The sequence below is a fragment of the Tetrao urogallus genome (genome assembly GCF_951394365.1).
Source record: "Tetrao urogallus genome assembly, chromosome: 8".
Classification (NCBI taxonomy): Eukaryota; Metazoa; Chordata; class Aves; order Galliformes; family Phasianidae; genus Tetrao; species Tetrao urogallus.
This window is the reverse complement of record NC_136821.1, coordinates 27,292,658-27,404,097: the sequence shown is the minus strand read 5'-3', so window position 1 is coordinate 27,404,097 and position 111,440 is coordinate 27,292,658. Positions and strand designations below refer to the sequence as shown.

The 111,440-nt window shown below is 38.4% G+C and overlaps 1 protein-coding gene across 1 annotated transcript; it reads right to left on the bottom strand.

Annotated features, from left to right (window-relative positions):
• Positions 1-7,377: 7,377 nt before the first annotated feature.
• HECW2 (HECT, C2 and WW domain containing E3 ubiquitin protein ligase 2) lies at positions 7,378-108,511 on the bottom strand (the record flags this gene model as incomplete). The annotated part of the gene is made up of 28 exons (XM_079539131.1): positions 7,378-7,489; positions 12,910-13,022; positions 13,755-13,840; positions 14,587-14,701; positions 15,288-15,434; positions 15,968-16,097; positions 17,853-17,951; positions 19,897-20,049; positions 23,589-23,702; positions 25,881-26,001; positions 29,791-29,900; positions 30,758-30,841; positions 33,306-33,402; positions 35,968-36,070; positions 38,922-39,056; positions 43,885-44,070; positions 45,453-45,577; positions 47,829-47,932; positions 48,307-48,457; positions 52,078-52,173; positions 53,794-55,131; positions 55,874-55,974; positions 59,453-59,595; positions 62,140-62,309; positions 64,041-64,116; positions 67,148-67,242; positions 76,903-77,010; positions 108,220-108,511. 28 exons carry the CDS (start codon positions 108,509-108,511, stop codon positions 7,378-7,380), a joined length of 4,704 nt encoding a protein of 1,567 aa, XP_079395257.1.
• Between the last annotated feature and the right edge of the window lie 2,929 nt (positions 108,512-111,440).

Sequence of the window (111,440 nt, the reverse complement as noted above, 5' to 3'; positions counted from 1 at the left end):
AAACATGGAATATCTTAAGGATGAAACCAGTTGAAGGGCAGTATGACAAAGCCTTCATTTGTGGAAGGCACAGACTTACTATGATAAATAATCCCCGCTGCTCTGATCTCTGGATCCGTACTCACCCGAGTCCCTGTGAGGGCTCGTGCTTCCACCCAACAGCATGAAGCAGACCACTGGACTGGGGCATTTCTGGTGATAGAATATATTGCTAGGAAAAACTACTGCCTCATAATGAACTCCATAAACCCAAAGTCAAAAGACGTTTGACCCTTGGATATGTAATCAACTCTCTGGTTTCCAAAAAGCATGACTTGGATGAAGGTTTTCTTTCATACTTTAAGGTATTCTAAGTAAATATATGGACAATGCTAAACTGGGAGGAGCTGTTGACTCCCTCAAGGGCAGAAGGTTTGCAGAGAGATTTGGACACATCAGAGGGCTGGGGAATTACCAAGTGTGAAGTTCAACAAGGTCATGTCCTGGATTTTGCAGCTGGGATGGGGCAACCCTGGATACACGTACAGATGGGAGGACAAAAGCTGAAGAGCTGCTCCACAGAAAAGAATCTGGGGGTGCTGGCTGATGGCAGGTGATGGCAGCAGTGTGCCTGGAGACAAAACAGCCAACTACTTTTAAGGGCCCAGCGCTGCCACAGGGCAGGGGAAGGGGCTCTGTGCTGTGCAGCCTCACCTCCAGCACTGGGTGCGGGTTTGGGCACCCACAGTACTAAAAGTAAATAAGACTGTCAGCATTAGACAGGCAACAAAGATGGGGAAGGATCTGAGGACAAGGTGTGTGAGGAGCAGCTGAGGTCCATTGGCTTGTTCAGCCCAGAGCAGAGGAGCTGAGGGGCGCCTCATGGCGGCTGCATCTCCTCACAGGGAATGGAGGACCAGCGCTGATCTCCTGTCCCTGGTGACAGTGACATGGCATGGAGCTGTGTCAGGGGAGGCTCAGCTAGGAATTAGGGAAAGGTCCTGCCCCAGAGGGTGGTGGGCACGGAACAGGCTGCCCAGGGCAGCGGGCACAGCCCTGAGCTGCCTGAGCTCAGGATGTGTTTGGACAGTGTGCTCAGACATGGGGTTTGACTTCTGTGTGGAGCCAGGGGTTGGACCCAGTGGTCCTTGTGGGTCCTTACCAACACAGGAGATTCTGTGATTCTACATATGGCATTAAGAGCTCTTTTTCCTTCAGTCATTCACAATGTGAGAGGAACTATGATCCCACCAAAAATTTGGACTGAAGGGGGCTGGCTGTTCATGCAAAGAGACTGATCTAATTCTGAATGGAAAAATAAACCACCACCACAGTCACATTCTGCAACTCTGATACAGTTGCAGTCAAATGCTGACCAGCTGCCCTGTCTCAGAGTGACTTAGGATTAAATGCAAAAGGGAGAGGGCAGCCAACTTTTCAAAAGCAGCCTAACATAAAGGAGACCAGAGTCCTGTGGAGCTTTGTAGGACAATACATTTAAAAACTGATCATGTAGCTACTAGCCAAAAACTGTTAAATTAGTAGAACAATGTACCTCCTGAACGCTTAGTAAAAGCCCTCTGTGTAAGACAGGGCTTTTCTAGTAGGGGCTGATAGATACATTTTTGGAAGTTGTTTTTTCTTGTGCTTTTGTTTTTTAAGGAAAAAACCATAATTTTCATTATTTGTTAGTTTAGTTTGTTTTTTAAGAAATGAAGGTCTGGAAGAAACATAGTTTGGCTCCCTTTCACCTTCACCATATCTTTAAGAGATTTACAGGAATACATCTATCATTAATTTGTTCCTTACAGATTACATTTGCGATGTACTCTGACTGCATTTGACACATAAAGGAAGTAAGTTCAAGATTCCAATTATCAATTTAGGAGACTAGTTAATGAGTGAAGTACTTCTTTCACATAGTCCTCAGGCTATGCATTTTTAATACATACAGATACTGCAGTGGGCTGTACCATTCCAGAGGAATCCTTGACTGTCATCCTTTCACATGTGGTCAGGAGGAATCTAAGTAGTGCCAAACGACTCATTACAATGCCACTGTTTTTAAAAAGAACTCTCAAATTAATCATGAGTTTAAAACACCTTAAAATTCCTATAGCATAATGCAGCTGTGAGCAAAGCAGAGCCCTAAATGAAGTTTTAACCTAAAAAATACCTTTTTTTTTTTTTTAAACAGTAAAATTACTTTAAAAGCACTAGGAATGTTTTATTAAAACTCTTTTCATAGCAATGAGCATTTGAAATATTAGAAATCCAGTACGTATGCATGAATCTGAACTGAGCACTGTGAAGCTAATGATCTATTTGAAAGAAATGCAAAAATTAAACCAAAACACACTGTGAAAACTGTGTGTTTATATGGTCAGCTTGACAGTTTTGCGTATTAGTCAGCATGGGTCATAATAAGGCTTTTACTCTTGTTGGATTTACATGAAAGTTCTCCCCCCAAACCACTATTTACCTAATGTATATTTACTGTTCCTGAAAGCAATGAATTTCAACTTTAACACTTTACATTCTTTTTTATTGCAAAATATTTAAGCAAAAGGCTAGACTAGTCCCATAGCAGCCACTGTGATCATGCTAATAACATTTTAAAGGTTTTTTACTTGCAGTGGGCAGTGGGTGAGCTAGTTAACCCCTAACACTTCTGCAGTTCTTTCTGGCTGCATAGTAAGGCCAAGAAGCAAACAGTTTAACAAGCCAGGTTTGAGCAATTACTCTGAAATTTCACTTGGAGTTCAACATGCTTGCCTAAAGGAGGAAGAGATGAGAGGGGAAAATGAGAGCAGTGGTTGAGTATTATTATTTCAAGGTTAACTGTAACACTTTTAAGGTTAAGTTTATAATCTTGTGACTGGAGATCATGCTTATTAATACCCATTAGTGCTAACAAGAATAAATTATCCCCTGAGCCCGCAAAAAAAATCAGTGGCAAGAGAAACGTAACTGCTAGTATAATTGAATACAAATATGTTTCAATTGCTGAAAGTAATTAACTTGCTTTATGCTATAGGTAAAGAAGATACACAGGTTATTCAAACACAGCTACCACAGATTCCCCTTTTATGAATGATTGCCTCAGTCCACAGACTGTGTACTTGCAGATATCTCCATAAACCTCTGCAGTTCACACTGGAATAACTCAGTTAACATCTGCAACGAGCCCTGCTGCAACTGCATTTAGTAACCAGATGATACCGGTGCTAATGCTTCTGAAGGAAGCTTTTGTTGTTGTTGAGACTTAAAAAAAATAAAAAATAAAAATACATAGGAAGCCTCAAAATTGTTTCCTTTCCTATAATTTTAAACTAAGCAAAAATGCCAGTCTGCTGCTCTGGCAGAAACTCAGTTTCTCATGCCAGAAACTCCATCTGATGTGCTGCCAGCACACTGCTGCCTCGACTTTTAGTTTCCCTGAAGATTACAAGGAACGCAGCATAAATAGATAGATTTCACCCTAGATGCTCTCTAAACAACATTACCGCCTTTTTATGATAGGCTCACAACACAGACAAGCACAATTACTTTAAAAGAAAAAAAAAAAAAGGGGGGGGGGGGGGGGGGGGAGAGGAGTGGAGGGCAAATATTTGATGAATATCAAAGAAAAACAGCAGGACAGCAGGGTGGGGAAAAGGTTTGTTTCCAATCAGCAGAACTGTGTTAAACTGGATTTTATTTTGGACTGAAATAATACTTTCAATAGATAACCTGCAACTTGCTGGTGGTGCTACCTACGTAACAGATGGCACTCTCCTACCTGCTGTGACTGAAAGCTGATGTTACTTCTGGCTTGCTCCAGTAGGCACAACACTGCATCAGTTCAACGGTTATGAGCTTTCCCAGCGTATTCAGGAGCATTCTGGCTAAGCTAATGAGAGGTAGCACAAGGCACACAGAAAATACCTTGGCTTGCTGGGGGCTGAAACTTGACGTGAGCACACTGCAGAGGAAGACTGGCATGGTCCCTGGGGTGCTGTGTGCCACACAGCAGACAAGGGCCTGCCAGGTGCTTTTTGGCTAGCAATGCATGGCTCAGCTTTCCAGCAAGCAGAAGCACCTCAGGGGCACCTCACTCCAACTTTTGTGGGTGCTTCTCCAGCCAGACTTCCTGCCTATTGGAGATGCTGCAGGTGAAGCCTGCGCAAGTTTTCATCACACAGTAGCTGAAGGGAATCTTTTGCCTACTTCCTGGAGACAAGCTTTTTTCCTCCCTACGTGGAAAGCTTCTTAGCACTGTGCAAAATCTCTGAGGAGACGCAAGGCTTTCAGAAATGCTTTTTCACTTTTCTCCATCCTGGACCCTTCTGCCTGCCACAGGACTGCATAACTTAAGCACTGTGGTCACCAGCTGTAGCCATCTGGAGGACATGGAAGTTGGCTTCCGCATAGGATGTGTTCAGTGGAAATGGCTTCCCACACTGAAGGGAGAAATTCCACTCAGCAGCCAAGAGATGTGGGGATCTCAGAGAGCCCAGACTTCATTTTCTATACATCTTCCCTACTAAGCTCTTCAGAGCAGGAACACTGCCTATATCATCACGCATGGTGTGCTCGAGGCAGCATGGGTAGCTGTACTTGGGCAGCTAACTTTCAAATAACATTTTTTGAGAGTCCTCCAGGCAGTGCTGGCAGCAAAAGAGCAAGAAGCAGCTTCTCCTGAGTCTCTCCAGGTCTTAATGCTACATGGATTCCAGACTTTTTTGACAGCTGCTGCGATGCTGATCCTGTCACATCTTTACAGAATAATGGATCATCGTGACTAATTTCAGTTGTGTATGTCTAAATACCGAACAAACGTGTGCAGAAAATATATTTAAATAAAAATTGACAAGATGCATTTATTGTTCTTGATTTGTACAAAAGCATAATTTAAAGGCAGACTAGTATAAACTTACTTTGTGCCAAATATTATAAGTTTCTGGTTCAAAACGTCTAGATACAGTTTCCACCTGGGAAATCTCTTTTTTAGACCACAGATAACACAGTACTGTAAAAACAAAATTCTTCAGTCCTTCAACCAAGCAAAAGTTGTGTTCTGCTTTGAGCTCTGGAGATTTAGCTACTCAGTGAATGGATCACAGGGAACACAAGCAATGCTGGAGTGACCTGCCTACTGCTTATCTGTACTCTGAAAAAAGATGCACGTTAGCATCTGTGACATGCAATTTAGCAAAGATTGTTAAATATATGTCTAAAAGTAGGGAGACGTAGTTGGATTTCTCTTTGCTATTTCATGCCAGCCAGAAGTAGTGCAAGAAAGCCTATGTTACTTGGCTAATGGAGTCCCAAATGGCATGCAGAAGCTCAATTATTCCTGAAATCAAAGAAGGCTTTCACTCTGATTTTGCAACTGGGTTTTCCTTTGCACATGTAATGTTTGCTCAGGTAGCCTAAAGGGTTTCCTCAGTCTTTGCTGCGTGGCTGCACACACATTTCCAACTTGGAGGGCGGAACGGCAGTCTTTGCTGACAACACCTCTAGTGACGTTCGCATCCATGGAAAAACATTTCCCCAGGACCAAGCAGGATACCTCCCTGAGATGCCCTTTCGAGAGTCTCCAAAGCAGGAAAGTTAAGTTTACCTCAGAGGCTACTTTTCTCACAAAACAGCGTGCTGTGCTTCGGCACTATCACGAGTGCTAGCGCAAAACTAGATTCATGTTCTTGTCATCCAGTATCCAAGTGCAACTTCCTGGAATTTAAAAAATGTGGATGCACTGTGTAGCAGCAGCTGCATGAGAAAGGGTGCGCAGCTGCATTAGTGTTCCACAAAACCATCTGGAGGAAAGTACCAAAAATAGATGCAAGCAAGCCTTGTGTATTTCAGCAAAATTAAGCATAAAGAAATTGGTGTCCATGCAGTGTCTGATAGGCTATAAAAACTCTTTCAAATAACATTTGATAAGAAAACTATTCATCAGTGAAAATGCAAGAAAACTATCAGTGAAAATGCAAGACTAAGGAACAGTTTACATCTTGTGGGAGTGCACTGATATGCAACAGTGGCATTATGACCAGTAGCTCACCTTACAGTAGGTTACTTGTGGGTTTCCACATAAGCTAGTGTTCTGTGGTGCTGTACAAATAAAAAGTTGTGGGGACCGTATGAAATGTCTGTACTAAACTCCACTGCATTAAGTAATCCAATGCATGAAAAAAATGATCCAGCTGCATTTAAAATAAATGCATATTACAATATCACATATAGTATTATAAAATTATTACTTATGTGCACAGTCCTGATATCTATAGACACGGCACCGTGAAGAAAGCCTGGTTCCTAAGTGTTTTTATAGATACTTGATAGTGATGCAGTTTGCTGTCAGTCAGATCATAACGTCCCTTCAACTTTGGTACATTCAGTGCAAAATATTTCTGGGAATTTTTTACTCTTATAAAAATAAAAGGCATTTTTTTCCCTTGAGAGTGCTTAAAGAATAAACACCAGCAGAATGTCTGTTCAAGCATGGAACGTGACAAAAACAGAAAGAGCATTTTAGTTTGCTTGTTTCCTGTTTACACTCTAAGAAACATAATATAATGAACCTATAAAAATAAACAGAAGTCACCGTGTTAGGATTTTTTTTCCTGATATGCTGTGATAAATTGCTAGTTTCTTCTTAAAATAGTTTCCATGCAGTATAAATCATAAAATCAGTCCTATTAAGTTATTCAGTTCATTATAATAGCTCATCTTTTGTCATACACACCACTGGCAAACACATTTTCACAAACCTCCTTAATGCAAGCCACTGTTGTTTCATCCTTCACTGACTTTGCTTCCAATTCACTTCTGCCCCAGGAACTTGAACTCTGTGGTGCACCTCATGCAGGCACTCGTAGTCTTAGGTTTATCAAGTACTGGATATGCTGTTATAACACATGGCATTAAGTAATGTACCTTCATGAATATACTTAAAAAAAAAAAAAAAAAAAAAAAAAAAAACTATATTGTATGATTTTTCACTGATTTACTACGTAGGTGGGGCCTGAATGATTTCACATTTTGACTTGAACTTTCTATTCATCAACTTTGGTGAAATCCAGTTTTCAGGTACATGTCAGTTTTGCAGTAGCCAGGCTGACCACAACATGGGATCACGCATTTCTTGTTTGCTCACAACAAATCATAGGAAGTTTGATTATCCTGAAAAAGTGTGGGTTGCAAGACTTGGCTTTCCCTGCACTTCAGGCACACTCCAGATTCACTGTAGAGAATTCTGCCACTATTACAATGCTTTTTAATTGCTTCACAAGCTCCTTCATGGAACCTCATTATCGGAATGGCAATCTGAAATCCAATACGAATGTTCATTTTTTCTTTGAGAAGTCAGATCCACAAAAGTTCAAAGAGCTGGGCACTGTGGTTTGTGTATCACTCAAGTCCAAAAGTACTTGTCTCTTCTACTGCAGTCAACAGTTTTTCATACAGCATAGAAAATGATGGATAAGGGGGAAGGTCCAGACGATTGAAACAAGTGTGAGCCCTGAGGGGAAAAAGAGGAGGTAAAGAAGTATATTATTTTAAACAAAAGAAATTAGGCAGACTGATGTGCACTTGTGTATAGATGGCCAGCGTTCTTTCAGAAGATTTTGTTCTCTCAAATGATGCTTTCCAACTGAACAAGTAGTGAGGTTTAACGTACTCTGATTATAATAAGCCAATAAGAGGCATTCATTAAGGCACTTAGAAACATACTTACAGCTCAAAAGACATGGGATAAATTTTACCCACTTAATGTGCATGAGACAATGCTATAACATGATACAATTCAAGTAGTCTGTCATGAAGCCTCAGTTTTAAATGTATCTTAAAATGAGTTGTTTTTTTTTAATATGGATGATAGTTGAATACTGTATTTGCAATCCATTGCAGGATGATGAATACGTACTGATGAAATATTAAACAATATGCCAGATATTCAAGGCAACAATCCCATAGTAAATAAAGACAGACAAATAGGACACTCTTCCTTGCACATTTCCTCAGCATGGACTGTGTTTCTGGGGAGATGTTGTAAATAAGCACAAGCACTATCTGTGTATCTGATCCAGCAAGTCAATGACCTTTAGAATTACTGTTTGTAATTACAAAGAACTATGCAAGTAGCTATAAAACACCATTGGGCCTTCTTAAGAGAAAACACGTGGCTGATTTCTTTCTCTGTTTCCAAAGTCCATCTTTGAACTGAATCTTGAGACCTCTTCCAAGGAGTAAAAAGGGAAGTAATGTATGTTTCTTCTCTTAGTAGAATAATCAGTATCATTGCCTGACCCCAGGGCATGCCAAGGATAACACTTTCTAAAATACTATAGTGAAATAGTTCTAGTGAAATAGATAGAGCTATTAACTTGATGGCTTCTCGAGAAAAAAATGAATGGAAGACAAGCTGGAGGAGGTATTTTTTCCACTTGGAAGCTGTTCACCAAAGCCTCATTTTGGATTTATTTTTGAGGATGAAGATCTTCTTGTATTTTGGCAGGTCTCTGTTTAGAAATATTTTATTCTTTCATGATAAAGCACATCTCACAGCTATTCAAATACAACAAATCTGGCAAGTGACCTGCCCTTAATCTTTGTGGCCCATATTAAGTAATAAATTGTAACATGAATGATGGGTCAGACCAAGATCCTTCCTCACAGAGAATGCAACTCCTCATTTAACCCAACCACTTCCAGAAATCTGTGTCTGCGACAGACCTGTAATAAGCTTTCTTTAAGGCAGAAAGTGCTGCCTCCCATGGTATCAAATCTATTAATTGCTGTTTTAAGTGGTTCTCCGCTCCCAACTATTGGAATAGAACACAACTGGGCTAATCTAGTTTGTTAAAAACATGAGACCATTACAAATCCTCAATGAAGGGGAAACTCAGCAGTCTTACAGTGTCATAAGTATATCAGGTTGAGGAAAAGTATACACAATAAAGAAGGCCATGTTGTCATTACAAACAGGTTGAAACATCAAATATGCAATCACTTTTAAAAAGTTTTTTGAATTTTGCACCCCCAAATATGGTATGCTTGAAAGTACAACACTAGTATATGCTGCACAGTGGAGAGAACATTTCCCCAGCATGAACTCTAGCAGCCCAATAAAAATTTCTTCACTCTGCCATCCCACTGAGGCTCTTGGAAGAAAGCTTTCTTTGCATTTCTGTTTTGCCTTTCCAAAAACCAACTAACATTGTATTTTGCTTTTTCTATAAAAGCTTCCACTTAGAAGAAAGAGGCTGATTTAGACCTGGCAGCAATTGGACAATTGGAGCAAGGTGTCTGGAAGGGGTAGGCAATCACAGTAAACTGTGGAAGAGTTTCATGCAATTTGCAGCTTAACCACATGCTTCTGCTGCACTGGGCTGGAAACCACTCATTAGAAGTATGGATCATGCTGTGTGGGCTGTAAAACCACAAGTTACGAAAGACATGGCATATAATTAGCAAAGGTTTAATAGCAATTTGGCATATTGTTTACATTTATTAAGAGAATTGAGTTCTATCTTAATTTTGAAGGCGATTTTCAGAACATCACCACCTACTTTGGAAAACCAAGTCATTAAAAAAGACAAAAACGTAAGATCTTGGTCTACTGGGGGAATCTATGTGTTTCTCATCCTCACGAGAATCTTATTAAAGCTTCAGGAAGGAAGGTTATTTGTTTGTTGGTTTTTTTTCTGTTCCCCTGGACAGCATTTTCCCTCTAGCATCTCAAACCTTGTGGAAACTAAATGTCTGTGTTCCCGAACTCACGTTTGAGTCCAGAAACATGAAAAATATCTTGGTTCCTGAAGTCCAGATTTCCAGTTAAGCTTCACTTCATTGTAATTTGATCAGTATTACAGCAGCAAAATCATAGAATCAGAGAACAGTTTGGGTTGGAAGGGACCTTTAAAATCATCTGCTTCCAACCCTCCTGCTGTACGCAGGGATACCTCCTTCTAGACCAGGTTGCTCACAGCCCCATCCAGCCCTTGGGTGCTTCCAGGGTGGGGGCACTCACAACCTCACTGGGCAACCTGTTTCAGTGCGTCACTACCCTCACAGTAAAGAATTTCCTCCTAATCTAAATCTACCCTCTTCCAGTTCAAAGCCATTTCCCCTCATGCAGTTGTAACCTGCCATTGTCCCTCCCTGCAGGCCCGTTCATGTCCTGGAAGACTGCTATAAGGATTCCTTGGAGCCTTCTCTTCTCCAGGCTAAAGAGCCCCAGCACTCTCAGCCTGTCCTCATAGGGGAGGTGCTCCAGCCCTCTGATCATCTTTGTGGCCCTCCTCTGGACCAGTTTCAGCAGCTCCATGTCCTCCTTGTGCCAGGACGGGACACAGTACTCCAGGTTGAGTTTCAAGAGAGCAAAGTAAAGAGGCAGAATCACCTTCCTCAACCTGCTGGTCACACTTCTCTTGATGCAACACAGCATACAGCTGGCCTTCTGGGCTGCAGGTGCACATTGCCGGCTCACGTTGAATCTTTCAGCAACCGACAGTCCCAAATCTTTCTCCTCATGGCTGCTCTCAAGCCATTCTCAGCCCAGCCTGTATCTGTGTACAACTTAGGGCTGAATATGATAAAGGGCCTGGAGCACCTGCCCTGTGAGGGAAGGCTCAGTGACCTTGGTCTGTTCAGCCTGGGGAAAAGAAGACTGAGAGAGGATCTGGTAAATGTTTATAAATATCTAAAGGGAGGTGAGAGGCAAACAGACGAGGCCAGGCTCTTCTTGTAGTGTGTAGTGACAGGACAAGGAATAATGGCCTACAACTTGAACACAGGAAGTTCCATACTAACATGTGGAAGAACTTTACAGTAAGGGTGATGGAGCACTGGAACAGGCTGCCAAGAGATGTTGTTGAGCCTCCCTCTATGGAGCTACTCAAGATCCAGTGGGATCCCTACATATGCAACTCGCTGCAGGGCACCTGCTTCAGCAGGTTTTGCTGAATGATCTCTTCATTGCTCAATGATCTCTTGACATCCCTTCCAAACCCTGAGATTCTGTGAACTTGATATGCCTCAAAGAAATCTCACTATTTTGATCCAGAAGAACTGATTACAAAGCAATCAGAAAAGTGTAAATTACATAAACATCAAATGAATACTTTTGTGTTTGTATTCACAGCCTCTTCGACTACAATCACATATGTAACTGTATCAGTTGCCTTCTCTGTCTCAAAATAGGGAAGAGATAGGGACGGCTATTTTTGTGTGCTTTTAGCTGTGCTGTACTTCTTTTAGATATACAAGGAAAAAAAAATCCACTAACCTGTTGAACCTTAGCTTTTGCCACCCTCATGCCAAGCATTACCTGAGTTTACAAACACTCCCATTGAAATCAAAAGGACAATTTGCAAGGTGTAACAATGCATTTGTTACCCGAGAATCAGCTGGAGTCAAGGGGTCCCAGTATAGCATTCCGGCAAATCCAGTAGCATGTTTACAAACAGGGCTTGTTTGGAAACCTCTTCCAAGTTTGCTATTCAGGGTCACTCTTAACAATGTCTTACCTTCCAGCCAGTACTACTTGGTGTTTGCACATTAAGTCCCTCAAGTTGGCAAGACTCAGGCTGACACTAGTGAGACTCAGGTTGAAGCTAAGACTGTACAAGGAACTAGATATTTTAAAATGTAAGTACAGCTTTCTGCTGAGGGCTTAGTCCACTTAAGCATAAGCGTGGAAGACCATTTATTTTTTTTTATGAGACCAAAGTTCTACACATGAATGTCAGGAATTGCCAGCTCACAACAACTGTGAGATGTTTGTCATACACAGTTAACAAACAACTTGTAGCACTGGGTTATTTTAACACTCACATTTGCATAAGTGTGTTAAAAGCTATTCACAGAGACAGAAGTAAAATTTTCCCTAAACAACACTATCGTAAGTTAAACTTCCAAGGTCGCGATTCTCCTAAATTCGAGTAGCTGGCATTTCCCACTTATTACCTGAACTGAATGTAGCAGCTTATATTCTTAACAGATTGATCCATGCTGCTCTACAGGAAATAGTTTAATTCTTCTGTTCATTACAATTAGGACTCTGAATAACCTTTTCAGAGGAAATTCTGATCATCCTGTTCGGGCATGTCCTGACCCTTTCCACACTGCAGTCTGTGTTTGTTAACACCAGGAATTTCAGTACTAGAGAATATAGAGATAGGCTCCTACAATTCATTTTCTTACTTAAACCTACAAGAAAAGTAATTTGATTTTGAAGTCACAAATGAAAGCTTTTTCTTTTTAAATATAATTACAACTAGTTCATGGGTCATAATAAATTATAAAGTAGGCTTATCTGACTACCAGCTATTAGTGAGCCCTCAAAAGACATCGAGTATTTGTTGGACCATTTCCAGAATCTGCTTGTAAGTTAAGGTGGTAAGATGGGTTTGTTTAAAGGCCTCCTGCTGTGTCTGTGGATCTCACAGTGACATCTCTGTTTCTTTGACTTTAAAAGTGTGGTTCAACGGTTCTGCAGGCAGAAGCCAACCCTAGAGATGTCCCTGCCTCTGACATTCAGCTGGAGGAAACATCTAAGGGTTGTTTAACAAACCCTTCTTGTGTTGGACATCCACCTTGCAACATTCAGTAAGTAAATAAAACACATTTAATCAAACAAAATATAACAAAATTAAAAATACAACTGATTATCATTCTAATATAATTTCCCACCCAAAAAAGCATTCAAATATAGACATCAGCTACTGTTATGTTGCCTTGTCCATTCTATTAAGAAAAAAAAAAAAGATTTAAAAGAAAAATTTGTGACAGTGGAATAATGAGGATGTAAGTTCTCATGTAAAACAAAGCATGCTTGCTTATTCACTTAAAGCTTGTTTATCTGTCAGTCCAGTAACTCCTGTTCCCAAGTAACTCTAGTGTTAACATCACTAATGCAATTTTTACACACGGTTGTACCTTGGAAGGGCCGTGATCTTCCCCCACTTCTCTACGCAGAACCTTCTTGGCCCATTGCTCCCCCTCAGAGAGGCAAAGCCTTCATAAGGTATGCTGGATGTGCCTGTAACAAACTGCCAGCACAAAGAAAGGATCAACAATATTGGATACACAGATGGTGCAGGTTAGGAATTTATTTATGTCAGCATACTCACTGAAGTCCAAGTGCTTATGTAAAAGCACTTGCAAAATAAGGAAATTTGTGAGACACAAGTAATAAATGCTATTTTAAATGCAGGATAAAGGAAAACAGGTCGTTTCCTGATAGGGCTTCAGAAGAGACAACTTCCCAGATTAATTTCCTTCAAAGGGTTCTCTCTGAAAGCCAGGATAAGGGTAATTATCCTATACAAGTACTATAGGAGAAAACACTATTAATATAAAGTTATTTTAGCTTAGGCATAAGTCTCTTTTTTTTTTTTCCCTGCTGTTTTTATTCTTTATAAAGAGGAACTAAGAAAAAATAATCACGCAGGCTTTGTGTAAGGCCTTTTTGGCCCTGTGCATTTCAATATCATTATAAACAGCAAAAGATACTATAAGAAAAGGAATGCATTCTGAAGTGAAGTGCTTAAATAGCTCAACACTCCTTCTTTCTACTCATATGGGTAACTCAATGATCAGATGTAAGTTTAAGTAAGAATACAGACGTGAGTTTCAGTCACTTAAAATTATTACAAGTTACTATCTGATGCTGTTCAGATTATTAGCATCATCATTAGTTTTGGATATCAAAAACTTAAGAAAAGCAATTTAGCAACTAATTTTAGAGACACAATTTCTATTCAGAACAGTTGATTTCTTACCTGCAGAAGTCTTAGTCGTTGTTCATTGTTGAATCTTTCCACAGCAGCCCAGAACCACCGAATTACAATGTGATTGTCATGATAACCTGTTAAAACAAGAAGATGCTCATAGCTTTAATGCTACAAAAATATTTGAGAGAACAGTGAATAAGTCTTTCCTAATTTAGCCCTCGTCACTGTAATGCTGCATTTCTTAACCACCTGCAGCAAAAGGCAGATGATAGAAAGCACCTCCTGAAATATTTACAAATCTTAGAGAATCAATTTACAATGACAAAAAGAAATTAAATTCCTTTTGCACGCATGCCTTTCATTAATCCATCTTTAATAGGAAAGAGAATTCTTGAAATGTTCCAGCACTTTGCTATTTATGTATTTTAAACTGCAACATTTCTCTTGAAGTTCTCAAATCTCCCCATCCATGCTTTTTACAGTTCTTAACAACTACACTGCAGTCCCTGGGATTATTTCTCATCTTCTTGAAAGAAGAAAGACTTGAGAAAAGGTGACCCTACTAAAAATGGATGCCATTTCCATTCGTCTCCAGTGTCTGGGTGCTGCTTTGGTAGCATGCTTCTGAGTACAGTATTGTCTTTGGATAATTGTGCTCTTTGATGCTGTCCAACAAAAAGGGTAAGGGGAGAGCTGCAAGGGGAAGCAATGAAGCAAACTAAAATGGACAAAATAGCTTCTTCTAATGCAAACAGAGCCAGAGAAATACAGAAGATGTTGATACTGAAGGTATATCTCACAGGATGATACGTTAGCATCTTAGAAGCTGGATAATTCCAAGACCTCCAGTAGTCAATGAACAAATAAAAACTGATGTTACCTCCTCTGTATTCTGTATTATTTCTCCAGTCACTCAAGTCAATTTCGGCTGTTCCAGCTATAACCAGTTCCAGTTCTCTTGCATCAAATACAGACACAAGCCTTGCATCAACCACCTGTGAAAGAAAAAAGGCTCATCTCTTACTAAGACATATATCAGGTAACATTTCTCTCATGAATAGATAGAATTTTATTTTTTTTTCTTTTTAAAGGCACAGGTTTTAGTTCTTAAGCTGCAGTTTCAAACAGTTGAGGAGGAACACAGTGCTTGGGGCAGAAACTTACTGACAGATAACAGTGAATGATTTCAGGACAAACAGAGTTCAATAATCCAATTTAATTGCTTGTGATAAGGCAGGTAAGATATAAATGATTTGAAATACACTCAGCTGTGATATGCTGAGTATAGTATACACTAAAAACCACAAAGCAGAAAGAGACTGCTCACTTTAGCACTGCTAATCATATAAACAATGATCAAAAGTATCTCCCAGTTTTAAGAACCATAGAGTTTAAGTCAGTGACTAGCACTGATTTCTGCACACACACACACACACACACACACAGATACTGTAAGGGCACTTCTGATTATACATGCACCAGTGTTTTGGGACTACTTATTTGAGAAATGTATATGAGGAGAAAAATATTTAGGGAGAATAAAAAAGAAAGTAAATTCCAGCTAAGATTTTTTTTTTTTACCTCATAGAAACCCCGAACTAGACTTTCTGTCTGTTGTACAACTCCTCTCTCAATTCTCCATTTTACCATTCTTTCTATATATTCTTTCTTGTTTTTTTCTGTGACTGGAATGTTGGCACCCCCTGGCTTTAATTCCCGTTCTGTGATCTTAGAAGAAAACAATCACAGCATTATTAAGATAAAAGAAACATTTACAACAATTTAAACCTTTAAGTTGAATAATTGCTGAAAAGCATTAGTGAAGATTCACGTTAGCAAATTGGAATACGTGAAACAAGAGAACACAAAATAAATCTTTCTGTTTGTTTTTATTAAATTATATTTAGTGCAACGTAAGAAGAAGCTCAAAAGAAAAAAATATCTTTACAAAGATTAAAGTAGGAAAGTCTCTAAATAATGTCCTAACGAAGGTGTTCCAATTGAATGCTAACTCTACTGCAATTAAATTCACAGAAACTACCTCCAGCAGAGCAATCCAAAATGTTGATATTTCAGATAGTTTCCAGAAAATATAGAACAGTAACTAATCCCAAAATTTCAACATCATTTTCATCAAACAGAACTTCATAAAAAGAAGTTCAAATCAGCATAGAATGACAGCCATTTTTCTGTTCACATAAGTGCTTATCTAGCAGTAGAACACAGAGAAGAAAGAAAAAGAAATTAGGAATCTTGCGCACCTGCCCAAAAACTTCTTCATTTACAGTAAATGTGAGATCCAGGATATCATGTATATCATTGTCTTTCATCCACTGCAAACTCTGGTGAAACTCCTCATCAAGGTATTCCAGGTCACTCAAATCACAGAGTCTAACATAAACAAAAACAAAACACACAAATACAGATGACAGCAGTAATGTGCGTTCAGCAGCAAAACCCAAAGCAGTCCTGCAAAACAGACTGAGGGTAACGTCAGCTGTGAGAAACATGAATAGAATAAAGAAGATGCTATTTCAAATCTCCCTTTATTTACCTAACAATAGCAGCTACTGTATAACTTTATATTACGCATTAACAAAGCCCCAAAATTGATTCACTTGCTTTTCAAGCTTAAAGTGAGCCCATCTCATATTTTCTGTGAAGACATCGTCTTCTTATCACAAAAACAGCCTTATTTTTTTCTTTAACTTCTGCCATATTTCCCCACGCCTGGTCCTTCTTTTACAAATCCAACCTGTAAGCCAACTGCCCTTGCTATCTTTAACAGTTGCTTCTCCAAGATTTGAACACGTGAGCTTCTAATAGTATTTAAAACTGGAGTAGCAAATTCTTCTTAAGTCTGGATAATAACTTGTGCTGTGAAATAGCACACTGGGGCTAATCATATGTAAGCTGCTTTTCATCTGTAGGCTTTCTTGCCTGCTACCATTTTTGGGCATGCAAAAAGTCAGTAAGAAGTCCTGTACTTTTTTTATTGGATGCTCAAATGTACTTGAAGTGACACCTTGCAGTAACAGGCCCTATTTCAAAGCAGATGGGTTGGGCACAATGCTCCATCTGCAGAGATGGTTTGGATGGCTCCTAAGCTCTGAGGAAAGAAAAGATCTGTGACTGCGATGGGGAGATTGCACAAAATAGGCTGCATACAAAAGTAGTCACATCATCATCTTACACTTACCTGCCCAAAGAACCAGAATGTTAAACCATTAATTTAACTTGGTAGTTATACAATACTGTTATTAAAGTTCATCTGGGGCAAGACCTCATCCTTTTTAAAATGAGACTGTTAGCATATAGGAACTTCAAACATTTACATGCAATAGGAGTGGATGCATTACCCCTTACTAGTAAAATATATGATGTTTTGAAGAAACATGCCCTATCCCTGCAGACATTCTACGTCAGGCTGGACCAGGCTCTGAGCAACCTTATCTAGTGCAGGTGTCCCTGTTCTTTGCAGGGGATTTGGACCAAATGATTTTTAAGTGTCCCTTCCAACTCAAAAGATTCTATGATTCTATGATAACCTTCCAGCCTTCTCCATAACAGTTTTGAAACTGAGGACAAAAACTGAAGTGCCTTAATTTCATAATGCCTTAACTTCCAGACGTCCCAGGCAAGTGCAGCTCACATTTTTTAAGCCAGAACAACAGTAGCAGTTCTGAAAATCCAGTCTGAAGCATATCAAAGTAAAGCTCCTCAAAATGGGAGACTGCCTGCAATCAGAGAATTCAAGTCTTGCAAAGTTAAGAAGTGATTCATATCCTATCTTATGAGTCATTACTAGACAAATGAATAACATCTCTATTAATATCTAGAACAAAACCACAGCATTTCATTCTACTAGCTCAAATGTAGGATTTTGTTAAGAAAGCTGATAGTACAGTTTAAACAAATCATACAGATCAGCATGAAATTAGCATGAAGAGCATTCCAAGTTATTAGGTAGCAGGCTAACACCATAATCAGCAACAAGTAACCTTTTAAAAAAATGCTGGATTAAAATGAAATGACTGAATAATACGTAAAGGCCTGTCATTTTGAGGATAAGAAATCCATGCACAAAATGCTACTGTCCACGGGCAAGGAAGCAAACCAAAAAGGAGACAGAACAATTCTACTCACATTCGGAGGAGGGCTTTATAAAAGGGTCGTGTAAAGAAGGCATCTAGCAAATATTGGTGTATCAGAGCAAGACCAAGGATTCGACCACTAAACCTGAACCTAGAAAACAAAGAGTTACGGTCACTGTACTGAGACTTTGTGGTTTGTATACTGCTCTGTCATCAAAACTTGTTTATACATCCAAACAGCATTTTCAAGTCAGATAGCTATGCCTAAATTGCGGTGTTTTTTTCTTTTTTTTCTGTTTCTTTTATGTTCCCAAAAGAGCACAGAAAAAAAAAAAAAAAAAAAAAAAAAAAGCAAGCTTGCAGAGTGCGGAAAATCCCTCAGATATCTAAGTTGTAGCTTCTCAGAAATGTCAAATCCATACTTCACTCAATCCTTACTTACCCTCTACCAGACCATGCTATTTATAAGCATAGCATATTTATATGTATCTTACAAAATGTTCATTTTCTTTACATAGCTTGTCTATGATTAACTTGTTCTTGTGCCATCGAGTGGCTGAAGGTTCCTGCACTTCCCCAGACTGACACTCATCACTATGTTTCTGCATACAGCGGCATTTTGCTCCCTCTTCTGACTGGTGACTATAGACCTCTGTATGTGTTTTCACAAACAGTGGCTAGAAGCTTTTTATTTTATTTCATTTATTTTTATTATTATTATTTTTTTAATCTCAGAGCCTCATGTCAATGTGATCACATTCATTTTCCCTCTCTGTTTCTTCTTGTTGTCTTCAATTTGGTGGGTATATAAGGATGGCTGGGGCGAGTTTGATAGATTTGAGGTCATAACATCAGAACAGGAGCGTCTTGGCAAATCTCCTTGTGAGAATTATGATCTATTATGAAAAATCCTACAGATGTTTGGAACTAGATTTAAGTTGAGAAGTTCATTTTTTCTTAAAATTTATGCTTGCTGAGCCATATTTTACTTTGAAAGATTAGGGTTTTATTATGCCTGCCTGTACAGAAGCTCTGCAAGATGTGACACAGAGCTCTCTCCTTCTGCATATAACTGCTTGTCACAGATGCACTCCAAATCCCCTGAGGCTGTACAAGAGCAGCGCTGTCAGTGGCACCAGTGTGCCCAAGAGGGAAAGAGCGGGGTGACACTTCCATCATCCCAGACAAGGTCTCTGGTCCCTCACTGCAGAAGCCAGGGATGAATCCAGAGTGCTGGCAGAAGCTTCGTAACACCCAACTGTTCTGCTTTTCTCACATGCTGCCATATTGGAGTTCAACAGGAAGGCTGTTTCAACTTACTGGACACAGTCAATGTTTAGCTTTCTATTTATTTTAAAAACTATTAATGAGATTCCTCTCAGATATTCACTCTTCACAGATGGTTTCCAGCAAATAAGTGCCCAGTACACCTCTCCGCCCTACACAGATGAGCAGTTGCCACTCCATTATTACTGTATTCTGCTTACATGACAGAACTGTCTGTTGATATTCACAGAAAATGTTCATAAACTTTCAGAGATGTCATGATTTGAACTGTCTTATGAGTGTGAAAAAGAGATTGAAAAATCCTTGCCAACTATTTTAGAAGTATGGGTGTACATAGTACAGTCTTTGCTTAAGAGCTATGTAACCATCAGTCTTCCCCTTTAATTAAGATACCTCCAGCAGATAAACAAATACAGACCGACACCTGCTTGAAATCTCTCTTAATATTCTTAGTTGACAACAAGCCAAAATCTCATGCATTTTTTAATGCACAAGGAGTTAATTTTGATTTCATGAAGTGACTGTCTGCTGAAGTACAAAAAACACAGAATGTTGTGCTGTGAGATAATCCCACAATACATGTTCCAAACCACACTTTTGCTGACCTTGTGAGAAATAGGATCATTTAAAACCACCAAGAGAGAAAACAAAATGAGGAAATTCTATAGAAATGCAATTACTTTGCTGCTGGTTAAAAAGATCAAACTACGTTCTATATACATCTGAGCAAATATAAGCATTCTCTGCAAATGGGAACAGCAGAAAAGACAAAGATATCTGAAAAGCAAAGAAAAAAAAATAGTTCTTACCACTCATGGTGATTGTCTACAAAAGCAGACATGGGACTTATTTGTACTGTATAGGTATCGTTGGCTGAATATTCAAATAAACCATAATATGGATTGAAGAGCTCTCTAGACACCAGGAAAAAAAATTCCCTTGAAGGTCCACTGTAGTCCAACCTTTAAAAAGAAACTTGACATTACTATACAGTGTTTATTGTGTGCAAAGGAAAACTCCTTTGAATTTACATTCCTTACAGTACATTTTCCATTAAAATTTCCAAAGATTTTAACCAGAACCCTTATCCAACAGATTGCTTAATGCCAAGGGATGTGAAGTTCTTGTGAGGATCCTCTGAAAAGCAGTGACTTGGAGGACTGGAAGGAAATGCTCTACATCAAAATTTTTGGCTCTAGCTGTAATGCTTTTTGATTTTTTTTTTGTTGTTGTTGTTTTTGCCATGAGAATATAATCAAATAAATAGAGGTGAAGGCAAGAAGTGTCTGAGGGGAGGGAGAAGAAACATGAAAAGAGGCAACATTGAACCCCTCTACATCTGAAAAATTAAGAATGAAAATAGAAAATGGCCATATTTTGCCCATGCAGACTTACAACAGTAGGACAGTTGAAGGAAAATATTTCTGTTTTTCCTAGCAATTGATATTAAGTGATTTCTCTTTCTCGGTCTAAATTTTTTCTTGTCTGTCTTCCAAAGTTGAGTGCACTTAAATGTCTTTTGGAGAACCTATTTCCTTTGTTTTTGTTGTTTTTGGGTTTTTTTTGTTTTGTTTTGTTTTGGGTTTTTTTGCTATTCCAAGATTCCAGCACTAATGAACAAAGAATCTAAACCTCTTCTTGTATCATAAACAAACTCACTGCTGACAAAGCACCAAGACTGAGTTTTGACATTATGTTGCAGGTCACCAGTAAAATGAGTTAAGTATGAAGTCAATGCTTTATTGGAGGAAGAAAACCAGAGGTTTCCCTGTGGGGAGAAAGATTACTATAGTCCTAATAAATAGATTTTCGATAGCTTGAAAATTTCATACTTGACTTTCATGAAGGTCTTGCTTTAGTACTAAGACAACACACAAACAAAAGCATCATAGAGAAAGTCAGGTTTCACAAAGGACCTTGCTACTAATGTTTTGGCTCATGAACTTTAACAGAAGATGAGAGTTCTTTCTGAGGACGACGTTGTCAGGAGAATAAGAGCTAGGTACCATTATCAAGTTAAGGACAAAGCCTCTTTCTTGTGTTGAAGGAAAAATATTTTCCCTTCAGTCATTTGGAAGCACTTAGCTTCTGCTAAGCTTCAGAAGCAAAGTACTGAAGCAGATTCTTACCCTGGCAAGGAGGGCAGATTCCATCCTCAATTTGCAGGAAAAAATAACAGTTTGATATCATGGACAGTGTCGGATCTTAACCTTGGCACAAACAGCAGATCAAGAAAGGTTGTCTGGAAGACTCTTACAAACTTCTGGGATAATGAGACTCACTGTGAAAACTGAAGATGGAACAAAAACTGTGTGCCTGACTATCAACCATTGCATACAGCTCCCTTTGTACATGGTGTTACTGTGAGTCATGCTAAATAAATCAATCAAGAGAGTCCTGCACTGTCAGTCAGATTTATCCCACAATTAAAGGCTTGGCACAAGGGTGAGAAAACTTCATACAAGAGGTATGCAACCGCACAGCAGCTGCAACTGTAGGGTATTTGGGTATTCAGGAGCAGAGAAATATGTTGTTGGCAACGTGACTCATGTCTCCTGGGAAGCGCCATTAATATTTCAGATTTATCACTATAAACACAAACCAGCTTCTGCTAATAGTTCACAGAACTTAGGAAAAATAACTTTAAGAAATCACATTCTTTGCATTAAAATTTTCTTCACTTTCCCAAAGTATGAATACAAAAAACATTAAACTGGCATCGCAGTTACATGACTGCAGAAACTGAAGGTTCAAGGAAAATACTCAACATTATGAGATTTACAAAAAATTGTATGAATGGCAGTTAACTGTGCCTGTGGTACCCACTAACATATACATCAACAAAAGTTTCTCAGATTGTTTTAATCTGAGAATTGTATTTCCCACTGCTTTTAGTCTTACACCTCTCTACCAAGAGGAGAAGCAACGCAACAGCAAACTTCCAATGAATTTTCTTCAAAAAAAGGAGAAACAAATAGGAAAAGATCCACCTCCAGTATTTTTCCTTCTCTCCTCCACCCTGACCTGTCTTTCTACACCTAGCCAAATGAATAGTCCAATGTGATACATATCCTTGCACCATCTCTGATGAAACAATACTGTTTGCACATATCCTTTCTTCATTCACAACACAGATTTGTAAATAGAGAATTGACCTCATTTTAATTTACTCCATTAACTCATTCTTTTCCATTAAGAACAGAGTCTTGTTTACAGCTAGATACAGTGGAAACTGTGTCACCATCACTTCTAGGTCACTCTTCAACTTGCTGTACTAAGTGATTCAATGCAAAAGCCTGATGTCTGATGAAGGGAGACAGTCTATCTGGATCAATCTCTATCTCATGTATGATTTTCAAATTTTCCCTTTCATTTTTAAATCTGAGTTGAGGCTGCAGCTGCAAAAGTGAAGGCCAGTAGGGCTTTGTAAGACAGATCTCGTTGCTGCATCCCCACCCTGCTCTGTCAATACACTGTAATCTCATCCTGCATCAGCCTCGTCATTCCAGTTCTGAGTTTTTCCTCAGACAGCACAGTGATATTATTTATATGAACAAGTCCACACTTGGCTCTCAGCTGTCAACATTTTAAGACTTCACCAGGTCTTTATTAGCAGTAAGTAGCTCAGAGTAAACTTTAAACAGTTTTCAAAGTAATCTAATCTTGTATGAGATGTCTCTATAACAACTTATCTATTTTAAAAATAGACTTGCACATTGCATGGCAATCATGCATACTACAGCAGTCCAAGAGATGTGTGCTGCAGTTTCCTACATATCAGAGAACAAAATTTTCAATTTCTTCAGAAAAACTCATGTAATTACTACGTTGTTCCACTTACACTTGCAAACAAAACCTGATCACATCTTGCCCAGTAATGTGCACCTCACAATCTATAAGACACCAGATTTTCATCAGACATAGACTGAGCATTCTCTGAAGTGACTCTGTAATGTCAGGAAAATCTGTGTTGATTTGACAATTGGTAACAGCCTAATTGCTTTGATTTGTGAAGCAGGCCCTGGCCTAGAGAGACTATGAGAGCCTCCTGCAGCACTGAGGGCTTTCAGATCCCTCTGCCTTAGAAAGCAGTTAGGGATTAAGCATCTAGCCTGTTCTGGAAGCATTCCCTCTCCAGCAAATGGCAGCTGTCTTTTAACAGGCACTAGAGATACAATAACAGCACTGACAGAAAAGAAATATGAATAACAGAAAGAAGCAGTTTGTTTTTCTCATTGCTTTCCCAGCAACACTCTACAACACACACTAACTATTGTGAAAATTCACATAAACACATGTATTACTTCTGCAAAGACAGGATGCATTACATTTCACAAAGCCTAAAACAGTCATCCTGAACAGCTGTATGTTCTAGGCTTGTAAATGTGGCATTTCCTGACCACAGTCCTTCCTCTTTTCACTCTAGACCACAAAAACTTCAGCGAAACAGCACAGCTGCAAGACAGTTTTGAGATTACATTTACTTCCCTGTTCTACTTACCCTTCTTCCCCAACAAATGTGACATAGAGTTTATTTCTCTGCAAGTCTTTTCTTGAGTAACCCATAATCTGGTTGAAGGCATCTTCAAGCAAGTGATCTCTCCTGATTATTAATCTGAAAAGCAAAACAGTATTGAAACAGTAATTCATGAATATGAACCATACTTGGAAATATCTACTTACACTACAAGGTACAGGATGACTACAGCCCTGACACCCATTTTGCTGGAGAATTTGATCCACACCGGGCAGCTTCTATCTGTTAGAACCTGGAAGCATCTACTGAATATTTCAGTAATATGTCTTGTACAAATAACTGTTGTTTTGATTTTTCCACCCTATTTTTTTCTTACATTAAGAACACAATGGAAAAAATCCTGAAATGAGCATTTCCAGTATGTCTAAAATTCTTCTGCAAGGCTAGGCCTCTAAATTAGTCTTACTGTAAGCAAGAATCTAACTCTTTATGTAGAAATCAGTCTTATCAAGGCAAAAGATAAAGCTTTGTGAAAGTCACCAAATGATAACTTCAGAATTGAACACCTCTACATTATCCCCAGTGTAGGTGTGATGTGACGACAAGACTAGAAGGAACAGTAATTGAGACATCCAATATAAAATAAAATAAAACATAAAAGAAACAAATTGAGACATCACATATAAAAACACTCTGTATCTTTTAATAGAAAAATTGTGAAATCAAGGAGACATCACAAAGATCTGAAATACGAGGTGAAAGAATCCTACTTACTTAAACATTTCATCCTTTGCCAAAGAACTGTGTTTAATTAGTTTCCTGAAACTTGGCTTGTCTTACATTCAAATACTGTCTTATGCATGTGTTTGATCAGTCAGTCAGACCCAAGCTTGGATATGCGCCCCACACAGAGGCAACCTGCCCCTCCACATGCCATCTTGCAAAGCCCTTGCTGGTCTTACTGCTCATGCAGCAGTCAGTGGTTGCAGTGCGCTAGCCTGCAGAGGAGGAAGCCAGGAAACAGCAAGTGCAACAAGAAAACCCAGGCAGTAGGAAAACTGCTGGAGCTGTAGTTTGAAAGAAAAAGAGCACGTCAGCATGTGCTTGGGAACCCAGGGAAAACTGTTCAAAGCCAAGCTGCTTTCCTGTTTTAAAAAAACTCAGTGTGATGGCAAACGAGTCAGGGAAAAAAAAAAAGTGCAAGAAATGTAATAGATCTCACAGGTAGCAAACACCATTCTCTTATACCAACTATTTGCCTACATATTTATAACAAAATCTTCACTGATTAATCTTTAAGCATTTATGACTTAATTACATTATAGGAAAACTATGTTTGACATCAGCTTTTTAGGACTGTCTAAACATCACCACTTAAACCCCATTTTAATTGTGGAATTTTTTTAACATAAAGTCTGAGCTCTGCATAAATTTCTGCAAAATGTAAGAAATGAGTGTTTGGGGGAAATGCACTCCTAACTCTAACAGAACAAAGGATTTTTAGAAGTTCTAGCTTCTCGTAGTAGAGGGAGACAATTAGAACTTGTTTGGGAGGAAGTGCACTTTCTCATTACAGTTGATTTTGATTTGCCTAAACTATGTGAGTTTTTTTACCTGGAACAAGACTTGATGATTTACAAAATTATGAAAGTGTCTCTGATGATGATGATCCTTAATGTGTCAGTATGTCATCACATGATTACCAAATAAACAAAAGAGGAAAGATTTCATCTAAGCACTCCAACATTCAGAGTGCTGAACTTAAAAATATCAGCAGTTTTCTAAGGTGATCCTTGGAAATGAATAATAATTTACCGGTCCTCTTTAAAGAGTCTTTAAAGACTTGTAAAGGACTCAGAAGAGAACACCTTTTTACCAAAGAGCACCACATGAACAATAGTGGCAACTATGTACAAAAGATAAGCACACCTGATTTTTCCAACAGAAAAAAAAAAAACACAGAAGAAAACATAATTATTTATATCACAGCAACTGCTATGATGGAAGAGTTCAGAAGCCTCCTCTTCTGCATGTCTTTTTCCAAAGCACTTTTTGTCACTGCATTAATAATATTGTTCATATAAAACTGGAGTTGGAATTGATACAGCAAAGAAGTGCCCAGAATTTGCTGTATCCTCTGCTATGAATCACATGCTGTCATTAAATCACTTATGACAGGCTTTATATTTCCAGAAGTGCAAGGGTAACCATAACGTCTGCATTCCTTGTAATAGGAGGACACTTGCAGACGTGCAAAGATAGGCAAGGCAAGCTTCCTGAGCTACAAATCCAGTTTCATGAGATTCTTTAACATACTTCAATTTCCCTGGGCCTTGTCCGTATCCTTTAGTCTCCAACTTTCTGTAGAAGTTCCTCAGCTTGGCTTCAAAATCTCTTTTGTAAGGAGCTGGAGCTCGGGCATTGGCACGCTGAGTACCTGCAGGAAGCAATAAGCAAAGAATGAGCTGTAGTGGCATGAACTGATTAATGTCCTATTATCTACTGAAAAGACTCCTGAACAGCAAAAGGCATGTGTTTGGTTTAGTCACCCTTAGAAATAAGTAAAAGCTGTGTATCTTCAAATCTGCTCTGACTTTCTGATTGCTCATTTCCAATAATATCCTTCTAAAGCACATCTTGAAGAGCAAATCCAGGTGAATGCTGATTTAAAAAAATAGCATGATCAACTGGAAAGGATTTTGTTTGTCAAAGACACTCAATGCCTCAGCCTCAAAACAGCTCACGCTCATGAGATACATGTTGTACTCTGTTCTGTTTTTATTATTCTCAGCAAATCTAAGACCCCTGAAATGAAGTATAAAAATTATCACCCACTGTGCTGCTGTTGAATATACCAAGCCAAAGAACTTATGGAAATTCCCTAGTGGAAGTTTTCCCTTGGGAAAGTACAAGGGAGAATGGAAACAGTACCAATTTTAAGTTCATGGAGCATTTTATTTGGAACTGTAGAATCATACGCGATGCTCATCCAAGTGAGTTTACTTTTGAGAACTCATTTTTGAGGGAGAGAGCTGTTTGCCAAAAATATTGCATACCTCCTGCATTTATAAGTCCAGTATACACAAATCAACTGTTCTGCTTGATCTATTCTGAATATTACAACCTTTAGAACTTCCACTGCTCTCTGGATAAATTACTTCAATTGATTTAATTGCAAGAAAGTGTGCCAAAGAGGCACTTAGTTAACCCTACTCCTGCTACTTTCATCTTCTAAACTCTACTCTTTATTACATTAATTACTTTCCTGTGTGGGTGTGTAGCCATTCCCCCCAAGAACCCTAGAGCATGTTAAAAAAATTTCTCCTACCTTACAGTATGTATAGGTTGCTAACTGCTTATATACATTGGAGATCAACTAACAGGTCCACAAGACACAAGAAATACAGACAAAGAGCTTAGAAGAGTGTGCTTTAAATGATATCAGTTCACACATGAGTTTTCTTTTGGCTGTCTGTAATGAAACTAAGCAAATACAAAAACGCTGTGAGTGAAAACATGATAACGTAACATTTGCGGTTATAAGACAGAGAGAATGTGCATCCTTTCAGCCTTTGCTTGCAGAGCCACAGCATATATGGGTCTGAGATGAAAAACAAGCAGAATATCCTGCGGAAGTGGCTGCTGGAGGAAGCCACACAGTCAGTCTCACTGCAGAGACCAGACAGCGCAGGCAAGATCTGTATTAACACTGCCATTCACTGGTGTTCAAAAGACCTGCCTGACCAGAAAGACACTTGCCACTTGTCGTAGGCTCAGAGTAACACATGGGAGGCATGGCAAGTGTCAGTCTTCAGAGCACCAATGGCAATATGAAGGACTCCTCTGGAAAAGCAAATCGTGGTCACTGATTAAACTATAGAGGTTATCCTACGTTACTGAGAGTGCAAAGGGTTTCTAACCATATACTCTGTCAGCTAACTATCTGGAATACTTACAGAAATTTGAAACTATAAACAGCCTTTTAATTATTGGCTTTTTTTCCCTAATTTGTTTATTCCACTTTGGGTCAAAGTAGGCACAAAAATGTAGTCACCAAAAAATAACAAAAGCTTACTTCAGACTTAACCCCTGAAGGAAATTTTTGCTAAGAGATACCAAAGAACATAAATTTGGTAATGCATTACTTCATGGCTCAGAAATCAGCAGCACATTATTCTGACAGCAATGACAAGTTCTCATTACAAATTACATGCATATGCCAAGAAATTCCTGGGCAATTATAGTGATTACTTCCGCCTTGAGAACAAAAGATGTTAGTGGAAGAGCTAAAAAATGCAAGTGATGTGATAATCACATTTGATTTTCAAAGTGTTTATATTCTAAAACAGATATAAAGAGCAGCTTCATGATTATTCATCTTCCCCAAAAGAGAAAGAACAACTGATAGCGACTGATCTAAACAACGGCTCCTTAATATGCAACCCCTTGCAGTACAGCACAGCCAGTTTAGCTGATGAGAAAACAGAGCCTCCATAGAAATCAGGGGTCATTTATAATTCCTGATCAAAAAAAGATATAGGACTTCATTTGTACACCAAGACAAACAATGCACTCTTGCAGATAAACAGGGAGATTCAATGGTCACTGTATCTTTCTCTATGCAACAGAACAGAGATTACAATCTTAAGGAGGATGAGACTAAAGCCATCACTGTTCATCCTTTTACTGCGTGCTACTTCTTAGACAAACAGGAGAATATCACACGTTAAAGATTAAACACACTTCATTGGGCTGAAACCTGGCCCAGCATGCTTTGGTGCATGTACTAATAACAAAGAAATTATAACTCTGAAAACAAAAAGTGTTTTTACTCCTTAAGAGAATGCTAGGTTTGCAGTTGAAAGTAAGATGCAACATGCTTATTTTCAATCTTACTTTCTTTGCAAAGGAGGGAAACAGTTCTAGCTAAGTCATCTATGCATCCAAAACATCAAATGTACATGTTATATCATAAGATCATAAGATAGTTTCTCTAAATTGGCCTTTGCCTATGAGGTCCCATGCCCAGTAGGACAAGCTACCACTCAGGACATTTTTATGTCCTTTTAGTCTGGCTGCCTGAAAAGTATAGCTTTTTCTCCTAATGACTGTGGACAGGGAAATGCCCATGAAAACCATAACACCTTCACTGGTGAAATATTCTTATTGTCTGGAACTACCCAGGATTGGTTGCATCCCAAATGTTTTCTATATTTTTGTTCTCTAATTTTTAGGAGCCATCCTAAGCCACATCTGATAAACTGTAGTGATTTTATTCAATTTACCTACTATTATATTCTTGAGAAGCCATACTGACATCTGTGAATTTCACATTACTATACTTGGTCTTCAGAGGTGAAATGGAATTTGAAATAGTTTAGTTTTTATTAGCAACATAATTAGCTAATATGTGAAACATCAATTTCATTCCATTCTGATGTGTGCATTTCCAGACAGCTGCAAGACGCTCTCTTTTGACCTCATGTTAAGAGACAACAATCTGCCTTTACATGTTATTATTTACTATCCAACAAACAGTGGAATTTCAGTGTATACTTACTAGATCTCATGTTTTTATTTTTCTAGGCATTGGGATCTTGGCATTAGCAGTCATTTAGTTGTTTAACATCAGTGAAGAACAAGTTTACGTGTTTTTACAAGTCAGAACAATAATCACAAACTCTGAAGCTGGAATATAACTATCTTTTTTTTACTGGCAGAACACCTTGTGAGCCCAAGGCAAAGGTTCATGTTTGATGGTTAAATTCAATCACACTGGCTAGTTTTGTTCAAAAACAGGACTATATCTTTGTTGTTGCTGGAGCTACAGAACTTGGATTTTCAGAAAGGTGCGAAGTCATTACATGCAGCATAACATAAACTTAATTGTGGGACTGGCTCTATGGCAATATCTTACAAATATCATTATAAAAATACTGCTGTGGACAATGACAGCAATTACAAGTTCACTGCTTCTGCTCATCTAAGTAAAAGCTGGGAACTGCAAAGGGAAACATGTTTGGATATAATTTCCAAATGCTCCATTTTAGGCTGCTATGAAATTGAATTTGGAAAGCAAACTAAAAATTACAGTCAAACAATTTGTCTCTGTTCTTTGACTTCTGGGAAGGCAGCAGGAGTGTGAAACTGACTTTACTGATCTAGAGCTGATCTTTACTTAGTATGAGAAATGATTTCTTACAGACTCTGTGCCTGAGAAACTTACCTGGAGAGTTCTGGGGTGAGGACACTGGTGAACCTCTTGGGGACTGGCAATAACTGGGATGAAGTAAGGCATGTGGCGGCACATATGACATTATCTCCTCTTCAAACAAGCTTGTAAATAGAAGCACATTTTAAAAAGCAACACATTTATTTGCATGAATAAAAGATATCTTTCTAAAAATAAGCATCTATTTAATCTGTTTTCTTTGTTAGTGACTTGCCTATTTCCACTATGCATACTTAAGGATTGTAGAGTCATAGAACATTACTGCCATTCCCACTGAAACTTAGTGGAAAGCAATAATTACTGCTAAATACTGTGAAATATTAGACAATATGAAATACGATGTTTGTTTTCAATACTAAAATACACTTGCTCCATTTGTGTTCCCTTTTTTTTTTTTTTTTTTTTTTTTTTTTTTTTTTTCCCCATTTGCACTGTTATTAGAAAAGGGTCAAAAACCTTAGTCATGATTTCCTAGAAAAAAAATCTATAATACTGCACAAAGACCAGGAACATAAACTTGCAATAACCCAGTTCAGTTCCAAGGCTTAACATGCAGCATTTTAGGGAACTAATGGATGCACAATTAAAATTTTGTCATTAATACACCCTTAAGGCAATGGCATTATTAAAATGGGAAGAAAATCAAAGCACAACTTTTCACTTAGGTATTTTTAGAAAAACAAAACCAGAACAAAACAAAAACCTGGAGAAGAGAAATAAAATACAAAGAATATGAAGTTTTTGTGGGATTGCACTAACTCTTTGACTTTTCTCTTAAAGATTAATTATACTGATGATTGATTTCAATAACACAAATAATTGATTTCCTACAAAGGAAAGTTTGAAATGAAAATCCTGTATTTTCTTTATTTCACTAAATTGGTACACACTACTGTCCAGAAGGCTCTTCAGCAGCTGCCACAGCATATTCCATACATGCACAGAAAGCAGCAGCACCTACCTGAGTAACATGACAAGGTCTGCATCACTGGATAAACGCACCAAGCCAGGCGTTCCCTCTGTCCGGATGAACTGGATCTTCTCCCTGTGTAAGCCAAAAAGAGTTACAAAATATCTGATGTACACCCCAGTAAAAAAGAGAAGTACAGGGTATATCATAAAGACCTCTAGGCTATGCTTCTGCACTTCAGAAACCATTTTTTCCCATGCCACAGCATATGCATGTGAGTAGTAAAATATTACAACTAAAAAACTCATTTGTTCTGAAGAGCCATTCTTGCTTCCCTCACTGATTCAAGGCTTGAGGTACTGCAGACATGCAACCAAAAAAACTAGCAGTGGCCCTGAATTCAAAGCAGTAGGTTAAGCCCTGTGAGAGGATATTACTATTCAGAAAGTGAACTGTTTGAAGCAGTGTACAAATATACAAATGTAAGCCATATGTTACAATGCTTTTATGATTTCCAAAGTGGGATTTTCAAAAGACATTGCATTTCGCACATCATTCAGAAAACCCCTGCATTGTTTCTCCATCTCTACTTCACCAAAGTACTCAACTCTTCTCCCAGACCCAATCTGGACACTACTGTGGAATCTATGCATCCTAAACACTGTGCATAACACACTCTGGATTGTTGCAATCTCACTATGGATTTTTAGTATCTACATTGAATATAATGATTTGGATTATATTATATTATTAATTTATTATTCTCTCCACAGCCTGTAGAGTTTTTTCCTGTATTCTAAAATGAAAGGACATCCTATTCGTTTCCTATCAGTAAAAGACAGAACTTCTCTCTGGGTTCCGTCAGAAGAGGGTTGGCCAGCAGGGACAGGGAGGTGATTGTTCCCCTCCACTCTGCTCTTGTGAAGCCCCATCTGGAGTACTGTGTCCAGATCTGGAGCCCCCAGTACAAGAAAGACAGAGAGCTGTTGGAGAGGGTCCAAAGGAGAACCACGAAGATGATCAGGAGACTGGAGCACCTCCCCCACAAAGACAGGCTGAGGGAGCTAGGCTTGTTCAGCCTGGAGAAGAGTAGGCTGCAGGGTAATCTAATTGCAGCCTTTCAGTACCTAAAGGGAGCCTACAAACAGGAGGAGAATCAACTCTTTGAAAGGGTAGATAACTGCAGGACAAGGGAAAATAGTTTTAAGTTGAGGGAGGGGAGATTTAGGTTGGATATCTGGGGAAAGTTCTTTACAAAGAGAGTGGTGAGGTGCTGGAACAGGCTGCCCACCACAGGATGCCGCGTCCCTAGAAGTGTTCAAGGCTAGAGCGGATGGCGCCCTGGTCAGCTCGGTCTAGTATTAAATGGGGAAGTTGGTGGCCCTGCATGTGGCAGGGGGGTTGGAGATTCATGATCACTGAGGTCCCTTCCAACCCTGGTCGTTCTGTGATTCTGTGATCATACAATCTGGACTCACTGATAACAAGGAAAAGAAAACCAACTGCAAACACACATAATAAAAATTCTAAAGGAGAAAAACAAACAAACAGAAAAAAGCTCTATATAAGAACAGCGATACTGGCTCAGCTCAGAGGTCCATCTACCCCACTGAAAGTGACAAGGACAAAAGACTAAAGACAAGAGTGCTGGCAGCAGCACGCAGTTTAAGCTGTAATATGTGTTTCTGGAGCACATAATTTCATGCACAAGTTTCATCCAAAAGGTCAAGCCAAATTTCTTGCCATCTGTCTCTAAGAACAGTTTGACAAAAGACATTCTTAAAAAATTAACCTAACATAAATTTTCCTGACAACTTCCACTATGTATGCAGCATATTCGAGGGTCAAAAGGGGCACATCCAAGGTGTACATGCCTGCAGTGGTGGCTGTAGTAATTCAGTGTTTCCCTGTGAAGACAGGCAGTGAAAGTCAAGCAACCACTTGATCAAACCTGTGGTCTCAATCCATCAAGAACCATGATCAGTATGTTAACCCACAGTTCCACCAGCGCAGTGCCGAGCCAAAGCTAAAACACACTGCCCGTCTGTGAGCATGGCCCCGTCATGCACAGGGCAGGGATGTCTGGACAGTTCTAGAGCCTACTCCAATTTACATAGATGCCCAAATAGAAAAGTTTGAAGAAACGAATGGTAAATTTCAAAAGACTTCTTAGTATTCAGTTAGTAACACCAGAAATCAGAAAAACATTTTCTGGGTTAATGTTTGCAGCTCTCCAAATAAATGCAATCAATAACTTCTCAGGAGTTACCACTGAGAATTGTGATCCGAATGACAGTTTTTAAGTATATGCCTTTTATCCCCTGTTAGGATATAAATCATATGATTGGTACCTTTGCCTGAAGCCTTTTATTTAATTTTCCCTTCATTTTCTAATAGCATATTTTTTCTCTTTCCCTGAACGTTATTTCATGGAGTTAAACAGAAATACAAAAAACAAGTATTAGCTGCAGCTTTATGGATACGTTGTCTACAAATTCTACAATTTGTTATGTGCCACTGCCAACTTTAATGACAGAAACTAATTCAGATTAGCATTTTGTATTAGACTGGGAATAGCAGACTGCCCAAATTTTAATACCTGAGTGAATGATTCCTGGTAAGATCTGGTTGACGCTCTTGTAGAATTTCAAAGATGTTGGGCTGCCGCAGAAATGCAACAATCTTGTCATTGTAAGCTGAAAATACCAACAAAAACATTGTACTGAAACAACTATATACTAAAAGACAGGATGACATTCCTTCTTAGTTTTGAGCAATGACCACAAATTTCACTGTCACAGTCATTAGTTTAGCAGTACTGCATTCATTTATATTTATTTGTGTAAGGCTACTTTTAGTGCTTCACAGGGAACACACCTGATTATGAATGAGATCTGATTATGACAAATCCTTTCCACTGTTAATTAACAGTGCTAACTTTTTTAGCAATTTCTATTACCTTTTATCAATCACGCTCCTAGCTGAAATCAAACTAGAGTATTCATTGCTAGAATTAAATCAAGGTTCTTAAGTTTCCACTGCACTGAACCATTCTCACTCATAAAAAGGAAATGTGAAGTGTCACAAAGCACGAGACATTGCTTAGTCTGCTATTATAAATTAAAATATGAGACAGGGCAATGGAGAATCCAATATCTTATTTTATAACAGTGTGTTTAACAGCCATGTAGACAAGGTTCTTTCTTCAGCTACCTTCAGCATCCCCTTCCAATTCATTTGGTGTCACTGTAATCTCTACAGGCCCTTGGAAAGATGTGACTGGTATAAGAGTGATGAACTGCCCTCTGGAGATGCCAGATTGCACTAATAGACCAGATTGAGAACTTAAATTATAGATGTAAATATAATGTCATTCATCTCATCACTTGTACAACACCTGAGACCTACAGAGCTAGGCAAGAAAACAGGATGACCATAACCACAGACATTATAAAGCTCTTACAGACTGGATGTAAGGTAACTAGGCGAATATTTTAAAACTCTTCCTCTGAGAAGTAATAGCCTTTTGTTGTTATTCATACTAAGACTCTGCCTAAGTATCAAAAATGCAGTGCATCCTAACAGATGGCTGTATATCCAGCCTCCTTCTCAAACCTTAATTCATCCAGGTTTTGTGTGCTTACAGTAACATTATCTGCTAGTGGCTTTTCAAGACTTTGACTAGACATATATTCATCAATTCCAATTACTTAAAGATTAACGTTACTCCTTTTCTTCTTTATAACTTAGCAAAAACACAGAAATAAAAGGTTAGAGATTAAAAGATCAAAGAACTTATAGTTCAGTGATATCCATACATTCTTGATATTATTCTTAGAATTTTAAGACCAGGTGAAAATAAAATACTAAACTCTTCCATTTTCAACATGTAACAAACAATACTCAAAGCTAAACATACTTCTGATGGTATAAGCATTTCCACAGTTGACTTACAGTCAACTCCTATTTGGCTACGTTTCTTAACTATCAACAGACAGAAGTAGGTTACAGCCATTCAGGAACCTTCCAAGAATAGCTGATTAAAGCTAGTCAGAATTAGAGAAAAACAATTCATGTATAATGAAAGGAGTGCCTTTTTTTTTTTTGTGAACTTTTAAAATGTATTCTCTTAGCTATGTATTCATTTTTCTAAAGAGATTCTAGGACACATTCCACGTTGGAGGTGTTCAATCCATTCTCAAACATTAAACAATCAATGGAAACACCCATATTCTAATCCCAGCTGAGGGAACTGGGATTACTTAGTCTGAGAAGAGAAGGAGACTCAGGAGAAACTTTATAGCTCTCTGCAACTACCTGGAGGAGATTGTGGTGAGGGGTGGAGGGGGCTGCCTCTTCTCCTGCATATCTAGCAATAGGACTAGAGGAAATGCATTCAAACTGTACCAGGGCAGGTTCAGATTGCATATTACAAAAAATTTCTTCTCTCACAGAGCAGTCAGGTGCTCGAATGGGTTGCCCAGGGAGGGGGTTGAATCCTCATCCTTGGAAGCTCTCAAGAAACATTTAGATGTTCTACTAAGAGACATGGTTAGTGGGGAAATATTGCTGGTAGGTGGGTAGTTGGACCAGATGAGCTTGAAGGTCTTTTCCAACTTCAGTGACTCTATGATTCTATTCTAATTCATTAATTCACTTACTGCTGAGCCTGTAGTGTATGCACACCATGAACACAGCAAGGGGAAGGATTTAAATTAGCAGAGATTTTCAAGTAAACACGGCACAGTACAAAGATCCAGTTATAGTCAATTGGATTAATTTATCTTGATTTAGCACAATGTGACAGCTGTTAGATTCAATAAACTAAATTCTCTTCTTGGTGGCATAGGAATCAGTAACTTTGTATGTATGTAACTGAGAGCAGAAGTTAAGCTAATGACTAATTCCAAGCTGATTAACACTTGATGGAATCTTGCCAAAAGAGATACCCAGAAGTTCTATAAAATCACTTGAAATACCCAATTAGGACACAACCTGCTGGCTTCAGCTCTTCCTGTCACCACTTAGACTAGTGGGATTAGGAAACTCAGAACAAGTAGGATTTTTACATCAATTGTTCAATTCCTCATAGACACTTTCTGTTATTATTCCTGCAGGTTGCAACTGACTGATTAGACAGTAGTCCTAACAAATTGTAACTTCTACCCACCCCTACCAAATGAAAAACACAACAGTGAAGACAGACGTGACACATTCAGTCACAGAGTACTTCTCTGCAAAGAGGCCATATGCTGACTTACCCACTGGAACCACATCCTGGTACTGAGCTCTGCTGACTGTATTGAATGTACTAGACGGTCTTGGTAGAACTGGTGGTCCTGCATGACGAGAGTCCTCTCCAACCTGAAAATGTACAAGTGAACATAGTCAGTGTTTCTTTGTCAGCATATACTTACATATACAATGGAACAGTATTTAAGTGAGTACTTATATGATTTAAAATTAAACATAAACATAAATTTTCTGCTGGATCACAATTCCCAATAATCAGTATAGAAGGGATTACCTATCTTGCAAGAGAATTATTAGTAAAACATTATTTATTAGTCAGGAAAAATCAAAACCATTTCTTTCCAAGTTTATTACTATTTTTAAATAATAGTCCCATTCTGAAAGTAAATTCTCCTCTAAAATTCAAGCTGGGAAATTTTCAGAGAGTAATTTTGTACTACATGTACATCTTTACACATATTAAAAGTTATAAAGATCAAAATGCAGCTCTTTCATTAGCACCATAACCACTCATGAGCAGAATTTCCCTAAACTCAAACTGGAAAGAATTCTGTGGCTAAAACAGCAATATAAAGTGAGTTCACATTCAGTCAAGGCAAATGAGTCCAAAACTGGTAAAAACATTTCTTAAAATCACTAAGGAGAACTGTTGTGAATTCTTTGTGTGTTTACCTTCTGGAAGTGAAACATACAGCATATCAACATTTTTTAGTGCAGAACCATAGCGTAAAATTTTTCCTCGTGGCACATGTGATGCTGGGTCAGCTTCTACAATTTACTGTATGTTGAGGTTTCAGTCATTTCTACTGTGTCATTATTTTGTATTTTATCTACATGAGGCATTTTGTTCAACCATTTTTTCATTCTCTTGGAGCTTTATGTTTACTCCTCTATCCCTCTGCCTATAGATAATTGTTACTACATGAACTACATTTCCACATTCCAGAGAATTCCAAAAAAATTTCAAGTGCAAAAGATCAAATGATTATAAAGGTTTTGTTAAATCCAGACTCTGGCATCACAATGTTGTAAAAGACCTGAAGTAACTCACAAGGTCTTTCTGCCCTCTGATAATAATCTCTCTGGAAAAAAAAATAAAAATAACAGTAATTTCCTTTAGGCATTGTGCTGGAAAAGGAATGGCATTATTATTAGCTCCAGCTTCACGCTGCAGTTCAGCTTTAGCTAAAAAGACATTCCTTACACCGGCTATTGTCTGTTTTAGAGCATCTCCCTATAAAAACTGGGTCAACAGCTTCATAACATCAAAGTTTGTGGCAATGCAAATCCAAATAAAGTATTTTGAGAATTTTTTTCATTAAGTACTCATCTGTCTGCAATAACATACAGTTCCATAATACAATGGCTTTAAAATAGCTGCAAATAAACAATATTTAAGTCGTAAGAGCTGAAGTAAACATAATCAGTCTCATACATATGCATATCAATAAACATCATTACATCATCAGTCTCCGAATGGGGATACTGCTTTGATTTCTATGTGGTGCTGCTTTACTTATATTCAAAATAGAGCCACAACTGTTATCATACCAAATAAATATTTCTAAACTGGCATTAAGAAACAGATCAAGCGATTTCATTTATCTAATCTAGACGGAGTAGAATATTCCAGCAGAAAACTAGCACTGCGTATATGCAATATATGTGCAGACTTCCTGTAAGATGAACTACACTTATGCTGCAGTATTGACAACTTCAGCAGAACAGCTCATCTGTCTCTCTCTATTTTGAATGCAGATATTGAAGTCCAGAAGAAAGATAATCTGCACACCAATTTGGTGATGTCAAAAAAAAAAAAAAACAACCTTTTTTATGTTCTCCTATAAATCAGTAGGAACAGAAAAACTTGAAACATCTAGTGGAAGATCTAAACAGCTATATGAAGACAATTTCAGCTGTCTTGCCTGCTGCAAGACGTCGGTGCCTACACCATATAACCACACTGACAGATAATGCTATTTAAAATGATTCATAAAATACACCTTATATTGAGGGTGGCCATGGGAAGTATCCTTGACAACTAAACCATATTCATAAAGGAAATGATAACATACGCAACCAATGCAAAAACACTTCCTGCAGCTCAGTGGAAGCTCCGATAGAGAAGTAGCGGAGCAGATTCACGCACTGAAGTGGATCTCTGGCAGAACTTGATGTGCCACAAAACTGAGCTAAAAATAGGACAAATCAGGGCATCTCACAAGTCGTAACATGTATTATCTTTTAATTCCTGTCATGGGATAGCCCTCCTCTGAAAAGAGGAACCACAGCCACCAGCACAGAGTTTTAATAACATCTACAACTAAAGATTAAGCCATCGTACATATGCTTGCTCATATATAAAATGAATTTACAGCAACAATATGGAATTGGTAGTGAAAAAGGTCCACAGTGGCACATCAACATAACAGACTTTCAAATGTTTTACTGTTTAGAAAGTAGAGTTAAAACACATACATAAGTACATACAATGGTTTGACAAGCCCATATGCAGGAAGAAGGCATTTTACACTTATTCAGATTGTTGCACATCTAGATGTATACACACACATTTTTTCCTCTAATTTGCAAAGTTATAACCTACATAGTTGGCAGACACCAGGCTTGACAGCAAGAAGTATTTTGACAGTAAAAATCATGATACAGATACTGATAACCTGTAATCAGATGCTCTCCTGTGGTTAAACAGGGTTACTGCAAATTAAAAGTAAAATTAATGTTGATGGTTTGTTTTTTTTTCTGAAATAGTGTATTTCAAAAGGATCAGTGATGTTCCCTGTTGGAAAATAATACCATGAACATTTATGGCTGAGTACCATCCAGTTACAGAGCAACAATGTTCCTCACAACAGAATGGAGTTGTAAATGGAATGAAGTAAAAGAAGATGACCTTAAAAACCTGGTGGCTCCCAACCAGAGAGAAGAGGCAGAGCAAACTTACCTCACCAGCACTGTGGCTGCGTTGCCTAGTTAAGTGCTGCCGATGGACTAAAGCACTGGTAGGCCTGCTGCTCTGCAAGGGAAGCCGAGGGTCAATGAATGTGGTCGTGCGGGAATTGTGATCAACAAAGAAAGCCTAGAAAAAGAAAAAGGCAAGAATTTATAGCCAATTGTTTGTATGACAAGAATACTCAACAACCAAAAACTTAAATGTCTAAGGTTAATGTGTATTCAGGCTCTAGGATTCAGCCTCTGATGTCAGACGTTCGAAATTCCTTCTCATGTTGCTGTGGCTCACGTGGCAAAAGGAGGATAACAGTTTTTCAACTCACTGGAGGAATGAATTTTTTAATACCTTATTTCATTCATGCCTTTAAAGTCCTTTGAAATCTTCAGCTGACCAACATCAGAAGTTTTATTAAGATTGCCAAGAAGAAAAGGCTCTTATATTTAATAAAAGTCATCCTCATGTTTTCTTCCTTTCATTTCCTTATAAGCAACTAAAAAATGTCATTAAGGGGCAAAACCATTCCCCTCTGTGAACTACTCACCATATAATTATGAACACAAACTAGTGTGCAAAACTCAAGTGTATGACTGCATCCTGTGATGCACTGTGATTACAAGTCAAAAGACATTTTTAACATCCTCATGTTGCAACTATTCTAAGCTCATTAACCTGAAAAAATGTCAGCTGGGGACAAAAAGAAGGTGGCAACAGAAACTTTTAAAACAAGCAGCTGGTAAAGAACTACCGCATGCTGGCCGGTCCGTTGTTTGCTTAAAGCAAGGTCACAGGAGCACATATCCTGGAAAATGAAAACCTCCTGCACTACAGTCCAATTCAAACCAAAAATTGTTTCTAATCCTTGAGATTTAAACTTTTTCCAGTATTAGTGTTGTACTTGGAAACCTGCACTGTTCTATTTCAACTTACTTCAGCTTTTTTTTCAGTCACAATGCTGGAAATAAGGAAATGGCAAAAAAAGATCCTGATTTTGAGGAGAAGAGTTACAAGAAAGTGACATCTGGTTTGAAGAATTAAAGAGTCTGGACCAGCAGAGAGGTGGTTGGGTCTGCTGGAGTCATTTCTATTTGTGATACCAGTGAGGTACTTTGACCACAGTTTCATAAACAGTTCAGTCCTGTGGTGTCAGCAGAAGAAACATTCCCATCTTCCCCCACCCTAACCACTTGTTTCATCCCTTGTGCAGCCCCCTCCTGCCTTGTGCTGGCACAAGTGTTTGCTTGGCCACACAGTGAATCTTGCTGGGGAACCGGTCCAGGCCAAAATTATTCTCTTTTGTCCATTTCCTTGCTTCTTCTTCTAACCTCAGTCAGCCCACCAGGGACGACAGAAGTGCAGAACTGGATCTTATAGCAACCTACAGTATTCATCAAGTCATTACTCAGGCTGCTTAGTACAGACAGGATAGAGAAAACAGAATCCTTGTGACTGCCATGAAAGTCATTAGGCAAGCCAGTGTGCCATGTTACACAGCAACTAGATATTGCTGTGGTCAGTGGTGGGAGAAAATATTAGTATTTCCAAATCCCAACAAAGAGGAAGTGCATGGAGCTGCAAATTGCGGCTGATGTCTGGCTGGGAGAGACAGGAGGGACATCTAACCTGCAAGACCTCAAAAACATTTCAGAAGAGGGCAGCAAGACTCCTACAGCTTTAACAGTGATGGCCTGAACCTAAGATCCGGGTATGCAAGTGTTGAACCACACCACCTGAACACCGAAGAAGAAGTTCCCTTCTGTTCAGATGAAATAGTTACAAACACTTCAGTGAAACAGTGTTCTGCAATTCACAAACAACATCGCGTATCAAAACATTACAATTTTAACTGCAGCATTTGAGCCTGATGTAGGACTTTCTTCTTTAACCTTGACAAATGATGCCATCACCTTCAGCACAAATATATCTATTTCAGAACATGAAACCAGAGGAAAAGCAGAAAGAAAGCCATTACAAAATTTTGGTTTGAGGCCTGGCAAATGATTGAAAGAGGCTGCTGCAATGTATCCAAGCTTTCTGAACTATTTGCTTCTCATTTACAAGTTTACTTCACTTACTAACAATTGGATGTTTTGTGTATTTTATACTCATGTATCTACTACTTTTTCTAGTCTTGTCTATGCATATTTCTAAGCTGTGAGGGACATTCAGCAAACCAAAGGTTGATTTCATTAAGTTGACACTATACTGTAAAATCACTTAGGAAAAAAAAAAAAGTAGCAATTCAATCGTGGAAGTACTATCTACAGTTGTTCTACACAGTTATTTGATTTAACATAGCAGTCTAACACTGTATGTAGTGCTCTTTCACACTACATTTAAATAAAGAACTAACCATACATACCAAGTTTAAGACAAGCTTATCTTATTAACTATGAATGCTTGCAGGTCAGCAAGTAGCAGCCTACTCAAAGCCAAAAACACTAATTCATAGCTTCAGCGAAGATAAGCATTAGAGCCTTAATGTGGATATTGGCACACAGCTCAAAACACAGTGAAATCTCTCAATCTACTTCACAAAAAATTCCTCTCATAACACCTAATTATAATTCATGAATCTTATGATGCTTGAAGAGAATGACATAAGGCGAATAGTGCAAAAACTGTAATTTATCCATTAAACATGGATAGTTGCCTAAGTTATCTTTCACATTAAAGTATATGAAGCTTGCTAAAATACCCTTCTTCCTATTCAAGTCATTAATAATCAATTAGAATTTCACAGTAGAAAGAAAAAAAAATCTCTTATAATTTATTATTATTTATTTGGGACGAGGCCAATGGGATGAAGTTCAACAAGATCAAGTGCCAGGTCCTGCACTTTGGCCACAACAACCCAAGGCAACGCTACAGACTTGGGGCAGAGTGTCTGGAAGGCCCTGGAGACTTTCAAGACTATATCAGGCTCTGTGCACCTGATCGAGGTGTGGATGTCCCTGTTCATTGCAGAGGAGTTGGACTGGACGGCCTTTAAAGGTCATTTCCAACCCTAAGGTTTCTATGATTCTACCATCTGTAACGCCACTCAGAAATCCCATACTTGATGTGTTGGGCCTCCTGGGGGGTTTTATCGTCTGAAGGGGATACATGGAGGAGTTCAGGAAGAGTGGGCAACTGAGATTAGTCGAACAGTTCTGAAGGGAGTTTGGAGGTGAGCAGGCCCCACTTGAGCATGAACGCCTGCAAAGGTTACAAGCCATTGGAACTGCACTGACATCAGGGAACATGAACTCTACTGCTCACTTCTGTATTAGGGTCAGAATAATCACTGTGCCTTGTGAGCAGCACCAAGCCTCTTACTACAATATACTTAGAGAAATAAAGGGAAACATCATCTCAGCGGGAAAGAATAGCAGGAAAGGAGATGTAATATGTATTGTGGCATGGCTAATATCCACTTGCTGTTCTTTAGCTTATGCTTTTAATAAATGCAGGCTTGGTTTTGTTCGGTCTCATCAAACATGTTTCCACATACTTGACATCACTCTCTTTCAACTGCTGAATAAGCTTTCCTACTGGCCACATGCACTGTTTGTGATGAAGACGAATCAACATAAAGAGCATAAATAACTGAGCTTAATTCAAAGTGAAGAAATCCCAGTGGGGATTTATTCAGTGCTTCTTTTCACTGATTAACATTTGTCACAACTTCACTGTTAGCAAACACAACACATGAAAGCCAAAGGTCTAATATTCTAAATGGGGCACCTATTTATAGTCAATTGAAATTGTCATATTCTTCAGGAAAGAACCAGCCTCCGAAGGACCATACAAACAAGGATGATACAAATAAGAAAAGAGAGAGGAAGGCACATAACGAGGTTAACATAATCGCACATCCCTAACAGGGTTTCTAAAGGAAAAACACAGTGCTTTCCAAAGTTAATAAATACAAGACGAAAACAATTCTCAAGTTCTTTTTCTAGCCTTCCGTTCAGAATCTGTCTGCAATCTTTTCACGGATCAAAATAATTATTTATATGGACAGCATACCAGGACTGATAACATAAGAACTAATAAGCTTAGTTTGCATTCTCACACAAATTGATAAGTCTTATCACTTCCTCCCATGTTAATCTTAGTCTATTTTTAAACTTCCTAGTCTAAATTTACATTAAAATTATATTACTACAAAAATTTGTCTGTTATTCTCTGATTTTAAAATATTTTATTAGAATTCCAGCAGTGACATTTGTTCTGCAGAACTTGCAACTATTCAAGATCTTCATTAATTAATGAAACTTCCTGCACAGTTTCTGTGTGGTTAACCAATACAGAGTCAGCAGAGTAAGTATCCCTGGGGCTATTGCAAGCGCACTAATATTATTTCAGAATCTGATGAATGCTGGAACGACTTAGCATTTGGATAGAGGATTCACCTAGGAAAACTGTTAAATATTAAAGAAAAAAGACCAAATAATGCACACTAATAAATTTCACTTGAGATGCTAAGGTCGACAGTTAAAGAAGAAAGTTGATACAAATAACCCAACAATAACTCAATAAAATTCAGTAGATAAAAAAATTAAGTAAGCTTACATTTAAACTTTCTTCTGAGTACAAAGGCAAAACTCTAAAGTACTTTACTGACCTGCTTATATTTCCATACTAAATAATTATTTTCAGAAGAAGTTTTAAAATATCTGAAGGAATCCAAGTAACTTATCTCAGAGTGAAAAGACTATTGATTTTCTATTAATGTTTCTTATACTGATTAATATTTATTTCTCAGTCTCCTTTTCCTCTCGCATAATGTTTTGCCAGCATAAATAAGAAATTCCAATATTCTTTTGAAAAAGGAAAAACATGCGTCTTTACGTACATTGGGGAATCACAGCCATTTATGCTCCTTCTAGAGAACAGTAAGAAGAATCCTAACACTACAACATTCAAAAATCACACACTGAACAGAGATATAAGTGTGTCACTTATAAGTTACCTTGCCCTGATGGTCATGTTTCATTTCCCAACCTCTTGGCAGCTCCAGCTGTTTGTTAGCAAACATGTTTAGGAAGCCCACCAAATCACGATTATGCTGGTAGCGCTCAAAATGGTGGGTGTCCCGCCGGACTTTGGTGATCATGTGCTTCAGACACGTGTTATTTGTAAACATGCGGTAGGCACTCTGAAAAACATGGAACAATAATAACTTTACTACAAAAGACAACACTTCCGCTCTAAAAAGTGATCTTTTCTAACTAGGCAGCAGTTATGAGAAACTGGTCATCCTTGTGCGGTTTTGGAATTAGTGTTCAATGTTTTGTTTTTGTTTTTATTTGATGCACATGAACTTCAGCAAAGTGTAAAATACAGTAACTTGGACTCCATCTTACAAACACTTGTCCCATGAACTGTGAAGAATTTCGTAACATTAGAATTGCTTAAAAGATTAAGATCTCATAGGTATTCTAAGACTTCTGCAATAACAAGTCAATCATAGCCACAGAACGGTCATAAAGCTGGTAAGGCTTTCTGCAGAACAGAGACATATGCTTGTAGAACTTAGCACAATTACATGTTAATCCACAGACTTCTCAAAAAAGAGGGAAAGAAAGAACCCTATAATTGCAAACCCATATCTAATTTATCTAATAAAATTAAAATGATATAGTAAAAAGAGAGCACTGCGGAGCAGAGAAAACTTTACATAGAAGGGAAAAATAAACACTTTACACTTTTACTCCAGAAAAAAAAAAAGCCGACCGCAAATCAGATCTTTGTCCCAGAGCTGGCAATAGACAGAAGCTAAATCATAGGTCCTTCTATTGCAGTGTGTTGCTACCTAGACCACTCCGTGCTCCTACCTTTGTTTTCTGGCCAGAGGTCTTATCTGCTTCTGCCCTATTCCAAATACTGAAGATAAAGATGCATACTCCAAGTAGAATTTTTCAGATATGCACAGACATGCATATCAGAACTGAATTAAAATCTATCAGTAATTAAAAAAAAAACCAGCATAATTTACTAATGTGATTGCAAACAATAAGTTATTCATCCCATTACGTCTGTTCACAATATATATTCCTTACGAGAAGTAAAACAGGGAAGAGAGAAAAGGAAAATATACACTAACATGTCTTCTTGTTCACTGTGATCTCTGAAGTATTTTAATATAAATCAAGTAATTTGGGCGATACAAACCTTCCCATCAGCACCAAAATGACCACAAAGTAGAAACTTCATTTTCATTCAAAAAGAAAGTCCATCAGTCTTTGAAGAACATAGTAATAAAGCTGTTGCTTCAAAGAACAAGTCAGTTTGGTATTCTAAAAAAGATGCACAGCTGAGTAAAAAGCAAAAACCTAAAAGGTCTAATGCCAAATAGGACTTCTGTGGCAGCCCATCAACTGCAAGGAATGATGATGAGTGTTTTTGCAGTTAATCCAGCTTCCCTATGTACTAGCAATATTTTACCATCAAACACTGAGTAACACCTCTGCATGCAAAACATCTCTGTATATAAAGACGCATTTATCAAAGTCTTTCACCTGAACAGACTGTACTCACAGGGTTAGAATGCAGCACTGTGAAGAACTCTGGACTGATAAGAAATTTCACAGGGGGAGACTGGAGCAACAAAGTAAGCCTGGATCTGGAGGTAGAGTGAGGCAGCACATTCTCTCTTCGAAAATCTAACAGCAAAGTGAATGACAATTCACAACTCCAGTAATAAACGTTACCAAAACACTACTGCAAACAACTATATTGTTTAGTTACACAAAAAAGAAAAACACTGGGTATACAATTGTATTGGTTTCATTACCCACATAAGCACACCTGAAATTCTTATAATATCAGAATTTGTATCTAGAAGATCTAATTTGTTGCTTTTGGTGAAAAATCATTTAATAATAATGTTTTAAAATGCTTCCAATTATTTTGGTTACCAACCACATGCCTATATATAAATTGCCAAGAAGGTCCCTGCATCAAGCCCACAGTGCTATATTGTAGCCGTACGCAGATAGCAGTCATTTTATAAATGCTGACCAATGCATACAGAAGTCATCGTACATTTACAAAATGTTTCATTCTTTCTTCCTTAAAAAGCAAAATAAATTTTAAAAATCACTGCCAGTAACACCACTCTGATCCTGACACAGTACTTAAAATATTTAAGCAGCTTATGTAAGTTACAAACAGGTTGCCACAGGAGTACCTTTCACATTCAACTTTGAGTAAACATTTGCTTCTCCTCCTAGCAACTGTTGAAGCGCCCTGATTTCTCAACAGTACCAGGAACTGAACATACATAATGTGCAATATTTTCTACAATGTTATTTTCCTAACCTCCTTTGAAAATCAATAGCATGTTTGGATGCACATTTTAAAGTAATGGAAAAATTGTAAATTCAGATTGGGCCTCCAGCGTTTTTACTCCAAAATTTTACTCCATCTTCTACACATGACTGCTTCTTTCTTTTACATAACAGGGAATTTGCACAATTCCCCATCAAATAAACATTAATCACACAAAACACAGCTACCACAGATATAAAAGAATAACCCACAGACTGAGAAAGGAGAAGAAAGGCAGTGAATGAAACTCTAAGGGAAAAAAAGAATAAACTGTAAGTTAAAAGAAAAAAAAAGAGGAGGAAAAGAATGAGTGACATTCAAAACCTGGATGACTAAATACTATGGGAAAATAAAGGAATAAAGGATCTATTCATTCTGCCTATAAGAGGAAAACAGAAAATGGAAAGGAAATAAGTAAAGGGAAAGTAAGTGAGAAAAAAAAAAGAATTTGAAAAACCAGCACACTCCCAAATGCTCCTATCTCTACAGAGTGTCAGGAGTGTACCATAAGGATTCCTGAAGCTCTGCCTCAATATCTGGGCTGGGAGTGTCATCCAGTCCCTTGGTACAAAATCTGTGTGTGTAACAATCACCTCTCACATCCTGGAAGATGCTGGGGCACTACTCATAGGTCCACTGTCTTAGACGGGTAATCTGAAAACCAGGATGTGTCAGCTGGGTGGATTATTATTATTTTTTTTTTTTTTTTTTGCAGTTGAGAGGCTTGCTAATTTGTTTTATGAAGGGCTTATTCAGTTGAATTTGCTGATTAGGCTGAATTTGCTTTAAATTCGTTTGTTAGAGGCACAACAAACCATCTAGCTGCTTCTGCAAAGGCCCAAACAGGCACATGAACAAAGAAAAGGAAAAGGCTAGGGTAGAAATAAAGAAAACGAATAGAAAAGGGGCATTTGGCCAAATCACAGGTCCTGAAGTGACCTGAAATGCAAGAATGGGTAGCATTGCTTGGGCAATAGATGAGCTGAGAAAGGAGGATTACGGGAGAATGTAATGAGAATCTGCAGACAAAGAACAAAATGACACCCAACTACAGAAGAGACCGGATGACTATCTAGGTAACTACACATTTATTAGTAAATTTGTAGTAGGAATATGACCAAGGAGAGAACTGCATAGCTAGAGGAAAAATAAGGAATGATGCTAAAAGAGTATTTTATAAAGATCTTTCCCTATGCATTCATTTGGAAAGTTAACACCAGGTAGTCAATCAATAACTAAGGACTAGGAGAAGAAACAATTCTAGTTCTTTCTTGTCCTGTAGTATAACATTACAGAATGTGGCAGCCCATAAAATTCGTAACTCAGACACTCTATTTTATACTCTTTCTCTGCTAATGTCCTATCTATGTTTTTACCCAGTCAGACGCTGACAGAAAAAGGCTCTGACCCTCACATTCATCTTAGCACATCAAACAGGTTGCACCATAATCTTAAAAAACTAGACAGCAATGAAAACAAATTGCGACCCAGACTTCCATGAGCAGAAAGTATGTCCTGTCCTATGTCATTATCTAAATCATCTGCAAGATGAAATCTACCTTTAGTGATTTTTTTTGTTTTTACCTGCATTAGAATGGTGAAAGTCAGTTTCCTCTCCAGCTCCATCCACTGCACTTGTATGCTCTTCAGGCCTGTCATTAGTCATTGTTCGGCGGATGCTCTGATACCTAGGGTTAGAAAACTGGACTTTATATGTAGTATATGGTAACTATGATCCAACTTGGGCTCTGAGGGACTCTGGTAATGAAGGTAGGCTTCCCCTGCTTTTCTGCCATGTAGGTTAATGTATACTGACATCTTTTAGTATTATAAGCATCTTCAATTTCCTAAAATCATTAGCAGATTTTTGTTAGCTGTTAAACACAGGTGAAATATGATAGGTTCAGAAGCCCATGTGCAATCTAAAAGGAACAACCACATAAAAATAAGCATACATGGCCAGCTGCAGTAGCAACTGGGACCTAGTCTTTCTACTTGGTCTTACAGTGGTAAATGAAGTTTTGCAAACACATAATTCACAAACAGTAATGGTAATTCTTACCGGCGATTCAGCTGTTCCATTTGCTGTATGGAATTTGATCTCTGGAGAATCTGTGGGGCTGGAGGGGCTGTGGGTCGCTGCCAAGTTGTTGTCCTGTTCACGTGATCAACATAAAATATCCGTCCATGGCTGTCAATTCGAGCCTCCCAGTCTAAATAGTAATAAAATACTGTGAACTATAGGGAGTTTGGGCTTTATTTCAGCATTTGCTTTTACTTTTTTGTTGTATCTTTTACAGGATGACTTCAGCACAAAACTTTCTCACTGAAGGGCTAAAAGACACAGCTTTTCCCTGATTTTATCCCCTAAATCAAACTCTCCATGAGTTCCATGGAACCCATATGTAACAGCATAGAGAAATGAATAAAAACAAGCCCTCAATAAACAGTGATTGTCCTAGAAAAAATAAATAAATGTATTTAATCTAATTCTCTTAGACTAGAGCATTTAAAGATGAGATCTCTGAGGCTTATTTGAGTACAATAAGCCAATGCCCAAATGTCAAAAATCTTGCAAAGCTTGACACACCTGTCACTGATTTTCCCCAGCTAAAAGTAGCAGTAATGAAACAGATGCCAGTGCTCTTCCTGGGTGTTGCATGTACCTACGATATAAATAAGCAGTGTTGCCAGAGAAGGTGAATTATAGTTATCAAACACCTTCATATACTAAATGCATGTTGCAGAATTGCAGATCCTGCAATTATCATGGCAAATTCACCTTGTTGTCCAAGCAGTAACTATAATGCTGGTTTTGCTATACAAACTACAAACAACATTAGAAGTCTAGCACAGACCGTGATGGTCTCCTGCAACTGGTGCTGTAGAAGACCAGAATATGATATCAGTAACTACTGTAAAATGGGAACCATTGTTTTATTAACAATATCTAACATTCAGTCATGTTGAAAGAAAGAAGATGGCAGCATAAGATCCCCTGAATGCGGTTCTTCCCCTCTGTCCGTAGAATACATGTGATTTCACAAAAAACCTGGAACCTATTTAGCGTGTCAGATAAAAAGAAGTCTTTAAAAGCTCAAAAGGTTTATAGAAGAGACTTTCTATATTTCAAGTCCACGTGGAAACTTCAGTAACTGCAGAAAAATTTAAAAACCAGAGGCAGGCAACCAATTCTAAATGACCGCTGCTTTGCAAGGAGAAAAGACAGAAATATCTTCACAGCAAGAGAAAAAATGAAATTCTACTGCCAGCTACTGAACAGTGACAGCCTTAAAACCTCAGGCTGTATGTGTGCTCTGATTTATGTCAGCAACTGGAGGTAGCTAAGTAGCTCTCTGCATGACAATGTGGGATCTGAGTTGAATCACAAAGAAGTTAAAAAAAAAACAAACAGATTATGAGATAAATGGAACGTGTCATATCTGCATGACTGCTGTGTATTTCAGCCCACCACAACGCAGTTGTTCTTATTTCTCTATGGTGCATGATCAGAACAGCCTATTAGTGATCAGAGTATTATTACTGTAAATGAACTACGTAGAAAGCAACATAATGGGATAGGAATAAAGAGAATTGTTTAAGGAATAAATTTCAATTCCAGGAGAAAATAAATGTGTTGACTTCATCTTTCTCCAAGTCCACATTAAAAACCCACAATTTGGCACTATGTTGTGAATTAAAAGTTCAAAATAAACAAAATTGCATCAATGCCAAGGTTATGGATTCATCACTGCACTTGCTATTTAAAAGGTAACACATTTCAAAGTTACTCCGAAAGAAGAAAAAATAATTTAATTTCTCACTCAAAAAACCAAACACTTCAGCATGCTCTGAGGGACCTTCGGTTTTTTCTCCCCATAAAGAAAAAAAATTAAAAAGACAGAAACAGATGCTTCAGAGCAAAGATTTCAGTTCAAAAGATCAGTACCTATCTACTGATGAAATAAAAATACACACATTTCATTATTCAGCTTAGATTTCAAACCCTTACACACTGTATAGCAGTGGACCGTTCTCCTGTGGTGATTATATATGTCCAGTTCCAACACAGTCATCACCTCTGTAACATGTTTGAGGAAAATAAGAAGTTTTGCCTTCATTCATCTTTAACTACTCAAGTCTGAACAATTGTGCAATGGGTCCTGAAGTAAATAAAGCGCGTCTCCATCACTACTGTGATGACAAGGATGTTTTGCCATAGTCTAATTGTAGCTACCAATAGTGTTACAAAGAACTTAGCTTGCTGAACTGCAAAACTGTATTTAATCAAAGGTGTGCCATGTTATTTGCTGACCTTTCCCTAGGAATGTTACAGCTGTTCTGTTATAGAATGTTCTACACAGGCATACGAGGTATATCCTGCCCTAGAGATCTGTTCTGGGTAGAGATTCAGGGAGAAAAACTAAATCTCGGAAACAATTAGTATTTAAGATTTCATTCACATTAACAGATGAATGATTACCATAACTGTGGCACTGGGCTTTGATTTTAAAGGTGTGTATGCTGGTGTGTAAGCATTTATATGCCTGTGCGTGACTGTGTAAAATCCCAGCAAATGTCAGAAATGTTACAATTCCACACAGCCAGACCTTCTCCATTAATATTACAATATTTTTCCCAAGTAAATATTGTAGTGTACAGTTTGCTTCTGAACCACACAACCATGGTACTGCAGAGGTTATCTCTAAGCATTCCTAACTTATTACATCTGATCTTCCATAATGTTCTCTCTCCTTTTCAGTATGAAAATGATAAAAAATCAAACGAAGTATATCTCTCAGTCACTATTTTGTGAAAAATAACTCTGGATTATTGAGGTGGCAGTTAATTGACTTCAGGACCTGTGCAGAGGACTAATTTGTTATATGCACTGTTTATAACAGAATCAGCAGGGAGCAAAATATTCACATCGCCCTGACATTCCAACACGTTTCTATCAGTCGTGTTCTGCTACACGACTCTCTACAATCACCCCCTCCAGTTACCAGGCAAACTCAGTCCCTTTCCAAACAGTGGATTGGGTTCTATTCATTTTACATTAAATATCTGAATTCCTGGCTTCTTTAAAATCATAGAGCTTTGTCACTGAGTTCACTGGGCTGAAATTTGATTTTTTCTTTCTTTTGTTTTCATTGTCTTTCATTTCCCCATTAGTTATGTACATTTGTTTTTAATCCTACCCACCTTTTTAAGTATCTAATACTAAACAGATCATCACTGCTACAAGTTTAATCAAATGCATCAGTTCAAAATTGGGAAAAATGTATTTTCTATGTATGTTATAGAAACAACAATTCCTCAATCAATTTAGCTCATCCAGCAATTCCATAACATCCAAGTTTATTCAAAAGCCTTTGACAGTGCCTCAGAAAACGCAAGGAAAGCACAATTCATGTAATCTGTAAAGACAGAAAGATGTTATTTGTTTCTTTGTAAATCATCACTACACATGACATTCTCGTAGATTTCAGTGTGCTTGATATCTTGCCCCCTCACAAAGCCTGTCACCTCACTTCCCTCCTCACTTGCTCTGCATTTTTAAAAGGCAGCATCACACCTTCCTAATATTCTGCAAATTTTGCTTAGCAAGTCCGTTTACATCAGGTACAATTATTCATCACACATCCTGATAGTTTGCAGACTGAGCACAATGCCTTCCATGGGAACAGCACTACACTTAATCATCATCCTTCCTCATTTAGAGCTTCTCAGATGTTCATTTGCAGTTCTCACATTTAAAAATGAAACATAATGAGATCTCATTAATGGCATTCTGGCAGCTTATCCCTCCATTAAAGTATGAGGAACCTACTTGGTGGTAGTGCCTCATCCACTCGCTGGTACCGGCTAACATCCTGACGTACTGAAGGCAGTGACCTTAAGGGCTGATGGCCATTGGCTTGAGCACCTAGAATCAAAATGCCCACAGATTATGTCTCAGTCAATGTGGGTAAAACCTACAATTGTCTCTGAAGTGAACAAGACGTGCGAAAACTTCCGCAGGACTATCACATTTTAGGATATACCTAAGAGTCATTGGCTTTTCTGGCAAAGTAAGTCAAGTCTACAGTTCAGGGTGATTTCTCTGGCATACTCTGCAATTCTTGTCTAGAAAACATCACTTCTTGGGACACACCAAATCCTCCTTTGACCAAGAGAAAGACCACAGACAGCCATGTGCACCCGAGCCATAATCCAGCAAAGGACATGGGCATCACAGAAACCTGAGGTGAGGTGACACTGCTCATTGATTTTCCTTAGTGCAGCAACATTGATCAGCTAGGATCTGACTGATTACTAGGATCTGACTACTAGTAAAGAGTCTTAAATGTCTAGAAAATGATGCAAAAGAATGTGTTGTATTATTTGTTATTTTAATATCAAAATTAATTCTTTCCAAATCAAAGAGTTGCATATGGGGAGAAGAAATGAATGGACCTATGATTTTTCTCCCACAAACAGGTATAACCATAACCAATACAGAAGGAAATGTACTTGCAGGGTTTAAGGAAGAGAATTCATTTGTGCTTACCTCATTTTCCCCTTCTAACAGATTCACAGCTAGTGTTCCCTGAGATTTCTGGTGCAGTATTTGGCACTCAAAAGTGAAAAAATAATTTGCTCTTCAAGATTACTAATTTTCAACAAACTTTTAGGATAAATATAATTTACTACAAACACGCCCAGAACAGGATGTACTTCAAAGATAGGGAAATTAACCAAAACATGTGAAATGTTATTAAAAAGAGGTGTCCAGAAATCCAACTTGGTTGCATGCACTTAATCATACCCACTTCAATCCCCGAAGAAAGAGAATGGGTAATAAGTTGTGAAATTACCTTGAAAAAATCTACTATGGACACAAGTCAACTTCCAGTGATTTTAGTGAGAGTCAAAATCCTCAACTGTTAAACTAATTTTACAATTGGGAATAGTTTTACAGTCTTGAGTAATGCATTCCTCTCTGCCCATGATTCCTGCTGTGTTAGGATGTGCCTAAACTGACAATAAAGTGCAAAAGGTAAGACAGAAGCTGAGGTGTGACTAGTATATATATAATGTAAATAATAATAACTCTTTTTATAACTCTTTTTCAGATTTTATTTTTTAATTATCCTTACGTTTTAGTGCTTATATATATTTTTTCTTCCCCCTATAAACATGCTGGAGAAAAGATCTAAGTATGAATTCTAGATTGCATTATATAGTTTGGGGATCCATCTGTGACCTCCCAATTGCCATTCTGATGAGCAAGCAAGACAATATTGTGAAATACATTCCTCCTCTTCATTCTCCTTCTTAAAACTCTCTTGAGAATAAAAATATATCCAATTTCAAAACAAATGTCTTGTTTTGAAATATTCCAGTTTTGATTTTTAAGGGTCTCTTAAACAAAGCAGTGTCTCAAAGAAAGACAAATCTTTAAGTATAATGACACCGAGAACTCATTATTTTCAGATGTTTGTTTTTAAATAGTATTTTTTGACTGCAGAAAGGTCACGTCATAAAGTGCTCCTACAGTTGTTACCTCCAGTAGCTCCTTCAACCTCTGCTGTGGCACCCTCACAAGGTGCTTCGGCTCCTTCTGTTTCTTCATCCTGAGACTGGCTATTAGCAGCTGCTGCCTGCAGGCTTCTTCTTCTTTGCCAGACTTCTTCTGCATCCTCTTGGTCTTGTAATTCACCTCCCTCAGCCTCCTGTACTTCCTCCTGAGGTAACTGTACTGCAGGCAAAGAACCAGAAGTACTTGGAGAGTCCTGTGTTTCAGCAACTGGCTCAGTCCTGGGCATATCAGTGGCACAAGCCCCCTCTTCTTCTTCCTGAGAAGAAAACGCTGGAGTCTCAGGAAACCTGGCACTTTCAAAAGAAGAGCGCATTTCAACTGAAGAACGCCGCACAGTTACACTTTCATTACAGGAGCTGTCTGCCCCTTCCACATCACTCTCCCCTTCCTGCCGGGTGCTAGCCTCACTGACACTTTCTGTGCGAGCAGGATCGCTCTGCTCAGTTTCTGATGACAGCTGGGAAGGTTCGGATCCTTGATCAATAGATTCTGTTTCACTAACACCCCTTCTGCTCCCAGCAGCTGTATCAGCAGCTCCTGTGTCTGTACTACTGGGAGGTTGCTCTGCCTCCTGCACAGCGTAAGAGTCATTGCCAGCCTGCTCTGCCGGTGTTTCACTCTGAGAACCTTGCAGGCTTACACCTTCAACTAACTGTGATGGTGGAAGCTCAGGGAGGCTCTCTGGCTGGTCATCAGTTGAGGGCAAAGGAGCTTCAGAGGCTGAAACATTTTCATTCTCTGCAGGCCCTTGTGTTACCTGATCTGATGAGTAACTTAAACCATTTCTTTCAACATTTCTAGTAGCACCATTAAGCATTACTAAGCCACCATCATCTTCCAAGGAAGATGGGAAACCCAGGTCCTGATGTAGCTCGTGCTCCTCCTCATCTGAGTCAATGTGAAGCATTGCATTAAGTCTTGTGTCAGTAGGGAAGCTACTCCTCAGTTTTGGAGAGGCTCCACGAGGACGCTCGCCACAGGCAGACGTCCCAGGTCTGGGATGATTATTGTGTTCTATTGCATCCAGGTAGTCATTCAGTGAGTCCTGGCGACCTCTTGTAGGTGACGATCTTGAAGCACCAGAGGTTAATTCATCCTGATCTGTTTCTAGCGTTGTACTAGTCCTTAAAGGATGCCTCTGGATTGTTTCTCCAGAAGAGTCCTCAAGGACTGGACCATTGGAACACACCGTGGAAGTATCGTGATGTCCTGCTGGCATGTCCTCATCATCAGAAGGGCTGCCCAAGTCTCCATTTACAGAGTTCACTCCTAGCAAAGTGCCAACCGTTTCTGGCGAAGCATCTGCAGGGACACAAAGATTGAATATGAAATATGTAATGCAGCCACCATCAGCTCATTCTACTTTTGCAGCATCACAAAAGGGATATAAAAATACACACCTTTCAAGATGTAGACTTATTTTAATCAGACAACTAAGTGAAGAAAATACAGTTAAAATAATGCAGATATCTACACTATCGTAACAGCAATCACAGAACTTTCTCTGTACAAATCTATCCTAGTCTTTAGCAAAATTTCACAGGCATAAAATATTACTCCCATTTTGCTTTCAAAAGGCACAGCATTGCAAAGCATCTTGCCAAACTGTCTGTAAAACCAGCCTCACAAAAAAAGGAACTATTTTTTCTACAGCATCTCTCTTATACTCAGCAGTGGGATTTACATAAAACTAGTTGTCCTTAGCACTACGCAAACCGACATCTAAGACCACATTCAAAATCACAGACTGTGCACAGATATCAAATTCTATACACAACAGTTATTTTGAGGAAATCGGACTTTTCTACTGCAAAGAATGGGAATCTACCCAGGGTAAATGAATGAATGTTGGTGTTTTGGAAATCTAATCTCCCAAGTCATGTCCAACATATCTAAAATACGAATCCCACAAGCAAAAAGCAAGAATAGAGGCCACATAACTAAATGAAACACTTAATTTTAATAGGTAACCTTAGAAATACAAATATATGTAACTACTCTTCATATAACTATTTGGAGACCCAGGTCACTGCCAAATTCTCACCTTCATGAACAGAAGATGTGATTTCCACTTTGAACTGGAGATATCCACTTACGTGATCTGCTGGCAGCCTTCTACCAAGATTATAGCTGAGAATCTGGTCTCTGCAAAAATAAAGGTACTGTTGGCTTTGGGGTTGCTTTTTTTGGTCTCTTGCTTGATTTTTTCAAATTTTAACTGGTTTTATTTTTCTAACATTTTGTATGAGAAGTGCCTATCAGGTCGAGTCAGTGTGATAGAAGGTAACTTAATTAACACCTTAAAAATAAACCGCATTCACTGGCTTGTGTGGAAAAGCACAAACATCAACAATGGTGTAACTTATTTTTTGCTAACACATAAAAGAGCCCAACAAAGGACAATATTTTTCAAGCATGTACTGTGGAATTCTCACACATTTCAAAATCTGTTTTTAATTTCAAAACAGACTACTTTGAAAAGGATCTTTTTTCTTTACCTTCTCCTCCCTCCAACAAAAAATTTCTTTTATTATTAACAAAAACCTTTTACTTTTTGAAAGCCTTCTGCCCCCTTGTGGATTCTACTGTAAAACAAACAAACAAAAAAGCCAAACAACCTCTTCAAATTTTAGTTCTTATTCAATAAAGCACTTCTGTATTTGCCTAAGCACACTGTCATTTAGAAAAGCTTTTAATGCTCATATTTCACATAAAATACAAGTGTTTTTGACTTCAGTAGGACTGAGACTTGATTAGATACCTGTATCAGCTTTAGACTTAGCATATGATCCTAGATTCTTACTATGCACAGCCAGAATGTACAGTCCCAATCACCTTCCACACAGTTGAAGAGAGAGGAGGGGGCTGCTGAAAACCACCATGGAAAATCAGTGCTATTTCTGCAATTGCATTTGTACTGGTACGAACACCTCTTCTTTACTGAGAGCATTCTTACTACAACAAGCGATAGACTAAAAGGCAGCTCCTAAAATAAACTGCAGCTGGTTAGCTACAAACATTACTTTAAGTCCTGAGCAGATAACTTAAGGCAAAGCAGCCTCTCCACACTGCTCTACAGAACACGACTTCAAATCATCACAGATATGTTTCTTGAATCCATGTCACAGATTCATTGCTCAGCACTCCAACTGCAATTCTTCAGTTAGACTTGGGAGCGTCTTCAGAAGATTCTTTTACGTAAGGTTTACAATGCCATAGGCAGTAAAGATTAGAGAAAGCCATGACATAAATAACATCTACTGTGGACTAAGCTAAATCAATACACGATCATTCTTAAGCTCATGTATGGTATTTTCCATGGAATTTAAGGAGACATTGGCCATCTCACTATGAAAAAAAACTTGTAAGCTATACCAATAGTTAAAGGCCAAAGTCTACTGCAATCTGCCTAAAAATAAGTTCTCAAAAGATCTGGAGTTCAACTTTTCATTCATACTGATATGTACAAAGGCAAGTTAAGCATATGGTATATTATGATTCCTTTGACATGTATTTCAAGGTCACACTTAAATCCAGTAGAGGATTTCAACCATTACTGACATCATAAAAATAAAGAGGAAGAGGGTGAGTATGTTTCATTCACTTGACAAAAACTAGAACAAGAGAATGATAACAACTGATTGTATACGTAGTACAGTTCTACTTCCTGTCTGTACTGCCCACTCCTTCCCTTTGCAAGACTTCTAGTGAAAGACTGTCTATCCTTAGCATATCTAGGAAATCAGGTACCTGACAACTGATTGGTATTAAAAACAACAACAACAAAAACAACAACAACAACAACAAAAAAAGCAAAAAAAAAAAAAAAAGCAGGCAAATAAATTACAGATAAATAGGAAAAATACCTTTAAGAACATTAGTTTTAACGTTAGTTTTAACACGAGGATGGCAAAACGAAACTGAATACTTACCTATATTCTTGCTACATATTTATTATACTGCCCTTCCTATTCTAAACAGAAGTATGGAGAAGAAAACAGGAAATGTCTTCCACAATTTTGGTTTGAAAAAAAACAAACAAGAACGGACGAATGTAGCAAAAAGGCTTTACTTCTCACTACTAGGTATCCCAGATATATGCCAAAACATTTTGGGATACAGCATGGAAATGAAATCCTTGAACTAGGTCTTGAAATCAACATCATTCTCCTATTTTTGAGTGTCCATAGTGTGCAAATTTATTAGAAAAAGCTGTTTTCTCCAATATATTATAAGTTGTTGAAACTCAGAGATGAAGCATTTCTTAGTAAAGTTAAATTTTATGCACTTAAGCAGAGCTTCTTTTTCTTTTTTAAAAATAAATTATCAGAAGACATCATCAGAATCTTAAGCTACTCTTACAATTTTATTCTTACTTTACTTACCAGTGTAACCACCACTTTGGAAACTTAAAGCTGAAAACTGTTTTCAAACTGAATTTGCTTTTCTCCAGTTATGCAACTTGTTATTTTGATGAGAATATCTGTGAAAAAGGAGGCCAGTTGTTTATATCCCGCTTTTTGTGCAAAAGCTTGATGATGCTGCCATTCCCTTAAACTCTCAAGGAAGAATACAGACATTTTTTACCATCATTTCTCAAAGGCCTCATCCAGTGGCCATTTAAGATTAATGGCAACTCATTAGCTTTGAGTTAGCTCCTATACAAAATACACTGGAACAATTCTGTCTTTCTCTCCGTCTTTTGAGAAATTATTTTTTCTAATCTGCCAAACAGAACATATAACCGAGAAAAGTCTCTGACAAAACAACAAACCCTGCCCTTACTACATTCTCTTAAATGTGAAATTACACATTTGCTTACACTGCTGCATCTCTTGCAAACCTCCAACCGTTTGCTTCATCTCTGCAAAATATCACAGTGCCTAAGCACCAAGTCCCAGGCTCTTTCAAGTATATATGGTTTTCCAATGGCCTACTTTGATCATCCACTTGACTGTACTATACCTACTCCAGTAATCATTTCAAAGTATAAAATACCTTTAAAATTTTCAAGTTGAGTTTCTTCTTTAAACAATAATAGATAGCTATCCAAAAAATGAACAATTTTTTAAAAATGGACAATTTTGAGTCTCATCAGTGCTCTATTCATAGCGTGAGGCAATTTTAATTTGTTAGTATTACTAGCACTGAAAAATAAAGATTCACAGCTTCGCAGTTCTGACCAACTAGTTGATTAAATATTAAATCTCTCAATGTTATACTGACAACTTCATTGAGTAACAAAAGTGAGAAAATAAAACTTGCTTGTTCTAAGAAATTTGCACACAATTATATAGCATTGTGATAATGCTCTGTTTCTAGGTTGGCGAGCCATAAGTTAACATTTTTGTGATAGCAATGATTTTTTGTGTAAAGATACCAGAGTTGGAAACAAATTACAGAGAAAAATACATGCAAACACATACACATGCACATGCACTCAGAATGGGGTGAGAAACACCACCATCTTCCAATTAGGTATTAAGGATATTAAAATTCCAACTAAATTTCTTACTACTGTTGCAATACAAATTGTGACTGTGCCAGTAAGCCAGAAAGGCTGATCTGTGCCAGCAACCTTTATGTTGAGTCTCCCTCAAGCATTAAGAATGTATTAATTTACCCAATTGCATGCCTCTCCAACAGTCTCTGAACTGGTATAGTTAACTTCCCAAGAAAGCGTTTGATGATTGGACGACTCTTGGCAAATTTGTCTTTAACTTCAATTTCCAGGACATCTGTTAGAAGTGCAACAAAAGAATATTTCTGGAAGGAAAGAACATATTTGACACAATATCAATATACCTTTATTCAGAAAGCGTGTATGCAATTACTACTAGCTTGCGGTAAATTCTGACAGCATTAACTGAGGACTACAGTGGTTTCCACACTATAAAATAATGCCTTCCATACTATAAAATAATGTCAACACCACTATTAAGCACTGTATTTTTGCATGTGTAACTAGCTAGAAAGCAAAAACCTTTTTACCATTCCTAGAAAATATATTCTCACTAAGAAGTTGCACTGGACAACAGCACTTTGATGGTCCTGTTCAGAACAGAGAAAACAACGCGTCCTAGAGGCTGCGTCAAGATGGATAGTAGAAATAACAAAGATAAGAAATATTCACTGTACACTATTAGAGTATAGAAGACTAGCAGGGTCAGTGCAGAAGAAAGGAGAGTTTCATTCCAGACACGTTTAGCAAACTTTCCTTCCAACATCCCGTTTTGTGGTCCTTTTTAGAATGTGCTACAGGATATCAGTACAGCAATCTGTAGGCCATATTTTCATGAGCACTGAAAATAAAGAAGGATAATTTTCTGTAGATTTTCACTCCAAAGTTCAAAAATTTTCCCAATAAGCTCCAACAGTTTTTCCTGAACTTGGGGCCTTTATACAAGATGGCATTAATTTATTTAAAAAATTGTTATGTCTGGTAAGATTTCCCTTCCACCATCCCCTTTGAGGGAACACTGTCACAGTCACTTTCTTCAGCCTAGCTTCAAATTTCCTTATGTTCATGAATAATTCATACTTGACATCTGTGCTGTTCTGCCAATCCTGCAAATGGTCAAGATTCAACAGCGGTACTGGGCACATATGTGAGCAGGCATGTCAGCAGGGATGCACACATAATGTAATGCGATGACAAATCCTAACAAAAAAGCAGGCTGATTAACCTCTAGATTTTTTAAAAATTCAAACAAAAATAGCGTGGGTAAAATCTAATGAAAAGCTAAAGTCATCTGTTACACTTCCCGTTTGCCACCTTTAAGACCTCTGAGAAAATCAAAAGCTGAATACAAAGTCATAAGCATCTAATTAGCTAGATGATAATGTATTGAATAAGAAACAAAAGAAGGAATAACTCTTCAGCTCAGTTGTAGACAGTGGCAAAAAATGTCGAAAAACAATAATTAGATTAGGTCAGGAATAAAAAAAGCATTATCATGCTGGGTAGAGCTGTGATAAATATAACTTAAAATTTGTGTCTTGGTTTGGTACAAAACTGCGATTTTGCAGAAAGGAGTAGATATAAAATTGGATCAATTCTGCAGCACTAAGACAGCATATGTAACGAGATCATAAGCTGGTATCATCAGATTGCTACAGGGAAGATACAGCAGTTAAAGCAAGCTGATGTAATACGTGCACCAGTGAACATTATTACTTTTCTAATAAGCTTCAAAAAACAAGAAGAACTGAAGGGGAAAAAAAGGGGGAAAGAGCAAGAATAGTTTTTCTTCCTATTTACTGAGTAAAGAAACAAATGGATAGAAAGGTGAGGAATCTATTTAGAGACAAAAGTCCTGGTTTTTAAGATCTTAAGTTTTCCACAAATCCAGAGTCTTCCCCTCAACAGAACACCCCAGAGTAGTGCTAATGTTGGCCCTGCTCCGTTCTTTTTTACTGTTTCTTTCATTTAATAATAATAATAAATTATAATTTCTGGAAGCATCCTCACAGTCCAGCTCAATTTTCCAATCTTCCTAAAGAATACAGTAACGTTCAAATAATAGTATAGGCATCATTGGAAAACATGCACAGACCAAGTAGGCTGCTAGCCAGTCCTGAAACATTTACAAACTATTGCCATTTTCCCACACAAGCATTTCAAAGATGTGGCCTTGCTCTTCTACGCTCAGAGAGTTACAGGTAGTTCAAAGTTCCTTCTCTGAGACCTGTTCAGCTCACCCAAAATCAATAAATCAGAAAAACTGGGCTCTGCCCAACCACCCTCTGCCCCCAGTCCTTTCTAAGCTGCACTGTGATGCCTCCCCAGGCTTTTCCTTCCACAGCAGCACTTAGAGAGCTCCAAAGAGCATCCACTCTGCCTGGCAAAATTGAATGCTTGCCACCTGCTACGCACAGTGAGGATATCATTTCCAAATGAGCAGTCATTGCCATCGCTAGGCATAAATGCCCACTTATTGTACCTTTTCTTAAAGAGTCATTTCACAACATATGATTCATTTTAATTAATTTATTTTTTGCAACTTCAACTGATCTATTGGGCTGCTGAGTGATTCCAACTCTTTTTAGCAGAGAAGCGAATGAAAAACCTCACAGTCATACTGCTTAAACACAGGGCATAATCACACAGATGATAGCTGTTTCTATCCAACAACAGGGTTCCTAAAATTACTACAATTTCTGTATCCATTTAAATAGCTAGCTACAAAATAACTTCCCAGCCTTTAGAGAGTAAAGACTGATGCATAAAGAGAAAATACAAGCCTGGTAGATGATGCAAGATGATACACTGCATCAACTTGCAGAGAGCTCTCAAAAGGCATACATTACCTCTCTGTGCCAAACAGGGTTAGTTGTGTTACTGATGATAGTCGATCTTCTTTCCTGACCATGATGAGCAAATGTAGGAAATGTACTTTTCTTGCCCGGCTGGATGGACATCTTTAAATAAGGATCGGGGTTGAAGAACATGCCTTTTTTAAGTCCAACTGCTCTAATATCTTTAAAGCAAAACAAGGAAAGAAAAAGGAACGGAGTAAATGAAAGCTAATTCACGAAGTAAGCCAGTTTTAAATATTACCTAGGAAATCAATTCACATAAACCACTAAATAATGCAGTTTAAAATTACTCATAGAGTAACTGGATCCAGCATACAGAAGATGCTTGAAGCAGGAAGTCAAGTGTTTTCCCAAGAGGATATACAGAGGAAAAGCAAGGACATCCTCATTTACATTTTGCCTTCCAGTCATTCCGAAAGCAAAATTACAGTGTGAACTTTTAACTGAGGTACAAATGTTTTTCTCAGTATGTAAGGTATTTCTGCCCTAAAACAAACCATTCATTATCAAGGCTGTTCTGGATTATGATGCACATGTCCTCTCAACTTGGGAATAAGCTATCCAACATAGAAGGAGGCAAGGTTTTCTGAAAATGCTTCTTTGTTCCTAGAGAAACCTCAATATCACAGCCCCTGCAAATTAAGTCTAAAGTAATACAGACAAATTCTCAAAACATGGCATTTTATTTGTTTTCTTTTCACAAGAAGTATTTCACAAACCAATCACACACACAAAAAAAAAACCAAAAATATAAAATCCAGACCTGTACATTTAAGCAGCATAGCATGAAACCTAGGAAATAATAACACTGAATCATGGTTCAGATTTGACTTGCCATAATATAAAGTTTAACATAATGCTATATTTAGAGCTACTGTGCTTGTCTCTTACCACAGTCACACAAGCAGGCGGGACCAGAATGTCCATCTTAGCTTCAAAAATACTTACTTGAAAGATGTTAGACAATTATCTTTCATCACAACTTGCAAAAAACAGAATGTTCTCTGATTTGCAGAATAAAAATCCATTAAAGATAAAATTTTGTTGTTGTTGTTTGTTTGTATTTTTTTTAAAGACATTAAGATAACAACAACAAAATGCAGATTTGCCACATTCTGGATGAGAAACAAAAAACCTTCTGGAGAGCACCTTACAGACCTGTAAGTCAATACACTTTTGGATAGAATTTAGGGGACTCCTCAAGTTGAGTCATAACATTCTGTTAAGCACAGGTTTTTCAGATTTAACAAAACTATTATTCTGATAGAACATATTAGTTCTATCCTGATAACTGCTGCAAGACCATAGCAAAGAACATATTCTTCAGCTCTACTCTTACAGCCCCTAAATGTTTCCACTGTCAGCTATTTATTTAGAAGCAATTTCCTGTGGAATAAAGTGCGAATCAAAACAAGTGTAGCTGGTAGACAGTATCCTTCAGCTATTTTTCTGTATGACAGCTTAGCTCTGTTGTTTAAGAAAAGATTTTTTCTTTCTCCTTTCCTTTCTCTTCCTTCCTTTTTTTTATTACTCCTTTCATAAAAGTGACAGAACCAGCTTGCACTGTATTTAGAGGCTATATATTTAACCTTTTTTTCTTTGCTGCACCAACTAGGAATTGTGAAAATTTCTCATGTCAAGATCTATCAACTCAGTTGCTTTTAAACCTGGAAGTTCATGACTTTGACTTGTTTTCAAACAGAAGTTGTAAAGATATGACATCTTTCAAGCCACTAGAGTGTGCTCCTACAGAAGCTAAGGAAGAAAAGCACTCTATTTTTGACATTTCTTTAAAACAGCAATTACTTCTTTTTTTTCTTTTTTTTTTTTTTTTTAATGCCTTGTAAAACATTGATTTCTGTGGGGTTTCTGTTCTTGTTTTGTTTTTATACCTGATAGTGTAAAGCTGACTAACTTCCGAGAATGCTGGGCTCCAGAAGCACCTTCCTCTGTGCCTTCTACTCCCATCTGAAGGGGAAAAAGAAATAAGAAACCACATACATTTTCATCTGTTTTACACATGTTCAAACATCATTACGTAATTAGTAAGAAGTACACAGAAGAAGAATTGTACCCAGTACTGCCTATTACCATGCACAGACAAAGCTGCAGCATCCATTTCTAGGAAAGCACGTATTAGTTATGCTAAGTGTTGCTATTAAACTCACCCTTGATATCTTCCAAACAATCTATCACAGAAGGGGAAACCCTATTTTCTGATTGGTTTCACTTCCGTGAAATAAAATCAACAGTATGGACTGGTAATATGTGTGAAAGCACGAGCTAGTCAGTGACAGCAGGCAAAATTTTTGCCACTTTTCACAGGAAGGCAATTTACTTCGCAATAAAAATGGCAAAAGAGAAAAAAGTCTAAAGAAAGTCTTCAGACTTATGAATGGAAAGTTTTTCTAAACAGAGAATTGCATCAAATATACAACTATGAATGTAATCTAAATGCTACTCGCATACTGCACAGATTTTCAGGTTTGGTTTCTACAGAAATCTCTGACCAGGTAAAGCACTACTTCAAAACACATGTATTAATGTCTAAATAGCTATACCCACCGAACAGTCCTTTCAATTGACAGAAGAATTTGTCTCAAGGCAGAGATGTGCATCCAACTGAATAATCTAACATAAAAACATCAACAGAGCTATATTTAAAGTCAAATGGCTCTTTCCATAGGCAGTGCACCCAGTCCCAGACAGAAGAGATTACACAGTCTGCTGAAAAAGCTTCATCCGAACTACATTAGGAATGTATATGTGTGATAAAATAGGAAGTCATCTGATCTACCTAACAAAGTAAGCTGAATACAAAGTTGTATACCTGTGCATACATGTTGAACTACATAAAGCAGTTTTTAGCACTTGAGGAATTGTCTGAAAGCCAAACTAGAAGCTACAGGACTGATAAGCATTTCTCGAGCAGTGGTTGCTGGACCAAGACGTGCAATCCATGAAGAAAGCACTAAAAACATCCTTTCAATATTGCTTTTAGCATTATCATTATCTTTCAAATACTTCTCACAATGATCAGCGAACAAAAGCAAATCAGTGTAAGTGGTGTGGTGCAATTGAGACTGAGGAATTTCTTCCACTGCAAAATTCTAATCCTTAGCATATAAGAGCAGTCAAGTTAATAAAGTGATAAAGGAACCGCAATGACATCCATGTTTGATGTCTTCATGGGCTTCAGAAGTCTCATGAGGGAGCAGACCATGGCAGGAAGTTGCATGGCTCCAGTCCGTCTCATTTCCCTATCACATCACTGCAGTCGTGATTCATCATCATTTTCAGGGACAAGCATTTCTCACCAGAATGCTGTCATCTCATCACTGAGCATGCAGTACCAATGGCTTTATAAGGATACTTCAGCAGCAACAGCTGGTAGTAAAATTATGAGGGCATCAAAAATGCAACAGGTTAAGCTCAGTCTGACCAGACTGAACATCTGGAGGAGACCTGATTTTTCACTAGCTCAAACGAACATAGCACAACATTAACTGCTTATCCCAAAATAAGACTGACTAACGTTCCTGGCTTAATATGCCGTTAGTATGAATTAAACCAGAAACATAATTCCCACCATACCATGCAATGTGAAAATTTAGCAAGATCTGAGTTAGCAGGTAACTTAACCACAACTTAAAAAAACCCAGAAGGATTGGGCATGCCTCGACCCGACTTGGAGAACCAATAGTGACAGCAAGTTAACCTCACAGGACTGACTACTGACTCAGAAAGACAGATCTTTGGTAAATTCCAAGTAAATAATCACATACTCAAAGACAGACATTCTCATGTCCTGCTGTGTAATGATCCTTGAAAAAACACTGGGGGTTTGTACAACAAGATCCAGAAATGATACAAGCTACACTACTTTCAGATGCACACTTTCTTCTATTAAGTATCAAGAGTTCATATGTCTTGTGAGCCTATACTGCTCACAGGAAAAACAATTAAGTGATGCTCTCAGTTAGGTCAGTAATTCTAAGAGAAATAAAAAACATTCAGTACAATGAGACAAAGTTCATGAGAGTACATACGATATTATGTCACTATGAGATTCACCTGTATATAATATGCAATGCTGAAAAAGTGCAATATCATATTAGAAGCAATCAAGTGGATTAAATTGTGCTGTATAGTATCTTCAGTGCAGTAATTGTCAAGACAACATCCTGGCAGATATGATATTAAATTTTTGGTAGCTAAAATCAATGAATCAAATGCACTGTGAAAATTTCTGTCAACTTCATATTTAAATGTATTAGATGATTACTTCAATCAAATGCACCTGGATACAAGTTTGGAATGCTCTTCTTTCAACAGGTATTCACATCACTAAAAAAACTACTTTAAAACCTCTAGTGTTTCAAAACAAGTCTCATAATGAAATTGTAAGAAGGCAACAATAAATCTTGAAAGTCAGAGAATCATCTAAATTTTGGTGGTATACAAGCACTCCAAAAATTCAACCACTTCTGCAAAAGCAGAGTTTTGTACAGTCTTCCTCTTTTTTAATACTCATAATTGCTATCTCAGTAACAATTCGATTTTTAATATTAGCAAATAAGAAGTAGAGGCTTCTGATAAGAATTCAGTTTGAATTAGATAACCAGTGCAACGGTGTTAAATCAAACTGGCAGCTAAAACTGAAAGCAAGGAAAACCAAATTCTTTCTACTAAGAATTTCAGTTAATTTCAGTGGTTTCTATTAAATGTTATATTATATATAATAAAATGTTATTTTATATTATTTTATATTTATATTATATATAATAAAATGTTATTTTATAATGAAAAAAATTTATAAAGAAAAATACAAAACCAAAAAAAGTATTTCCTAATTTTGGTGATTACTGCCTCACAATATTTTTCCCCACCCCCACAGCAAAAATCACTCTTAATGGTGAAACAGGAGAACTTCCACTGATACATTTGTCTGGCAGTTAGTATCTTGCACAAATACAATGAATAAGTAGGCTAAGCTTACCATCACAGCAGGGTTTTTCACAGTGATACATGGAGTAGTAGCTCGGAGGGCTCCACTAACACCATGGTAGTACTTAAAACAGATCTTTATTTCAGCTGGAAAAGAAAACAAAAATAACATCAAATCCTTTGTGACTGACACTAGGCAAAAGAAAATGAAAGGAACACACACGCGGAGTCATAGCTCACTTCTGTTCACAGCCTGAGTCGCATCTGCTGTAGAAGCACACAATAACTGTAAATGAACTACGTCTTCTTTTAACCTGCAGAGAATCAGGATACAGATTCAGGATATAATTCCATGGACTGTAATACAACTCTATTTGCTGTAAGGTAACTGCTTTTCCTCTGTGTTGATTCTTAGGATACAGAGGAGAAAATAAATGATTAGATCATCTCCTGTGATCATTATTGCGCTCTCTGTTGCTCTTCCTTCATTTTTCAAAATGAATGTTGCCTTATGGACTCCACAACTCACAGTACTTGGCATACGGCTCACCAAAGTTGAACAAGGGGAATTATTCTCATGGTCTTGCCAGATGCTCCTCTGCTTGTATGTCCAAAAAATACCTTAGAGCTTTTAGTCACAGTTTACTTGGCAAGTTGATGCTGAGATAGCCCTACAAATATTCTGACATTCCGGCAGGAGTTGAATTTCAACTATATTTTGGAGAGCTATTAACATACTGCTCAGTTTGCTCTTAAAAGCTCATTCTGTATGAGCTGAATCCATCATTCAATGATCTGCTTTCAGAAATACTTCAGCAGGAAATTAGAGCGTCTGGTCAATTCCTCTTTGTGTATTCTGCAGGTTACAGTTCTGGCTATTTCAATATACTCAGTTATGGAAAAGGCTTACCAAGACAGTGCAGCTAGCACAACTCTTGTCAGACTTTTGAAGAAGTCTCAAGATATACATATCTAAAGGAAGCTGGAAGCACTTCATACTGAAACACAGAAAAGGTGAGAGTTTCACCATGTTTCTGGTCCCACTGAATGAAGTTCTGCTAAATTGCTTTTGCAGCAAACAAAAAAGTATTACGTTTCACTGAAGCGTGACCTCTCCACTGCTGTTCATCTGCATTCTTTCAACGCAGCAGAACAGCTGCCCTTGATCCTGTAAGACCTTCCCTGTCTGGGACAATCTCCCCATTTTCCTTCTCTGCTGGGACAACTCTTCTGTAGGTTAATGAACATTTACCTCTGGGTACAGAAATGATCACAGCCAGACAGAAAATGGCCACAGGCAGCAAGTACAAATTATAGCAACCAGGTTGGACAGACCAGAGGGCGTGCATGAAAGCCTTGGCACTTGAATTTCTCTGACTTAGTTTAACAGTATGACAGTAGCCTTAAAATACAAAACTGTGTGTACTGAAAAAAAGTTTTGAGACATACAGCATGATTCCTTGAGGGATGAGGTTCTTTGTCACTGCAAGATAAAAGGTCCATTTATCCCTACTCAAAAGGACTAAAATACATTCTGCAAATCTTTTCAACCAAAAAGGATTTTTAATTTCTAATTTGCTGTGATTATAGCTTGGCATTCATTTACACTTTTCCTCCTAGTACAGTGGACGCACCTCCAAGCTGGCCTTCAATGGCAAGCACGTGTCTCCCAGCCCAGTGGGGACTGAGGTGGTGGAGGGCTGCTGATCCCTCCCTCCTCACAGCTGAGTTCACCCACACTGTCAAAACACCATCGTCTAGCCTGCTCTACTTACTACAAACATCACAGTAAAATTAAAAACACGAGCAGGACAGCAGCACAAGCGCTGCTAACTTGCACAGGTGCTTTCCAACTCCAAAGCTCAGCTTTATTGCTACCCAAACTCTATCTGCAGAGGGTTTCTGGAGATGCAGTTTCCTCAGTCTGCTGCCAATGACTATGCAACTACCTCCTCTCTGTTCATCACTCTGGAAAATAAGCTAGCAGCAGAAAGGTTATCAGCTGCTGCTTCTATCTGCAGATAGCCATAATATGGACAGATATCTGTTACACATTCTCACTACACTGGCATGTACATACCTCTAAAGGCTGAAATGTAGCCCTGCAAGCTCTGGATCCTCAGATTTCTTTCTCTCAGAGTCACACTCTGTATAATCATACAGTACTCTCCAATATGTATATGGCGGCTGGTAGTAGAAGAAAACAATTCAATATACGGAATGAACAATTTCTCCCATACCAATGAAATTAAAAAAGCCTGTAGGCCTAATTGCTTGTAATGATTAGAAAAAGCAGAGCACTTAAACGTACATCTGGAGACTTCTCTCGCTCCCCAGGAGAAGCAGCAGTGCTATGGTTTGGGCTTTATACAGCTCTACACATAGGAACTGCGGAAGTGCTGTCAGAACTGTGTCGATAGGATTAACACAGGAGAAGCTGTGCTTGAAATTCAGCATGAAATTGAAAAATCAGCCACCTGGAACATGCATACAGACATTGCTAAAGTGAATAAAAGTTTGCAAAATCTTTTCTTGCACACAATTCTTGAACACAATTCCCTCACAGGACCAGAGACAGCTAAGTAGATTTTTCTTCATAACTAATAATTTTTAAAACTACTATTAATACATAACACAGAAAGAAATCTCAGAGGGATTGTGCCAATTCGGAACAGCTGAGGATCTTGCTCTTTGACATTTTCTCTATTGTGTTAGAAGAAAAAACTGTGACTGGAATATTTGTTCTTCATGTCAAATGGATTCCTGTGCTCCAGATACATTAAAAATAGATGTCTGTGCCTGCCCCTGACAGAATATACATCAACCTATTGTGTACAAATAAGGCTCTATGAATATAAAGAGCTCTTCCAAAACAGTAAATTTCTATAAGCATGACTTCAATATCGAGAAAGCTGAGTTCAATACATACTAATATTGAGGCTTCCTCTCAACTGTTCCATATAAATATATGTGTATACTTATATGTGTTCCATATAAATATATCTGTATAAAAGGCACAATAGCTTACATCACCTACAAAGTTTTTCTATTTTCTTTCATTCTGCCAATTGGTTTGAAAATGTTTCCTTTAAGTTGAAAATTTGCTCTTTTATTTCTTTTCTTTCCCAGACATGCCTATCAGTTTGTCTTAATTGAGTTCTGTACTGAAAAAGGTAGCAGAAGTAAAGCCAAAGAGAAGATGCCGGTACCTGACCATATACTGTCAGCTGTGTGCTTGATTCAAGGAATCTGCAGCCTCACAGAACAAATAGTACTTTCATCCATGGGAAAAAGTGACTGTACCTAGCAGTGTGTTCTTGCTGCCACACACGTCCCATTGTCTCTGACGTTTCTCCAGACATCACACAGACCGCAAGGAATTCCTACAGCCACCAGACATTTCCTCTTCATTTAAAAATAGGACAGAGTGAAATTGGGGTATCTGTGAGTGTTTGAAAGAATGGCAAGTAGTCAAGTAAGTAGTGGTACGTGTTAATTAATCTGAACACTCCATAAGACCGTAATCCTCTTCTTTTAAAGCCAATAGTTGTTATCATTCAGTAACCTTAGTTTTATCGCTCAGAACCATTATATAAAAATTCCGGAATAAACAGAGGTTTCTGGGACTCAAACAGTGATATTTGAATTTCAAAAGAACTCCTGCATGAAATTATAATTCTGTGCTTCCCTCTACGGACCGTGCACTCTTGTCTCTTCAATAATACAGAGATCAGTTTATAACAAGTAATAGTTTGCCTTTAAAACATCAGTAATCCTCCAAAGCCCCTCGCTTTATCTACGTGTTTTTGACCTTTATCTTTGACTAACAAAAAAATGCTTTAGGATAAAACGATACATGGAATACAGGAATTTGGAGTACATAAACACAAGTGTAATTCTAGAAGAACACATTATTTCCAGGAGACCAATCTTTCAGGAAAATAAAAATACTCAGAGAACAGTTTGTTCAGGATCAATAGGTGGTCTTGACTATAGATACTACCACATCAGTTATCCATGAATGTGAAACATGCTGTAATTAAGCAAGCCAAGCAGATAAAACCTCTTTGGTACAGAGGATGGTAGCACAAATACAATTACAGGGAGGTGGGATAATATCACACTCCCACAAGCTCACCATGGCGAACGTCATGTGCTTACAATGGTGGAAGCAACCGCCAGATGGCTGGAAACATACCTTGTGCCCCATGCCATCAACCAAATTAATACCCTGGGTCCTTAGGTAGGGTATCCCCTACCCAACTGAAACTTCTGTACCAGAGCTGAGGTCATCACACGCTCCACTGAGAGGGGATGGCAGACACACCTCTGAAAGCTAAGGGAAATCCTCACAGGGTTGCAGCAGTCTGATGCTCCCTGCCAACTGCACAGAAGCTGCCCAGCTCCCAGACGAGGCAGCTCAATGCAGCCCAGCTCCCGGACAAGGCAGCTCAATGCAAGAATCACACGCCTGAACCCATGGCTCTCTGTAGATCCAAATACATATCCTCAAACACTCAATAAGAATTGGGAGAATTTCCCCAAAAAGCTTGGAAACATGTTTTCCAAAACATTTAAGAAAATTCTGGCTCCGGAACAAATTGAGCCAATCATATTCAGCCTTTACAAATGCATAAAGGGAGAGCTAAGTCAGGGAAAAAGCATTGAGTTAAACCCTATTTTTTCCCAGCTGAACATATCCACCCAATGGCCAACTGTAGGAATTTAAAAGTGTTAGAAGTGTAGAAATTTAGAAGTGTTTCGTACATCCTGTCAGTTGAATTTGTTTTCCTTAGCGTGACTGCAGTGAACACAACCTTCTTGATCAAATACTACATATTCTTTCCTTTGCATCATTTTAAGCAAGAACCTTTTTGACTACTCCTGACAGCAAACAGGAGAGCAGCAGAACACGTGCAGAAATAGACTTCCTGGTACAGCAGATTATTTTACAGAAGGAACGAAAAAAAGCCTCAAAACTGACCAAAACAGAACTACACAGAGCTTTTTAGCTAAACTAGTATGAGTATCAGTATCAGATTTCTGTCCTCTGGTCTCTATCCACTTAAACTGCTTCAAAGGCAGCTGCAAAGCAAGATCTGTTGAAGCAACAGCCTATGGACCTGGCCTGCACTCACTTTCCTGCAACTCTGAGACACTTATTTACAGCCATGAGCACTGAATATTACATTCCACTTTGGCCAAGTGTTTAATTATAATCTAACCTTTATAATAAAACACTTCGGGTATTATGCACTTAAGCAAGCTAACAAGGCTTGTCATAAATTGCAAAAAACCACAAGAGAGGATCCTATTTCAATTGTTACAGTCAAAAATAACTGCTAGGAAACAACAGATATAAATTGCAGAAGTATAATAAAAAGTATTTCTAACTTGGTGAAAAGGCTTATAAATAGGGCAGCAACAATAACCATGAGAAACAGCCCAGTCAGACTACTGAGAGGGTGCTGGTTACACAGTGCCACCAGATCCAGGCTTCCACATCAGAAAAATATGACCTTTACAATTTAAATTGAATGCTCAAAATATGTATGCTGGGTAAAAGTAATGATTTTATTTTACTAGAATACTCATTAACACTGACCACTGACCAAAGTTTTGGTCAGAATATGGAACTATGCTCCTATCTCTGCCAGACAGACTCTTCACTAAAGCACCTTTAAAAACTGAAAGTACATCAAGTTCAATTACAAAGCCCATTTGGTTTGTTTCTCCCTTCGCATTTTCAAATAAAAAAAAAGAGGGCTGGGAGTTCACTCTGCTAACTGCAAATTTCATCAAGCTTCAGTCTCCATTCCCCATTTTATAAAACTTATAGTTTCACTGAAATAAGGACTAAATACAGAGAACTCTATATAAAGCTTCAGTTGTAACCTGATGCCAGTGTAATGCAAACACACGTATTACCACCACACTTTCTGAATATATCTCAGAGTCATGCCACAAAACTGAGATTTTAAGGACAAAATAGAAACAGTCTGTGCAGTTACCGCATCTGAGCATTGCAGTGTGGCACCAGAAGGGATTTAACCTCAAACATCCCAAGAGTGATCTGGAACATGATTGATGTGATGAGACCGGCAGTGTGTGGATAAATCCCAACAGCTGCCACTATGAGTTATTGTTCAAGATGTGAAGAAAATATATGCAAATCGATATGCTTATTTATATTCACAGTAATGACTATGACATCAAATGCTATAAATAACAACAAACACATTACACTGCAAGTAAAGTAGGTGAAGGTGTTTCTTGTGGATACTGTAATTAATACACGAGACCTCAGCTATAACTGACAAATATAAGTCAGTATTACTGCACGGCTCAATCCAGGAAACCCAGACTTAAAGGAAGCTCTTAGCCCATGCCCATACTATAAAGTGAGCAGGATTATGGTATGAATTAAAATACCAGCAGAAAACCAACCATAGCGCACAACAGTCATCGAGCACCTTTGACGCTTCTGTCCCGGCTGCTGGGGCTGTATGGACAAAAGTCATACTGTGCTCCTTGCTCCCAGCAACCAAAAATAGGCCCTGGCCTATTTTACCTACTAGGACATCTGCAGATTTTAACTCCCAGGAACTTCGCACCTGCGGAGACTCATAAGCACTGAACTTAATTGTTGCCCAGCAGTGACTGTACTATACTGAATGCCCCTCCTGCAGCACGTTCAATACAACCAGTCCTTGTTGCCCATATTGCAGACTTAGAAGCTGCAGTTTCTAAATGAGCAGCAGCTTGCAGCAGCTTGTATCAGCTATCCTGCAGAAAACTCAAGCCTCCTTTCAAATGTTTTTTCTATCACCAAGGTTTCCCCACAAGTCACTTCACTCTTTCTGCTAGCTCTGTTCTCCATAAGGAATGCCATCACCTCTGTCCTAACACACCAAAAGAGAGCACCCAGAGAAACTCCATCATGTTATCAGCACTCGAGGAGCAATTGCAGCCTCTCCTGCACTAGACAATAACAGCCTTGAGTCTAATGTCATGCTAAATATCAGATGACCACACCAAATGCATATGAAGACAAGCCGTGTTGCACATTCCCACTATTGCTACCAATTCATAGTAACACACCTTGAACTTGCCCTTTCATTTCACCAGAGAAGGAAGAAAACTGTTTGCAGAGCTGTGGTCACTTCTAGTGATCCTCCTGTAGTTGATACAGCAAACAACTTGAGGCAGCAATCTGGTGAGTCACTGTTTTCCCTCCACCACATTTAAGCAAACCTCAAAGCAAAAAGTTTTTAAGTCACATCTATTATGTAAGGAAACAGCATCTCAGGCACACTGATACTCAGATTCACCTTGTCGAGTCTCTAAAGCAAGAGATCCTTTTCATGCTCACAGTGCACTTTTGCTCCATTCCTAGGCAAAAGAAAGAGAGCCTGCTCTGCAGTCCAGAGCCAGTCACTTTCTCTAGAGGTGACAGCTTAAGGACCCAGCTGCTTTTGACGTTGAGCTGGACTTGGAACTTATTTTCCTTCCTTTTTGCATACTCTTTTCCTTCCCCACTCCTCAATCATTCCCCTCAGAGGCTGCTTGCATTTCGGGAATATATTAGCTTCATCTAATTATTTCAATGTTGATTCCTTTGATTCTCTCCTCTGCATAGAGTCTGTGGATTTTTTTGTGTCACTTTTTGTCTAAAGCATGTAAGAGCTTTCTTTGATCATCCTTGTTTGGCTAATTTAGGGTGCTTCGGGGGAAATTAATGCCTGTTTTTAGTATGAAGATGATGAGATCCTCCCCGCCCTTCTTTCTGTGGGCTTCTGATTTGAATAGAGGAGATAGCAAGCTGTGTGTTTACAAGTCATCTGCTTGGGAAGTAGGAGATACCAAATCCATGGGGAGATTTATAAGGAATAAACCAAATGACTGAAAAACTCAGTTAGAGGACCGCAGATACATAACAACATAAAATTCAGGACAAAAGCTTGAACAAGACTTAACTGTAAACATAAGCAAAAATTCCACAGACTTCAGTGAAACTGTTAAGAAGTTTAAAATGATCCCCATAGAAAAAGAGCTTCCTAAATTAAGGTGAAAGATGCTTTTCCTATAAGGTACAAGTCTGAGCATTCCAGAGAGTCTAAGGCCCAATCCATCTGACTCACACGGATTAACATTAATGCAATTAAAATGGAAATACTCCTGCTATGTACAGTTTAGTTGGATATGGCCTGTTAGCGAGGCTGCCATCCTCTGCACTTTGCCCTGCAGACATCTTACATTATGGGTAAGATAGGCAATTAGGCCTACAGGCTTTTTTTTTTTTAAATTTCATTGGGATGAGAGAAATTGTTCATTCCGTATATTGAATTGTTTTCTTCTACTACCAGCCGCATATACAGATTGGAGAGTACTGTATGATTATAAGGAGTGTGACTCTGAGAGAAAGAAATCTGAGGATCCAGAGCTTGCAGGGCTACATTTCAGCCTTTAGAGGTATGTACATGCCAGTGTAGTGAGAATGTGTAACAGATATCTGTCCATATTATGGCTATCTGCACATCTTCTTGATCTTTATCTTCAGTTCAACCCTTTTCTTCTGTAGCAAAATCCTATTTTGATTTTATCCTATTGTATTTGATTAAAGCTCTTTCTTTCTTGTTAAAATATATGTGTTGTGTGATGCATAGATTTAAGTCGGCAAGATTCACTGATGGTTTCTAGAAATAAATACTCTTAATAATGATTTATAGTAGAGGGGGCGAGGCCCGACATCTTTAGAAACACATGTATTGCTGTGTATCAGTCAATGAGAAGAGAAAATTCTGCCAAGATTTACAGTTAGAAGCACTACAGTGTAAGATATCAGAGTGGGTGTATATATATATATATATATTCTAATTTATGAAGGAAGACATTGCTGTGAGGCTAAACAGGTGGTAGAACAACTCACAGCTCTTTTGGGACTGATTGCCACTTTGATGCCACACTTATCAGGGTTTTCAACAAATACAACATCCTAGAATTAAAGGATAAACATCATATACAACATCTTAGAATTAAAGAATCCGATTTCCTAAGTGGATCACATAGTAAAATAACAATATTTCATTAAAAAGCAAAAAAAATTAAATTAAATTAAATTAAAAAAGCATATAACAGAGCAGCTTAGCTTACTGCAAGTCCTTGTAATCTAATGAAGTGGCTTAGCACTCTGATTTGAACCTTCACTACCAAGAATTACTGCAGAACTCTGCTGGAGATTTGTTTATTTCAGTCACACTAAGATTCGATATTTCAAAACCACCCAATGAATTTCCCAGCATAATGAAACTTCAGCTGAGACATCCTAATGCAACAGGACAGAAGGCTGGCAACTCCCAGCAATAAATCTAATGTTAATGCTAACAAACATGAGCAAAGACTGTCACCTTATTATCCTTTTCTTCATGTCCATTTACAATTAATGTCTTGTCCAGGTGAAACTTTAAAATTCCTGGGAGGGGACTCCATCTTTCACTGCTTATACACTACACAATATTGAACAAGGCAACTTTTTGTTCTCTTGAAGTACACTGTCCAAGAACATCCCTAAAATACAAATGCACTTCAAAACTCAACTATTTTTTTTTAGTCAATATTTTCATGACTTTTTTTGTGTAATACACTTTTTGTGATGTGTAGCAAACACATTGAAAAATATGCTACTAAGAGAAATACAATCAATCCCTTAGGTTTGTTAGAGTTTGACAAAATGGCTATCAAGTGCAATCCTGCAGGTTTGCCTTGACATAATTGGCATGTTTGCCCACTGGATAAGTAGGTACTCACATTCCATAAAATAGGGACCAGGTTCAATTCGCCATACAATTTGTCCTTTTTGAGTGCCAGTCACTCCCCGATTCTTGGAATCCCAGAAATTGGCTGGAGAGTTTTCATCTGTAAAAAGAAAAAATACATACATTGCCATGTAGCATTTCTAAAAGCAGGGTGGTTTTTTATTTTCTTGTTTAGTTAGAGAGGCCCAGAAACAAAAACATATGAGGGGAAAAAAGAAAAAAAAACAACAAGGTTAAGCTAACAAAGAAAAGATACACGGCTTCTCTTACAGTAGATAGATCACTTTATGCAGACTTAACAGACATACAGAGTCAAAGTAAATATACGGTTTCCTTTAAGAGGCAAACTGCCAAGATAAAGCATTAAATTCCAAAACTTCTCCTACTCAAACAGACAGGCTGACAGGAATGTATAGTTGATTGCAACTTCATCATGGAGCTGCAACACCGTTTTATACGATGGTCTCGTTCTGTGCTGTGAAAATCTGGCACTTGCTCCTTAGCAGTGATGTACAGGTATCAGAACTTGCTTCACTTTTTGAAGTATCCCTACATTTTGAGATCTGGAGAGAATATTTTATACATACACCAAAAAATATGGCACATTCAATTTCCCAGCCAGCACTATTACGTACTAGTGAACTAAGTCCTAAAGGCAGAGTGCATCACTTAATAAGCCAAAAACACAAATGAGTGAAAAAAAATGAAAGAAATAAATTCCAAAGAGGAAAACTGAGATGCAAACAGTAAGTCTCTGAAGACCAGTTCAGCAGTATTGGTATTTTCTCCTCCTTAAGAAATGTTTTTGTCATAACAAACAAAAACAGGTCACGGGGTTTGTTTTTACTTACCAGCCTGTGTTCAGAAACTCAGAATGCTGTTTGAATGAAACACAAACAGAGGGAGAAGCTGTTGGAAGGGCACAAAGGTTAGGATGACCCAGAGGAAGCTGACATAAATACAACTTCTTTCATACAGGAAGTTCTTTGGAAGTAGGCATCATAACAAGTTAAAAGTGCGCTTATGAAGTCGCTTCTTAATCATATAAATATACCTCCTGCCTCAAGTACAAGATCCTCCTTTCCTCAGTGGCACGTAATAACCCTGACTCTTAAAAAATAAGTACATAAATTTGTTTTATAACACAAATTTGAATGCATTCTGCAATCTTAAAAAGATTTCACCAAAAACTTAAGGCTCCTGTAGCTCTGTTCAGGAAGCTCTTATCCAATCAAGCCCAGTTTCTTTGAAAAGAAGTCCCACATAAATAAAACTAAAGAACTGTCACTTACATTTTAGAAAATCATACACTATTTATGAAAGAATAATCAAGAACGCAGCTTTGTTACTCTTGACTTAAAAATACAGTCTGGGGCAGAAGCCCTCCCTAACCCCCACCTGATCCACCTCAACTGCTCCTCACACACCCCGTCCTCAGACCCTTCTCTTTTGTAGCCCTCCTTTGGATGCTCTCTAATAGCTACATGTCCTTCTTATGTTGCAGCACCCAAACAGTGCTGGGCGGTGAGGAGGTGAGGCCACCCAGCACAGAGTGCAGCTGGACAATCTCTATCCTCAGCCGACTCCAATACCATCAGGTTTAACTTTCCATGAGGAAACTGCACGCATCATAAAGGCAAGCACACAGGCAATAAAAATTTATAGCATGCATGATTATCTTCATTACTGAAAAAAAAAAAGAAAAAAAAAAAAAAAAAAAAAAAAAAAAAGAGCAAAGAAAGCTGCATCTTATCCACATATTCATTTTTCTCAAAAATAGAGAAATTCTAGAAGTACAGCCTGTAAAGCATTTCAGGAGCCTCAAAGATCTCTGTATGTAAGCAAGCAATATGATGTTGAGCTGGTTGGGTTTTGTTTGCTTGTTTCTGGGTTGGTTTTCTTGTTAGTTTCTTCTTTGGAATGTGCCTTTCTAACCCGAGGTCCCACTATTTTCTTCCACGGACATATCCCATGCTTCCCCTGAGTGCCAGTTTAATGTCTAGCATATTTCCATTAGTATCTCTTTTGGTTCACAAACTACACTTCACTACCAAAAGCAAACAGATTCTTAGAAAATTCCAAGGATACTTCCAATACAAGCAATATTAAATTATTCAGTGTTCTCAGTACGTCTAAAGTAAATAAAAGAGTACTTGACTATTTTTTTTTAAAAAAAAACCAGAAAGTTTGAAGGCATGAAATAAGCACTTAATAGCAAGACTTCCAACGCTTCAGCTACAAGCATTTGTTCCTGGTCTTTTAAAATCGGTAACTAAAGTCAACAGAAATCTTTACAGGGACGTCAGTGAAGTTCAGAAAAGGTCCTGCATGAAGAACATGCAAGCCAAGCATAAATGCTGAGCTGATTGCTACAAGGCAGCACATTTACTAACAACTTAATTAATACAATTCAACACTTCTGAATTTTCAGTTCTTCTATCCAGAAATAGTCTCCTCTGCAGTAATGAAGAGTAAATCATTGATGCTCTGCCCACAGGCACACTGCCATTGCAACAGAAGGTGGTGGAGATGGATGGATGAAAAATGCTAACTGGTCTCTGCCTGACAGCAGTCTACTCAGATTACAAAATTTATTTTGGACAACTTTGATTTTCCCCTGAAACAGTTGATTCTTTCTACTCGCATGAAGTTATTCACATAGAGAGAAAAATTTTGTTATTTTGTTATGTATATGGAAAAATAACTTCAGAGATCAGTACGTGGATTTTAAAGAAAGGAACGAAACAGTAAAAAGAAATCAAATAGCATGATAACACTGAAGCAGACAATAGTGCAGAAATTTGCCTATCAACAACTGCAATAAAAAGGTTCAGCTGTGATAAGCCTCAGCAACACTCAGATGTGTGTGTGGAGGGGAGTTGGAGGGAAGACTAAAGTGTTTGAGAGCACAAAAAGCAGAATGCCAAAATTACCACTACTTCATCACTCCTCTTCTCAAAAACCTACATATATTCCCCAGGGATCCTCAACTCCAAGACATTCTGGTCCCCTTTTAGCTGCTAATTGTTGCTGTTTGTGAAACTGGCTGCTGTTCTAGAATCTGGGCCAGAGAGTAGATATAAATATCTCTTCCCAGAACATGAAATACCCAAAAAAAAAATACTGTCCTTCTGCACTGGTATCTTGTCAAGTTGATCTACGGTTCTGAAAGAAACAGAACAAAGGAAGACCCACAGCATCATTTTATCTTCTGTAAACACAAAATATTACAGAAAGTATCTGATGTCTCACCATATTGCAAGCCTTGTAAAAATGAGTAAGCGGGAAAATTTATGATGCTCTGCAATGAAAAGTGGGTCATAATAATAAATATCTCTGTGTGGACTCTACACTGCCTAGCGCTCTTTGAAATCACTGTGCAGCAAAAATGTTCAAAGTAATAATGTTTTCCCTTTTAGGACTCGCCATCTTTACAAAACCACTTAAGGTATATAAGGTACCAACAGTACGTGTAACATTCCCAATTCAGTAAGGCTATATTAAGTGCAAAGCTATATACAAGTACTGAACATCTCAATGAAAGAAGGGATCATTTTAACATAATGAGTTTGCACAACAGAATGCCGCTCAATGCAAGAGTAAGAGCCACAAGAAGATCCTGTACATTCATGACAGGACATGTGGCTCCACTCATGTACAGCAGACACTTAGGACCATTTCTTATCGCTTTCTAACACAGCCCCAGATGTCAGCAGACAGCTTCATTTCAAGGATGCACCTCTGGCTCCTGTTTGACTTGCTCAGAAGGACCAACAAGTCTTTTTCTGAAAGCTGCTTTGCAGGCAGTCAACTTCATATTGACTGGTTTCAGGGGTTGAAAGACTTGGTCATGACCCTCTTGCTCACTCATTTCTCCATCCTCTTGAGGTCCACCTGAATGGCAGCACAACTAGCTGCTTTATCAGTTTATCAGGAACTGGCAGTTCTTGCCAGTTTCGGCCCATCTGCAAGCTTGCTGAGGATTTGTCCTGTCTTCCAGGATGTCTAATAGCAGCTGATCCAGTTGTCAGCCCACTTCATTATCCACCTATTTAGCCTGCATTCCATCAGTCTGTCTACGCAAATGTATGTTATGTGAGACAGCGCAGAAAGCCCTGCTAAAGTATCTGAAGTACCTTATGCAAAAGTATAAGAAGACAGGAGGCTTCTGTGCAGTTTACATTTTGTTCTTTGTGTCTCACAATTTCTGATATTTTTGGATATTGTTGTGTAAGGAAGAAGTTTTTTCACTATTTCTAAAAAAAGATTTATATCTGAAATACATCACCACAGAGTGACACTTTGTATAGTTCAAACTAACAAATAAACAAAACAGATACCAGTCTTCGAAAACAAAACAAGTTAAAAAGGAAGAATTGCTACTCATGGTCACTAAAGCTAGCCTGAGAGCCCAGTGCACAGACTGCTCAGGTGCAAACCAATGCTCACTTCTCGTCCCAGCTCATATGGTCACTAGTGGAGTAGACAAAAGGCTTGTCTCCATAAAAACAGAGGATTTTTATTCTTCACCCAAAAAAAAAAAAAAAAAAACCCACGAAAATTATGGAATTAACAAACTTCTACTGTGGAAGTATCTTCCATTTATCATACAGGAAGAAAAAAAAATGTTCCCTACAGTGATTGTTTGGTCTCTGCAACATACTTTAACAATCACAATGCATCCGTACAGGTGAGGGGATAATCCACTGGAAAGGAGCTCTGCGGAGAAGGACCTGGGGGTCCTGATAGACAACAGGTTGGCCATAAGCTAGCAGTTTGCCAACAAGACTAATGGTGTCTTGGGGTGCATTAAAAAGCATGGCCAGCATGTCAAGGGAGGCAATTCTCCCCCTCTATTCTGCCCTGCTGAGGCCATATTTAGACTAACAGATCCAGTTCTGGGCTCCCAGTTCAAAAAAGACTGGGATCTCCTTGAAGGAGTCCAGCAGAGGGTAACAAAGATAATTAAAGGCCTGCAGCATCTCATGCATGAGGAAAGGCTGAGTAAACTGGGTCTGGTCAGCCTGGGGAAAAGAAGACTGAGAAAAGATCTGATAAACATTTATAACTGTCTAAACAGAGGTGGAAGGCAAATGGATGAAGCCAGGCTCTTCTTGGCAGTGCGTAGAGAAAGGACAAGGAGTAACGGCCTAGAACTTGAATATAGGAAGTTCCATACTAACATGTGGAATAATTTCTTCATGGTAAGGGTGATGGATCACTGGAATAGGCTGCCCAGTGAGGTTGCAGAGCCTCCTCCTACAGAGTTACTCACGATCCAGCTGGACACCTACCCGTGTAATCTATTGTACGGCACCTGCTTTAGCAGCGAGTTGGACTTGATCTCAAGGCCCCTTCCAACCCCTGCGATTCTGTAATCCTGTGATACTTACAGATGCTTTAATGCAGAGCTGAGAGGGAAGGAAATTCAGAATATAACTGAGAGGATATAATTATACACAATTTTGCATTTTTTGTATTTCAGTATTGTATATGAGTCTTCTAATTCATTGCTCTTGAAATCCATGCAGCTCAGCTCAGAAGAGATCAATCATTTTGGTAACACTATTGTATCCCAACATAATTCTGTGGGAATCTTATTTGAGATTTACCTTCTAAGCTCTGTTTTTTTATGCCTTTCTGGAAGATATTTTATGTAAAACCTTTTCAAACGCTTGTATTATACATTCTTAATTTTAAAAATTAAGTTCTGATCGTCAAAATTTGACCCCTTAGCATTTCAGGTTAATTTTAATACATTCTTGGACACCAAAAATGATGAGTTAGCAAGGGTGTGTGTGTATATTCAGCCTACTGATAGTTATAAAGCATCATTCTAAACATTATTTCTCTTGTCAGATATTCTCTTACTGTGTGCAGTATGGGAGCTGCAGGCTTATGGATAGAAAGACTAAGTATAGATTTGTCTTAAGCTGAGATTCACTGATACCAGTTTCTCTCTTAAACATACTGTTTTAAATTATCAGCCATTAGCTATTTTACTATATCTAATATATATCTATACTATATCAGCCTCTAAAAGTAACAGGATTGTAGTTAACCTGCACTGGAGAATAATTCTGAACTGAATTTTGAGCCAAGCATCAGGACATTTCTATGATGGCACTTTCTGTGTAAAACAGAAGCCTGATTTAGATGCATGTTACTGCGTGACTTCCAAAATCTCAACCCTACTGCCACTAAGTGCACTCCACTTTTTGTTGTGAGCAGGCAGTTCCACATGTGAGCAAGGAATAAAACAGACAGTCAAAAAAATGTAAAGCTAACAATGCTATAACAGAGAGTACTGTGTATCTTAAGCAACTGATTGAGTACAAGTTTACAGCACTAGATTTTGTGCAATATTTTCACTTTGGCACTCTCTAATTATTTTAATGGACACATTTAAAGAAGAAGAAAAGTTTGTATCACCTGAGGCCTCACTCCCTTTCTGTAAAGTCAGTAAGCAAATTAGCACTTGCAAGCAGAGTGTTTGTTGCAAACCATTATTAGAATAAATCACATTTTAGCAACCCATTTAAAATACAGTTACTGTCCCATGACCAAATGTTAACTCAATGTATACAGCCTTTAATTTGCAATATTCATTTAAGTCCCAGTGTCAGACAGCCAACAACTCACAAGCTTTCTACAGGAACCAGATGATTTTTCAGAGAAGACAGCACTAGTGTATGCAACACAATGATGAAATTAGATCAATACTTTGAAGCACCTTCTAGCCTTACCTGGCCGTTCCAAAGGGTATCTGAGGATCCTAAACTGCATTCCTCCATATGAATCCAATTAACAAACTGGAGAATTAAAAAAGATCAGTGGATCCTAAAAGCCACACTCGTTTCCAATCACAAACAATATTTTCTACAGAATTTGCCTTTTGGGGCCAGGTTGTGCAGCTCGCTCTGGACACTTCAGCTCTGCATTAACACTGATGCACAGTCACGCTTCTCAGGCTGCTTCTCTGCTCTCTCTTCCTCCCCGTCATTTTAAGGAGAGGATTTCAGAAGAATAGCTGCAAACTCCCAGGCAGTTTCTAGCAGTTACACGCAACTGCCTGCATCTTCCCCTTTAATCAAGGGTTTATCTGGGTTCAACTAGCCAATGTTAGAATGCGTCAAGTATTATGTCCTTCCAGCAAAGCTATTTGTAGCCACTCCCATCCGGAGGGTACAGGAAGCAAAAACCCCATCCTCCCGGCACTTCCTTCCTTGCCTTTTCCATGGGAGGATACCAAAGCACAGACTACAGCCCATCCAACGGGGAGAGGCGACAACAAGGCTGGCATGGTGACGAAAGCAGCAGGAGCCCACAGAAGTGCAGGTCGGCATTTACTTGGTACTTCATTTGCCCTACAATCCAGGTATTTTCAAGAAGAGCAGACTGCTTGTGACAGCAGCTGGGGTGAAGCTACCCTCAGCCCAGGGTAACTGCCCACTGAGCACTCTGAGCAGGAAGACAGGCAGGTGGCCAGGCACCACCATTCCTGCTTCTCCTCTTGCAGGCTGGTAGACGCCACAGGGCTGGGACAAGGCTCCTCTGTGCCAGATACTCTGACTGCCCCAACCTTCCTTCCTGGTGGATGCCAGCAGCTCCTTCTGTTCACAGCAAGGACACAGATTGGGCCAAAGCAGTCCCAGTACCACACTAACAGACAGGGCATTTTGAGGCCGTTTTAGAAATAGGGTTCAAGCACTGCAGCAGATGCCCAGATGTCTGGAGACAGAAACCTTTTCAGCATTTTGTGCAATAAGATGTTCATGGAGCACTATGTTAAAGCTCTCAAGCAAATTTCATTTTTCCCAAGTGGAAACCGGGCAACCAAAAACACAGCAAGAAAAATAACACATGAATACTTCTGCTCAGCTTGAAGACTTTCCAACAAATGTTTCCAGTCCCAGAAATTAAGACAGACTTTGTGCTAATACAGAACTGAAAGCTGCTCTCATATTTTGTGTTCCTGTGAGCACCTCAAGGGAACAAAAGGGGAGAGAACACCAGAAGCAGGCTATTGCAAAAGAAATTTACAACTGTTGCAGACTCAGCGGCTGCAAAGCTTCAAACACCCACAAAGCAACCCCCCAGAAAGGCGAGAGGAGGGAAGCCCTTGGGCAATCCAGTTGCATCTCTTTGAGTGTCCCCCATGACTGCATTTACACCAAACATATTACATTGCTGACAGTTATTGCACTGTACCAGCAAGAGCAATTCTTCACTTTTTACCAGTGACTGACAGGACAGTGAGAGACGAGCTGTATTCCCCACACATCTCCCTCCAAGCTAGAAGCTGAGCACAAGACAAAATTGTAACATGTTCTGCATCCAAATACTGTACAACCAACTAAAACTTCTTGCTATTCAAGTTTAAATTGACGGAGTAGTAAGCAATGATCCTTGCTCCCATTCTCACAGTCTTTATCCTAAGACCCTAAAACAGATCATTTCCTAGTTTTTCTAGCATTATATGTATTATTTCCCTCCCTATGTTCATGAGAAACACTTCAGCTCTAAAGATCAGAGCAGCTTCATGCACCCACATGGAATGTGATATTTGAAGGCACAGAAGCAACTCAAATGCTTAATTAACCACAATGCCAGTAAAAAGAAAGACACTGAAAGAAATCTGTAAGTTTTCAGACACACCACAGAGTACAACGGCAAGAATAAAGTGCAGTTTCACTCCTCTGTATTCAAAGTAAAGACATAATTTAAATTCAAAGTGTTCAAAGACAAAAATAGATCCTTTCACCCATCTCCTTGGCAAAAATTCAAAAGCATAACAATAGGAAGGAAATGACCTCAAGTTTAATCTCTTTCCTGAAAATCATACTAATCCTCTTCCACGAAGTGAGGAACATTCCATTCTTGCCGTGCTTCAGGTGTTGGTTTCAATACACGTGCAAGGCCCACATCCCCAGTGCTCCCCCCATGGTGTGGGTTCCTGAACAGCCCCAGCCATAGCTGGAAGCCCAACCCCATGCAGCTCTTGCATGCAGTGCTCGGGTTGTCTCTAACTATAGCCACACAGACATGGAGCCACAGAGAGAGGGAATATCTCACACCCTGCTAAAAAGACCGTGCGTTCCCTGTAACATGAAACTATTCTTGTGAGGGAAACAGGGAATAGAGGCTACCTAAAGCCCAAAGGAACAAGCAGTAGGGAGAAAAAAAGAAAGTACGAGTTAACACTTGAAAAAGGATGCATTTCAGGAAAGGCAATGTTGTCAGCATCACACGGATCGGCTGAGAAAGTGCACTGTCCCCCTAACCATGCAATTAGTGGCTCTGCTTGGCTTCATGCAGACCTGGGTCTTATCGTCCCAGTAAATCTATCTTCATAATGACCTTACCCCTTCTTAATACGCTTCTCTCTCTGATAAACACAGTTTATCACCACATCCCCAAATACATCCCCTGTACTGCCACATCCTAGCAGCCTGAAGAGAAGCGACATCCACTGCTCTGTGTGCAAAAATACAACATTTCTTGTTCAGTAGGTGTTCGATTGCATCTTTCTCTTTCTAGTCACAGATGTAAAAACTTAGGTCATTTCTTTTTCCTGGTTTGCTATTTAACAGCTCCTGTGTCAAGGCAAAGTGAATTACAACACGCAAAGTAAAGGTGATTACCACCTGGTTTTACTGGTAAAAACCTAACAAAGTAAACCTAACAAAAAAGAAAAACTGTGTGTACAACTCTCCTGAGGGCCTGGTAGGCTGGGATAAAAGTATTTAGCAAAGCTAGAAACACAAGCCATGTGTTAAATAGCCGTAAAATTAATTAGTGTGCTATATGATGTCAAAGATGACTTCAAAAAAAAAAAATCTAAACTTTTATTTGTGTCATATTCAATCTGCCAGTCTAGGTTTATTGTGGAATGTTTTCCATCATTTTCCCTCTTGACTACAGCCATACAGCCATTAGATAAGCGCTTGTTTGCTGACAGCGCACGAGCTGCTGAGCTTGCTAGAGCTGCACGCAGAAGAGGATTGCAGCTCTTTGGGAATAAAGGGCAAGCACACTTATCTGCAACCACATAACTCCTCACAAGTCTTTGCCAGAAAAACTGGAAAATATAACAAAGTATTCCTAATGTGGAAGACATACCAGCAAAGCTGTGCTTTTGTCAACACTTCCCATCCTGACCTCAGATAAATTTTGTTGGTAGATAAACACTACCAACAAAAGCACAATTTTGCTAGCACAGCTGCATTTACACAGAGGGCTTTCTCTGGCGTGACTGGGTTTGTACAGTACTCAAGTCATCTCACAGCCAGAGAAAGAAGTGAGAGGTCATTTATCTCATGGTCTTCACATTGGTCTTTATGGTCAAGCAGTTCGTGATCATGTATGCAAGTACCCAACTGAGAAGGATACCAGAACTGCTGGTTGTTGATGGGTTTTTTTTGCTTTGGTTTTTTGTTGTTGCTGTTGTTGGTTGGTTAGTTGAATTTGATTTTGATTTACTTTGCTTTTTTCCTGATAAAACATTTCCAAAACGGAAGCAGTAAAACCACTTCAGGAAAGCCCAGCTAGTTGTGGCAGCTGGTCACTGTGGTCAGCAGTCCCCATCTTCCACCTCCTTCACAGCCCCTAATTGGGCTCTGTCATAAGATCATTATTAGCAGCCACTCAGTGGCAGAGATTCTGAGACATGTCACTTCTCTTCCCCCTACTCTCCCTTCCCCATGAATTCAAATCCCAGGGCTGTCCTGTCTGAAGCACCTCAGCTGTGAGCCACAGGTGACAATGGGGACCTCAATGGGATGATCACTGCTTTAAGGAGCTACACACAGCCTGACAGAAGTGTGTGTTGGAGTGCCAAGCTGGCCACCAGATCTTGCTCTGGGGAAAGGATCTTCCCTCTGAACAGGGGAGCACTTAGCAACACCTTCACCTTACCTACAAGTCCACAAGCATCACCTCCAAGGGCAGTCCTGGCAACACAGGGAGAATCCAGCCACAACACGACCTCAGGTGTTCACACCAACAACAACCAGGTGGAGTTCTCTGACAAACAGCACACATTTCAGGTTTCTGAGGACTGCAATATTTGGGGTAGGCAAAGTTTGGGCAGCACTGAGCAGTCTGTGGTAGGGGAAATCACACTGATTCACCAATGACGTAACCACCTCTTCAGGGTTTAATTTTGGTAAAATCTATGTTCATGTGGAAAACAAATGAGTTTGTAGCTATCTTTTAACATAATGCAATCCACATGTTGTTCTCCTGGTACCAACTTACATGTAAAAAGAGGTTTTCTTTGCGGAAGCATCAAGCAAATGCAACTGCCATAACAGAGAGGCCTTAAAATAAAGTCAAAATGACTGTTCTCCTTTTACTTTTTTTGTTTGCAAATCTAAAAATAAAATTCCATTTTGAATCACTGTGAAACATACATCTGCCCTGTAAAAGTCACATACATCACTGAAATGCACGTGTTTAGAAAGCACAGGAGATCTCAAAAAGAGACTACAAAACAAATGGATGTTATTTTTTATAAGTACTTTGTAACTGCTCTAAGTCTTTTTTGTTGTTGTTGGTCTGTTTCTATTTCTGAAATGTTTAGATCAGATACCAGAAAACAATTGTTTGGCAATTGTTCACCAAAACTCACTGAAACACTGAAACTGATGCCTTAGCATCAACCTTTTTCCCAGATTACACTTTGCAACTTGCTCCATGTTGCATCTATACTGTCTGCATGAAGCAAAGTAAATTTATTACCAGCACAGTTGTTGTTATGGATTCGCAGGGTCACCCACAATATCTTCTATTTTCTGTCTTTCCTTTTTGTTCTTCCTTCTGTTTCCATTTTCTTTCTGCTCATACAGAAGAAGCAACTATCCCTCTTTGGAAGGGACCTATCTTGAAGCAAGCATCAAACCTATTACTGCGTATAAAATAAACTATTAATCTCTTTGCCCTAATTAGCAGGAGCCACCCTAGTTCTAATTAACAGAAGTCATCCCAATTCCCATGCCCTACAATTTAATAATGACGTGAGTAATTTAAAAGCTCACCTCAAATTTGCAATTTTTTTAATAAGCAATGTGCTTACTTCCTTCTTTCATCTTCTCTTTATCAAACTGAAATTACAATTTATTGCTAGGAACTATATTTTATTAACGGGTTAATAAACTTCCAAACTGCTACAAAACAAGGACTAGATATTGACCACTATCATCAACAATAATTCTACAAATCCCACTGTACTTTACTCAAGGTGTAGCAAAATTTTCAATTTCTGCAATAATATTCTATAAAACACAATCTGAATTCTCTTTTAAAATTATCCACTAATATGTTCTGATGTTGTTTTTGGTTTTTTTCCCCCACTCATATTCCAAGCTACATTTACATTTTAGCAAGTGTCCAGAGGAGGTCCACTAAGATGATCAGAGGGTTGGAGCACCTCTCCTATGAGGAAAGGTTGAAGGAACTGGGCTTGTTTTACTTGGAGAAGAGAAGGCTCAATGGAGACTCATTGTGGCCTTCCAGTACTTGAAGGAGCATATAAACAGCAGGGGGAGTGGTTGTTTAGATGGATTGATAGTGATAGGACAAGGGGAAATGGTTTTTAACTAGGACGGGAGATTTAGGTTAGATATTAGGAGGTAGTTTTTCACACAGAGGGTGGTGACGCACTGGAACAGGTTGCCCAAGGAGGTTGTGGATGCCCCATCCCTGGAGGCTTTCAAAGGCCGGGCTGGATGTGGCTCTGGGCAGCCTGATCTAGTGGTAAGCAACCCTCTCCACGGCAGGGGGGTTGAAACTAGATGATCTTAGCGGTCCTTTTCAACCCAACCCATTGTATGATTCCATGATTCTATGAAGCGTGAGCAATCACTCACGCAGCACTAAAGCTGAGCTTAGCCACTGCAGGTTGGGACTTCGCATGTGCAACACCTTGATCGATTGGGCTCTCCAGGTACTGCTGGAATACAAACACCAACCAATCCTAAACAGCTACATCTAAAAAGTAACCTCAGTGGTTTTTTTGCCCCTCAAAATAAAGGAATTCAACAACATAGCGGCCATGCCATCAGCGGGAGCTTGCATTTCTAATCATGAACTCATAACATTCAATAGAAGATTCTCTGACCCAAGTAATTCCTTACATACATATAACAGTTCCAAATAAATTCTGGAGAAAAAATGTTTCATTGTACACATGCAAACTGCAAGCAAACCAAAAGGCTACATTGGGTAAACTTCTTTTCTAGAACAACTCAGAAGAAAGTAGAGGAGATGAGAGGTAGTATTACTTCTTAAACACTCCTGCAGGCACAAGGCATTCTAATGAGCTGGACTGCTCTCAAGCACTCTCAGCTGTGTAATGGGAAGGAATTGCTCCCTCACCAGATGGCTTGCTCTGCTGATGGCCACCAAAGAGAAAGAAGACGATCACAAAATAGGCTTAGCTGATTGAACTGTTCATGGATGCATGCCCTGCACTAGCTGTCCTGAGCACCTTTTTGTGCAGGTGAAAGTTTCAACTAGAATCAGCGAAAGATTTTATATTAAGAAATACATACTTAAAAAAAAATAAAAAAACACTCTTCATTAGCAAGGGTGTAACATTCAGAGCACAAAACATTCTGAGCTACAGAGCCAGCATCACCAAAGAGCTGACCCAGCTTTTGCACATGATGATCCATCAGCAGATTTTATGGCCAGCTAGTTGGTCATTTCATTTTGCTATTGACAATAAATCCCTCCTCTAGGTTTCCCAAAGCTCCATTTTTTTTCTTGGAATGAATCAGCAAGGGGGAAAGTCAGTGCCAGACACTCTTCAAGGATCTTGAAGAAACTAATTTAGCCTCTCCATCACTCCTGCAGTTTCAGCCTTTGTTTCACTTGGTGTTTACTTAACCTTGATGCTACTTTTTTATTATTATTTATTGCCTAGGGGGAAAGGACTAAAACAAGAAGCCCTGCATGTGGAACTCCCACAGAAATGCAAAGGAAAATGAAAAGAGCTGTCCCATGAATACTGAGCACACCTATGGATCCAAGAAATCAGAGAAAGTCTGCCTCCTATATCCACATCTTCATCAGCTTCACTTTTGACTGTTCTGGATTATTGCTTGCAGTTTCAGATGTTGTCCAATCAATATTCTTCTTCACCTATTCCAGTCTCTGGACACTCATGGCATCAGTCAGCATTTTGATCTCCACATTTAAGTCCTTCCCCATATCTAATACAGAAACATTTCTTAAAATGCTTTTTTTCCTTGCCAGTCCCAAGTATTCTCAGTACCTTTTAGAAATCCTCCTTGTTCCCAAATTGTCAATAAAATATGTCTCTGCAATACACATCAAACAATCTTGTGGGATTTAATATTCACTTAGCAGCTGTTATTATTTTATTTTTTTAGGTTTACCTTCAATATTATGAGCTGCTTAAGCATCAGTGCAAACTATCCCATTGTTATCTTTGACAGTACTCGTTTCCAAGGGAATTTTTTAGAAATCCAGAATACAGAAAAATATTTTTGAATATTCTTGTGTCATTTTTCAACCTTCCAGCCATTTAAACTGCAGTAAAACCCCCTAATAAAACAGAGAAACAACCCAAGAATATGGGTTCAAATTCAAGATAGAAACAGGCACCAATGCTTCTCCCTCTTGCCTTTATTAGAGTGAAGTCATTAGCTATGATACAGGGGACACCTCTCTGCAAGCAATTTCTTCTTCCCTTTTTACAAACCACAAAACATCTAGCTTAAGTAAACAGTAATGCACTACTATTTTATTTATATGTCTGTATGTTTGCTAAGGCATCCAAACGGCTGATAAGCAATGCTGTAGAAAACCCAGAGAGGAATAATAACGGATCAGCATAAAGACAGCACATCCATGCAAACTGTGTGCAAAGGAAGCCCGTTCAATCACTCTTTTTCACTGCTTTCTCACAATTACCAGTTATTTTCCTGCCCTGTACTTTCCATCTCCTCCTCACTGCCTCTTCATGGCAAGATTTACTGGGAGTTTCTCTGTCTCTTTCAGATGTTGTGTTGAGGGACACGGTTTAGTGAGAACTATTGGTGATAGGCGGATGGTTGGACTGGATGGTCTTGTAGGTCTTTTCCAACCTTGGTGATTTTATGATTATGTGATCTCATAGGTTTTCCATTACTGGAAAACTCTTTCAGGCTTTTCATCTCAAATGTTTATTCTAAAAAAATCCTTAGTTCTGAATTGGCATAAAAGTAGACCTGAAAAGTGGAATTTTTTAGAAATTATTGAGGTTATAGCTATTATTTGCCTTCAAATGTGCTAAGATGCTCTACTGTATTCCATATAAGTGGTATTATATATTCTTAGCTCTGACAGGACTCCTCCTGGAGCCTGCTTCCCACTTTTAACGTGAAGGTTCAGTTTAGATTTGATATAGCTATTAATAACTAGCAGAATTCTTATATTTGGTAATACAAGTTAATTATGAAGCCCAGCAAAGCTATAATAAGTCAAATGCCATTTTTAAGCATTTGCTACTAATGTACACCTGAAGTACAGTATTTTAAACCTTCTCAGTGATATTCAGGTACACTATATTCCATTACTGATAAATGACAACAAACAGCACTACTCAAACATCCAAGAAGCAAATATCCAAGAAGCAAGCAAGCAGTATACCTATATTTAAAGAAAACAAAGAGAGAAAAAAAAAAAAGAGAGAGAAAGAAGAAGCCTATGGCTCTATAAGTAGATTAAAATGTTTTCTCAAAAAAAAAAAAAAAAAAAAAAAAAAAAAAGTAATAATAATAATAACGTTCAGATCAGTTACATTAAACTTATGAAACCTAACCCTGCTGACAGAATTTGCAAACTGAGTCCCTGAGACACAATTTTCAACTGAGCTGTGATTTTTTTCTGTACTTTTGTGTATACCACGTGCAATTGATTACATGCAAATACAGACTAGTCCCACTCAATTTGCCCCACTGTTGGATGTGGTGTTAGCAGGCTGACACAGCAGAATTTAATAGCACAATTAAGGAAACACTGTAGACACCAGAAGACGGCTTTTTTGGATGAGCATATGACTGAAGTTTGACCTAGTTCACTTCATGGAAGCACAACATGTTTTTTTCATTCCTTTCCACCAAAGAATATAGCATGGTTACACATTGTATTAATATTCAAGCAGACACAGGATAACCCAGGAATAGTTCAGGGAGCAGCACATTCTAAATTTGCAGATACACTTTCAAAGACACTATTTTTGCAAAGTACACAGGCACAGGAAATCTAATTTGTTCTCTTCTGCCTCAGTGCCTACAGATCTGCCACATCCCTGGCCTGATTCAGGTCCCTTGGCCTGGAGCCTGCGGCTTGTTTATTTGGCAGAAATTCACACGTTTCTGTCGGTTCTTTGCTGAGGACACCAAAGATGTTTTGCCACAACATGCCTGACAGTTTATCATAAAGGATAGGAGGTAGCTGCAGCCACCTCATTTTGCTCATTTTTACCACCACGCTCTGGATATAATCCCTTGTGCCCTGACCTAGAGCTGCAAGCAGGTAAAATGCAGACCTGCAAGTCAACCTTGTTTCAAGCAATATTTCTGTCTTCATGTGTTCCTGAAAATTTACAATCAATAATTTCTTCATATTCTTCAGGACAAATAGTTCTATTAATTCAACACAAATGTTGCTGTAAAGCAGGAATATTCTGCCCTTTTGGCAGCTCATACAAGAGATGCACCAGCTGCTCCATCTCCATGTGGCTGCAGACTCCCAACCTCGTCACCTTCACAGGAACTCAGAATAATTATATAAAAAACTAACTACTAAACAAAACAGACTGTTTTTATATTGGGGAAGCACAGAAGGTCACAAATCTTCATAGTATCTTGGAGAAAAACTACAATACATACGTCATATGACACATTTTCACAAATAAACCAAATATGGAAGTGAAAAGCCATCACTATCCTAATCCTTCACTCCCCAGAATAACTAATTCCAAATCCTCTTCCTTCAGAAAAAGATTTCCACTGTATTAAATGTACAGCCAGGTCCGCTGTGGAACCTGCAGTTGCAGCTCCTCACAGGTGCTTCTGTTTCACTTCAAAGGTCACATTAAAAAGCTTACAAGCCACGGCTTCACTTGCCCTCCAATAATAGAACTGCAGTGCATCTATTGCTCAATGCTGAAAGTTCCAGGCAAACACTGATGACAACTGAGAAATCAGAGGAGGAAGCCAGCATCATCCTCAGCTCATTCTCTATGCAGGGGCAGGAACTTCTCCAGAGCTCTGTCCTTGGGTTTTAATTTCATACCTGCAATTATCCTGTTTTGAGATGTCCTACATACCATTTTGAGCTGATTAACACATTCTGACACCACCTCATTCTTTCCTGCTTGAAAAAAATAAATACTGCTACACATGTAATTTCTCCTTTCCATTCCTCTCACTTACCGCTGGCTGTTGGCCACCTCTTTATGCAAATATATGACTGCAGCAAAGGTTGTGCAAACAACCTTTTCTCCTCCCATTGTTCTAAATCCCCTGTAACAAAAAACACCGGCTGTTCAGCAAATCCCTCTTACTGTTCCACTGCTCCACAAGAAAGATAAAGCTCTCATTGCACTGAAAATAAAATCTTTAGTACAACCTCAGGAGAAGATCAGCTCCCATGCAGTACCCTGCGCTCTCTTCCTTCTGTTGTGATCTGAATGAATTCAGATTTTTCCAAAGAGCCTGAAAACCTGACTGTATGTCATCTGTCTGGGGATGTAGTATTCATTGCTTGCAAGTAACACAGTAAAGCAGGGCAAGCTGGCTAATTAGCACTGGATCCAAATTCACAGTTGAGATCTGATCCAGATGTCAAACTTCTTAGAAGTTCAAGGTCATCTGGTTTTACTTTTAGTTTGGCTCCTTAGAGACAAAACCCCAAAACAAAAGATTTGTTGCTGTCTTCCTCATTTTTGTCCATAAATCAATACATAATTCTTGGGAAGCCAAGGAAATCCCAAAGGCTCATCTACCCACTGCATTAGACTCATATATGTTACTAAAACGGTGTCCTCTTACTTATTTTTAAACTAAGCATTTAGGATTTCCACCAGCTGCCAATGCAGTGAATCAGCAGAGCCTCACAGAAGAACTCCCTCCTGGAACTCCTGCACCCCTGAATGGATACTGGGCTGCAGGCTTCTTGTTACAGAGCAAGCTCTGCTGCCTTTGGCTGCTCTGGACACTAAGAACATCATCAGAAAGGGCTCAAAAATTAGTATACAAATGTTTTGTGAGCAATGAAGTAACAAAAGAAGGATATTGCCTATACAGACCTCAGCATTCAAGATGCTATTTTAAGAAAGCTCAGTAGTACTCAACTCAGCACCTTTATGGTACACTTCTTATGTTATGCTCAAGTCCAGTTACATCCTTGATTTTGCATTAGAGATTTTGACCATAACTACATTTCTAACAGGAATGCTGAAAAGCTCCTTCACGATACTTTTTTTTTTTTTTTTTTTTTTCAAATCCTTTTGGAACATGAAACATATAGAATTGATTTTCAGAGAATATCTATAAATCAATATCCACAGAACTATCAAGGGCGTATATGATTTTGAACACAGCATCCTCTATTCAGCAAGCAGTTTATTTCAGGAGGTTGACTCATTTCCTTAAAGCTTTTTCAGCTATCTGTTGTGACTGAAAAAATTTCTGAAAATTTAATAGTGCACCAGGAAATGAGCCAACACATCCTGGAAGAAATACATCCAATACACACACAATAAGAAAAGTCAATCTTAGATTTGTAAAGAAATGAGAAGGAGGAAGTTCCAGGAGAACTTTAAATATATTCTGCAAAACACAATGTTTGTTTCCCATCATGGCAAGTTTCTTTATGTACACTTTAAAAGCTGCACACTATGTGGCTAATCAGGAAGTTGTTTGTTGTTGGGTTTTTTTGTGTGTGTTTTGTTTTGTTTTTTATTTCCCTGGAGAAAAACATAAGATGAAAGAAAGTTCAAATATTTTTAGTCAATTTCCTCAATATTTAAAATATCAGCAACAATCAATCGAACAAACAAACAAATCAAAAGCTGCCATTATGCCACGAGACCTCGATTTCAAATCCCTCAGCAGTATAGAGTCCATGGTCAAAGCACACATCCCAGTACATCCCCTAAGCTTTTCATTGAAATGCATAGGACACCACAGAACTACCTCCTGACAGAGCTCTGAGGATGCTGGCTAGCTGGTGGTCCTCAGCCAAAGAAGCAAGAGGTTCCTACCTTGAAGCATCTCCGGCAACGTAATCAAGTGTACTCTTGGTAATGACCAACTGATTGAAGACAAAAATGACCCAGAGAAGTTAATAGAATCTTTCCAAGAACTACTCATATGCCCAGAGTTGCATGCCTTGAAATATTTGAAATAACGACAGGAACAAATGAAAAATCCAGCTGTCAAGCAATAACGCTTCCATGAAATAGCTCTTACATATAATTGTGAAGAATGAAGCCTGTGATTCAAGTATTTTCAGTATTCTCCATCCTTACATGGAAAAAAAGCTATTTTTCATTCAGATTTTTCTATACCATTATTCGTTGGACATGAATTTAGCAGTTCTTTCCAAGCAGTTCTTGGAAATGAGTCTCCCCACATACGCCATCAGCAGCAACCAGCAGTGTGAGGCACTCCTATTGCCCCGAGCCCACTTCTGGGGAATTGACCAAGTGGGGCTCTCACAATGGAAGCAAACTGCACCTCAGCCCATTCACCTCAGCCCAGTGATCCAGCTTATCTAACTCCCTCTGAAGGGCCTCCCTACCCTCAGGCAGATCGACACCACCTCCCAGCTTGGTGTCATCTGCAAACTTACTGAGTGTGCACTCAATTCCCTCATCTAGGTCATCAATAAAGATATTAAACAAGATGGGCCCCAGTACCGACCCCTGGGGGACACCACTTGAAACGGGTCCCCAGCTGGACTTAAATCCATTAACCACAACCCACTGGGCACGGCCCTCTAGGCAGTTCCTTACCCAAAGAAGGGTATACCTGCCCAGGCCACGGGCAGCCAGTTTTCCCACAAGAATACTGTGAGAATGAGGAAGCAGAGCCCTTAAAGAGTCCCTCCTCCACTACTGTGAAATGAAATACTTGAACAGGGTCTTCTCATCCTTAAAAAATCACAAGACTCAAGTTTTAGGCAACTGCAATTTTTAGATGAATGCCCTTTATATTCAACCACTCAAACAAAGCTTTCATTTGTTTGCAGTGTCTATAGTTTTCTGGTGAGTAAATATCTACAAAAAGCCATGACATTCGTAATTAGTCTTGAGGAAGAAATAACCTACCTCAAAGTAAGTGGTGATTCATTCACTGGCTAAACAGAAGACTGTTCTCAGTTGGAAATTAAAATGTTATTTTATGCTGAGGTTTGGATTAACTGTGTCTAACTGCACAGCAGCCCTAAGTAAAAAGACATTATCCAATTGCATCATGAGCAATAGCATCATGATTATCTATTCTTCATTATCTCTCATGAAGCAGATGGAGAAGATTGAAAAAGGAGCTTGGAAGATTGCCCAGAATCTCTACAATCCTCTTCACCAGGAGAGAATTCAGAATTTCTAGGATAAGTTAACTCTAGAGTAATGCATAGACAGTATGAACAGCTTTCTCCCATATTAACAACCAGGAACGTTGCTACCCTGTCTTCAGAACCATCATGGAATTTTCAGAGTAATAGGAATGACTTTTTCCCCCCATACATTCCTTAGATCTTTCTCTCCACACGTACACTTTTGTAGGTCTGTAACGCAATGAATTATTTCTTTAGGTTTAAGATTTAACTCTCATACAAAAAGAATGATAATGTAGTGCTTTCTAATCCCAAATCCTTAAGCTCATCTCACAAGAATGAGAGCAGATGAAGCCAAATCTACTCATTGCAAGTACTAAATGGCTGCGCTGATTAATCTGGATAAGAGCAAAGCTAAAAGAAAAAAGTCTTGTGGAACACTTTAGAAGCTGCTTTATTTTATCCGTGTGCCAAAAATCAAAGTCAACTATATTATAATTATCACTAGCTGAAAATAAAGGAGATAAATGTCTCAGAAGTGAAAAGCTTCTTCTCTCAGTGTTAACAATCAATAGCAAAAAGGACCACAAAATTGTGTAGACTAGAGACAGAGCTTTTTTAATTTGTGTAAATATCTTGAAAGCACATAAAATTCCACGATTTTTTTGGATTCCTTATCAGACTATTTTTAAAGACCAGTAATTCCTTGGGGACTCTGCAAGCCAATAACAGAACCTAGAATTTGACGCAGCTAGAAACAAAGGCTTACGAACTTGTCTACTCCCAGAAATACAAGGAAATTCAGAGCTTAAGTAAGCAGTAAGAGAAAGCACAATTCGACCTGCACTCCTACTATGGCAGCCTATGAATAATATTCCATCACAGCCTCTGTGCAGGTGTATCTGCTGCATGCTGTGGCTGACTGCGTCTAATGGAGAATTCCAGTGTAAAAGAGACAGCTACTCTTCTCCAGCTACCTCTGCTGCTCTCCTTCACCCAACTCGACAAGCACAGAGCTGGTTGTTCCCTTTGGAGAGTAAATTCCTTGCATGTTTAGCTCCCAGCTGTACTGACTAGCAGAGCAGTACCAACCATCAAAGGGAGCAGACATATTAGGCTGCAAGACAAGCAGCAAGGAGAAAGCAAGACAGAAGTGAAACCGCAGTTCTCAGTCACTATTGCTGATAATGTGCACTGTGCTCCTTGATTGTTTCATAACAGTAAAATGCCTTCCTGTAAATTTCATTTATGTTACTCTCGTGTAAGTCTCTGTATTTACTCCTCATAACCTGGACTTTGCATTTCAATGCAGTTACTTCTGCTCAGCCAACAGGCAGAAAAGAGTAGCACCAAAGATAATTATCTCCACTAATCCAAAAGGTGATAATTTTTATTCAACAGCTTGAACAGGAATGCATTCAATTAAGTGTGCTGTAATTAAGACTGTTTTGTAAAATGTAAATCTTAGGTGCTAATGATTCAGAAAGTCTAGCTGAACAAAAAACAAAAGTAGCAAATCCACTGGAATAACTGGGTAAAACCCCAGTCATGTCAGGAGGGTTGTGCCTGCTTTTACTTGTAGAAAACAGATTACATTTTCATTTTTAAAGCAAAAAGGAAAATCAACTTTTCATCCTATTGTTCATGTATTTTACAAGTTAAAGATTGTAACAAAGAAATGACGTTGTGGGCTTTACATTAAATACTACCCCATAAATACCCCTTCAAACATCTTATCCACTGTTGACTTCAGTAGATCATTTCATCTCTACAAGTGTCTTGAGAACAACCACCTTTAGGTAAAACTACTGAAATTCTATATTGCTAAAATGGTCAAGTTTTCCCTTGAGAAAGGGAGTGAGTCTTCCTTTTCCCTGCAGGCTATTATCTGCTGAACTATGCCATGCATGAAACTCTGCATACAAATGAAAGTACAGTGTACATACAATCTTTTCTTCCTTTTTTCAAAAGGCCATTGGTGGATATTTACGTGACAATACTTATGTCACAATAGTGACAAAATGTATTTATATATTGTAGTTTATATATTTGTGACATATTTATGTCACAATAGTGACAAGGTTATGTGTCTAATATTGCTCTATAATGTTCTCCTACGTGTATTTCATCTCATAAAGTCAAATCTGTTTAGACTTAATTGTCTTCGTATGCAAGAAAGCGCTTCCACATTTGACAGTAAAGATGAAACATGGATTAAGGTCCTGATCCCACAACACAGTGAATGCCTTTAACTCTTAGTTCTTTTCAGGAGTGACACCTGGTAGGTCAAAGCTTTCAGATAGAATCTGTCTGAAGTCATCCTGATGTTTAGCTCCACTCACGTATAATCATCAGAAAGCACAAGTTCCCTAAGAAAGAAGAACTCATACAGCACAAGAGCTCATATCCTATCTCTTAATATCCACTGGCAACTGAATAGAAAGGATCAGAGAATTACTGTCAGGGAAAATTTCAAATTGAATTCTTAACAATAATTTCTGTAAGAAAAATTGAAACTGGTGACCTGTATCCATCGAATCTCCATCTGCATATGGTTCAGAAGAGCTTGATATTAATAGCAGTGTCTAGCATAGATCAAGCTCAAACTCAATTCTCAGATATTTACTTAACAAACAAATATCCCTTGTCCAGTTCCCTTAAGATCTGACTGTGATTATGTCATCTACATTACAAGTTATTTTGAATATATTCTCTAAAATATCAAATTCTATAAAATTTCAAAATAAGCCCCCTTACATTCACTTAATCCTTTGTAGTATGTATCTTGCTTCCTCCATGAAAGGTAATGTAAATTGCTGCATCTTTTCCTCTTCTCCCTAGCACAGCACATGGGAAATCTTTGTTGGAATTTTTATTGTATTTTTATAGTAACTGCATGCTCAAGTTACTGCATACTGAGTTATAAAGGATTCATTTATTACAAAGCCAGGGCAAGAATGACAAAGGAATGAACCTAACACCTTTTTACTAACTTTCAAGGACTGCTAGCACACTAGCAAATTAATGAATAATTAGTGACTTGAAATACCCCAGAAGATCGAACACTTGGACACAAACTCTTGAATGACTGCTGGACAACGAGGCCATTCGTGAGAAGAGAGTCTGACCAGACCTTGGAACAAAGCTCTGAGGTATGGGATCTACTATCTTGAGAACTGGCTGCCCACCAGAGAGAGCCCTAGGGTCCTGAATGCTGCTGGGCAGAGAGACAAAAAGCACTGCCAGTGCAGACATTTGCAAGCTTTGTTTATCCCAAGCAGTAAGAGCCAGCTCAATCACTGAAACTGCATTCTTACAACACCTTCACCCCCCATTAGCACATCTTTTGTGCCAGATGTGTCTTGATGGGCTTGCTAGGGAGGGGAAGCTGACTACATTGATGCCTGAACCTTCATTAACGTTCTCCAGTCATAATTTAAGATCCTGTATATCCAATACCAGCATCTGTTAAACGGATGTACTAACCATATCCACCAATAAACTGTTGTGTTCCAGCATGGATGTTTTCACCTTTTTAACTGATACCAGTTTTAATTATATTGATCAGATCCTTAACATACCTATTTAACACTCGGCTTGATAAATCTGTGCAGGTGAAGGAGCCAAAGACTTCATAAAAAATTTAAAGGAGTAATTCCAACGCTGTGCATAATGCAAAAGTAATCCATAACCTATTACTTACATGAAACAAATCAATAGATGAATTAATAATTTTCCAAATTATGTTGAAAATAATACTGTATGGTATGTTCCTATGATGATAGCAAACAGCTCAGCAAGTGTGAACATGCGAAATGAGAGCCCCTTCAAAACGAAAAGACAAACTAACGTAAGGCAACACTATGATAAAATGGAAGATTACTAATTCAGAAATATACATTGTATAAGATTAATCAGTGTTTATATTTGCAATCGTCCCGTCTGCTGGAACAGCCACTTGCCATCAAAAAGGCAGAGTGGGAAGCATACGGCTTTCTCTCCAAAGGATTGTAAACGCTGTCGCACCAAAACCTTTTGCAGTGAAAAGACAGCGACAACAAAGCTGAAAGAGCTCTGCCTGAAGCTACATTTGTCTAGTTTTGAGGTCAGGGGTATCTCAAAAACTTGAAACACAATTAACTGAGAAGTTTAGATGTTATAGCAAAATTTAATCACAACCTGAACTTCCTCCTGATATAAATATCATATTAAAATATTCTATTTTGCTTTTTAATCAGGAAATTAATTCCTTTCTTCTTAAATATGCCAAGTGTCTTGTAATTCAGTGAGAGTCTTTTCATAAGGAATCTGCTCTATGCAAATAAAATACATAGAGAAAGCACTTCTATTCATTTTCAGTTTTTGCAGTGAAGAGAAGGCATTGTACTGCCCATACTGTGATTTTTGAGCAAAATTTATTGGATTACAACTAAGGAGGAGAAAGTACCAAATTTAGTGTGAGGAAAAAATTAGCTTTGCATATGGCTCAGGATCTATGAAGAAAGAGCAGCATAAGATTAAAATGTAACACCTAGAAGGAAAGCTGGCGTCTGAAGACCCTTGGTTTGTTCCTGATGTTTGTTTTAATCACTGTAAGCCTCATTGCATTTTACGATCCAGTTGATGAATTAGGCTGCCTCCTCTTTCCACTATCCTGCTCAAGAAGTGGCTTGCAAACTGTCACATCTTTCCATAATACTACTAAGTCAATATGAAACAGACTGGTGCCAATTCCAGATGTAGGCCAACGTGAGTTCAAGTTCTCTCCTTTATTCCTTCTTAGGGTTTCCTATGAGGTTAAGTTTACTGTATATTTCATTTAAGCATTCATCTGCAGCACTATTTTCATGGGCACCTCAGCACACCCAGGGGTGCCTTTTGCAGAACATAGGAGCCAGAGCTAGGCTTTTTTTACTATTATTTTTCAGAGAGAACAAAACAACCACAGCGTTTAGATATTCAGCCGAGACAATGACAAAAAAGAAGTCCTTACAGCTTGAGTCACAAGGAGTGCAAAGCCAACTTCTTGGAAGTCCAAGCCAAAGCTTCTACCAAGGACCAAGCTGGCTAAGGTCTGACTCTCTTATATTATATATCAGAAAGGCATATCTGCATTTTACAGACTTAAGCAACAGCCAGAACTAGGAGTGATCACAAAATAATTCTGCTATGCAGAATAACTAGCCATAAGAAAGTACTGCTCAGATTTTCGAGTAATCATATTGCTAAAAAACAGGAAGGGAGAAAAAAAAAAAAAAGAAAAAAGTTAATAATCAGGCTTTTCCAGAAGATAATGAAGTTATTATTTTCTATGTTTTCTACAATGGAAATCAGAGAAATCTGTTGAGATGAAGTACCTTAAATTTTTATTATCTCTCTGTCTAATTTAAGCCAGTATTTTATATGTATTAAAGGCAGTTTACATGAAAGCTTTTTTCTTTTTAATCTTGTCTGACGTGAAATGGAAAAGCTCCAACCTCACTACCCTAGGAGGCTTAGTATAAATGTAGATCCCATCTAAGTTGTCCTACATAGCTCAGAATCAGGTTTTTCTATCTTTCATGCCTTCTTGTTTTTTAAAAAGGCTATTGAGTATCTATGCTGCAGGTGCAACGAAAATTCAAGCAGCCTGTGTAAAACAGCTGAGGGAAATAAAAATAACCTTTGATAACCAGCATTTTAAATGTGCTAAGTCTCTCTAGAAAAGGGGCATGCATCTCATCTCATAATCAGGACTCTGTCATCTACTGCTTCAAACGATGAAAGCCTTCAGTCTAAATCCAATGCTGCTCCAGGAAAAAAAAAAAAAAAAAAAAAGAATTGACCTCTTTTTATTAAGATAGAACACTGGAAATCGACCTTTACTCTTCAGTTCAGGCATAAGCACAGCACCTCCACTACAATGTTTCCCTCTGAACTTCATCTATCTGTCACTATCACTTGATAATCCTCACTAGTAGGCCTGAAGATGATAGGAAAAGCCCATTCCAGCCAAACTTAAAGCTGATTTCAAAATGATAAATCTGTGTTTTATATTCAGCAACTTCAGGTTTCATGCAACACAGCTCAATTTACCCAAAGAGCTAATACTCAGCAATACCACTTCTCCTTTTCACATAGTCTCAGTGGGATACCTTTCTGTGCTCATATGGATGTACAATCTACATTCTCCACCTGCCTTGCCTGTGGAGCTAAAAAGCTGCTTTAACAGACCCTCAAGGACAAGATTGTTCAAGAAGTGGTACTGACACATTAAAGAATTGAATCACTATAAAACCTGAAATAGTCAGGAAAAAAAAAGATGCCTTCCTCCACAGAAGACACCATCTCCCTCACTCACACTTTTCTTTTGTTAATTGTTAGGAATACATTTGGAAAAGAAAGAGACACTCAACAAAGCTACCCTCAAGAAGAAATCATACCAGATTTCAGCTGAAAAAGATGGTGACATTGGAAGATAAGTATATGGGACTAAAGAAAGAGCCACATGAATCTAAAAACATTACTAAAATACAGAATTCTACATAGATATTTTTCATACTTAAGTTCAGCTGCTTACATTGAAAAACTAAATATCAAAAGTTACCAGAGAGGAGTATCTTGAGGACATGATAGTGAATGACTGCAATCTTTTCCACAAAACAGCATCATTTAGGTTGGAAAGACCCTGAAGATGATCAGTTTCAACCAACACCTAACAGCACAAGTCCGTTACTGAACCACGCCATGTCCATACCCTACAGAGATGCTGACTCCACCAACTCTCTCAGCAGCCCATTCCAATGCCTAACCACACTTTTCGTGAATAAATTCTTCCAGATATCCAATCTAAACATCCCATGGTGTGACTTGAAACTGCTGCTTCACATCCTATCACTTGTCACCCTAGGAAAGAGACCAACATCCTCTTCACTGCAACCACCTTCTAGGTAGCTATAGGCCTTTCCTCAGCCTCCTCTTCTCCAGACTGAATAGACCCACTTCCCCCAGCTGCTCTTCCTATAGTGCTGTTTCCTAGTCCCTTCAATGCTCTTCTTTACACAAACTCGAGCAACGCAGTATCACGGGAGAGGCCCAAAAATGAACACACTACTTGAGGTGGACTCTCTCCAGTGCCAAACACAGAGGGACAAGCAGTTTCCCAGTCCTGCTGGCCATACGAGTTCTGATGCAGGCCAGGTTGCTACTGGCTTTCTTGTCCACCTGGGCACATAAATACATTTTTTCCACATAGGACTTTCTTTTTCTTCCCCTTTCCTTTCCTTTTTTTTTTTTTTTTTTTTTCCCCTAACATTTCTCCCCCCCTTTTTTTTCCCACAAATGTGGAAAAAATCCATATGCCCTTAAAAAAATATTTTTTATTTTCATAAACATTTAAAAGATTAAATATTTCTCTGACTCTATAATACACCAAGAAAAACCTCCACCTACTATCCTCCACTGCAAGGCAATTATCCATACCACGTAACAGGAAAAACAGTGGTTGATTACTGACAGCCTTATGATCAACCATGCCGACTGATGTACCTACAGGAGTGAATTTGTATAGTGATGTATGCCAAGTCTCGTAAAAAGAAAGGGATACAGCAAGCATTGAAATTCCTAATATCCCACTGCAATTTGAACCATGCAGTAAAGCCACACTTCAAAGCACAGAAATAACTTTCTTGTAATAGAAAACAATGAGAGTGAATTGAATAGAAAATAATGAGAGTGAATTGAATAGAAAATAATGAGAGCTAATTGAATATATTAGTGAATGAAGAAGATGGTTTCCCAGAGTGTCATTTTCAATTCCTTTTACAATGGATGTACTCTGCAAAATTAATTTGACGTGACAAATTTACCTGGATTGCTCCTGACCTCCGACAGATGTCTCTGTGCAAAAGCCTCAGCTCAGAATAATTTTCATTTTCAGAATTTCCCCAACTATTCATTTAGAGAATTGACAACCACTCTTTCCCCTGTCCAAACAGGGATCCAGCTTTCATTATAAAAGCTAATTGTACAACCAGCATAAAAAAAAAAAAAAAAGTCACAGGAATAACCAGAACAGTCAGACCAAACCATACTGGAATAGCACAGATTCTGCTACGGTAGTAAGCAATGTTGCAGAGCAGATACAAGACATGGTGATAGATCCTGTGCCCACTTTGAGTTATGTGCTTATGTCTGTGCTTTGAGTTATGAAATGTGGGGTTTTTGTGTTCTTGGTGATGGTGGGTTTTGGTCATTTTTTGTTTCTTTGTTTTTTAATAAGGTCAAAACATTTGCCTTTTTCTATTCCTAGCTCTCTGAAAAACAGTGCTTTACTAGAAGTGCTGGGACACTGCAGGTACAGCATCAGGCTGGCACAAATCCAGAGCTGTCCCGTGCTAGTGACTGCACAAAATCTGCGCTGCTTTCAGTAGGCAGTGCCAGAGGACAGCAACTTTGTAAGCAAAATGGTTTCCATTTGAAAGAAGAACCAGAATGGAAAACTTTAAGCAGTACTTCAAATTTTAATAATGTGTTTGAGAACTAAGCTTCTATTTTTCAATATATTAACACATAAACATCCTCCTCCTAAGAAAATGAAAGTGTTCTCACTTTCCCTAAGTATTAAATTCATACTGAGTATTACAAGGGACTGAAAATCCTGGATTATACCAAACAGTGTTTTGGGCCAATTTGGTTTTCTCCTTGTAATCAGTGTAAAAGCATGCAAGCATCTCAAACCAAAGCCTGCAAGAGCAATTCCTAAAATACGTCACATTGTCTTACAAAAAATAGTCTGTATCTTATCTCTATATCTTGTTTAGATATTTAAAAATCATGCGAATCGAAGGCTTTTAGATCACACACTTGTAGATGTACATGTATATTTTTAAGTACGCTAGATACTTACGTTTAAGTTTATTTATAAAAGGAAAAAGATAGACAAACCATGTCTATCAGGCTGAATGTACCCTTTCCTCTCAGGTTGTGCAAAATGTGTGATTTCACCCTTCAAAATGATGTAGCCATCAGTCTTAAAGTTTCCGTTCAGATCTATTTTAAAATCAGTAACAAAACTCTCATCTGTGCTGACGGATATCAAGTGGCAGAGAAGAAGAAAGCTAGGTGTTGAAGGAGTTCTCAGATCTTTCACTATTTAACAAGAAATACAGGAAAACAACACCTCATACCCTGGTACTACACAGTAGTAATATGCAGTTTTTAGGCCCAAGAAAGCCTAAATTTAGCTATTCTTTATAGAATTATAAAAAGCTGTAATAACTCAGTTTTGTTTTGTGCTTTATGAGCTTCGTGGCCTGAAGGTAGAAACATTTTTAATTATGAAAGTAGGATAAAATCACATACAACCAAAAAAAAAATAAAGAAAGAAAGAAAAAGAAAGAAAGAAAGAAAAGAAGGGAAGTTTCATTTTTCTTCAGAGGAAACTTTAAGTGTATTTAGAATCAGAATTTTTAAGCTTCATTTAGCAGTCTGCATTTTACAGCACAGACCACACTTAAGGCTGCCGATGCTACTGGGAAGATTCGTGCTGGTTGATTAAAGAGTGCATCATTTAGATAGTTTAGATGTTAGTACACATACTCATCTCATTCCTGGAAAAGCGCATGCAGCTTCTCCAGTAGAGCTTTTATGACCAAGTAAGCATGGAACAGCACAAATGGATACTGTCCAATTTGCAGATCTGCAGTAATTTGGAAGAAAAAAAAATAAAATAAAATAAATCAGGCAAAAGGAATGAGATCTGGAAACAGCCTTTCCCCAGCAAGGAACATGAAACGATGCCATAATAAGGTGTCATGGAAAAAGGTGGACAAAATTCCAGTGGTCAGACCTGCTTCCATCAGTTTCTGCTGTATCTGTTTTTGGTAGGTTAAACTGACAGTTTCTTCCAATATCAGCAATTAAATCAGAGAAGCAGTGCCAATTTGAAACAGATCATGTAACCATCCAGTTACTGAGCACTGCCTCAATTCAGAGAGTAATTTTAGTGTGCATGAACTGGACTACTTCAGAAAGACACCAAACTCCATGTGCCTGTGATACTACCAAATAAATGGACTCCAGTCCCTTCAGACAGCTCCAAGATCCCAACTTAAATATTCTCCTGATGTCCGTGTCACAGCACAAACTGCTTTGACCTACTGACCCACACTGCTAACTAATGCACACACTGCCCACAGGCCCCTGCCCATCATCTTAGAGCTAGCTGTCTTCAGCTCTCCCCTATGAAATATATGTTCCTCTTGAACAGTGCAAGAAAGCAAAGAAAACAAACAAACAAAAAACCGTTCAGAGGATTTTCTACTATAAGAATTTTTCATTAACAGAAATTCTCACCCGTTCAGAACTGATACAGTTTCAGTTCTAAAAAGAACTGGGGGAAAAAAACTATTCAAACACGTTGAGAATTTACTTGTCCATAAAACCACATCACCATTGCACAGTCAAATTACAAGATGAATACAGTACTTGGATTTTTTCAGTTAGTAAGCTAGTCTGCAGCAAAAGTAAACATGGGAAACTGTTTGCACATTTGTTGCTTAAGAACACGTTTCACCCTCCAGTAAGTCACTATGGAACCAGATCTACAGAAATTAGAATCATGTTTTCCCATAGCTCACTGCATTAAGAAAAGCAAAGAATGACTGAAGTGATCCACTGCGATCTTATCTCTAAAAATGATGCAACAACAAAAAAGCAAGAAACACAGAAGTACTTCAGCCAGGTTCTGACTTACCTATGTGATAAAGTCCTATCCAGTCAGTTGGATCAACTTCTTCCTTAATATCCCAGAAAATTATGAGGTTCTGAGATTGCCCCAAGGTGTATTCATACATACTGGCTGTCAAACTAGACCTGCTATCTGAGGTCACTAAGTCAGTGTCACTGTTGGCACGCTGCAAATTCATGTTCTCAGCCATGGTGCCCTGAGATGCCAAACTCTGCAGATTCTCTGGGCTTAGAGTATACCGGAGCTGCGGGTTGCGACGCCGCACAAATAGCAGATGTTCTCGTGCTGAACTGGCCATCTCTTCTTCACTTTTTTCAATTTATGTGAAGAAGTTGTTGTTCACAGATCTACGATGAAGAAGAAAAAAGACAAAGTGAGACAATGGGTTACTCAGTCAAACATTAAACGTTTAAATGTTTTAATCAGGATTGTTCCTAGAGAAACTTAAAATGGACTGAGCGTATCTTTTACTTAATTTACTGCTGCAGCCACCTTATTGCTGTATAAATAAAAAATAATAAAGGCATGAATCATTCACAACAAACCTCAAACTCAACTATGTATCATGGAATATCAATTACAGGCCAGAACACAAAAAAAAAAAGCAAAGCATTTGAGACCACTATCAAGCACGTGTAGCCACAGAAACAAAATGAAATCTGGCAGTGGCCTGAGGAGTGAAAAAATAATAAAATCACCTTCTACCTAAGAAATCACAGCAGTTTATCATGTCAACAATACTTTCACTATTGTTAGTTTCCAACAATACTTGCTGCACACTGAATGTTTAGAATCAGAGCAATGTTAAAAGTACTAATAATATGGTTGGATGTACCACTTCAGAAGATATATCACAGGCCTGTACCACTATAAATCATTTTGTGATAATTTTATTAAGATAGAAGGTCTTTGCTGGAATGTCATGCTAAGGTCATCACCCCATACCTCCACACACACAACCTGCATCTGATTATCTGTACTGAAGGACTAACCATATTATTGTTTGAAAATATGCCCTCACATTACTGCAACTTGAAACAAATCGCCAGAAAGAAAATATTAAAGCACAGGGAACAGCTTGCAGCAAGATGGAATTAGAAATGAGGAGCATCCTGGCATAAAGGAGATACGAAAACTCTATGTAATATGTTGTGTGTCTTTGACCAAAGCCGTTTGCCTTTTTCAAAGAGTTATAGTTCACATGGACTTATCCCTTCTTCATCTTACTCAGCAAATAAAACTGTAAGTGTCTTCAACTGGCAGAACCATCTGCTTTGAGAAGAAAACGAACAGTCTGCTCATCTGTTTTTCAACTGAACCAGTGAAAATTATCTTGATTACTATATTCACCTGGAATACAAACAATGCATCTTCTATCTCCTCCCCATACACTCTCCATTCTGAAAATACTTTTTTCAACGTTTCTGACCAGATTGCAACTTAACTAGTGACAACATTAATTATTCCATTGCAGTGTCTCCCATCAAGGATATATAACATAAGCTTTTATTTGTAAATATAGAAATAACCATATTTAAGAAAAATGTGTACATGTATGCACACACACACAAAAAAAAGATCTGAGTACTATTCTTATTAGGCTTTCATCTTTTTTCTATAAGGCTAATTTAATGTGTTGAAACCTTTGCCCATAGCAAGGGGGTAGAACTAGATGATTTTTGAGGCCTCTTCCAATCCAAGCTGCTCTGTAATTCTATTCTATGATTCCATGTGTCACAGCCTTCAGCTGTCATACGCAGATGCATTTGTTGTCTTAAAATAACCTGAGCCTAGTCAGACAATGCTGAATGCCAGCTGCTATAGCATTCCTTGTTTCAAGCAAGCAAGCTTCTAAATTAAAATAAGGTAGAGTCCACTGGAAACAAATGGGTTGGTTGGCCACATACTTATTATTCTAATTGTAATTGGATCTACCGTCAAATACTGCTATCAATTACATGTCTGACAACTGGTTTATTAAATAGAAACCATTGCCTGTAGAGTCCAAAAGACATTTAGTAATTACAAATAACATCACCTACACCACTCTGAGATCCCAAGACTACGATCAACATAATCTTAACATAAACAAATTGTATTTATGGGGTTTATTTTTATTTTCCTGTTTTTTCTTCCATCACTGCATGACTCTCTTACACCTGTGCCTTTCCTTAACTCATCTTGAATTTTCTTTTTGTCACAATTTCAGTGTACAAAGCTTGAGTCTATCACAGATGCTTTTTCTTTTTCCAACTTTCCTTAAATTGAGATGTTTTAAAATTTTAAAAAGCAATTTTCGAAACATGAAGTTCAACTCAGCCAGTTGTATGCAATTCATTATACACTATGTGGTTCAGACTCAAACATTACAGAAAAAGAAAGAAAAATTCAGTCTAATAATTTTACATATAAAGAAGTGAAATGGAGATTATCATATTAACTTCACAAAGTACACAACACGGGCTTTCCTGGCATGAGCAGTGTTTTGGATGCATACACAAAACATTTTACTTTTGGCATTGGATGTCAGCAGGATTCAGAAACTCATTCTCTGCCCTTTTCCTTTGCCTTGGACATCAGTGATGAACTTTGCATAGCAAGCCTTCTTCAGTGAACACTGGGCAGTTTGTCTCTTCATTTCTCTGTGTTATTCCCTAGAGCTGAAAATATTGGCCAACCAGGAGCAGAAGGGTATAAAAGAGATGCTCACCAACTTCCTTATGACTCACAGACACCCACAGAGATCAGATCAGCCTCACTTTCCCAAGCCCTTAATGAGGTAGGAGCCAGTGGACATCATCAACTCTCCAACTAAGTCGTACAATCTGCCCACTCTTTTTTCTTTTCCTTCTTTCTAGTAGGAGGATCCGGTCAACAGCACATGTTAACAGCTATATTTTAAAATTCACAATGGAAGAGAGAGAATGGGCAAGATTAACTAGCAGATGAATAGTGCACTATCAAGTTAATTTTCTTCTGTCCCACATCTGGAGTTTTACCTTGCTTTTAACTACTGTGCAAAGCAGTTTTACAACAGTAAAATTACTGCAAAACAAGTCTCATACTGGAGGAGCATATCTTAGAGACAAAGTCTGAATAGCAGAGATGCAGAAATTTCTTTGAACTGCAAAGCAGTACATTGTACCCGTGGCAACACTGACATTTGCTGGAACATATTGAAAATATATATCCAGCAGATGGACAAACTCATCCATGTATAAGCACAC